Consider the following 138,780-nt stretch of genomic DNA (forward strand, 5'->3'; position numbering starts at 1 on the left):
GGTTTACAGGATGTTATTATAAATTAACTACATGAAACCAATACATGTTTCCCTGTTATCTGTAAGGGTCTTCCATAATGCTGGATGCGCCGCAAAGCCCATTCCGCTGACAGATATGCTTTACTGGGGAAAGGGACGAATGAGACGCCCACAGCATTTAATGGGCTTATTACATGAAAACGACTACAGGGGAGATATAAATTGTCTCTGGCTCCTCTCTTCTCCCCTGGCGTCCGATGGAGAGATATTTTGCCTCGACCACATTTGTTCATCCACTCACTGTCTCTGATATGGCCCACACATTACGGTGCTATCTGGTCCGGCATGGCAATGAAGTAATGTCATTTTCCGATCTCCTCTTCCTAACCTCAGAGTGCATTCAATTTCCTCCCTCTCTCCTCCCATCCTTTCGTACTTCACTGTGTCTTCATTGAAAGCGTGTTTTGGGTCGCGTTCCCGTTGGGACCCACTGTCTCATTCTCAAGAACCCCGGCCTTCGTCCTGAGACACAACCATAAACACACACACAGCCAGCTGCTGTCCTTGGCTCACACCGAAACTGCATGGAGATTGGAGACAAGTCATTGTGAGTGTGATTACACTTGCATTTTCACCCAGACGATGAGTTTTTTTCTATCCCATCCACCTTGAGACAGCTCCGCTCTGTCAGAACCCAGGATAGTAGCTGTCTACACTGATCCCTGGTCTCGGGCCCTAAAGAGCCTCAGCTGGGCTCAGGTAATGCATTCTAATGGGTTCGAGAAACAGCCACTCCAGGTAAGGAGCCAATGCAGCGATGCAGAAGAAATGTGATGCAGAACTGGGTAAAAGCAAATCATTCGGGTCCTTAAGGTAATAAAAAATAAATATAGATAAAAGATATCACCACATTGATGAGGGAAGGGGGATACCTAGTCAGTTGCACAACTGAATGCATTCAACTGAACTGTGGCTTCTGCATTTAACCCAACCCCTCTGAATCAGGGGAGTGGGGGGGCCTTAATCAACGTCATCGGCAGCCGGGGAGTACTTGTTGTTTGGGGGTTAACTGCCTTGCTCGGCACAGGGATTTGAACCAACGGCCTTTCGGTTACAGGCCCAACGCTCCTAACTACTAGGCTATCTGCCACCCCCTCTGAGAGGGAGAGATGGAGAAAGTGTTTTGTATTTCCTGAGGCGGTGGCTGTGAGCGGAGGAGCGCAAGACCCAGGATCAGAGGAGTGACCCCAAAGTGTTGCTTGCTGGCTGCCGCGGGGCTCTATCCATCTATTGATTGTAGCAGTCCTCCTGCTTCCATTTCTCCTCAAATAACTCAGACTGCCATAGATCAATGGGTCCAACACGCCCACTTCAAACACCCTGATACCTGCCCCCCTCCCCCATCACCGCAGGCCATGAGAGGACTGACCACACACTCTACTATGAGAGCTGTGTATACCCAATTACCCCAATCCTTAGCTCTGTGCCGGCTGGGCCTACACTGGCCCTCACAATGTAACCCTACATAGCCTCTCAGTGGGACACTAATAAAAACTTCACAGGCCTGGCTGGAGAGAATGTTACCTACTGGGAGGTCACTGACAGACAAGAGTGAACACTGGAGAGAGCGTGGTGAGGTAAAGACTGTATTGGTTAGGAACCTTTCTCTGTCTACAATTGAAGGCCTGAATGATTGCCATCCACAATAATCAGCTGTCGGATATAATTCCCAAAACACTGTCATTTATTTCCTGTTTAATTACAAACATATGATGATGCATGACATGGCAATGTGAGCAGAGACCTTAATGCCTGTAGCAATTTACCCTCCGGTGTAGTAACAGGCTACTGCAGGTGCCATGGTTTAGGTCCATTTCAACAAAAAAATGAAAGCAGTCAATTCAGGATTTAAACTGAAATTCCAATTCAATAATTGTAAAAAGGCAGTCTTATTTTCAATGACTTCTCAATCAACTTTTAAAAATGGAAAGCTATTGATGTTCATTCAATTCGAATAGACTCCAAACCTTGGTCTCTACCAGAGAGTTGGTCAGTTGATTAGGACTGTGTGTATAGTGGAACAGCGCTTTCTCTGTCCAATTCAGACCAGCCGAGCTGGACTTGTTCTGTAGCGAAACACTCCCAAGTTATTGCATCCCTAATGGTGCTTAAAGTAATCACACCACGTAATGTTCCTCCTTTCCCCCCTTCGCTGAGCCCCATCAGATCAGCCCAATCCAATGGGAACAATGGATGCATCCAAAATGGCATGCTATTCCCTACATAGTGCACTACGTTTGACCAGGCCCCATAAATTGAATAGGTGGCCATTTGAGACCATGAGGCCATTCCATTCCCCTCTAAATGATACTATTAACCATATTGCGTTTGATGACTCTCGGGCATCTGAAGTCAAATGAGGCTCGGGTTCACTGAGAATTTAATTGACTGGATACAAGGTTTATCTAAAATATTGCATGGTTGGATAGAAAACAACTACAGCATAAGTTGTTAGAAGGGATTTATGTTGTTAGGCAGTATTTCTAAGATCTGTTGTGCATTGTTATACATTCATCACCACAACCTCAAACTGACTGTCCTACTGATCCTTGTCATTTACAATATAGTCTCCAACCCTCTAATCAGCAAACTGGATGGAGTCTACCACAGTGCCATCTGTTTTGTCACCAAAGCCCCATATATTACCCACCACTGCGACCTGTACGCTCTCATTGGCTGGCCCTCACTACATATTCGTTGCCAAACCCACTGGCTCCAGGTAATCTATAAGTCTTTGCTAGGTAAAGCCACGCCTTAGCTCACTGGTCACCATAGCAACACCCTCCAGTAGCACGCGCTCCAGCGGGTATATTTCACTGGTCGTCCCCAAAGCCAACACCTCATTTGGCTGCCTTTCCTTCCAGTTCTCTGCTGCAAATGACTGGAATGATTTACAAAAATCACTGAAGCTGGAGTCTTAGCTCCCTCTCTAACTTTAAGCACCAGCTATCAGAGCAGCTTACCGATCACTGTAACTGTACATAGCCAATCTGTAAATAGCACACCCAACTACCTCATCCTCATCTTGTTATTTATATTTGCTTATTTGCACCCCAGTATCTACTTGCACATCATCATCTGCACATCTATCACCCAAGTGTTAATGCTAAATTGTAATTATTTTGCCATTATGGCCTATTTATTGCCTTACCTGCCTAATCTTACTACATTTGCACACACTGTATATAGATTTTTCTATTGTGCTATTGACTGTACGTTTGTTTATCCCACGTGTAACTCTGTGTTGTTTTTTTTGTTCTCAACTGGCCTACCTGGTTAAATAAAGGTGAAAGAAAATAAATAAATGAAAATACATTGCCGGAAATATAAACATGTTCTACTTCTTTGCAGTTGGATGAGATGGCTTCCTTCTATCAACTGAGGTGACCTGTGTCCCAAATGGCACCCTATTCCCTACATGGAGCACTGTGGGCCCTGGTTACCAGTATGGGCCCTGATCAAAAGTAGTGAACAAGGGATTAGGGTGCCATTTGGGATGCAATCCTGGTCTCATTAGTGTTTTGGCATTAGTGTTTTGGCATTGAGAAGAATGCATTGGCTGGCTGATTGACTGATCATCCTGTTGGTCTAGACTGCCAACATCACACCCGTTCTTCAGAATCAGGTCAAACACAAAGACACCGTAGGAAAAACAAACTCCCATCTACACTACATGACCAAAAGTATGTGTTGTCGAACATCTCATTGCAAAATTATTATTGGTCCCCTTTGCTGCTATAACAGCCTCCGCTCTTCTGGGAAGGTTTTCCGCTAGATGTTGGAACATTGCTGTGGCGACTTCCATTCATCTACAAGGGCATTAATGAGGTCGGCCACTGACGTTGGGTGATTAGGCCTGGGTCGCAGTCTCGTTTTAATTCATCCCAAAGGTGTCCGATGGGGTTGTAGTCAGGGCTCTGTGCAGGCCATTTAAGTTCTTGACAAACCATTTCTGTGTGGACCTCGCTTTGTGCATGGGGGCATTGCCATGCTGAAACAGGAAAGGGCCTTCCCCCAAACCGCTGCCACAAAGTTGGAACCACAGATTCATCTAGAATGTCATTGTATGCTGTAGCTTTAAAATTTCCCTTCACTGGAACTAAGGGGATTAGCCCGAACCATGAAAATCATCCCCAGACCATCCATTATTCCTCCTCCACCAAACTTTACAGTTGGCACTATGCATTGGGGCAGGTAGTGTTCTCCTGGCATATGCCAAACCCAGATTGGTCCATCGGATTGCCAGATGGTGAAGCGTGATTCATCACTCCAGAGAATGCGTTTCCACTGCTCCAGAGTCCAATGGCGGCGAGCTTTACACCACTCAAGCCGATGCATGGCATTGCTCATGGTGATCTTAGGCTTGTGTGCGGCTGCTCGGCCATGGAAAACCATTCTATGAAGCTCCCGACGAACATTTGTGCTGATGTTACTTCTAGATCTCTCCACTCTCTCTCATTATTTCCCCCTCCATCTATCCCTCTCTCTACATTATTTCCCCCTCCATCTATCCTCTCTCTACATTATTTCCCCCTCCATCTATCCCTCTCTCTACATTATTTCCCCCTCCATCTATCCCTCTCTCTACATTATTTCCCCCTCCATCTATCCCACTCTCTCTACATTATTTTACCTCCATCTATCCCTCTCTACATTATTTCCCCCTCCATCTATCCCTCTCTACACTATTTCCCCCTCCATCTATCCCTCTCTCCTCACAGGCAGTTTGGAACTCGGTACAGAGGACAGACGATGTTTATGTGCTGCGCGCTTCAACACCCGGCGGTCCCGTTCTGTGAGCTTGTGTGGCCTACCACTTTGCGGCTGAGCCGTTGTTGCTCCTAGACGTTTCTACTTCACAACAACAGCACTTCCATTTGACCTGGGCAGCTCTAGCGCGGCAAAATTGTTAAGAACTGACTTGTTGGAAAGGTGACATTGCTACGACGGTTCCACGTAAGTCATTAAGGTCTTCAGTAAGGCCATTCTACTGCCAATGTTTGTCTGTGGAGGTTGCATGGCTGTGTGCTCGACTGGATACCCCTGTCAACACCGGGTGTGGCTGAAATACCCGAATCCAGTCATTTGAAGGGGTATCCACATCTTTTTATATATATTATATATATATATATATATATATATATATATATAGTGTACGACTTCCGTTGCATCCATTTCTCTCTCTCCATTGGTCGCTTAGAGCTTGGGGATGTTTGGTTAGAAGTTTACAGTACATTAGTCTCCCCCCTCCTGTGTCATTTTATTTCACATGACTCTCTTCCTGTTTGTCATTGCTGGGGATCATGAGCCATTGCGTCAGTGGAAAGGACCCTGTATGGAGCACAGCATGACAATGACAAACAAATTTGGTCATTATCTGATGGGGTTAAACTGACGTTACCTCCAGGAGGGAGACATCTTATCCTTGTCGGGGAGGAGAACACACACACACACACACACAGACACACACATGGGTGCACACACTGTCTGTGGGAAGAGAAGAAGCCTTGCTGTGAGAGAACAGCCACATCCCATTCCTCTTTACTGCACAATAACCGTTCCAGCCTGGCTCTCCAGGAGATGGAGGGAGAGAGAATGAGAGAGAGAGAGGACATGTCTCTGAGTTTGCCGCCCACATTTGTTAAACTGTCTGTGCAGAGAAGAGGAGAGAGAAGTGACGGCCCTACAGTGCCCCCCTCTGGTTGTCCTGTCACTTTCTCTCTCTTTTCGCGCTTCTCTCACGCTTATCCCTTCTCTCTCTCTTCTCTCTACCCCTTCTATCTCTTCTCTCTCTCTACCCCCCTCTCTCTCTCTTCTCTCTCTCTACCCACCTCTCTCTATACCCCCTCTCTCTCTTCTCTCTCGCTACCCCCTCTCTCTACCCCTCCTCTCTCTCTCTACCCCCTCTCTCTCCTCTCTCTCGCTACCCCTCTTTGTCTCTACCCCCCTCCCTCTCTTCTCTCTCTTTACCCCTCTTTCTCTCTTCTCTCTCTTCCCCTTCTCTCTCTCTTCTCTCTCTCTACCCCCCCTCTCTCTCTTCTCTCTCGCTACCCCCTCTTTCTCTCTACCCCTCCTCTCTCTCTCTCTCGCTACCCCCTCTTTCTCTCTGCCCTCCTCTCTCTACTCTTTCCCCTCCATCCCCCTCTTTCTATCTACCCCTCCTTCTCTCTCTCTCTCGTCTTTCCCCCTCTTTCTATCTACCCCTCCTCTCTAGTCTTCTCCTACAGTCTATCCCCCTCTTTCTCTCTCCAGTCTTTCCCCTCTCTCTTCTCCCTCTCTCTCCTTTCCCCCTCCATCTCTCTCCCTCTCTCTACAGTCTTTCTCCTCCATCTCTCCCCCCCTCTTTCTCTTTCCCCCTCTCTCTCTTCTCTCTCAGTCTTTCCCCCTCCATCTCCCTCTTCTACTCTTTCCCCCTCCATCTCTCTCTCTCTCGTCTTTCCCCCTCTTTCTCTACCCTCTCTACAGTCTTTCTTCTCTCTCTCCCTCCTTCTACAGTCTTTTCCCCTCTCTCTTCTCTCTTGTCTACCCCTCCATCTTTCTCTCTACAGTCCCCCCTCCATCTCTCTCTCCCCTCTCTCTACAGTCTTTTTTCCCCCTCTTTCTCTCTATCCTACTCTCTCCATCTCTCTTCTCTCTCTACAGTCTTCCCCCTCCATCTCTCTCTCCCTCTCTCTCTCTCTTCTCTCCCTCCCCTCTCTCCCTCTCTCTACAGTCCTTCTCTCTCTTCTCTCTCTCTCTCTTCTCTCTTGTCCCTCCTCTCTCTTCTCTCTCGCTACCCCTCTTTCTCTCTCCATCCCTCACTCTCTCTTCAGTCTTTCCCCCTCCATCCCTCTTTCTCTCTATCCCTCTCTCTCTCTTCTCTTCCCCCTCCATCTCTCCCTCTTTCTCTCTTTCCCCCTCCTCTCTTCTCTCTCAGCTTCCCCCTCTACAGTCTCTTCCCCTCCTCTCTCTTCTCTCTCTACCCCCTCTTTCTCTCCATCCCTCACAGTCTTTCTCTTCCATCTCTCGCTCCCCTCTTTCTTTCTATCCCTCCATCTCTCTTCTCTCTCGTCTTTCCCCCTCTTTCTCTCTATCCCCCTCCATCTCTCTTCCCTCTCTCTACCCCCTCTTTCTCTCTCTATCCCTCACTCTCTCTTCTCTCTCAGTCTCTCCCCCTCCATCTCTCTCTCCCTCTCTACAGTCTTTCCCCCATCTCTCCCTCTCTCTCCCCTCTCTCTACAGTCTTTCCCCCTCCATCTCTCCTCTCTCTCTATCTTTCCCCCTCCATCTCAATCTCTCTACAGTCTTTCCCCCTCTCTCTATCTTTCCCCCTCCTCTCCTCTCTCTACAGTCCCTCTCTCTACAGTCTTTCCCCCTCCATCTCTCCCTCTCTCTACAGTCTTTCCCCCTCCATCTCTCCCTCTCTCTACAGTCTTTCCCCTCCATCTCTCCCTCTCTCTACAGTCTTTCCCCCTCCATCTCTCTCTCCCTCTCTACAGTCTTTCCCCCTCCATCTCTCCCTCTCTCTACAGTCTTTCCCCTCCATCTCTCTTTCTCTCCCTCTCTCTACAGTCTTTCCCCCTCCATCTCCCCCTCTCTCCCTCTACAGTCTTTCTTCTCCCCTCCAGTCTTTCCCCCTCCATCTCTACTCTTTCCCCCTCCATCTCCCTTTTCTACAGTCTTTCCCCCTCCATCTCTCCCTCCTCTACAGTCTTTCCCCTCCATCTCTCCCTCTCTCTACAGTCTTTCCCCCTCCATCTCCCTCTCTCTACAGTCTTTCCCCCTCCATCTATCTCCTCTCTCTACATTATTTCCCCCTCCATCTCTCCCTCTCTCTACAGTCTTTCCCCCTCCATCTCTCCCTCTCTCTACAGTCTTTCCCCCTCCATCCTCCCACTATCCCTCCATCTCCCCTTTTTCTACAGTCTTTCCCCCTCCATCTCTCTCTCCCTCTCTCTACAGTCTTTCCCCCTCCATCTCTCTCTCTCTACAGTCTCCATCAGTCTTTCCCCTCCATCTCTCTCTCTCTCTAGTCTTTCCCCCTCCATCTCTCTCTCCCTCTCTCTACAGTCTTTCCCCCTCCATCTCTCTCTCTCCCCCTCTCTCTACAGTCTTTCCCCCTCCATCTCTCTCTCCCTCTCTCTACAGTCTTTCCCCCTCCATCTCTCTCTCCCTCTCTCTACAGTCTTTCCCCCTCCATCGCTCCTCTCTCTCTACAGTCTTTCCCCCTCCATCGCTCTCTCTCTACAGTCTTTCCCCCTCCATCGCTCTCTCTCTACAGTCTTTCCCCCTCCATCTCTCTCTCTCTCTCTACAGTCTTTCCCCCTCCATCTCTCTCTCCCTCTCTCTACAGTCTTTCCCCTCCATCTCTCCCTCCTCTCTCTACAGTCTTTCCCCCTCCATCTCTCTCTCTCTCTCTACAGTCTTTCCCCCTCCATCTCTCTCTCTCCCTCTCTCTACAGTCTTTCCCCCTCCATCTCTCCCTCTCTACAGTCTTTCCCCCTCTCTCCCTCTCTCTACAGTCTTTCCCCCTCCATCTCTCTCTCCCTCTCTCTACAGTCTTTCCCCTCCATCTCTCTCTCCCTCTCTCTACAGTCTTTCCCCCTCCATCTCTCCATCTCCCTCTCTCTACAGTCTTTCCCCCTCCATCTCTCCCTCTCTCTACAGTCTTTCCCCCTCCATCTCTCTCTCCCTCTCTCTACAGTCTTTCCCCCTCCATCTCTCTCTCTCTCTCTCTAGTCTTTCCCCCTCCATCTCTCCTCTCCCTCTCTCTACAGTCTTTCCCCCTCCATCTCTCCCTCTCTCTACAGTCTTTCCCCCTCCATCTCTCCCTCTCTCTCTACAGTCTTTCCCCTCCATCTCTCCCTCTCTCTACAGTCTTTCCCCCTCCATCTCCCTTTTTCTACAGTCTTTCCCCCTCCATCTCTCTCTCCCCCTCTCTACAGTCTTTCCCCCTCCATCTCTCTCTCTCTCCCTCTCTCTTTCCCTCCATCTCTCCCTCTCTCCACAGTCTTTCCCCCTCTCTACAGTCTTTCCCCTCCATCTCTCTCTCTCTCCATCTCTCCTCTCCCTCTCTCTACAGTCTTTCCCCCTCCATCTCTCTCTCCCTCTCTCTACAGTCTTTCCCCCTCCATCTCTCTCTCCCTCTCTCTACAGTCTTTCCCCCTCCATCTCTCTCTCCCTCTCTCTACAGTCTTTCCCCCTCCATCTCTCTCTCCCTCTCTCTACAGTCTTTCCCCCTCCATCTCTCTCTCCCTCTCTCTACTGTCTTTCCCCCTCCATCTCTCTCTCCCTCTCTCTACAGTCTTTCCCCCTCCATCTCTCCCCTCTCTCTACAGTCTTTCCCCTCCATCTCTCTCTCTCCCTCTCTCTACAGTCTTTCCCCCTCCATCTCTCCTCTCTCTCTCTCTACAGTCTTTCCCCCTCCATCTCTCTCTCCCTCTCTCTCTACAGTCTTTCCCCCTCCATCTCTCTCTCCCTCTCTCTACAGTCTTTCCCCCTCCATCTCTCTCTCCCTCTCTCTACAGTCTTTCCCCCTCCATCTCTCTCTCCTCTCTCTCAGTCTTTCCCCCTCCATCTCTCCATCTCCCTCTCTCTACATTATTTCCCCCTCCATCTCTCCCTCTCTCTACAGTCTTTCCCCCTCCATCTCTCCCCCCTCTCTCTACAGTCTTTCCCCCTCCATCTCTCTCTCTCTCCCTCTCTACAGTCTTTCCCCCTCCATCTCTCCATCTCCCTCTCTCTACAGTCTTTCCCCCTCCATCTCCCCTCTCTCTACAGTCTTTCCCCCTCCATCTCTCCCTCTCTCTACAGTCTTTCCCCCTCCATCTCTCCCTCTCTCTACAGTCTTTCCCCCTCCATCTCCCTTTTTCTACAGTCTTTCCCCCTCCATCTCTCTCTCCCTCTCTCTACAGTCTTTCCCCCTCCATCTCTCTCTCCCTCTCTCTACAGTCTTTCCCCCTCCATCTCTCTCTCTCTCCCCTCTCTCTAGTCTTTCCCCCTCCATCTCTCCATCTCCCTCTCTCTACATTCTTTCCCCCTCCATCTCTCCCTCTCTCTACAGTCTTTCCCCCTCCATCTCTCCCTCTCTCTACAGTCTTTCCCCCTCCATCTCCCTTTTCTCTACAGTCTTTCCCCCTCCATCTCTCTCTCCCTCTCTCTACAGTCTTTCCCCCTCCATCTCTCTCTCCCTCTCTCTACAGTCTTTCCCCCTCCATCTCTCTCTCTCCCTCTCTCTACAGTCTTTCCCCCTCCATCTCTCTCTCCCTCTCTCTACAGTCTTTCCCCCTCCATCTCTCCTCCCTCTCTCTACAGTCTTTCCCCCTCCATCTCTCTCTCTCCCTCTCTCTACAGTCTTTCCCCCTCCATCTCCATCTCCCTCTCTCTACAGTCTTTCCCCCATCCATCTCCCCCTCCATCTCCCTCTCTCTACAGTCTTTCCCCCTCCATCTCTCTCTCCCTCTCCCCCTCTACTCCCTTTTCTACAGTCTTTCCCCCTCCATCTCTCTCTTTTCTACAGTCTCCTCCCTCTCTCTCCCTCTCTCTACAGTCTTTCCCCCTCCATCTCTCTCTCCTTCTCTCTACTGTCTTTCCCCCTCCATCTCTCCTTCTCTCTACTGTCTTTCCCCCTCCATCTCGCTCTCCCTCTCTCTACTGTCTTTCCCCCTCCATCTCTCCCTCTCTCTACAGTCTTTCCCCCTCCATCTCTCCTTCTCTCTACTGTCTTTCCCCCTCCATCTCTCCCTCCGTCTACAGTCTTTCCCCTCCATCTCTCCCTCTCTCTACAGTCTTTCCCCCTCCATCTATCCCTCTCTCTACATTATTTCCCCCTCCATCTATCCCTCTCTCTACATTATTTCCCCCTCCATCTATCCCTCTCTCTACATTATTTCCCCCTCCATCTATCCCTCTCTCTACATTCTTTCCCCCTCCATCTATCCCTCTCTCTACATTATTTCCCCCTCCATCTATCCCCCTCTCTCTACATTATTTCCCCCTCCATCTATCCCTCTCTCTACATTATTTCCCCCTCCATCTATCCCTCTCTCTACAGTCTTTCTCCATCCATCTCTCCATCTCCCTCTCTCTACATTATTTCCCCCTCCATCTATCCCTCTCTCTACTGTCTTTCCCCCTCCATCTCTCCCTATCTCTACAGTCTTTCCCCCTCCATCTCTCCCTATCTCTACAGTCTTTCCCCCTCCATCTCTCCCTCTCTCTACAGTCTTTCCCCCTCCATCTCCCTCTCTCTACAGCCTTTCCACCTACATCTCCCTCTTTCTACAGTCTTTTCCCCTCCATCTCTCCATCTCCCTCTCTCTACGGTCTTTCCCCCTCCATCTCGCTCACCCTCTCTCTACTGTCTTTCCCCCTCCATCTCTCCCTCTCTCTACTGTCTTTCCCCTCCATCTCTCCCTCCGTCTACAGTCTTTCCCCCTCCATCTCTCCATCTCCCTCTCTCTACAGTCTTTCCCCCTCCATCTCTCCCTCTCTCTACATTATTTCCCCCTCCATCTATCCCTCTCTCTACAGTCTTTCTCCCTCCATCTCCCTCTCTCTACAGCCTTTCTCCCTCCATCTCCCTCTCTCTATAGTCTTTCCCCCTCCATCTATCCCTCTCTCTACATTATTTCCCCCTCCATCTATCCCTCTCTCTACAGCCTTTCTCCCTCCATCTCCCTCTCTCTACAGCCTTTCCACCTCCATCTCTCCCTCTTTCTATAGTCTTTCCCCCTCCATCTCTCTCTCTCTCTACAGTCTTTTCCCCTCCATCTCTCCATCTCCCTCTCTCTATATTTCTCCCTCCATCTCCCTCTCTCTACAGCCTTTCTCCCTCCATCTCCCTCTCTCTACATTATTTCCCCCTCCATCTATCCCTCTCTCTACAGCCTTTCCACCTCCATCTCTCCCTCTTTCTACAGTCTTTCCCCCTCCCTCTCTCTCTCTCCCTCTCTCTACAGTCTTTCCCCCTCCATCTCTCTCTCCCTCTCTCTCCAGTCTTTCCCCCTCCATCTCTCTGGCTTTATCATACGCCTGGAGCCGTGCCTTTGAATCCATTAAAATGAGCACACACAACATCCAGATCTACAAAGACACTGCTGCTGTTGGAGTGTGAACACAGCACGGAATGATAACACTAGCTAGGTGTGTTGGAGTGTGAACACAGCATGGAATGATAACACTAGCTAGATGTCCATCCAATTGGTGACAGACTTTCATGCGAAAATTCTACAATCTGCAAATGTTCCTGCCAGTGTTGTGTTTTCACTAAACAGACTTGTTGTGGGTGAAAATCAGTGCATGATGATGATGTACACAAAATGTACTTTTTTTTTTTTGCTTAAGTTTTTATACACCGAATTAAACATCCGAAGTTCAATGTGTTTCCATCGCATTTTCAACTCGTTAAGTCACAGAAACTGTTGCGTTAAACACACACACAGGCACGGACGCACAGTGTTGGAATGATAAGACTTCTGTCGGTACACTGCATACCCTCTGGGACGGTGAACAGGTGGGTTTGTTGGAACAGCAAAGTCTTTCCTCAGCTGCTATGGTGCTAATATTTGACCTTACATCTGCATGCACGTCGACAGGGCCACAGCACAGAAATGTCCCAATCTGTGATTGTATGGAGAGACTGAAGGATTTTCTCTCTTTCTGACTAACACGCCACAGCACGGAGTCCCTTCTGCACTTATTATATCTGTTCTTGTTGGTATTTACAGCCCCTACAGTCCTTAGTATCTATCTTCCCATTGACATGCAGAGAGTCCAAGACGAAAGCCACCATCTCTCTCCCTGCTTGTTATTGTAGATGGTGTTCAGATGTCAACACCCTCTGCAGCCTGGTTAACAGAGGAGAGCTGGGTGGCATATACTATCATACACCAGCATACAGCACTGACCTAGTCCTTTCATAGACCATTGACCACACTCATGTATTCCCTGTGTGTGTGTGTGGAGGGGGGGGTAGGTGTACTGGTCCAAAGAGGCTGCTGACGACAGGTAATATTGTCATTGATCATCACAGCGGCCCCTGAAGGGTGGTCTGTCTGACTGTCGTCAATGCCCAGAAAGACAGAAGACTCACTCCATGTCGCCTTTGCAAGTCAAATATCCATCTCGGCTGTCACCCCTTGCCTTTCAACCAGTTGATCAATCAATCAATCAATCGATCAAATGTATTTATATCAGCAGATGTCACAAAGTTCTGTACAGAAACCCAGCCTGAAACCCCAAACAGCAAGCAATGCAGGTGTAGAAGGAAAACAAATAGCTCTGTGTGCCCCCCTCCCCTTCACTACAGATATCATTACACCTTGGGTGCATTGATGTGGTTGAAATGCTAAAGACCACTGCAGATAGAAATAGGTTGTGTAGAATAGACATCATTCTCTCATGTGGAACAGAGAGTCTCATCAGGTCTCTGCACTACATTTCTATCCTCCTTTCATTTGAACGTAACAGAATAATTTAAATAAACAAAGCAATCAACGTAGGTCCAGCCTTCAATTAAAGATCCTCTTAAATGTATGATTGAACAAAAACAGCAAAACACTTTGTTCCACAGAAGCAGAGCAATCCTTCACCTCACGTCTCCTACACGGCATGCTAAAGAAACATTTCCTTCCGGGGAGAGGAGAGTGTCGGCAGTGTGTGTGTGTGTGCATGGGTGCGTGTGTGTGTGTGCATGGGTGCGTGTGTGTTCAGGGCAGTGTCTGCGGGGAAGCCAGCAGGCCTGTGCTGATGATTTCCTGCCGCTGACAGTTGGATTCTCACATTCCCGGGCTGTGAAGTCAAACACGGCCCGCTGTGTCAGGATCCATCCTCTCAAAGGTTACGTTGTGTGTCAGGCAAACAGGAGGCTGCATGTGTGTCCCAAATGGCGTCCTATTCCCCATTTAGTGCACTACCTTTTGACCAGGGTATAACTACAGGAGAAACGGTGCCATTTGGGACGCGGGCTTCCTGTTACCGCCACTCCTCATGAGGCCTAGGCCGGGCCGCAAACCACCAGCCAATCTAGGCAGCACTGGTCCAGGAGACTCATGTCTATGTATGGTCACACACACACACACACAAACCCCAGCGGGCGTCCACAGCAGCATATGTTTGAGTAAGCACTGCTTTTGGGGGAGGACATAGTGTTCTATCAAACATAACCCTTATGCTCTTTTCATAGATTATTTTTGGACCTTTTTTTCTTATTTTGTTTGTGTAAGACGAAAACCAAACCATTCCACCTGGTGGCAGACAAACAACAAATTCATACAATAAAAGGAGGGGGGGGGGCTGAGTGAAACAGTTTGGGAAACCCTAGACTATAAATGTGATTTTCTGACAGCCACTCTGGTGGTCACCCAGGTAATGAGGTCAATTTGTCTAGGTCCAGTCAGAATGGAAGAGGAGAAGTGAGAGGGTTCACTCCCGTCAAACTCTGTCCGCGATAAGCAGACCGTCTCCTTTTCCACCTTCGGGACAACGAAAGGCAGTGATAAGAAAGTCAATGGGGAGAGTTAGGGGAGACGGGCACGTTGATTTGAACATGGGTAGATGTGTGTATCGAGGTTAGGGGAGACGGGAACGTTGATTTGAACATGAGTAGATGTTTGTATCGAGTTTAGGGAGACTGGAACGTTGATTTGAACATGAGTAGGTGTTTGTATCGAGGTTAGCGGAGACGGGAACGTTGATTTGAACATGAGTGGATGTAGATGTTTGTATCGAGGTTAGGGGAGACGGGAACGTTGATTTGAACATGAGTAGATGTTTGTATCGAGGTTAGGGGAGACGGGAACGTTGCTTTGAACATGAGTAGATGTTTGTATCGAGGTTAGGGAGACATGGGAACGATGTTTGATTTGAACATGAGTTTGAACATGAGTAGATGTTTGTATCGAGGTTAGGGAGACGGGAACGTTGATTTGAACATGAGTAGATGTAGATGTTTGTATCGAGGTTAGGGAGACGGAACGTTGATTTGAACATGAGTATGATGTTTGTATCGAGGTTATGGGAGACGGGAACGTTGATTTGAACATTTGAACATGAGTAGATGTTTGTATCGAGGTTAGGGAGACGGGAACGTTGATTTGAACATGAGTAGATGTAGATGTTTGTATCGAGGTTAGGGAGACGGGAACGTTGATTTGAACATGAGTAGATGTAGATGTTTGTATCGAGGTTAGGGGAGACGGGAACGTTGATTTGAACATGAGTAGATGTAGATGTTTGTATCGAGGTTAGGGAGACGGACGTTGGAACGTTGTAGATGTTTGTATCGAGGTTAGGGAGACTGGAACGTTTGATGTTTGTACAGGTTAGGGAGACTGGAACGTTGAGAACATGAGTAGATGTTTGTATCGGGAACGTTGATTTGAACATGAGGAGTTTGTACTTGATTTGGAGACGGTTAACGGAACGTTGATTTGAACATGAGTAGATGTAGATGTTTGTATCGAGGTTAGGGAGACGGGAACGTTGATTTGAACATGAGTAGATGTTTGTATCGAGGTGTTTGTTTGAACATCGAGGTTAGGGAGACTGGAACGTTGATTTGAACATGAGTAGATGTTTTTGTATCGAGGTTAGGGAGACTGGAACGTTGATTTGAACAGGAGTAGATGTTTGTATCGAGGTTAGGGGAGACGGGAACGTTGATTTGAACATGAGTAGATGTTTGTATCGAGGTTAGGGGAGACTGGAACGTTGCTTTGAACAGGAGTAGATGTTTGTATCGAGGTTAGGGGAGACGGGAACGTTGATTTGAACATGAGTAGATGTTTGTATCGAGGTTAGGGGAGACGGGAACGTTGATTTGAACAGGAGTAGATGTTTGTATCGAGGTTAGGGGAGACGGGAACGTTGATTTGAACATGAGTAGATGTTTGTATCGAGGTTAGGGGAGACAGGAACGTTGATTTGAACAGGAGTAGATGTTTGTATCGAGGTTCGGGGAGACGGGAACGTTGATTTGAACATGAGTAGATGTTTGTATCGAGGTTCGGGGAGACAGGAACGTTGATTTGAACATGAGTAGATGTTTGTATCGAGGTTCGGGGAGACAGGAACGTTGATTTGAACATGAGTAGATGTTTGTATCGAGGTTCGGGGAGACAGGAACGTTGATTTGAACATGAGTAGGTGTTTGTATCGAGGTTCGGGGAGACAGGAATGTTGATTTGATTTTTGAAAGTAATGTAAGGGCGCTATTCAATACGTACCGGGGAAGTTCAGCGTTACAGCGTGATTGAAATTTAAAAGCAATGTTCCTGCGTTAGGGAGACTGCATCTCACGGTAAACGCTGCCTATGTCGGCTCAATTGGAAATGACCTTCACATTTCGATCACGCAATCTGTAATGCTTCAGCGATTAAATAGAGCCCTTAGGCAACGTTTCATCCACACTGCTGTTCCGCTCTGAGAGGAATACCCAGGAAAAGGACACGATACCCTGTTACTAAAACGCAGAGGAACAAAACTGAATATCCCTTGTTCAAATATATTTAATTGAATTGAGGCAGTAAAATAAGTCAAAGAGAACTGGGGATAAAAATATAAGATCATTTAAAGCCACTCTGCTGTCGCTTTAGAGATTTGACATATTCTACAGCCTTACACAAACACGTTGAAAAGGTTGTGTGTGAAATCAGAATGTATCAAAACTGTCATGGCTATTCACACGGGATAATGTCCCCATCTTCCGTTGGAGTGCAGAGTAATGAACTGCCTCTTAGAGAGATTTGCACCTTTTTGATTTTTAATATGGAGTACTGCATAGGCAGACAAAAGACACTCCGTATCAGCACAGTGCAGTCCGTCTACTGGAGTCCCCTAACGGGCTCTGGACACATTGTGATGCACGCAGATACACACACACACACACACACGCACGCGCAAGCATTCACACGCGAACGCAGGCGCGCACACACAATCAAAACAATGTGGGAATGAATGTTGCCCACACAACGGCGTGGTAATGAGAGCAAGAATCTATTCAGACAAGGGCCGTCACTGGAGACCTGGTGTGTGTCTGTGTAAGTGCGTGCATGTACGCTTCCATGCAAGTTTGCGTGTGTGTGTGTTTGTGCACTCAGGGCTGTGCATGCGTGCGTTCCTGAATGTGTGCTTGCGTGCGTGCATGTGTGAGGCCCTCAGTAGGGACCTGACATGGTACAGGGGCCAGGACCAGTAAGATTAGACATAATGAATTGAGCTGGAGCCGAGACAGATGTTAATTACTGATGTGACCTTGCCAGGCATTCAGCTGTCCCCCGTTGCTGTGTGTGGGTGCGAGTTCGCACGTGCGTGTGTGTGCGGCGTATGCGTGAGTGTGTGCCTGTGTATATTTGTGTATGCCTATTTCTTTGTACTTGTATGTACGCTGCATCAGAAACCTTGAGCACTAGCTCAAGAGGCTCAGATGTACAATGCCCTGAAGTCACGTTTCCTTACACAGGTCTGCTATACCCAGACAGACATTTCCCTCTGTCTCCTCGGCTGTGATGAGAATATAGTGGAGTCTATTCAATAGACTGGGCATGGCTCTGAGAACAGAGAGGGGGTTCTGTACAGCACTCAGACAGCAAAACTTTGGGTTGTTAAGTTGTTAGCACCTCTATATCTACAATCAGTCTTTTTTTCCCATACATGTAATTGTTTGCATCATTTACAATTCTTCAGCCGTTCCAGAACTTGTGACCAAAAACAAGCTACATATGGACAGTACCAAAATAAATGACCTAATGATTCTGTCTCTTCGCAGCAAAATCTGCAGAGCTGGGATGGTTGTATCCCCTATATATATATAACATTCTATTGGTTGTATCATCATTTAAATTGCAAAACTTTAAGTTCATAAACCAAGTGCCATGGAATCGGTACATCAAAAATCTCTTCCCAACTATTTAGCCATCTATATGGCACAGCTGTCAAATTTGGGTCCTCAAATGAAACTGGTATCATCATTATTTATTACAGTTTTCTTTAACCAGTTTTGGTCTTTAATTCAGAGCCGACAGACAAGTTGCACTCTCCTCTTTCATTTTTGTGGTAATCAGTTGGTTGTCATTTTGAGTAGAGCAGTGACATACCTCCACCAGTGCGTGATGCGTGACATACCTCCACCAGTCTTAAGATTATACAGTTTTTAAATATATTTTCCAAAAATATAGTTATTTTTGATCAATTGCTATATTTGAGTTTAACCATAATATTCGTTGTAATATTTGTTGTATTTTCTGGTGGATTAAACTTTCTATGGCTTGTTTTAAAAATAGCGATATTTTGGAGAAGATTTCATTTTCAAGTTACCACAAAAGTGAGAAGTTGTAATCTGAATAAAGGAGAAAAGGCCATTCTTGAACATGGGTTGAGACGTCCTAAATCTGCTAGAGAACCAGTTTGGATTTAAGTATAACTTCTGTATGACTGAAGAGGTCTAATGAGAGGTCTAATGCTTTAATTATTAATCATTTCTGCCCTCCGAATTCATATTCATTATATACAGTGGGGCAAAAAAGTATTTAGTCAGCCACCAATTGTGCAAGTTCTCCCACTTAAAAAGATGAGAGAGGCCTGTAATTTTCATCATAGGTACACTTCAACTATGACAGACAAAATTAGAAAAGAAAATCCAGAAAATCACATTGTAGGATTTTTAATGAATTTATTTGCAAATTATGGTGGAAATAAGTATTTAATAATTAATAATGAAATCAGACCTTGTTGAGGATCTGATAATAAACCATTTTTATAGGAGTGGTTAAAACATGCTAATAACAGTCCTCTGAGTACATAAAACAAAATGTTAGGTCAAACCTAAACTGGTATGCCATCCAGCCCTGGAGTTTTCCTGCACTGCATCAAGAAGTTCCTCCTCTGTAATTTGGTCTTCACATCAGTCTTTCTGGACAGCTGTTCACTTGACATTATTAATAGAAAAAATAATCCTTCAAATTGACTTTGGTGAGTGGAGATGGAAGAGACTGACACTAAAACATGATCAAAGTACTTTGCTTCCTCTTTCATATAGTTTAGTGAACCATGGGTGACTCTTTCATATAGTTTAGTGAACCACGGGTGACTCTTTCATATAGTTTAGTGAACCATGGGTGACTCTTTCATATAGTTTAGTGAACCACGGGTGACTCTTTCATATAGTTTAGTGAACCACGGGTGACTCTTTCATATAGTTTAGTGAACCATGGGTGACTCTTTCATATAGTTTAGTGAACCATGGGTGACTCTTTCATATAGTTTAGTGAACCATGGGTGACTCTTTCATATAGTTTAGTGAACCATGGGTGACTCTTTCATATAGTTTAGTGAACCATGGGTGACTCTTTCATATAGTTTAGTGAACCATGGGTGACTCTTTCATATAGTTTAGTGAACCATCTTTCATATAGTTTAGTGAACCATGGGTGACTTTCATATAGTTTAGTGAACCATGGGTGACTCTCATATAGTTTAGTGAACCATGGGTGACTCTTTCATATAGTTTAGTGAACCATGTGTGACTCTTTCATATAGTTTAGTGAACCATGGGTGACTCCATTTCTAAAACAAAATTATTTTTGGTAGCATTTCTATTCTAAAGATAAAGTATTTGGTGCATTTGACCCCCTATTCCATCCAGTTTGCATTATTTTTTATAACATATTATATATCTTTCTTGAATAAGTTCCTCCATTTCTTTTTGTTTTTCCTTCCTAATTTATTCTCTGCCTCTATGGTACAGTTTGTATTGCTGTCTATCTGTACTGTTAGTCCCTCTATTTCCTTTGTTAATAATATGAATCATTTTGACCTAAATTGCTTTTGTTTTAAAGATAAGTATTGAATTGCAGGGCCTCTAAAAGGCACATTCAAAAGTGTCTCATACAATAAGGGGATCTGCTGTACCTATATTATGTCGGGAAACGTTCCAAATGATTCTGTCCTAGTTAAAAACAAGTCATTCTCCAATAAGCTTTGATAAAATGTCCAATATCCTTGCCCATGTGGAAGTTCTGTAAGAGTAAAGTATATGCCAATTATTTGATGTTCCGATGGTCTATCATCAGACATTGTCATCAGCCTCACCAACTCAAGCAACCGATGATACAGTGCATTCAACCACACACATCAAGGAACACACACACACACCATGACAATAATTTACATGCTCGGTGGTAAGTAAAATTCTGTATTTAATTTTACAGTACAATACTGTAACATGGCATGTATTACACTGTAAAAAGAAGTAAATGCTATCGTAATCAGAATGAATGAATGTATTAATACGGTGCTGTATTGGAATGTACTATGTACTATGTACTATTCCAGAGCACCATCATTTACAGTGCATTGCAGTATGTTTCTTAATGTTGCTAATACGCAAAATGACCAAATAAATGACTGTTTTCCGTTACAGTGTAGAGACAGACGTCAGAAGCAACATACACTACATGCTTTACGAAGTAGCTGTCTGTGTACATTCACAGCAAGTTTGATTTTAAACTTCCATTTCAACAATGATAGGCTCTCTTTAGGGACTGTATACATGCCTACACCTATATTTTGCATGGTCCTTTCTCTTGTGTTTCCAACTAGAGTCCACTAGGATTGGAAGGAGGTTCATACTGAAAACATGAGGGCTATTGATGGCAATATACATGTACAGTAGTGATGACTACAGATGTATTTCTGCTCGGCTGCAGGTGCCCAGGCCCATTAGGAGAACAGGTGAGTCAGCTAAAACCTTGACCTGGTAACGATGAGTGGAGGAGAGTATAGGAGGGGAGGATGAGTAAAAAAGGGAGGAGGGGAGGAGTAGTGGGGGAGAAGGGCAAGAGAGGATCTGTTTCTCCAATGTGGAGAACAGTTGGTGTGTAGTGAATATCGGTGGGGGACAAACACACTGGCTAATTCCCAAATGGCACCCTATTCCCTATGTAGTACACTACTTTTGACCAGAGCCCTGGGCCCATAGGGCTTTAGTCAAAAGTAGTGCACTATATAAGGAATAGGGTCCCACATATACCTTCACCCTCCACTATCACAGCCAGAAGGCCACCAGATGTTCTCTTTATACTCATGTGGTCGGTGTCACTAAAGTACTGGGGCAGACTGGAGCGAAAATAAATATGGAATGTAATATCTGGGAGCTGGGAGATTAATTTGCCGGGTACGTCTGAGTGAACGTGTGTGTGTGTGTGTGTGTGCGTACGTGCGTGCGTGCGTGCGTGCGTGGGGAAAGAGAGGGGTACTGTAGTTACTCAACAGTTTATTAAGTCCCCCAACATACTCCTAAAATGGAGTGGTACAACGCAGTGAAATGCAACTGCCATTTATAATCGTATTTTTTTTATTTCATTACATTTATTGAACGAAGATTACGCAATACAACAGCAGTAGTGTCGTACTTGTATACATGATTTTATGTACTACTATTATTTCTACTGAAATTAACTGTCATTATTCTCATTGCATTCTACTATATTTACTGAAATGCTGTACCACTACACTGCTTTGGCAATATCTACAAATTGCAATTCATGCCAATAAAGCAATGTGAATTTGAATTTGAGAGAGACAGAGCGACGGAGGTGGAGAGAGAGGGAGACTGAGTGAGGGTTTAATAGGTAAAACCACAGGAGGTTGGTGCACAATGCAGTACGCATACGGAGTCAGCTAACAACCCGTGACCACAGCGTAATTATAAACCATTTTGTAATTATGAATTGCTTTCGTAGCGGTGTTATGACCGCGACGCGCTAAGCTGCTCTTAGCTGCCTGTGGCGAAGATGACAAACAGCAACAGAGAGGAGAGGGATGAGAGGAAGAGAGAACTAGAGAAGAGAGAAGAGCAAGGGAGAGGGAGAGGGAGAGAGAACCAGAGAAGAGAGAAGAGCAAGGGAGAGGGAGAGGGAGAGAGAGAGAACCAGAGAAGAGAGAACAGCAAGGGAGAGGGAGAGGGAGAGAGAGAGAACCTTGTTGTTGAGCTTTACTATTTTACAAAGTGAATCCAACAGAGAAAGTCACTGTGATTCCCGTAGACAAAATCATTATGCTTTTACCCCCCAAATGCTTTCTCATTTGGGACCTCTGGGTGTAACAAACAATATCTAGTGTAAAGAAGAAATGGTGGAAGACTACTGAGTGTGTCCCAGTCGAAGTGCCTGAATCTGGGCTTAGAGCAGAGTGGTGGCTGCCTCTCCCTGGCTCTGGTGGAATGAGATGTGACTGGGGCTGGATGGTGATTAATGTGGCGCTGAGTTTTGGAGGTGCGGGGCGCATACCCACGTGTGTTCTAGACTAGCAGGAGAAGATGAATCCAGAGGCAGACTGCCGGAGACAATCTGATTACTGTTCCCCTCCCGCTTTTCATCTTCATTCTGCTCAGAGCTCACCATGGCAACCCGGGAGAAAGACCCAACTGCCGCCAATAGTTAGACAGTCACCTTATGGCCTCCTGTTCTTCCAAGGATCAAGAGGAGGGTTGACGACACAACCTTACAACCCACAGTACACCTGGCATCTAACTCTGCTCAACATTCTGTTCAACCTATTCGGATTTTGGCTCTACTTATACTATTGTGTGGTGATTACACGGGACAGAGGGGAGTCTAACAGCCAAAGACACAGACATTTAGACCAAAATGGCAATCCTGGTCTATGGCGATCTAGTTTACAGGCTTGCCCCGCAACACGTTCCTCAATAAACTAGATGTCATTTATCACACTGCTATCTGCTTTGTTACCAGTGTCCCCTGCCACATTCGTCACTGTGACCTTTAAACCCTGGTCAACTGGCCCTCGTTACGTACAAAACGTCCGACCCAGTGCTCCCAGTTGAAGTCCCTCATGGGCAAGTCATAACTTTATAGCAACCTGTGTTCACTCATTCCCAAGGCCTTCACTTCGTTCGGTCGTCATTTCTTCCAGCTTCCCGCCGCCAACGACTGGAACGAGCCGCGGAAGACCCTCAGACTTGATACGTTCGTCCCCACTGCGCTCTTTCAAAAAACATATTTCACGGAACTGCTATCTGAGGACCACTAAGTCTGCCGTGTTGCCTTGGACTTGTCTGCTCTGACCCTCTGTATATGTCTTATTGTTGTGTATTTGATGAATCTGTACTTTTCCTCTGTATATAGTGTGTATATAGTGTGTATATAGTGTGTATATAGTGTGTATATAGTGTGTTTCGTGTATTTTCCGTGGTCCTTGTTCACTGTTGCAATGTTATGTGAATGAGTATCGGTTCTCAATGGACTTGTCTGGGTAAATGAAAGGTTATAAATGCATAAGCATAGCAAGGTAGAGCCGTGTCTGCACACCAACCATACTCCACTCCTTCCTCGTTAGGAGAGTTGGAAAGCGTCGAGGGATGTAGGTGTGTGTGGGAGTTAGTGGACAGACCAGAGAGATGGAAGGAGAGTGGGACGAGTAGAATATCACCAGTCTATTTTAGTGAACTGTTACAGATGACAGGACTGAGATGTTAATCTTTTTGTTCTGCCTTTTAATAGCTTAGCCTTAACAAAGGGACCAGCTCTTATTTGAAGACAAGACCCTATGGTTCTTTGATACTTTAAACCACTTTCTAAGTGCTCGAAAGCTCCGATTGTAGACCTCCGAAGCTGATTAGCCTTTGTAGCATACTGTCAGGTTGGTAATAGCTTCTGAAATGAGAACTTGAAGCATTTTGTGAACTTGTCTTGAGGAGAGATTTGGTAAAGAGGTAACACACCTCCACACATAACTAATCCCTGTGTTTGCTCAGTGTGGGGGGCTGATGGAATATGTTTTGACTGGGCTATTTCTAAACCATTTAAAGAACCATGCCCAGAGAACATAGAAAAACCAAACCTTTCAGATGTGGAAACCACTACTGGTGAGCAGCAGGTACACACTTAGGTACATACTCACGCACTTACACGCTCAGGTACGCACAGCAGGTAGGCGTCCACTTATGGACCACACAAGGGCACTGAACAGAGCGGGGAGTCAACCACAGTAAACTAAATCACCAGTGTTGTTTTTCTCTCACTTGTAGAAGAAGAAAGCTATTGCTTGAGAGAGAGACCGAGAGAGAGAGACAGATAGAGACACAGAGAGAGAGAGAGACCGAGAGAGAGAGACCGAGAGAGAGAGAGACCGAGAGAGAGAGACCGAGAGAGAGACCAAGAGAGAGAGACCGAGAGAGACACCGAGAGAGAGACACCGAGACCCGAGAGAGAGAGACCGAGAGAGAGACCGAGTGCCATTAGACGGAAAGCGTTTTAGAAGGGTAACCTTGGTAACTGCTCTCAGGATAACAAGAACGTTTACAGTGTTACTGCTCCCATGAGCCTCAGTATGGGTTTGTGACCAGACATATAGGCGTCCATTGGTCGCCCTTATGCACACACACTCTTGTAGTGAGAGCGCTGCACTGACACGGGATGCTTTTTGCACTCTGTTACTATGTGGACAGCAGTCAAGGATCAGGGACCTTCCTGTTTTTATTGGTCTCAGTACAGTACTCACTACCGTGTTCAGGGACTGCCACCCAGTGGTCACCTGGGGTATTACAGATCGTACAGCACCCACAGAGTTCCAGCTAAACAGCGTGAAAAACTACAAGTAATCTAATAAAAACCTTTGAATTCACAAGAGTACAGCTAATTAAAAACATTGACAGGTCAGGGAATCAGCCTCAAAATCCTTTATCTGTGATTTAAAAACACCAATCGGGACAAGTTCTTCCAGTTTAAAAGTATTTTGTCAGGTGTTCCAAGACGATGGCGCAGAGGACATAAAAGCCCTTTTACCAAATTCAGTTGGGACATTTGGAACAGTTAGCAGGATAAAGTCCAGCGAACGAAGAGAGTACCCACCACATTTCTGAACAATAAGATTCTTCAACACCAGAAACAACAACTTTAACGTGTGATTTATACATTTCATTACTTGTGAATCGAGTATGTAGAAAAAATATAGTAAAATATGATTTAGTCTCTTTTTCAAGTGAACCCAAACACAGTTTGCCATTTTCAATAGTTTCTTCTAAATCAAAAGGAGATTATGGTAATTCCACAAGACGTCAGACTTATTGTCGTTATTATTACACATCAAATGTCTAGACTTTGTTTCCATCATCTTAGCTTCACAGCAAGCCCCATTCTGTCCAACTAAACAGACCACTTAAAGTGATGTTAGAGGCTTCAAAATAACTCTGAACCACCTTCTTCTTTCCATCCTAGCGTTCCCCCTGCTCCCGTAAGGATGTACAGTATTCTACATCCCAAATTCCACCCTATTTCCTTCAAAGTGTGCTACTTTTGACCAGGGCCTATAGCGTAGTGCACTATGTAGCCAGGGAATAGGGTGCTAATTGGGCCACTGCTTTAGCCTCAGCCCACTTTGGCTCTCTACAGCTCCAGTCAGCAGCTTAAGTAAAGTAAAGGGCCTGATCTTCCATCACCTGCTGTTGAGAACCTCTCCGTCTCCTCTATCTCCTCCTCCAGCAAAGGAATAAGCATTTTAAAGCCAATAAACAGAGTGGCCTTAACACAACTATTTTTGAAATGGCCATAAGCAAACACAGTGGTCCACAAATGGTGGGTCGAGAATCAACACAGGTTGGTTTTAAAGGAAAGGTCTTGGTGGGCCATGGCACAAAAAGGTTCGGTCACTATTGGAGGATAAGTAGAGAATATATGACATGGGGGAAGGGGGAAGAGTAGAGAAGGGAAGAGAGGCTTGAGGCAAGAGAGAGAACAGTAGCTCAGCCCCTCCGATTGTGGAAGACTTCATGTCTCTCCAGACTCGGAAGTGCCTTGGCTACAGCTCTCTACCACCTCCACACAGCACTAATACCCCTAATTAATACCCTTAATTACCATAACCTAACTGGGGAGCATGTCCATGTTTACAGCAATTACATTCCTTTAGTTTCTTACCTACCGTCTGAATCACCACGGTATGATTAGCCAGCGCTGGGTGTATCACAACGGCCGTGTGCCACAAAGGTAATTTAATCTGCCGGTGTAGTGTGGACACGGCGTACATCCCGAATGGCACACTAGTCACTACAAAGCAGTATACTATGTAGGGAATAGGGTGCCATTTGGGACGCTACCAGGATATCGACAGAAAGACACTTGGATGTGAAGGAAATGATAGTGATTGTAGGAAAGCCATGTCATCAGGCATTTTTTTTTTTACGATAAGAGAGGGGGATTAAAGGAGAGTTAGATTGGAATCTTCGTTCTCTCTCACCTGGAAGAAAAGAGACCTCTGTGTCTCTGGCTTTACCACACAGACATGGAGAGGTGGTTTGGTGAACCACGCTTACACGATAAGGAACCTTGCTCGAGACCTGCAGTCTGTGTTAAAGTCCTAGTGATTTATATAGGCCTGTGGTAAATCTGCTACTGTGTGTTCTGCATGTTTGCAGGCCATTTAGCAGCAGACCCATGTTGGGGGAATATGCACTGAAGTGCTTAATACCAACAGTTATTAATACCAACAACCATCATCAGTCAGTGTTACGCGGGGAGGGGAGGGGTGGGAAACTGGGAATCTCACATAGTCTAGCAACATGAACTAAACCCAGGCCAAGATTCAATTAGATCAAGCGTTAACGGGCAATAGCTGACACCAGCATAGCTGTTGTTTTGGTGGTGTTGGAGGAGTAACTGCATTGGCGCTGTCAAATCGGTGAGCAGCTGCTCTTGTGATCACTGTCAAGCCGCACCTGTCTGACACGAGTTCGAATTTCAGAACGAGAGAGCGTGGGCTCTATAGAAATAATGACGCTCAAATTGCAAATCATTTAGCTCAATAATGACCATTTCTATCAGTGTAATCGAGGTGTAGACAACATCTCACATTTCAGTGTTCCAAAATTGTAAATTCAAATCAAAATCCAATTCTATTGCGTCAGATGCTTCATCAACAACCGGTGTACCCAACAACGCAGAGAGAATAGAGAAATAATAGAAAAGGAATAATAAATACACAATGAATAATGATAAATTGGTTATATACACGGGGTACCAGTACGGAGTCGATGTGCAGAGGTAATTGAGGCAGATATGTACTGTACATATAACTAGAGTGACTAGGAAACAGGATAGATAATAAACAGTAGGAGCAGCATATGTTATGAGTCAACAAAGTTGTGCAAAAAGGCTCAGTCAATGCAGATAGTCCTGGTAGCTATTTTAACTATTTAATTTAGTATTTAGCTTGTGCTTAGGGTAGAAGCTGTTCAGGGTCCTGTTGGTTCCAGAATTGCTGTGCGAGTTCCGCATGCTGTGCGGTAGCAGAGAGAACAATCTATGACTTGCTCTCAATGGTGCACCTGTAGAACTTTTTGAGGATCTGAGGGTCCCGTGCCAAATATTTTCAGCCTCCTAGACGGGAGGAGGCTTTGTCGTGTCGTCTTCACAACTGTTCTGACTGTTCTGTTCTGGCAGACATATCAGTGTGGATGACGGATCACCACCTCAAGCTGAACCTCGGCAAGACGGAGCTGCTCTTCCTCCCGGGGAAGGACTGCCCGTTCCATGATCTCGCCATCACGGTTGACAACTCCATTGTGTCCTCCTCCCAGAGCGCTAAGAACCTTGGCGTGATCCTGGACAACACCCTGTCGTTCTCAACTAACATCAAGGCGGTGGCCCATTCCTGTAGGTTCATGCTCTACAACATCCGCAGAGTACGACCCTGCCTCACACAGGAAGCGGCGCAGGTCCTAATCCAGGCACTTGTCATCTCCCGTCTGGATTACTGCAACTCGCTGTTGGCTGGGCTCCCTGCCTGTGCCATTAAACCCCTACAACTCATCCAGAACGCCACAGCCCGTCTGGTGTTCAACCTTCCCAAGTTCTCTCACGTCACCCCGCTCCTCCGCTCTCTCCACTGGCTTCCAGTTGAAGCTCGCATCCGCTACAAGACCATGGTGCTTGCCTACGGAGCTGTGAGGGGAACGGCACCTCAGTACCTCCAGGCTCTGATCAGGCCCTACACCCAAACAAGGGCACTGCGTTCATCCACCTCTGGCCTGCTCGCCTCCCTACCACTGAGGAAGTACAGTTCCCGCTCAGCCCAGTCAAAACTGTTCGCTGCTCTGGCTCCCCAATGGTGGAACAAACTCCCTCACGACGCCAGGACAGCGGAGTCAATCACCACCTTCCGGAGACACCTGAAACCCCACCTCTTTAAGGAATACCTAGGATAGGATAAAGTAATCCTTCTCACCCCCCTTAAAAGATTTAGATGCACTATTGTAAAGTGGCTGTTCCACTGGATGCCATAAGGTGAATGTACCAATTTGTAAGTCGCTCTGGATAAGAGCGTCTGCTAAATGACTTAAATGTAAATGTAAATGTTCTGGTGTGTGTGGACCATGATAGATCCTTAGTGATGTGGTCACCGAGGAACTTGAAGCTCTCAACTAAGCACTCCACTTCAGCCCCGTTGATGTGAATGGGGGCGTTCTCTGCCCTCCGTTTCCAGTAGTCCACGATCAGCTCCTTTGTCTTGCTGACATTGATGGAAAGATTGTTATCCTGGCACCACACTGCCTGGTCTCTGACCTCCCTATAAACTGTCTCATCGGCAGGGTTGGGGATTAACAGATTACAATAAAACGGTAACTGTCATCAAAAATATTGTAATCAGATTGCAGATACTTTTGAAAAACTAGATGATTACTTCGAGGATTGCTTTTAAATTCAGAAGGGATTTTTGTGGGAAAAAAATATTTAACACTTCTCTGTTTTCTCAATGACATTCAAATCAGCATTGAAAAAAGTCGCAAGTTTTAGTTTGTTCCACCTGAGCGAGTCTGAACACAAGTTAGAGACCACTATGATGACACAGCACATGGGTTTGATGGATCGCGAGAAAAGAGCAGGAATAGGCTTTTGTATGCTACAGTCCAAGCTATTCCTTTCAATGGTGCAACTGCTGTCGGCATCCAAAGATTATCCAACTGGAATAAACGCTTGGAGGTAAGGATGACAGCAGTGGTGTAGTCTACGGCGATACGGATATCACTTATTATTGATATCTACATAGCGCATTGATGTGAATCACACTGCTGCTCTCTCATTTAGCCATTTGCGCCTTACGGATTGTGGTTGTTGTGGATGGCTGTTCACAAATCTAAATGCGTATTTGAACCCAATAATGGTTGAATTCAAGAAGTTTAAGGTGCCTATCAATCGTTGTTTTTGAAACCAGTGGTCAACCAGTGAAAAATGCGCTCTTGCAACAGCTGCACAGTGTGGATCCCAGCCTATGGAATAAAAGTGGGGCTTTTATTGCTCAATCTAATTCATACTGATAAAACATATTTTTCCATAGGCCTAATGGACATATGTTCAAACTGGCACACTTTTGGTAGACTTAAAGGGGCAATCTGTAGTTGCCACATCCGTTTGTGGACATAAAATGATATTTACAGTACCAGTCAAACGTTTGGACACACCTACTTATCAAGGGTTGTTCTTTATTTGTGGAGAATAATAGTGAAGACATAAACTATTAAATAGCACATATGGAATCATACAGTAACCAAAAAAGTGTTAAACAAATAAAAATATATTTTAGATTTTAGATTCTTCACAGTAGCCACCCTTTGTCTTGACAACTTTGCACGCTCTTGGCATTCTCTCAACCAGCTTCACCTGGAATGCTTTTCCAACAGTCTTGAAGGAGTTTGCACATATGCTGAGCACTTGTTGGCTGCTTTAACTTCGCTCACTGGTCCAACTCATCCCAAATCATCTCAATTGGGTTGAGGTGAGGTGATTGTTGAGGCCAGGTCATCTGATGCAGCACTCCATCACTCTCCTTCTTGGTCAAATTGACCTTACACAGCCTGGAGGTGTGTTGGGTCATTGTCTTGTTGAAAAACAAATGATAGTCCCACTGAGCACAAACCAAATGGGATGGCGTATCGCTGAAAAAATGCTGTGGTAGCCATGCTGGTTAAGTGTGCCTTGAACACTAAATAAATCACAGACAGTTTCACCAGCAAAGCACCCCCACACTATCACACCACCTCCTCCATGCTTCACGGTGGGAACCATACATGCGGAGATCATCCGTTCAGCTACTACGCGTCTCACAAAGACTGGAACCAAAAATGCCAAATTTGGACTCATCAGACCAAAGGACAGATTTCCATTGGTCGGTCTGTTGTCCATTGCTCATGTTTCTTGGCCCAAGCAAGAATCTTCTTCTGATTGGTGTCCTTTAGTAGTGGTTTCTTTGCAGCAATTCGACCATGAAGGCCTGATTCATGCAGTCTCCTCTGAACAGTTGATGTTGAGATGTGTCTATTACTTGAACTCTGTGAAGCATTTATTTGGGCTGCGATGTCTGAGGCTGGTAACTCTAATGAACTTCTCCTCTGCAGCAGAGGAAACTCTGGGTCTTCCTTCCCTGTGGTGGTCCTCATGAGAGCCAGTTCATCATAGTGGTTGATGGGTTTTGCAATTGGCTTGAATTAACTTTCAAAGTTAATGTTCCATATTGACTAACTTTCATGTTTTAAAGTAATAATGGACTGTTGATTCTCTTTGCTTCTCTGAGCTGTTCTTTACATAATATGGACTTGGTCTTTTATCAAATAGTGCTATCTTCTGTATACCAAACCTACCTTGTCACAACATAGCTCAAACGCATTAAGGAAAGAAATTCAACAAATTAACTTTCAACAAGTCACATCTGTTAATTGAAGTAAAATCCAAGACTACCCAGTGAAGCTGGTTGAGAGAATGCCGAGCGTGTGCAAAGCTGTCATCAAGGCAAAGGGTTTTCAGTTCTGCTCAGACATTTATAGGATTGAGGTCAGGGCTTTGTGATGGCCTGTCCAATACCTTGACTTTGTTGTCATTAAGCCATTTTGCCACAACTTTGGACGTATGCTTGGGGTCATTGTCCATTTGGAAGACCCATTTGCGACCAAGCTTTAACTTCCTGACTGATGTCTTTTAAGATCTTGCTTCAATATATCCACATTATTTTCCTTCCTTATGATGCTATCTATTTTGTGAAGTGCACCAGTCCCTCCTGCAGCAAAGCATCCCCACAACATGATGCTGCCACCAACGTGCTTCACGGTTGGGATGGTGTTCTTTGGCTTGCAAGCCTCCCCCTTTTTCCTCCAAACATAACAATGTTCATTATGGCCAAACAGTTCTATTTAAGTTTCATCAGACCAGAGGACATTTCTCCAAAAAGTACAATCTTTGTACTTTTTTGTAACCTACAATCTTTGCAGGTTATGTCAATAAGAGACTTGTTTTACTGTGGAAAACTATACTTTTGTACCTTTCCTCCAGCATCTTCACAAGGTCCTTTGCTGTTGTTCTGGGATTGATTTGCACTTTTCGCACCAAAGTACGTTCAGAATGCATCTCCTTCCTGAGCAGTATGACTGCTGCATGGTCCCATGGTGTTTATACTTGCGTACTATTGTTTGTACAGATGAACGTGGTACCTTCAGGCATTTGTAAATTGCTCCCAAGGATGAACCAGACTTGTGGAGTTCTACAATTTTTGGGGGGGTGTATGTAAATTTCCGACTTCAACTGTAAATAGCACCTTTCAGTAGTGCTCAATGCATGCCATTCCACGAACGCAGCATTTACTTTTCAACTCGAATCAATGAGCCCAATCAGTACTCTTTGACAACAAAATCATAAACAACAGACGTGCGTAATACAGTAAATCCTTAGTTTTGGGGTCACGCCCAGGTAAAACAATTTGGCTAATCTATCCTTCCAAGTCCTATTCTTGAAGATCAAGGAGTATAACATTTATTGGAATGACTGGAACTCTGATGGACTTTGGTTTTTAATGTAAAGATATAATTTAATCGTATTATTAGATGTAATAGAAAGAGATGGGTTAGGAGAAGCCTACATAACCAACCCATAACATAAAGTAAAATGTAACTTCCGTATATGGCCAGCTATCCTGCAATAAATGTTGTTAAATTGGTAACGTACATTTTTGTCTTCTTCTAATGCCACTTAAGGGGAAGGTAATCTCAAAGTAATGGAATGTAATCAGATTATGTTACTGAGTTTGGGTAATCTAAAAGTGACACTGTTTATTACAATTTTGGACAGGTAACTAGTAACTGTAGCGGATTACATTTAAAAAGTAACCTACCCAACCCTGGCGGTGATCAGGCCTACCACCGTCGTGTTGTCAGCAAACTTAATGATGGTGTTGGTGTCACGCGCGGCCACGCAGTCGTGGGGGAACAGGGAGTACAGGAGGGGACTAAGCATGCACCCATGAGGGCCCCCCATGTTAGGGTCATCATGGCAGATGTGTTGGTGCCTAGCTCACCACATGGGGGTGGCCCGCCAGGAAGTCCAGGATCCAGTTGCAGAGGGAGGTGTTCAGTCCCAGAGTTCTTAGCTTAGTGATGAGCTTTGAGAGTACTAGGGTGTTGAATGTTAAGCTGTAGTCAATAAACAGCATACTCACATAGGTGTTCCTCTTTGTCCAAGTTGGAGAGGGCAGTGTGGAGTGCAATAGAGATTGTGTGATCTGTTGGGGTGGTTTGAAAATAGGAGTGGATCCCGGGTGTCTGGGATGATGGTCTTGATGTGAGCCATTACCAGCCTTTCAAAGGACTTCATGGCTAAAGAAGACAAGTGTTATGGGATGATAGTAATTTAGACAGGTTACCTTGGTGTTCTTGAACACATGGACTATGGGGGTCCGCTTGAAACATGTAGTTATTACAGACTGGGTCAGGGAAAGGATGAAAATGTCAGTGAAGACACTTGCCAGCTGGTCAGCACTTGCTCTGAGTACACATCCTGGTCCTGCGGACCGTCTGCCCCTGCGGCATTGTGAACGTTAACCTGTTTATTAAAGGTCTTACTCGCATCAGCTACAGAGAGCGTGATCACAAAGTCATCCGGAACAGCTGGTGCTATCATGCATGGTTCAATGTTGCTTGCCTCAAAATGAGCATAAAAGGCATTTAGCTCATCTGGTAGCCTCACGTCAGTGGGCATTTAGTGTTTCCCTTTGTAATCTGTGATAGTTTGCAAGCCCTGCCACAAACAACGAATGTCAGAGCTGGTGTAGTAGGATTTGATCTTAGTCCTGTATTGAAGCTTTGCCTTTTTGATGGCTTGTTGGAGGTCATTGCAGGTAATTTTTGCCCTTATATTGGAAATGGGCATTTTCAACCGTTGAGATATTTTCTTATAGCCATTTCCTGATTTGTGCATCTCAACAACCTTTTGTCACACATCATTACTGTATTCTCGTGTCTTTCCCATAGTGATGGATGTGTGTCCTGTGTGTCAACTCATACTTATACCCAAGTGAAACAGGTCGTGGCTTACCACTTAAGTGTTACTAATCGCTCAGGTGAACTTAAAAATGTAAAATATGAATGGGAATATACCTCAGATTTACTCATAAGAATTTCTAGGGGTGCCAATCATTTTGGCACAAATGTTTCTGAGAAATATATGTATTTTACATGTATTTTAAATAATTTAACTTTAATTAAAGGTAGCATTTTTGTGAATATTTTGAACGAAAGACCAAAGAGGATAACAGCAAAGACATTTTTTATCATAGCCCGTTTTGCTCATATTCACCAAGGGTGCAAATATTGACGTTATCAATGCAGCCGGTGACTGATGAGGTAATCTCCTCATTGCCATTGGATGAGTACTGGAACATATTCCAGTCTGTGTTAGCAAAACAGTCCTGTAGCTTAGCATCCGGTTCATTGGTCCGCTTCCATATTGAGCACATCGCTGGTACTTCCTGTTTGAGTTTTTTTTTTGTAAGCAAGAATCAGGAGGATAAAGTTATGGTCAGGTTTGCCAAGTTGAGGGCGAGGGAGAGCTTTGTATGCATTTCTGTGTGTGGTAATGTAAAGGTAATCTAGAGTTTTTTGTCTCTGCTCGTTGCACAGGTGAGATACTGGTAGAAATGAGGTAAGGCAGATTTCAGTTTCCCTGCATTAAAATCACCGGCCACTAGGAGCGCCACATCTAGATGAACATCTGCTTGTTTGCTTATGGCCCTATACAGCTCGTTGAGTGTGACTTTAGTGCCAGCATCAGTTTCTGGTGGTAAATAGACAACTACGAAAAATGAGAAACTCTCTTGGTAAATAGTATTGTCTACTGCTTATCATGAGGTATTTTAACTCAGGCGAGCAGAACCTTGAGACTTCCTTAATATTAGAGATTGCGCTGCAGCTGTTGTTAACAAAGAGACACACACCTATCCCCTTCAGCTTACCTGATGCTGCCATTCGATCTTGCCGATGCATAGAAAAACCAGGTAGGTGTACACTAAGTATACCAAACATTAGGAATACCATTAGGAACACCTCCCACTGCCAGTGATGTTGCTAGTGCTGTCTCTGGCACAGTAGGTGCAGGTAATGCACCAATAACATTGCCAACCGTCAAAAAACCCCACCGGTTTTGATCGGACAGTGAATCTAAAATAGATTGTTAGCTAGCTGGTGAAGCTTTTATTTATTTTCCAATGAATTTAGTGATCAAGCTAAAGCTGATTGCTCGGCTCATGCAGGCGGTACGTGCTAGCTAAACAGAAGGCTTTGTAGAGCATCTGTGTGATGTCACACACTCAAGAAGGGTCAACCAATCACTCGCCGGGATTCATGAATATTCATGACAATGTCCCCAGTCTTCCTATGCCAGGAATTGTTGCGTCCAGTAGCGGAACAAGACTCACTGAAGAGGACGTAGGTCATAATAAATTTGTTACAATGTGAATGGGCATAACATAGTTCCACCTCTGACACTGCCAAAACAACCGCTATGTGGATGTCAGCTAGCATAGATCTGATAGAATGTAGCCCTAAACTTCCTAATACCTCATCATCAAAGCCTCCTTACCTCAATCTCCCGCTGTCCAAGTTATCTGACTTCTTATGAATATTTAATATTTGACTAGGAAGTTTCCTATCAGAGGATTTAGTGGTTCTCCCTCGCATAAAAACCCTTCATTAATTATGGATCTCCCTCCCTCCCCGAGAGGGAGCGTTTTGAACAGCAGGTGTTTAAGTTTAAGGGGGGACACATCACAGATGTTTGCTCAACATTGCACAGAGAAACACCGCTAATTCCCCCACACATATCTGAAAGGGTCTTGGCCTCTCAGATATATTCAACCGGAGTGATAAAATGACTTGGGTTGTTTTTGTTGTCTCTTCTCATCATCAGTAAAGTTTTCAAATAAAACACCCCCCTCTTGAACAACACTAAACAAAAACGTGCTCAATGGTTGCCAGATAAGTCTATCCATTATGTTACTGCAGACCTTGGGCTCTATTCAACCTGTATCAAGGAAGTTCAGCATTACAGCGTGATTGAAATTTAAAGTCAATGTTCCCGAGTTAGTGGAGACTGCATTCACGTATGTCGGCTCATTACCTTCCAATTGGAACGCTTCAGCAAAACAGATCGAAAAGAACCTCTTGTCTCAAATCACTCTAATGACATTGGATCAATAGCCCTGCCGTTCATAACAGTAAACAATTCATAACACTACCAGTAATTGCTTTCTCTGAGGCTCTGGGCAAATAATCTGTATTGTGGGGGAAAAAAATGGAAAACACTAGCCACCGAGTCTTGACAGTGGCTTGACCCCAGCTAGCCTCCCCTCATTCCGCGGAGTTTGGCAGCTGTGAGCGAATGGACAGGGGAGGATGGATAATAAAAAGTGACACTGTCACCACAACAACTAATTTAGTTGGACTAGGGAATGCTTCCACTTGTCATTGCCTTAATTTCTGCTTTCACCCAGTGAGAGAACATGTGTGTGTATATCTCTGTTGTACATATACTTTTTATATACAGTATTTAATGTGTATATATAATATATTACATGACCAAAAGTATGTGGACACCTGCTCGTCGAACATCTCATTCCAAAATGGTCCCCCCTTTGCTGCTATAACAGCCTCCATTCTTCTGGGAAGGCTTTCCGCTATATGTTGGACCATTCCTGCGAGGACTTGCTTCCATTAAGCCACAAGAGCATTAGTGAGGTTCGACACTGATGTTGGGCGATTTGGCCTGGCTTGCAGTCTGCGTTTCAATTCATCCCAAAGGTGTTCGATGGGATCGAGGTCAGGGATCTGTGCAGGCCAGTTAAGTTCTTCCACACTGGACAAACCAGTTCTGCATGGACCTCGCTTTGTGGACGAGGGCATTGTCATGCTGATATGAGGAAAGGGACTTCCCCAAATTGTTGCCACAAAATTGGAAGTACAGAATCATCTAGAATGTCATTGTATGCTGCAGTGTTAAAATGTCCCTTCACCGGAACATGGGGCCGAGCCTGAACCATGAACAGCCACAGACCATTATTCCTCCTCCACCAAACTTTACAGTTGTCACTATGCATTCGGGCAAGTAGCGTTCTCCTGGCATCTGCCAAACCCAAATTCTTTCGTCGAACTGCCAGATGGTGAAGAGTGATTCATTACTCCAGAGAATCTGTTTCCACTGCACCAGAGTCCAATGGTGGCGAGCTTTTCACCACTCCAGCCGACGCTTGGCATTGCGCATTGTGATCTTAGGCTTGTGCGTGACTGCCCAGCCATGGAAACCCATTTCATGAAGCTCCAGATGAACAGTTCTTGTGCTGACGTTGCTTCCAGAGGCAGTTTGGAACACGGTAGTGAGTGTTACAACCGAGGGCAGACGATTTTTTACGCACTACGCGCTTCAGTCTGTGGGCTTGTGCGGCCTACCACTTCACGGCTGGGCCGTTGTTGTTCATAGACATTTCAACTTCACAATAACAGCACTTACAGTTGACCGGGGCAGCTCTAGCAGGGCAGAAATTTGACGAACTGACTTGTTGGAAAGGTGGCATCCTATGATGGTGAAAGTCACTGAGCTCTTCAGTAAGGCCATTCTACTGCAAATGTTTGTCTATGGAGATTGCATACACCTCTAATTTTGAAAGGGTGTCCACGTAATTTTGTATTTATATATATATATATATATATATATATCAAGAAAAAGCCTTGAATGAGCAGGTTTTCTAAAACTTTGGATTGAACAAAAATATAAATGTAAAGTGTCCCCGGCCACTAGGAGTGCTGCCTCTGGATGAGCATTTTCTGGTTTGCTTATGACCTCATGAGCCACTGAGTGCGGCCTTAGTGTCAACATCGGGTTGTGGTGGTAAATACATTTACATTACATTTACATTTAAGTCATTTAGCAGACGCTCTTATCCAGAGCGACTTACAAATTGGTGCATTCACCTTATGACATCCAGTGGAACAGCCACTTTACAACAGTGCATCTAAATCTTTTAAGGGGGGTGAGAAGGATTACTTTATCCTATCCTAGGTATTCCTTAAAGAGGTGGGGTTTCAGGTGTCTCCGGAAGGTGGTGATTGACTCAGCTGTCCTGGCGTCATGAGGGAGTTTGTTCCACCATTGGGGGCCAGAGCAGCGAACAGTTTTGACTGGGCTGAGCGGGAACTGTACTTCCTCAGTGGTAGGGAGGCGAGCAGGCCAGAGGTGGATGAACGCAGTGCCCTTGTTTGGGTGTAGGGCCTGATCAGAGCCTGGAGGTACTGAGGTGCCGTTCCCCTCACAGCTCCGTAGGCAAGCACCATGGTCTTGTAGCGGATGCGAGCTTCAACTGGAAGCCAGTGGAGAGAGCGGAGGAGCGGGGTGACGTGAGAGAACTTGGGAACACCAGATGGGCTGCGGCGTTCTGGATGAGTTGTAGGGGTTTAATGGCACAGGCAGGGAGCCCAGCCAACAGCGAGTTGCAGTAATCCAGACGGGAGATGACAAGTGCCTGGATTAGGACCTGCGCCGCTTCCTGTGTGAGGCAGGGTCGTACTCTGCGGATGTTGTAGAGCATGAACCTACAGGAACGGGCCACCGCCTTGATGTTAGTTGAGAACGACAGGGTGTTCCAGGATCACGCCAAGGTTCTTAGCGCTCTGGGAGGAGGACACAATGGAGTTGTCAACCGTGATGGCGAGATCATGGAACGGGCAGTCCTTCCCCGGGAGGAAGAGCAGCTCCGTCTTGCCGAGGTTCAGCTTGAGGTGGTGATCCGTCATCCACACTGATATGTCTGCCAGACATGCAGAGATGCGATTCGCCACCTGGTCATCAGAAGGGGGAAAGGAGAAGATTAATTGTGTGTCGTCTGCATAGCAATGATAGGAGAGACCATGTGAGGTTATGACAGAGCCAAGTGACTTGGTGTATAGCGAGAATAGGAGAGGGCCTAGAACAGAGCCCTGGGGGACACCAGTGGTGAGAGCGCGTGGTGATGAGACAGATTCTCGCCACGCCACCTGGTAGGAGCGACCTGTCAGGTAGGACGCAATCCAAGCGTGGGCCGCGCCGGAGATGCCCAACTCGGAGAGGGTGGAGAGAAGGATCTGATGGTTCACAGTATCGAAGGCAGCCGATAGGTCTAGAAGGATGAGAGCAGAGGAGAGAGAGTTAGCTTTAGCAGTGCGGAGCGCCTCCGTGATACAGAGAAGAGCAGTCTCAGTTGAATGACTAGTCTTGAAACCTGACTGATTTGGATCAAGAAGGTCATTCTGAGAGAGATAGCGGGAGAGCTGGCCAAGGACGGCACGTTCAAGAGTTTTGGAGAGAAAAGAAAGAAGGGATACTGGTCTGTAGTTGTTGACATCGGAGGGATCGAGTGTAGGTTTTTTCAGAAGGGGTGCAACTCTCGCTCTCTTGAAGACGGAAGGGACGTAGCCAGCGGTCAGGGATGAGTTGATGAGCGAGGTGAGGTAAGGGAGGGAGAGAGGAGGGGATAGGGTCAAGCAGGCAGGTTGTTGGGCGGCCGGCCGTCACAAGACGCGAGATTTCATCTGGAGAGAGAGGGGAGAAAGAGGTCAGAGCACAGGGTAGGGCAGAGTGAGCAGAACCAGCGGTGTCGTTTGACTTAGCAAACGAGGATCGGATGTTGTCGACCTTCTTTTCAAAATGGTTGACGAAGTCATCTGCAGAGAGGGCGGAGTGGGGGGGGGAGGATTCAGGAGGGAGGAGAAGGTGGCAAAGAGCTTCCTAGGGTTAGAGGCAGATGCTTGGAATTTAGAGTGGTAGAAAGTGGCTTTAGCAGCAGAGACAGAGGAGGAAAATGTAGAGAGGAGGGAGTGAAAGGATGCCAGGTCCGCAGGGAGGCGAGTTTTCCTCCATTTCCGCTCGGCTGCCCGGAGCCCTGTTCTGTGAGCTCGCAATGAGTCGTCGAGCCACGGAGCGGGAGGGGAGGACCGAGCCGGCCTGGTGGATAGGGGACATAGAGAGTCAAAGGATGCAGAAAGGGAGGAGAGGAGGGTTGAGGAGGCAGAATCAGGAGATAGGTTGGAGAAGGTTTGAGCAGAGGGAAGAGATGATAGGATGGAAGAGGAGAGAGTAGCGGGGGAGAGAGAGCGAAGGTTGGGACGGCGCGATACCATCCGAGTAGGGGCAGTGTGGGAAGTGTTGGATGAGAGCGAGAGGGAAAAGGATACAAGGTAGTGGTCGGAGACTTGGAGGGGAGTTGCAATGAGGTTAGTGGAAGAACAGCATCTAGTAAAGATGAGGTTGAGCGTATTGCCTGCCTTGTGATTAGGGGGGGAAGGTGAGAGGGTGAGGTCAAAAGAGGAGAGGAGTGGAAAGGAGGCAGAGAGGAATGAGTCAAAGGTAGACGTGGGAAGGTTAAATAGACAGCTACGGAGAATACAGATGAACTCTCTTGGTAAATAGTGTGGTCTACAGCTTATCATGAAGTACTCTACCTCAGGCAAGCAACATCTTGAGTCTTCCTTAATATTAGAGATTGCGCACCAGCTGTTGTTGACAAAGAGACACACACCACCACCACCCCGATCTGGTCTTGCAGATGCCCGGAAAACCTGGGTAACTGTATATTATTCATGTCCTTATTCAGCCACGACTCAGTGAAAAATAGAATATTAGTTTTTAAATGTCCTGTTGATAATATAGTCTTGAACGGAGCTCATCCACTTTATTCTCCAGTAGAACGGAGGGCGGATGAAGCAGTCTTGCCGGGCATCCGGCTCTTCGACATCTGTAACAGTCTCTCCCCGTATCTGTAATCGGATTACAATTCATTACATGTAATCCGTTACCCACCAATCCTGATTCAACCCTCACTACCCATCTGGTTGCGAACAACATAGATCATAGACGCATGGGAAATCAGCAGTTCCCTCACAACTCCACAGGAATATTATATGGGAGAAGTAACAGGAACGTAAAATGGCGGCCCAAATAAAACCTCGGATTCTTAGTTGCTTTTATAACCGCATATACAGGAATATGGGTGAAGTAGGCGAACAGGACCAAAAGGACACGAGACAAACGCAGTACGCACTACATTAAGTTGGTCTTATACCAGGGTTGTTGTGCTGTGATTACCTTGGTAACATAGTTACATATTACAAAGTTATTGAGCGCTTGGTAGACTGGCACCGTAGACCAAACGTTGGGTAATCAGTATTCAGCCAAGCAGTGTTGACAGCCAGGCCGCACAATGAGAGGAATGGCTATGGTTGGTAATCCTTGTGGGGAGAACATCGTTTTAACATGTATACAGAATGCACCCCAAATGGCACCCTATTCCCTACATAGTGCACTACTTTTGACCAGGTCAAAAGTAGTGCATTATATGGGGAATAGGGTGTCATTTGGGACATGACCACAGTGAATAATGTCCACTTCACAAAGAGCCAAAATGTCCACCGTTCCACCTCCCATGGAGCTAGGGAGGTCACCTCAGCCCACTGGTGATGATGGGAGACATCACTCACCACAGTTGTGGTGTGTGTGTGTGTGTCAGACAGATTTGAGCCATTGGCGAGAGAGTGTCACTGTTTTGTCAAAGTGTACAAACTACCCTGTCAACTAGAGCAGGAGGGGGTATCTTGGCAATGTCGCTTTCAATCAGAAGGCCTAAAAATACACTGGCTCCATCAAACTGTCAGGCAACTCAGGGGTATCATTTGTTAAAGTTTCTCTGAACTAACTTCCCCATCCTGCCAAAGGCCTAAAGTAGAGAAAAGTGTGTGACGGATGCTGCGTCTCTTCAACTCTTCGTAGTGTAGCATGTACCCATCCACTATGTACCCATCCACTATGTACCCATCCACTCTGGGACGATGTCAGTGTTTCCAACAGGAAATAAAGTCACTGTGCTTTAATATATATATAAAAAAAAAATAAGTGTTCAGATGAGTAATTTGGGGCTCGGTGTCATTCTCTACAGTACCAATATAAGGATACTTTTACCAAATTGTTGATTTTGTGTCGGGGTAGAAGTTGTCAGTGAAAAGCTTTTGCAGTTATTAATAACTTGATTGTTTTTCACTGCGAAGAATAAGAATTCATTAGGAGCATCAAGTGAAAATGTATGCATCATTGCAATCATGAAATCGCAATAGTTTTTTTACCATTAATATAAAACAAGTGGAAAGACGAAACACCCCACTGTGTGAATGCAGTCATATATTCCCTTCCACCACATCATTACACAAAACAAAATGCAGAACAGGTCTTTACAATATACTTAGCTGGTGTTGAGAAACACTATCGTTAGTGTGACCTATACCTTGGGACTTTTTTTTTTTTACATGATTTCAGCCTTTGAAACACCTGCCCTCTAATTTCTGTAAGGGTCATTATCAGGTCTTCATCCATCTGTCCTGTAGTGACATCAAGTGGCCGAATGTGGGAATTGCAGTCTCCGGACCTCAATCAACAAGAACCTCCATGCTCATTTGGAATGACTAACATTACTCTTATAAGTATCGATAGGTGTAGTACAAAGGATTTACAAATACAGAGAATGGGAAATACTTAATTTTATTTAAATAAAAAAATGTACATCACATATTTTACAATAGACATTGTCTTCTTTAAAAACGCAAAGGATTACGTTATTGTATATAAATTCATCTTTCGTCATTTTAGTCCTCGGACACACAGATGACATAATTACCCACAACTGTCAGATGATTGCAGTATATTGAACTTCGCAGTGATATACTGTACGGGAATATCATGAAGTAATTGACTAACGTTTACATTTAGTTAGAACTAATACTTGGTGCACAGAAGGAGACCAATAGAAACCAGTGAACAACAGCTCTCCGTGTCACCATGATGACCTCTGCTGCCTGTAAGGAAGGCCTGTGAGTGATCCAAAAACAGCTAAAAGATGATCATGATTGTACCATGTGCCGCACAGCACTACCCTATGAACGATCACTGACATTTCTTTGTTTGCAGCGTGAATATAATCTGTCTAGAATGTTCTCGGCTGTCAACGTCTACCTACTGTTAGCCTGGTCCCAGGTCTGTCACTAGATTCATGGATCCAACTCCTTGGACTGTCATCACCATGCTACTCAGTACATGTACACAGTATATGCTAATGACACCAAACTCAACAGAACAGCTAAACTTTAGCTTTAGCGATTAAAGTATTATAAAACAGATCAGGGATCAGGGTTACGTTTGCCGTTGGGATGAAGCTGAGCAGCAGAGGTTGTCCTGAGACCAGTCTGAGCAGATCTTTTAAAAAGCTGACAGTTGATACACTAACTCAAAAACGCAAGAGGAAGATATCTGTCCAGTCTTCATGACTCCACCTGTGGCAAGGAGCTCAAACCGGCATACCAAACAGAAAATAAAAAAGAAATTAACTCTGTCTTTTAACCCAACCTTCAGTAAACATGTAGGTGTTGGCAGAACATGGCAGCAGTAAAAGCAGCAGTAAAAAGATGAAAAAAAAAAAACATTTTGGCAACAAAAAATAAACTAGGAGTTTACAGCAGTAACACAATACATTCTGTGTGCTTCTTTTAGGACAGACCCTGATTTCAAAGTTCGTGGTTACTACTAGACTAAGTTCCAGGTAAGCATGAAGACTACAGTAAACGCGAAGTCAGACAATCATTCAAATCAACCACACTGACAGCATGAGTTCCTTAGACAATAGACAACCTATAGAAATGACATTTCACACCCAGTCATAAGACAATAACTGACACAGTTCATACGGGCTTGTTAACAGTGTGGGAAGATGAATGCTTTTTAGGGGACTAGCTTGTTGTGCTGAGAGGCAAAAGAAAAAAGGATAGTATAATCTATTCTCTCATTTGAAGCAAACGATAGACCAGAAATATGCCCAGATGTCCACAATAACTCTTCCAGCCATTTTACAAAACACAGAAAGGTGTCCCACGTCCACTGGGTTTGGCATTCATGACAATTCTACATGTCAAACCTATCTGAGAAATAAAAGACCAGCTTCTAAACCCACACCGGTGACAATGATAAAGTGACATTGAAATATTCCGTTCAAACTACTTCTTCATCCTGCTGTGAATGAATACTACGGAACCGAGCCAGTTGACTGCCTCGACTTGCATTGAAATACTGACAAACTCCCGGACGAATTAACTAGTTACTAGTCAAGTTAACCAAGTTCAAATTTACTCCTGAACGGGACAGCACATTGTACACATCTGACCCCTCCAGTGTTAATACTACAGGTTGGTATTAGTGGTATTACCGTTAAAAACTACCATAGTATTACTATACCGTAACATGTCACTAAATACTGAAGTAACAGGTACTGGGCCTTGAGACACTGCGAAAATCATTAGTATGTTTATATGTGACCTACAGTACGCACCTTAAGGATGCGTTCGTCTACTAGGCTAAAGCCAAGGCATTAACTCATCTTTTAGGCCTCGGGGTTACTCAGCACACAAGTGTTGTTCACTGAACCAGCAATGTTACATTTAAACTACGTACCTTCAGTTTCGACACATTATTCAGGGTTTAGGTCTGCTATGACTCGAACAGGGCGTGTGCTTTAGTTTTATAACACAATCCACAGATCCAGGACCTGCCTTTAACTAAGTCCAGTTCCTCATCATTCCATTGGTTAATTAGAAAAATAAGCGGAATTCAAAAGAAAGGCATTTGAAAACGTTTCACAACGAACATCGTCGCCAAGGTCCCCACCGCTGTGCGTGACACACAGGACAGTTCAGTCGTGAGTGTTGAACGTACAACACACACACACACGTCATATGCAAACAGACATCTGAAAGCAGACGGTTTGTTGCTGAAATGTGCGCGAGCGTCTCCAAGGAAAATCTACAGCAACGATGTAAACGGACGGAAAAGGCTTCTTGTCGTGTTTGAACGTTGTTTCCGATGCTCGATGTTCACAGCTTTTTGTTTTCTACACAAACATCTAGCTACCGTACGGTTCCGTGCAAGACCGGCAGTAACAGTAACACTGACTCAAGACTTCACGAGATAGAGAGAAGACAGGTGAGCAGAGACGCACGATGTCTTGGCAGCTCACACACACACACATCTCTCTGAAGCAAATGAAAGCTGGCAGGCAGGCAGGCAGGAGAGCCAGCTCCTTCCCCTATGATGAGAAGTCTGTTAAAAATAATGACCCCCCCCCCCAATCCTTCTTCCTACAGTGTTGGAATGTGTTCACCATCCCTATTGGATTATAAGTCCCACCTTCACACACACCAGACAGAGGGGCGAGCGCACACACCCAGACAGAGGGGCAAGCGCACACACCAGACACCTCTCAGTCATAAAAGAAGATTGTCCAGTCACTGTAAATAAGAGAGTGAGGAGAAGAGGTGTGTCCCATCACTTCCCCAAATTGTCTTTTCTCCAGCCAGGGAGGGTTCAGGGGTAGGTGGCCCAGCCCTGACCCCAACCCAGGCCTATTTCCATGGGGATAGCAGGGCTACAGCTCAGGACTGCCCAAGGGTTGTCTGGAGGTGGTTGTGATTTTCATGTACTGGGTGAAGATCGCCTCGAAGGCCTCGTCTCGATGGATCATGGCACCAAACACCAGAGGCTGAGGAGACAGAAATCCACAAATCATATTTCATTTACTCAGAAATATGTGAAGGATAATAAAAAGGTCAAATGAGTCTTTATTTCCAAACCTTCTGTGTGGAGGGAGTGGCTATGGAGATTCCCATTCCTGACCCAGGTAAGACAGACAGCACTTTGTACTGCGAACAGAGACCAGAGAAGGTATCAGATAAATACAATTATGATCCATTCATTTCAAAAGGAATCCATCAGTTGCTGGAAGATGCACATCAGGATGTGACATCACAGAAAGGATATGACAAAAACATTGAATTAGTTGAGTGTGTAGATCGACACCTTCTGGATATCTGTGATGTCCGCCAGCTTAATGACCTTATTCTTCTTGGAGGAGGCCGATTTGGAACTGGAGCTCTCGAAGCACAGATAACTGAGACACAAAGAGACAGATGGCGAGAGAGGAGGAGGGGGAGAGTCAGCACAAAAATCACCCACTCTTGGATCTAGCGCCGAGAATCTGCAGCATAATGGCAACATTTCGTGGCATATTGTACACAGCCACATCAGAGAGAGTAAAGATGGCACACTTAAAAGGATGAGCAGACCACTAGAGGTGAAAAGCCACTGAGTTTAGTCTCAGAGAATCCGTACGTGATGAGGTAGGTCTACTTACTTCTCTGTAACGTAGAGCATGCCGTTTCGTATGTAGTCCGTTGGCATCTTACGGTCTCTGTTGATGAGGCAGCACCTCCACCCATTCTCACACACTGTAGACACACAAACAGAAAAACTGTTTATATTGATTTACTTCCACAAGCGGCTGGACAGCTCCCCAAATGTATTTTAACAACAAACAAAAAAGTTAAAAATGGAAGAAAAATCAAATAAAAACTCAATATTTTAGGTGCAGTAAGTCCTCTGACCTGGTAGAGGGCGCTCATTCTCTGAGACGTTGAAGATCTCATGAAAGGCTCCCTTCTTGGTGCTATGAATCCTGGCGCTGTCAGCATCCAGGTTTACACCGCACGGGACCGTTGCTAGGCTACCTCTAGCCACCACAGGCTGAATCTAGAGGGGAGGGGGTGTGGGAGGAGGGGGGAGGGGTGTGGGAGACACACGGAGAGGGAGGAAAATGAGGAGAAGGAGTTGGGGAGCGGGTGGGAAAGGAGGAGGAGGAAGAAGAGGAATATTTTTACTACAGAGCACTACTGTAGCCATCTTCCACTACGGATTCTCTCGGAGACTAAACTGGGAGACAGCCTCTCACAGAGAGAGAGGAAACATAAGATGGAGGCCATTCATCTGTACACAGTAGGAGTATGTGCTCCTCATAACATAGCCTTGCAAACAACTTGTGTCTTATTTAACATCAGCTTCAGGGTGAGGTTCTCGTGCAAAGCGCAGAGCAGCCCCCAGACACACTCATATCGACACAGTACATGTAGGTAAATCAGTCATCTTTGTTAGTTTCATTTCTAAGTGAGGACATTGCTATGTAAACTTAATTTATTGAATTGTCTATTCCATCCTCTACACTTCTGCCCTGAAGTGTGCACTGGTTCACTACCCCTCAATATATAGATTTATGGTGGAACATTGCCCACCTGTTTTTTGCCTATGCATACTTACACCCACCAATCCAATGCTTTTAGTGAAGGGTAAATCCCTGAAGGGGGGTGAGCGAGTGCACACGTCAGGCAGGGGGGGATCAGAAGTCAGTGTACAGTACAGACATTATGGTATAGTAGTGGATTAGTTAGTGTATGTAATGCTGGGAGTGAGAGTAGGGAGCTCTGTAGATAAATGGCCATGCCGTTTACAGCTACAGTACAATATACGCCCTCATGCTGCAGGCAGGCAGGCCGGCCCCTAACTATACAGTAGATAGATGGGATTATTTGTAACGTTACATAGAAGAATAAGTCTGAGCTACATAGTTGTGGAATTCAGACACACTAGTTAGCTCCGTTTTTCCAAGGGTTACCTGGCAAATGATTTTAAAATCGAGTGATTGTTCTACTAAATTGGAATCACTAGAAAGTTTTCCCTTACCTGGTTATCTTACCATCGATATGAGGGAATAACAATTGTGTGTTCTAGAGGTAAACTATGTGGGAAAAAAAGAGGTGCTACTGGAAACCGGACTACAGTGTATTACTACTCTAGTCACATTGAAGTTGCTTGTAACAGTGGTGCTTTGGGTTTGTGGCAGCACACTGAACAACCTGGTTACTACAGAGTATGTCTGGGAAAATGGATTAAAACAAATGTCACAAATCAATTCAGAATTGGTTCAAGTAAAGGGTTCATCATTATGCCATTATGGCCCACTAAAAGTGGATATTTACAATGACATTTTTGATCCATTTATTCAAACACTCAGTTAATGCTGGGAGGTTTTGTCGTGAACCACACGCGCGCACACACACACACACTTATACATGTTTTAGCTGGTGGCACACACAGGCACTATGTAACGTAAGGGGACAGAGGCACACCAGAGTCCCTACCTTCTCAGACCCAGACAGCTGAGAGAGAGAAACAAAACACAACGTATAGTTGACAGTCACTAAAGCAAAAGACCATCTAGCACCACTAACATTACTGCCAACTGGCTGAGGAAACAGACCAAGATAAGACATCGCAAACACTCAACACACGGTCACATACAGACACACACACACACACACACACACACACACATATGACAGAGCATGACATTCAGGTGGCAGTGTCGAGGTAAACTAGGTTTGTTTAAAGGGCTCCATTTTTTTTAAAAAGTGGTTAAGGCTCATCATGGTTATTTTTCTATCAAAAATCTATGCTTGAGTTGTAGTAGATACTTTTGTAATGTGGTTATGGTTTAGTTATTTAGCATTTGGATAAGGGATAGTGTTCGGGAAGTTTGGGTTGGATAAACAATTGGTTCCTTTCTCTATGGGGAGAGTTATTTGTGCGTGCCCAGAGTAAGTTATGTCAGATGACAGTGTGTGTGTGTGTGTGTGTGTGTATGTGTGTGTGTGTGTGTGTGTGTGTGTGTGTGTGTGTGTGTGTTATTGTATGCTGGATATGTTGTGTGCGTGTGTGGATATGTACATGTGCGTCTGTGTATGCACTCATAAGTGCGCGTCCTCACCCGTCGAGACATCGTAGCGTTGGTCCTCTCCTTCAACTGTGGATCAGTTGGTAGGTTGTTCCAGTCGATGTGAGGGGTGTCATATTTGTCCCTCAGCTTGGGACAGCTTTTAAACAAGAAGTCTATGATGAAGAACTTGATCCCTGCATACAGCCCTGAGAGAAAAAGAAGAGACTTTAAAAAGCCAATTCTCTTCAGATTAAAAAAAAATGAAAAAAGTTGAGACAGTAATGTTGCTAAGCACAATGGATTGCACAAAAAAAAAATTGTTGGTATACTTTATTGTTTACACTTTTTATGCATTTCATAAAACGTGTGTCTGCTGTAAACTAAACACGCACCAACAGGGAACACACAGGAGAAGACTAATTGCTTTAGAGAGGAACAAACAATGAATCTCAGTGTGCCAAGAGACACAATGCCCCTGAGCAGCAATGAAGAGAACAAAGGGGTGTTTTTATATTGAATATTACGTAACTATAGCATTTCACTCCGTGTGTGTGTGTGTGTGTGTGTGTGTGTGCAGCAGCGTGTGTGTATGTGTGTATATATATATGTTTATGTGTGCTTGTACTCACCAATCATGAAGCCCACGAGTTTATAGGGCAGTATGCAGGAGGAGAGAAAGGTAACCCACAGGCTGATGTAGAGCTTCTGAGTGATCTCAGGCTGCACCCACATGAATAGGCTGCACACACACACACACACACACACACACACACACACACACACACACACGACAGAGCGAGGGCGAGAGAGAAACCGTTTTGATTAACTATTCAGACCAACAGAGGGACAAGCATTGGATGGTAAAGACAGTGAAACAGCCATTTCTTACTTACTTTTTTATTTTCTCCAAAACATCCGCCATCTTACCAAAAAGGTTCTGTGAAAAAAGGCCCAGAAAAATGACTTTCCCAAAACACACAAAGTCTTAATGTGGTGTGTGTGTGTGTATTTGTGTGATGACGTGCGTATTTATGCGTGCTTGTGTGTCGTTGCTGGCTACTACTGTACCTGGGCTTTTTGTGCAACATCAAGCACTAACTGGAACTTTTCAGACACAGTCAAATCATCCTTTGACGGTTCCTACACGAAACAAACCCAAACAAAATCAGCTCATGCCATAGGCAGGAAATACGACAGGCCACTTCCTGTGGGATCAGGAAGCTAAGAGGAAGTCATGTGAAATGGGAGGCGTCTTACTATAGGATCCGTAATGTCCGGCACAATGCTCCACTGAATCCTCCAACCTCTGAAAAGGGAAAAAAGGGAAGATGTAAAAATGTCAACAACAACAACAACAACTCTAAAAGCAGGACGGGCAACTGGCAGCCCGCACCTGCAGATCAATTTCAAATGATCTTACTGTTGAGAGTTCAAATAAAAGAACACACACATTTTGGTTGTGCTTAAGCAGTTTCTCTTACGTCAGTCACTGACTGTCAGCTAATATTTTTTTAGATTGGTAAATTAGTCTAGCGGCCAGCTATCTACACCTTTTAGTAATCGCACCATTTGATTTTTAAAGTCATTCACTCAAAATTAAAATCGGCATTTTTTTTTTATCTGCAGACCTAGAGGGGGCCGTTAAAATGTTTTGTTTCGCAAAGTGGCAGGGAACAAAGTTTTGCTTAGGGTCTCTAAAAAGACGAGGGACGGTTCTGACTGCATGTGTGGGTCTGCACCCGCGAGCCTCTGTGGTCCCCCATGATGAGTTTAGATTTTTGGAAGCCCCCACCCCTATAAAAGTGGCCCATCCCTGCTCTAAATAGATTCTGAGAAAATGAGCTGCACCACATTATATAGGTAGGTACAGTGTAATTACATGTAAGAGAGTGGAGTATGAATTTATTTATCAGAACTTGGTAAATATGTACTCAACATGTAAAAGTATTGGTCTCTTGTTTCATGAGCTGAAATATAATGTGCACATACACACACTTACTTCTTTATGTCCCCGTTAGTGAACATTTCTCTTTTGCCAAGATAATCCATCTACACAACCTGTCAAAAGTTTTAGAACATCTACTCATTCAAGGGTTTCTCTTTATTTGTTTGTTTATTTGTTAATATTTTCTACATTGTAGAATAATAGTGAAGACATCAAAACTATGAATTAACACATATGGAATCATGTAGTAACCAAAAAGTGTTAAACAAAAATACATTTTATATTTGAGATTCTTCAAAGTAGCCACGCCTTGATGACGGCTTTGCACACTCTTGGCATTCTCTCAACCAGCTTCATGAAGTAGTCACCTGGAATGCATTTCAATTAACAGGTGTACCGTGTCCATTGTGGGGCGGCAGCGTAGCCTAGTGGTTAGAGCGTTGGACTAGTAACCGGAAGGTTGCGAGTTCAAACCCCCGAGCTGACAAGGTACAAATCTGTCGTTCTGCCCCTGAACAGGCAGTTAAAATTGAAAATCAGAATTCTTGAAAATTGAAAATAAGAATATGTTCTTAACTGACTTGCCTGGTTAAATAGAGGTAAAATTAAAAAAAAAAAAAAAAAATGGTGGAATTTCTTAATGCGTTTGAGTCAATCACACTTAACCAGCATGGCAAATACAGCATTCTGCAGTGATATGCCATCCCTTCTGGTTTGGGCTTTTTTATTTTCAACAGGACACCTCCAGGCTGTGGAAGGGCTATTTGACCAAGACGGAGAGTGATGGAGTGCTGCATCAGATGACCTGGCCTCCACAATCACCCAGCCTCAACCAAAATTAGATGGTTTGGGTTAGACTGCAGAGTGGAGGAAAAACAGCCAACAAGTGCTCAGCATATGTGGGAACTCCTTCAAGAAGGTTGGAAAAGCTGTCAAGGCAAGTGGCGGCTATTTGAAGAATCTCAAATATAAAACATATTTGGATTTGTTTAACACTTTTTGCGGTTACTACATGATCCCATATGGGTTATTTCATAGTTTTGATGTCCTCACTAAAAATAAAAGAAAAACCTTTGAATGAGTAGGTGTTCTAAAACTTTTGACCGATAGTGTACCTGACAGGTCGGCATATCAAGAAGCGGATTAATCATCATTACACAGGTGCAACTTGTGCTGGGGGCAATAAAAGGCCACTAAAAACGTGCAGTTTTGTCACACAACACAATGCCACAGATGTCTCAAGTTTAGAGCGAGTGTGCAATTGGCAAGCTGACTGCAGGAATGTCCAACCTGTTGCCAGATAAGATTAAATTAATTCCTCTACCATAAGCCGCCTCAAATGTTGTTTTGGAGAATTTGGTAGTACGTCTAACTGGCCTCACAACCGCAGACCACGTGTAACCACACCAGTCCAGGACCTCCACATCACCTGCGGAATCGTCTGAGACCAGCCAACCCGAACAGCTGATGAAACTGGGTTTGCACCTTAAACTTTCAGCACAAACTGTCAGAAACCTTCTCAGGGAAGCTCATCTGTAGGGGTTATGGTATAAGCTACGGACAACAAACACAATTGCATTTGACATATTACCCATTGAGCACGTCTGGGATGCTCTGGATCGAAGTATACGACAGCGTGTCTAAGTTCCCGACAAAATATCCAGCAACTTCGCACAGCCATTGAAGAGGAGTGGGACAACATTGCACAATCGTCAGTCTGATCAACTCTATGCGACAGAGCTGTGTCACCCACAATGAGGCAAATGGTGGTCACACCAGATACTGACTGGTTTTCTGATCCACGCCCCTACTTTTCTTTCTTAAAAAAAGGTCTCTCTGACCAACAGAGGCATATCTGCATTTCCAGTCATGTGAAATCCATAGATTAGGGCTTAATTGATTTAAATTGACTGATTTCCTGAGAAGAACTGTAACTCCGTAAAATCTTTGAAATTGTTGCATGTTTACATTCACACCGTTCCATGTCCTTTCCTACAGCTCAGCTAAAAACCACTCCAAATAAGCTCCATTCATTAAAATCACAATTTAACCAACACCCATCTATTGTTGTGACTACCTGGACCTACCAATTGGTATTTAAGAAACCAAACGGATTTGAATGAAAAGTATTTGTTTAAACATGAAGAGGTGAATGGAAGAAGCAAACCATTTCAAATGGGCTACATGTCACATTAAACAGTATATAAACACTCTAAATAGGCCAGGAGCCAGACAGGGAGCCAGAGGAAGGAAAAATAATTATTTAGAGCTGTATTATTTCAAGGCTATAACCTACAAAGAAATACATTGTGAAGCATTTGCGAGTGCTACACAATAGGCTGGTAGGGACATAAAGCACTCTGAATTCCGTTGCATTACATCATTACAGTCTATAAATTGTGATATACTAAGTATTAAATTCAATAAAAAAAAAATTTTTTAAAAGTGCCTTTTGAATTTGTTTTTATAATACATTTTTAGAAATCTGAGTTTGGCCAGTCTGGGGCTTCAGGCTTACGTGACGGTACATGGAGAGCCGGCCAGGAGCAGAGAATATCCCCTCACTTGCAGAGCAACTGGGGATGACAAACACCCTTTTGGCAAATCTTTTCAGGCTGTGCAGAGATGCAGAGTTGTTTTAAAAAAATAATAATTCTATATTTAGGTCTAAAAAAGGTTTTTAGGCTAAATAACCCAATCAAAACAGAAAGCTCCTTGAACTTGGGAATATGCCAGGCCTATTGGGACAAAATAATTTATGGCCCATTGTATAGATAATAGAACAAAAAAACATACGAAACGTTTAAGAGATTTAGATTTGTTATAAATACTTTGCTACAACGACACACTTCGTTATATATCCACCTTAGTTGTGAACACTACATGACTGCACTCCCTTCTCTTGGTCCTCATCTTTATAAAAGTCACCTCGATTTAGCACCTGTGTGTTTTATCAGTTAATGAAAAGTTTATGAGTAGACTACAGATGCATGCTGGGCCAGGCATGCTCCGAGCTCGCGAAGTAGAGTGCTACCTGAACAAAATTGGAGCGGATGAGGAGTCCGACGCTCCAGTCTTTGGGAATTTGGGCTCCGCTCGAGCTCCACTCACATACTCTGGTTCAGTGTAGTTGGATCACTCAGCGTCATCAATACATGACAATGTAATATCAATGTGTGTGTGTGTATGCATGTCTCACTTAGCAATGAGGTAATTCAAGGAGAGCCTCAGGATGGCCAAGAAGAGGAGCATGGGGATGGCCCAGCCATGCCACGCAGCATTCATGTAGATCTGAGACCGGAGGAAACACAAATGGCATTCGTCATTTCATCCAGCAACTTAGCCTGCATCCCATTTCTCGCAATCACTAGATGTAATATACCAGTCTTCCAAATGACAAGCACTACTGAATATAGTGGGAGATCTGGGACATCGAATGAGAGGAAGTTGAAGAGACAAACAGAAGAGGCATTTGGTCGATGTCCATCTCTGTGGAATAGCACGTGTCAAAGTCGAGAGAAGGGTTTCCAGTAGTCAAACTCCTACAGTTACATATTCGTTTCCTTACCCTGTAAGCAGTCTATGGACATGGTATGACAGCGATCCATGCTTTGGTTTTGTTCAACCGTCACCAAATGGCAACTTTTTATATTTGTGGCACAACTCCAATGCAAGTCAACGATACCAATATATTAGCATTTTCTGGGGGGCTTCATGTCCAAATCATCCTAAAAGTTACTCAAATGAATTGTTTTCGCACAATGAAGTTACTTCTAGATGATTTGGACATGACTCGCATCTCTCTTTTTTTTTTTTTAAGACCGATAGGAGCAGTTGTACTCACTATGAAGGAAATAGCTGAGGTGTACACGGAGTGCCAGTTGGATAAGGCTGAGAGGTTCCTCATGAAGTTAGTGACAGGTCTGGCTCCTCGCTCTGGGGAAAATACAAAATCAGTCATCCACTTGTCACATGACAATATCTGACAGCAGTAGCTCAACGGCAGAAGGTGTGACTGTTCTGAGTGGGAATTCATCTATAAATACTCACTGAGTCGCCTCATGTTTTCTGTTAGCCTGGAGAGAGGGACATACAACAGGAATTTTAGCATGCACTTTACACAGACACCACACAGTGGGGGAGCACAATCCTCAAACGTCTACTAAAAGAGCGAAATGTTCCTGCGGAGGTAGCGACACCTCAACCCACTGATCATTCTGTTTATGAGTCACACAGAGGCAAGGAGAGGAAAGACTGAAGAGCTCAATCTATTTCTCTAGGCTCTCTCCACAAAGGTCTGCTACAATACATTCTACATTCTTTATTTCTAGAGCTTTCTACCTGTGCTGCCAACTTTTATCCAATCCGTGTGCACTTCAAACTGTGTACGTATGTGTGTGTTTACAGTACTCGCCTGCCTACGGTCACAGCAGCCAATGACCTGAAGGATGAGTAAACCCTGTACAATCTGATCTGTGCTGAGCAGCAAAATGAGCCAAGTCCTAGACTGAACCCAGCTAACTTAAAGTGGAGAGTAATGTATGAGTTTCATCTAGACACTGATCTAGGATCAGTGAGGAATTGACCCCCTAATGGTTAAGGTTAGAATTGGGGGATAGTGAAGCTGATCCTAAATCAGTGCCCGAGGGCAATGTCTATAGCCTCAGTCATTGGCTGCAGGGAGTGTGGTAGTGTGGTTGAGCCACCACCAGAGGGCACAGACACTGTATTCAGTGATGTGCAACATATAGAGAAGGTCCAGAGTTCTAGTGTCTGTATAGGATTCACATCACTACTGTTAAGGTTGGGGTGAAAGACGACTGTTTCTGTGAGTACTGGCCATGTGGGGTGCAACAAATTCACCATTTTCCGATACGGACAACTACAACGCAGCCTCTCAATGTGACTGGTGTTTTCACCACCTCACTCAGTACTCACCTTTTAGAACATAGAAATACATTTACAAGAACAGACATTCCAATTTAAACCAATAATCCATTATGGGGTGGACCCATTCATTCTATTGTATTTCTAGGATTTTGACACGCCATCGTATGAGCACAACGACGCACCTTTTAGCGCTTAGCGGTTCCTCAGCCTCCACAGTGTTCTCCTCCGGGACGAAGCGGAAGTCTTCGATGTAGACCCCCAACCTGTCATAGAGCCACCTCCACGCCCGCAAGTACAGGGTCTCCCCCTGCGGCGGCTTCTCTTTGTCTGGAGGGGGCAGAGTTGAAGGTCACGGTCTCAATAGGGTTCTTTATTTGTTAGTGGGCGCTTCACGTTACTGCACACGAAGAGGACTCATGTCTGTTCTTTTTGTCTTTCATCTTGTCACTGAACATTAATGAAATGCACATTCGAAAGACAGGGAACGAGGGAGAGCGAGGACAAGACAGACACAGGAAAAGAGGTTTACAGGCAGTGCAGGTTTATAATAAGTACAATGAAGTTGCCTCACTGTCGGTTTGGAGTTTCTATGACCAAGGGCAACTAACTACCTGAAGCCGTTTATTAAATGAAGACGGGTAGAGAAGGAGATACAGGTCTGTAGATCGCCCTGTTAAGACATTGGTTTAATTTAGAGTTAATACCAAAGACCCATTAACCTAAATTACACACTGAGCTCCTTGTGTGTCTAGTACAGAAACACAAATTCATGTACGCACATTCTACAGTTGGCGTGGCTGCTCTAACTAACACCACGGGCCTGTTTGGCATAGATTAAACCTTGCCCATTTCCTACAATAAAACCCTCGCCAGTGTCACCAGCGCCTGAAGCTACTTGACAAACTGGTTCTGGAACCCTAAAACAGTGATCAGGAACCCTAAAATAAAAACCTCGCCAGTGTCACCAGCACCTGAAGCTACTAGACAAACTGGTTCTGGAAACCTAAAAGAATCAAGATTTTTGCTTTTACAAAAGATACTTCTACAGTTCAAACTGTTCCGTCCCATGTACACAAACAGTGTCTTTCTTCCAGCGTGCTGGCAGATAGGCTGCCTGCCAGTAATCTGTGCTCCACACACACACTAAAATATATCTGGTAGAGAGGATGTTCAGAGCCCAGAATGTGTTCTGCACTAAACACTGCTATTAAAGCTGCTCGTCCTTACGGTCGGGTTAGAGTTTTAAAATGAATGGGGAAACGGATCCTTTTTGAACAAATTGTTTTGATACGAGAACACACACACACACACACACACACACACACACACACACACACACACACACACACCTAACTTTGATGAAAAACAGGTATTCTGCATTGTCTCAAGTGATTTAAGATGCTTTGTGAGTGTTTGTCAATATGCGAAATCCCCCATGGAGAAAACACATCATCCTGAATCCCCCCCACACACAGGGTTATTACAGTCTTCCCACAGTCCCTATAGAGTCACAGGAAACGTTGGTCCCCTGTTCTTGTCCCGTCAGGTCTACAGCCCCACCGGGCTATCACTGGCTTCAACCAGACTCTTGAATGCCTCCCCACAGTCCCTGGCTGCCCTGTAGTCCTACAAACCCTTTTATTTCACTGATGGTAGTTACTGCAGTTTCTGACAAAGGTTTCTTCTGACCCAAGGCTCGTTAAATACTGAAACTAGGCATCTTATTTAAAATCTTTACAGATCTGGGATCAGTGTGAGCAGTATCAATCTGGGCTCTTTAATCCATAAACCGTACAGATAGGGGGCGCTTTTTGGGGTTTACTATCAGCGGTCATAGGCGTTACACCGTAGGCCACTTTCTGCCTTGCTTACCTGCGTCTTTGCCATTGGCAGCAGGCGTTGGAGACGGGGGTTTACGGGCAGGCTGTGGCGGCGAGTCTTCCAACCTGATAGAAGATAGAAGTATAGAATAAAAAGGAGAAAAAAAGAGAAAAAGATTGTTTGTTTACATAGTGTTGCAAAGACTCATTCAAGTACACCCTTCATGGGATTTATGCCGCGTCTAAATTTTGGTTATTTGATGTATAGTGTATCTTCATGCCCCTCTATGCCCTTGTAGACCTTACTGTAAGGACAAGGAGACATTCCACATGGTGGAATTAATTAATACCGGCTGGAGCGCAGGGTGATCCACCCCAATGAAGGACAACTCACTGGGGTAGGCAGGGTTGCAGCACTGAAGGACAACTCACTGGGGTAGGCAGGGTTGCAGCACTGAAGGACAACTCACTGGGGTAGGCAGGGTTGCAGCACTGAAGGACAACTCACTGGGGTAGGCAGGGTTGCAGCACTGAAGGACAACTCACTGGGGTAGGCAGGGTTGCAGCACTGAAGGACAACTCACTGGGGTAGGCAGGGTTGCAGCACTGAAGGACAACTCACTGGGGTAGGCAGGGTTGCAGCACTGAAGGACAACTCACTGGGGTAGGCAGGGTTGCAGCACTGAAGGACAACTCACTGGGGTAGGCAGGGTTGCAGCACTGAAGGACAACTCACTGGGGTAGGCAGGGTTGCAGCACTGAAGGACAACTCACTGGGGTAGGCAGGGTTGCAGCACTGAAGGACAACTCACTGGGGTAGGCAGGGTTGCAGCACTGAAGGACAACTCACTGGGGTAGGCAGGGTTGCAGCACTGAAGGACAACTCACTGGGGTAGGCAGGGTTGCAGCACTGAAGGACAACTCACTGGGGTAGGCAGAGTTGCAGCACTGAAGGACAACTCACTGGGGTAGGCAGGGTTGCAGCACTGAAGGACAACTCACTGGGGTAGGCAGGGTTGCAGCACTGAAGGACAACTCACTGGGGTAGGCAGGGTTGCAGCACTGAAGGACAACTCACTGGGGTAGGCAGGGTTGCAGCACTGAAGGACAACTCACTGGGGTAGGCAGGGTTGCAGCACTGAAGGACAACTCACTGGGTTAGGCAGGGTTGCAGCACTGAAGGACAACTCACTGGGGTAGGCAGGGTTGCAGCACTGAAGGACAACTCAACGGGGTAGGCAGGGTTGCAGCACTGAAGGACAACTCACTGGGGTAGGCAGGGTTGCAGCACTGAAGGACAACTCACTGGGGTAGGCAGGGTTGCAGCACTGAAGGACAACTCACTGGGGTAGGCAGGGTTGCAGCACTGAAGGACAACTCACTGGGGTAGGCAGGGTTGCAGCACTGAAGGACAACTCACTGGGGTAGGCAGGGTTGCAGCACTGAAGGACAACTCACTGGGGTAGGCAGGGTTGCAGCACTGAAGGACAACTCACTGGGGTAGGCAGGGTTGCAGCACTGAAGGACAACTCACGGGGGTAGGCAGGGTTGCAGCACTGAAGGACAACTCACTGGGGTAGGCAGGGTTGCAGCACTGAAGGACAACTCACTGGGGTAGGCAGGGTTGCAGCACTGAAGGACAACTCACTGGGGTAGGCAGGGTTGCAGCACTGAAGGACAACTCACGGGGGTAGGCAGGGTTGCAGCACTGAAGGACAACTCACGGGGGTAGGCAGGGTTGCAGCACTGAAGGACAACTCACGGGGGTAGGCAGGGTTGCAGCACTGAAGGACAACTCACTGGGGTAGGCAGGGTTGCAGCACTGAAGGACAACTCACTGGGGTAGGCAGGGTTGCAGCACTGAAGGCAGCGCACACACCTTGAGTTGTTTTATTTAACCAAGTAGGCCAGTAGAGAACAAGTTCTCATTTACAACTGCGACCTTGCCAAGATAAAGCAAAGCAGTCCGACAAAAACAACACACAGAAGACAGACAGACCGAGAGACACACCGAGAGACATACACACAGACCGAGAGGGATGTGACCATCTAAGTGAGCAACACTTAGAGAATGAGATGACACACATTGTTCCCCTCGCTCTCTCCATCACCGACCTGGATTTTAGCACCTCGTTCATTCTCAGTTCGAGGTCGAGCCTCTTCCCTCTCTCCCTCTCCAGCTCTTCCTTTATCTTCTCCACATTTGTTTCCTCTCGTAGCTTCCTCAACTCCTCTTCTGAAAAACAACACATTAATGACGGGTATCATGATGACAATGATGATTATCACCACATTTGTTTACCCCCGTTGTTAATCCACAGACAGACAAATAGATTCCAGAATACAATTTCCACTTGTTCAAAATCTGGTTTTGCAAAACCTTTGAGATGATCTGGATCATATTGTCACATCTTTACAAGGGGCCGTTTCAAAACAACAACAGTGTTATTCTGGTAGCTTCTGAGCTGTGATTACATTTCAACCTCTGCAGACGGCAGTACAGAATGATAATCATGGGATGAGATTGTGATCCTCTTACATTGTCCCACTTGGCTCCTTTCACTGCTATGCTATGTATCCTGAGCCGAGACACTGCGATGCTAAGAGGCTGGTCACTAGTCACAATACACAGCCGACAGAACACGCCGGTAATTGTTTCACTAACGTTGTTTCACTAACGTCCCGTTTCTTTCTTGTTTCCTCTTTCCCTCGCTTCGATCCTCTTCTTTCTTACTGACCTCTTTCCCTCCCTCCCTCCCTCCCTCCCTCCCCTCCCCTCGCTGACTCACTCCAGTAGTGTCAGGTGTCATCAGGTGACCGAGCAGACCATGACTCCTCTCAGCCCCATGCCGGAGCTCAGCCCTGTGTTCATGCTCACACAACCAGAGTCTCATGAATACTGGAAGAGAGAGGGCAGCTCCTCTCACAAAGACTGGAGGCACATGGTTGATGAACATGGCACATTAACAGATACCAAAAGTGACGCAAAAGATTCAAATCTTTGCAACGTGACCGCAACACACACACAGCAAAAAAAGAAACGTACTCTCACTGTCAACTGCGTTTATTTTCAGCAAACTTAACATGTGTAAACATTTGAATGAACATAAGATTCAACAACGGAGACAAACTGAACAAGTTCCACAGACACGTGACTAACAGAAATTGAATAATGTGTCCCTGAACAAAAAGGGGGGGGTCAAAAGTAACCGTCAGTATCTGGTGTGGCCACCAGCTGCATTAAGTACTGCAGTGCATCTTCTCAGGGTCTGCACCAGATTTGGCAGTTCTTGCTGTGAGATGTTAACACCCTCTTCCACCAAGGCACCTGCAAGTTCCCTGACATTTCTGGGGGGGGGGACGACCCTAGCCCTCACCCTCCGATCCAACAGGTCCCAGACGTGCTCAATGGGATTGAGATCCGGGCTCTTTGCCGGCCATGGCAGAACACTGACATGCCTGTCATGAAGGAAATCACGCCCAGAACGAGCAGTATGGCTTGTGACATTGTCATGCTGGAGGGTCATGTCAGGATGAGCCTGCAGGAAGGGTACCACAAGGGAGGAGGAGGTCTTCCCTGTAACACACAGCGTTGAGATTGCCTGCAATGACAAGCTCAGTCCGATGATGCTGTGACACACCACCCCAGACCACGACGGACCCCCCCACCGCCAAAGTACAGGCCTCGGTGTAACGCTCATTCTTTCGACAATAAACACACAACGTGGTCTGCAAATGTGAGGACGATCAGCTGTCCATCCTGTCTCCCTGAAGCGCTGTCTTAGGCGTCACATAATACGGACATTGCAATGTCTTGCCCTGGCCACATCTGCAGATCTCATGCTTCCTTGCAGCATGCCTAAAGCATGTTTACACAGATGAGCAGGTACCCTGGGCATATTTCTTTTGGTGTTTTTCAGAGTCAATAGAAAGGCCTCTTTAGTGTCCTAAGTTTTCATAACTGTGATCTTAATTGCCTACCGTCTGTAAGCTGTTAGTGCCTTAACAACCGTTCCGCAGATGCATGTTCATTCATTGTTTATGGTTCATTGAACAAGCATGGGAAACAGTATTTAAACCCTTTACAATGAAGATCTGTGAAGTTATTTGGATTTTTATGAATTAAGACAGGGTCCTGAAAAAAGGGACGTTTCTTTTTTTGCTGAGTTTACACACACGCAAAAGTATTCATTCCCCGTGGCGATTTTTCCTATGTTGTTGCATAAGAACCCGTCATTTAAATGGATTTTTATTTGGAATTCATGTATTGAACATACATCTAACCAATTTGGACAATTTCGTGTAATGATTTGTTTTTAACCCCCCCCCCCCTTTATAAAAAAATGGAAAAGTGGTGGGTGCATATGTATTCGCCCACTTTGCTATGACTCCCCTAAATAAGATCTGGTGCAGCCAATTACCTTCAGAAGTTAGATAATTATTTAAATAAAGTCCACCTGTACACAATCTCATATATATATATATTCTGAAAGGCCCCAGAGTCTACAATACCACTAAGCAAGGGGCACCAACAATCAAGCGGCACCATGAAGACCAAGGAGTGGCAGGCAGCCTAGTGGTTAGAGCGTTGGACAAGTAACCAAAAGTTTGCAAGATAGAATCCTCGAGCTGACAAGTTAAAAAAAAATATATATTAAACAATCTATCGTTCTGCCCCTGAACAAGACAGTTAACCCACTGTTCTTAGGCTGTCATTGAACATAAGAATTCTTGCCTAATTAAAAGGTAAAATAATAATATATTTTTTTAAAGGAGCAGGTCAGGGACAAAGTTAAGGATAAGTACAGATCAGGGTTGGGTTATAAAAAATAAAATCGGAACTTTGAACATCCCATTAAAGCACCATTAAATCCATTATAAAAAATGGAAAGAATATGGCACCACAACAAACCTGCCAAGTGATGCTGTGGGGATGTTTTTCATCGGCAGGGTCTGGGAAACTGGTCAGAATTGACAGAATGATGGATGGCGCTAAATACAGGGAATTTCTTGAGGGAAACCTGTTTCAGTCTTCCAGAGATTTGAGACTGGGATGGAGGTTTATCTTCCAGCAGGACAATGACCCGAAGCATACTGCTAAAGCAACACGAGTGGTTTAAGGGGAAACATTTAAATGTCTTGGAATGGCCTTGTCAAAGCCCAGACCTCAATCCAATTGAGAATCAATGGTACGACTTAGATTACTGTACACCAACGGAACCCCATCCAACTTGAAGGAGCTGGAGCAGTTTTGCCTTGTAGAATGGGCAAAAATCCCAGTGGCTAGATGTGCCAAGCTTATAGAGACGTACCCCAAGAGACTTGCATCTGTAATTGCTGCAAAAAGTGGCTCTACAAACTATTGACTTGAATAGTTACGACCTCTCAAGTTCTGTTTTTTTGTCTCATTTCTAGTTTGTTTCACAATAAAAATATTCTGCATCTTCAAAGCGGTAGGCATGTTGTTTAAATCAAATGATACAACCTGTAATTAAAATATATTTTTGTAAGGCAACTTGTTGGCAGCTTTGAATTCACTCTGCAGTCCAACTCATCCCAAACCACCTCAATTGGGTTGAGGTCAGGTGATTGTGGAGGCCGGGTCACTCTTCCTCTTTGTCAAATAGCCGTTACCCAGCCTTGGAGGTGTGTTTTGGGTCATTGTCCTGTTGAAAAACAAAATGATAGTGGGACTAAGCGCAAACCAGATGGGATGGTGTAGTACTGCAGAATGCTGGTTAAGTGTGCCTTGAATTCTAAATAAAATCATAGCAAAACACCACCACACCTCCTCCACCATGCTTCTTGGCAGCAATTCCACCATCAAGCCCTGATTCACAAACTCACAGTTGATGTTGAGATCTGTCTGGTACTTGAACTCTGAAGCATTTATTTGGGCTACAATTTCCTAAGCTGGTAACTTATCTGCAGCAATAGTAACTCTGGGTATTCCTTTCCTTAGGCGGTCCTCATGAGAGCCAGTATCATCACAGCGCCTGGTTTTTGCGACTGCACTTGAAGAATTTATGAAAGTTCTTGAAATGTTGACCTTGTTGAAATGTTGACCTTGTTGAAATGTTGAACTTCATGTCTTAAAGTCACAACGGACTGTCATTTCTTTTTGGTTATTTGAGCTGTTCTTGCCATAATATGGGCTTGGTCTTTTACCAAATAAGGCCATCTTCTGTATAGTCCCCCCACCCCACACCCACCTACCTACCATGTCACAACTGATTATCTCAAACGCATTAAGGAAAGAAATCCCACAAATGAAGGCGCAAGGCACAACTGTTAATTGAAATGCATTCCAGGCGACTACCTCATGAAGCTGGTTGAGAGAATGCCAAGTATGCAAAGCTGTCAAGGCAAAGGGTGGCTACTTTGATGAATCTCAAATATAAAATATTTAGACAATATTTTTGTTTTTACACTTTGTGGTTACTACATGATTCCATATGTGTTATTTCATAGTTTTGATGTCTTCACTATTAATTCTACAACGTAGAAGCCACAATCAATTTGAAATATTAAAGCCGATCCACCCCACCCAACAAAACAAAAACGAAACACAAAAAAAAGACTGGAGCAGAGGATGAGATGAGTCGAATCCTACAACTGAGTTGTCAGTTGGAAAACAATAGAAGCCAAGCTCTGGTAAGGAGCAACAAAGCAAAGTGAGGAGATCCACCGCCCTTATACAAATGGTGAGGAAGGGTAGGGTAAACACTGCCATACTGTAGATCAGTGCTGAGGTGAGAGGTCGTCAAATGTACTATCAGTGATAAAAATAGACCGCCGTTCACAGTGAGTGAAGTAGAGCTCCTATATTGTCAATGCATTTTTTTTTCCCCTTCGGCAAAAGGTGGGTAAAAAGCTTAAGCAAAAAAAACAAACAAAAAAGGTAAACAGCGTTTACCCTTCACTACACCACTGTGTTGTTGTACTTAGGTTCACCGCTCAGGGTACTTCTTTTCTATGGGAATGTCAATTACAGTAAATTAACACAGCTCAACAGCCAGTGGAAAGAACATCCATTATAAATGACTACCCACACCACATCACAACACTCGTCTCCATACAACTACAAGGGTATAATGTCCTGTCACACACACCAGTCATAACTCAGAGGCTGACCTAATGCTATAAGCTACATACAAATTACTGCACCCACATGACATGCGTCCATATAGATATTGGTGTTACTTTACCCCACAGCCTCCGATCAGTCTTTCTCCTAAACATTAATAGTGTTGTTCCAGAAGAACACGTGCTGCTACTAACGTCCCATCTTATTCCGAGTCGCCTATGTACTGAAGTAACCTTACACAGCAACCCCGCTAGCCTGTACAGTGTGATTAGACAGACCAGTCACCAGGATCACTCTGACTCCAAAGCAGCACAGACACTAGGGGTCAAAATCAAAACAGAGAAGGACAAAAGAGAGGGTGAGAGAGGGAAAAAAAGAAAGAACAGATCAATAGATTTCTGTCCACCCGGTGAGTGCATGTTGAGAGAAGAGAAAGAGGGGGGGTTGACAAAAAGAGGTTGAGAGGGCGAAAGAGACGCTACTCCCCCCTGTAGGGCTACATGTATAATTCACAGACGGTTTCCTCTACCACCATCTCCCTAATTATCTAACATAGAAGATTTATACTACAGCAGTGTCACACTTCTCTCTCTCTCCATCGCTCTCATTTCTACCTGTTAACCCTTATCAAATATGTATCAGTCCCCCACGCTACCCCCTACCTGCTAGCACAGCCACAAGCAGAGTATCAAAGTTCTCTCTCTGAGCTGGAGGATACAGAACATAGTATAGAATTCATTCCATTTCTAGGATATAGAACCCAGACAACAGATGAGCTATGTCTCTTTCTCCCATCCCCATACATTCCCCGCCCTCCCTTCACCTCTCTTCCTCCCTCCTTGTACATCTCTTCCTCCCTTTCTCTGTCCCTCAATCCAGTTAATAATGGCCCCCAGACAGGTAGAATGGAATATCTCATTGTGTTCTGTCAGTGTATGACTAAAAGTACCCGTCTGGGTGGAAAGCCCATATGTCTTGCAGAAAAAAAATGGCAAGCCTCGTCCTCCTACAGATACCATCTGGTATGAATGAACACGGCAGAGTTGGCTGAAGCACTGGCAGAATGGCCCACCTGACTATAGCTCTACTGTATACTCCCATGTAGTACCTGAATGTATCTAAAACAAGCCCACTTACTTAGTAGCTAGTACAACTCCGCTTCAATTCGGCTTATCATACATGTTACTATAGTACTTTAACAATGGAAGTTTGCTTTATTTGACCTCTACCCCACTTTGTATGTGTATTCATGATCGTAAATGTGTATTTATGTAAACGTCTGTGTGTGTCCTATAGGGTAAAGATTGTGTCAGCCCTGCTAGTTTAGCGTGGCACAAGGGTGCCACTGAAAAAAAACATGTAGCAAGTTGTTGGTTCACAATTCGCTTTGTTTTTAAAATTGTCAAGATTTATGCAGAACAGCAATGGGTATTGCATATCATGTATGCAAATAGTCCCAACGTTTTGGTTGAATCTTCGCCAATGCGCAATTCGGTCATTATGATCTGTTTGAATGAACATTTGTAAAGGCTTTCCTAAAAACCCTTCCTAATTAAAATGTTGACTGCAAAGTAGGCCTACCTGGCTGAATGATGTGATGATTTGTATCAGTCGCGGGGCATTCGTTTAGCAAACTCTGCCTTCACATATGGCCTACACTGTACAGGACATAAACAGCTAGCCAAACACAACGACGCGCAATTGAATTAAAAAGGACAACCATATTAGTGGGAACTGGGACAAGCTGTTGTACATGTCGATCCAGAGCATCCCAAACATGCTCAATGGGTGACATGTCTGGTGGGTATGCAGGCCGTGGAAGAACTGGGAAATGTTGAGCTTCAGGAATTGTGTACACAGATCCTTGCGACATGGGGACGTGCATTACCATGCTGAAATATGAGGCGATGGCGGCGGATGAATGGCACAATGGGCCTCAGGATCTCGTCACAGTCTCTCTGTGCATTCAGATTTCCACCGACAAAATGCAATTGTGTTCATTGTCCATAGCTTATGCCTGCACATACCACAACCCCACCATGGGACACTGCTCACATTAGCAAATCACTCGCCCAAACAAAGCCATACACGCCGACTGCCATCTGCCCGGCACATTTGAAACGGGGATTTATCTGTGAAGAGCACACATCTCTAGCATGCCAGTGGCCATTGAAGGTGAACATTTGCCCACTGCAGTCAGGTCAAGACCCTGGTTAGGACGACGAGCATGCAGATGAGCTTCCCTGGAGACAATTGACAGTTTGTGCAGAAATTCCCACAGTTCCATCAGCTGTCTGGGTGGTTGAACTCAGACGACCCCGCAGGTCCTGGGCTGGCGGTTGAGGTTTGCGGTTGTGAGGCAGGTTGGATGTATTCTTTAAAACAGCAGCTTACGGTAGAGAAATGAACATAACATTCTCTCTGACAACCGCTCTGGTGGACAGTCCTGCAGTTAGCATGCCAATTGTACACTCCCTTAACTCTGTGGCATTGTGATGTGTGACAAAACTGCACATTTTAGAGTGGCCTTTTATTGTGTGCGACCAAATCAAGTGCTGGGGCCCATCAACTGAAAAAGTTTGTAGCACAAGCGCCACCGGTGGAAAAAGTTAGTCTCAACTTGAGCACTGCGTGGTATAAGTAGCTTAGTTGTGACCTCGTGCTAAGTGGCAGAAAAGGCCTGTAACCCTATTAGACAACAGCTGACAGGACAGAGAGGCAGCCTAGGTAATAAGAGTGAAGCATTCTGGGTAATGTAACACACAGGCCTCTCCCCATGCTTGTGTAATGGGTATTGAATGTACTGGAGTAATCAGGCAGAGCCAGTCACACTCTGTCACTCTTCATCCCGTCAGCAGGTCATCGAGATGGACCCAACACTGGGCCTGCCTGCCCTAAGTCCGGACTCCCTCTACCCCACCGAAAAACATCTAAGGTTGCTCATCAACAGAGGATGCATTTACCTCCACCCTCCCCGTTCCACCCCTTCCCTGTGGGTCTGAAAGTAAAGAAAGTTAAAAAAAAATAAGATTTTGTAAAAATGTTGGTTTTATCGTTTGTTTATTTGTATGGGTATAATTTTCCAGGCCTTAATTGTTATTCGACTAGCACCATTCGCTCTGCTCTCACTGTCAATAATTCTAATGTTGTAACTTCTAACAGTGACGGGGGGGGGGGGGGGTGATTCTAAGTGCCAACATCTCTTTTGATGTGCTGCTTGACAGTAGTAATGGTCTCTGATGGTTTGAGAGATTCAAGAAGCTACTGAAGTTTAGTAACATAGTAGATGCAACTCATTGGATATTTACATTCATGCACTTTGAAATGTAACTGTAGGGCACTCCCACACCATATGAAGGAATGTGCCTACCTGATTTAGGGGGAACCGTAAACACATTTAAATTGTAAAAAACTTTTCCTTGAATTTAAACACCAGTCTGAACAAACTTAAAATGTTTAAATAGATGGTTCGGATTACGGGATGTCAAGGTAATATTGTTTCCCATTCTGTTCCAGTTAAAGGGTTATTCACATTCATTAACAGCTCAGAATGAGCTTTCTAAAAGTTGTTTATATGGAGATCAATCCTTTCGGGAGCACAAATCATTTATTTATAAATCCCATCATTGGATGGTTCGCTAGTTTCTATAGGCCAGAATAGCTGACCTAAGTTGTAAAAATAGGAGTTGTCTGTTAAAATACACTGAGTATACAAAACATTAAGAACACGGACCTGAAGAACTGTAACACCCTGTTTCTCTGAGTTTTGGCTGAACATGGACACAGATAATATACACTGGGTGTACAAACTGCAGGCCACACTACTTGCCTACAGAGTTCTCAGCTATACTTTTCGTGGCTGTTTATTTACCACCACAGACAGATGCTGGCACCAAGACCGCACTCAGTCAGTTGTATAAGGAAATAAGCAAACAGGAAACCACTCACCCAGAGGCAGCGCTCCTAGTGGCCGGAGACATTAATGCAGGGAAACTTAAATCAGTTTTACCAAATCTCTTATCAAAATGTTAAATGTGCAACCAGAGGAACAAAAATCCTAGCTCACCTGTACTCCACACACAGAATCGCATACAAAGCTCTCCCTCGCCCTCCATTTGGTAAATCCGACCACAAATCTATCCTCCGGATTCCTGCTTACAAGCAAAAATTAAAGCAGGAAGCACCGATGACACTGAGGAAGACACCACATCAGTCACTGGCTTTATCAATAAGTGCATTGAGGAGGTCGTCCCCACAGTGACTGTACGTACATATCCCAACCAGAAGCCATTCTCACTGAGCTAAAGGGTAGAGCTGCCGCTTTCAAGGTGCGGGACTCTAACCCAGAAGCTGACAAAAAAAAAATCCCGCTATGCCCTGCGACGAACCATCAAACAGGCAAAGCGTCAACACAGGACTAAGATTGAATCGTACTACACCGGCTCCGACACTCGTCGGATGTGGCAGGGCTTGCAAACTATTACAGATTACAAAGGGAAGCACAGCCACGAGCTGCCCAGTGACACGAGCCTACCAGACGAGCTAAATCACTTCTATGCTTGCTTCGAGGCAAGCAACACTGAGGCATGCATGAGAGCATCAGCTGTTCCGGGCGACTGTGATCACGCTCTCCGTCGCCGATGTGAGTAAGACCTGTGAGTAAGACAGGTCAACATACACAAGGCTGTGGGGCCAGATGGATTACCAGGACGTGTGCTCCGGGTATGTGCTGACCAACTGGCAGGTGTTTTCACTGACATTTTCAACATGTCCCCGATTAAGTCTAATACCAACATGCTTCAAGCAGACCACCATAGTCCCTGTGCCCAAGAACACAAAGGCAAACTTCCTTAATGACTACAGACCCGTAGCACCCACGTCCGTAGCCATGAAGTGCTTTGAAATGCTGGTAATGGCTCACATCAACACCATTATCCCAGAAATCCTAGACCCACTCCAATTTGCATACCACCCAAACGATGCAATCTCTATTGCACTCCACACTGCCCTTTCCCACCTGGACAAAAGGAAAACCTATGTGAGAATGCTGTTCATTGACTAGAGCTCAGCATTCAACACCATAGTACCCTCAAAGCACACAACCAAGCTAAGGACGCTGGGACTAAATACCTCCCTCTGCAACTGGATCCTGGACTTCCTGAAAGGCCACCCCCTGGTAGTGAGGATAGGTAGCAACACATCTACCACGCTGATCCTCAACACTGGAGCTCCCCAGGGGTGTGTGCTTAGTCCCCTCCTGTACTCCCTGTTCACCCACAACTGCATGGCCAGGCACTACTTCAACACCATCATTAAGTTTACTGACAACACAACAGTGGAAGGCCTGATCACCGACAACGACGAGACAGCCTGTAGGGAGGTCAGAGACCTGGTCGGGTGGTGCCAGAATAACAACCTCTCTCTCAACGTAACCAAGACTAAGGTGATGATTGTGGACTACAGGAAAAGGAGCACCAAGCACGTCCCCATTCTCATCGACAGGGCTGTAGTGGAGCAGGTTGAGAGCTTCAAAATCCTTGGTGTCCACATCAACAACAAACTATCAAGGTCCAAACACACAAAGACAGTCGTGAAGAGGGCATGACAAAGACTATTCTCCCTCAGGAAACAAAAACTATTTGGTATGGGTCCTAAGATCCTCAAAAGGTTCTACAGCTGCAACATCGAGAGCATCCTGACCAGTTGCATCACTGCCTGGTACGGCAATTGCTCAGCCTCCGACCGCAAGGCACTTCAGAGGATAGTGCGTACGGCTCAGTACATCACTGGGGCAAAGCTGCCTGCCATCCAGGACCTCTACACCAGGCGGTGTCAGAGGAAGGCCCTGAAAATTGTCAAAGACCCCAGCCACCCCAGTCATAGACTGTTCTCTCTACTACCGCATGGCAAGCGGTACCGGAGTGCCAAGTCTAGAACAAAAAGGCTTTGACAGTTTTTACCCCCAAGCCATAAGACTCCTGAACAGGTAACCAAGTGGCTACCCAGACTATTTGCATTGTGTGCCCCCACAACCCCTCTTTTACACTGCTGCTACTCTCTGTTTATCTGATATGCATAGTCATTTTAACTATACATTCATGTACATACTACCTAAATTGGCCCCACCAACCAGTGCTTGTGTCCCACCAACCCCTCTTTTTACACTTCTGCTACTCTCTGTTCATCATATATGCGTAGTCACTTTAACAATACCAACATGTACATACTACCTCAATAAGCCTGACTACCAGGTGTCTGCATATAGCATTGCTACTCTTTTTTTCAAATGTCTTTTTACTGTTGCTTTATTTCTTTACTTACCTACACACACTTTTTTCTCCGCACCATGGGTTAGAGCCTGTAAGTAAGCAATTCCCTGTAAGGTCTACACCTGTTGTATTCGGCGCACGTGACAAATACACTTTGATTTGACATTAAGAACACCTGCTCTTTCCATGACAGACTGACCAGGTGAAAGCTATGATCCCTTATTGATGACACTTAAACTCTGTGTAGATATAGGGGAGGAGACCGATTAAAGACAATCGAGACATGGACTGTGCGTGTGTCATTCAGAAAGGGAATAGGCAAGACAAAAGATTGAAGTGCCTTTGAATGGAGTACGGTAGGTGCCAGGAATTGCAACACTGCTGTGGTTTTTCACGCTCAACAGTTTCCCCAGTGTTTATCAAGAATGGCCCATCACCCAGAGGACATCCAGCCAACTTGACAACTGTGGCAAGCATTGGGCCAGCATCCCTGTGGAATGCACCGACGAGTGGAGGCTGTTGTGAGGGCAAAAGGGGAGGGGGGTGCAACTCAATGCTAGAAAGGTGTTCCTAATGTCTGGTATACTCAGTGTACATGAGTCTTTAAAATCATGGAATGTTCTAAAATCCACTGTCCATGATTCCGGCAATGGTGCAGATTCCACATTAGAACCACGGGGGTGAGGGTAGAAAAAAGGCCACCCTCCAGATCGCAACGCATTTTGACTCACAGTTGCTTTTCAATTTTGCGGCAAACAGAAAATGTGTGAGCGATAATAAGACCAAGGCACAGTTCACATTGATTAAGGGATATATCAGTGAAGACAACCTCTTCCAGGGCAATAGGAGACACCATATTTCTCTCTGTACTCAGCCAGGGGGCGGAAGAATCATGTCTAAACCAACTTAGGACGGGACAAAACGCTAGTGCCTGGAAATACATTTAATTATCACGTCTGTATAAATTGTAACTGTGAATACAATGGAAAGCACACCTGTGCTCCAAGCAGAGATAGAGGTGCTAGTGTACTTTAACACTTAAGCGTCAGAATCAGGAGTGCAGTTTACCCTGGGTCACAGTGGCACAGTAACAGAGCGTGCCTGTTTCTCTTCCTTCTCTGGCCACAATGAACCCCAGTAACATACAACATCCTACAACCCAGGGTCAGAGTCATGCACAAACATCATGTGTGTGGTTCAACTGTCCTTAAATAGCTAAGACTCATGCCTGAGTGTCGCTCTCCCGTTCTCTCCACTGACCAGCTGAGAAGAAACAGATTTTTTTCGGTTTGAGTGCCATCTCCTCATAATCCATATCCCACTCATCCACACACAGTGGGGAGACAGAGCCCTTCACAGTTAGAGTGATGTGTCACACCCTAGAGCTGCTGGTCTAACCAATGAAACTTTAAAATCTACAGGAGGTACACAGACAGGTCAGAGAGTTAGGAGATAGTTACCCAGAAAAGGCAGGTGAAATATTCTGGGGCTATCGAGACAGACAGCCAAACGGATCATATGAACCTACTGAGGTTGTGGGAGACCGAGGTCTTAAACTCAAATGGGTCATGTTAACTTACTGAGGTTGAGGTTGCTCTTGTGAGATTTAATCTTGTCGGTCCAACCTCCGTCGACAAGCCCGTCAAAGTCTGGGCCTGGGCCGCTGCAATCCTCCATCTCCTCTGATACACAGCCAGCACACCCTGCTGAGCTAGGGTATTGACCGACACCACAGGATCCCACACTCCAACTGGGCTATGGTATCGACCAAATCCAGAAGCGACCCAACTCTCTACACCTCAGAAAAGCGACCCGCCAGCACTGATACAGGCCCAAACAACCTCGTCCCACTACGCTGAAGTTGGGATTCAGTGGAAGGTTACTGCCTAACGGACCTGACCCAAATAGACTCAGAATCTCCCTGCACTCAAATACAGCTCCCAGTCAGCCGGTCTAGGTGTCAAGTTTATAGCCTTGCGTCACACTGCGACATCTGTACCAAACAAACAACCTCATAGCTGATCAAAACTCCAGAGGAGAGAATCAGGGTATGTGGGTCAAGTCTGCTTATAGCGAGTCACAGCTGGATCCTATAGCATAAATACAAGAGAGGCCTTCCAGTCTGCAGAGTTAGAGATGGAGCCTAGAGTCCTTAAAACGTTCTGGAATCTATCAACCAAGTACGTTGGACTACTCCCCTCCCATGCAGTCTGTCCCGACAGAACCTCAGGACCCCTATACTAGTCAAAGGCAGCGTCCAGTGTGAATGCCATGTGTGTATGCAAGCAGACCAAAAAAAAAAAAACTCTCATCTAGGCTAAGAGAAGGAAAAGTACTGCATGAGATTACACCAGCAGAACAATGGGTCCATTCACACACACACACCGACCTGCTGTGTTCACTGTTCACATTCTGTACAGTACTTAACACACCAACAACGAGGGTAAGTAGTTAAGTGTAAGACAGCGCTATGCATGCATGTACACGTCAATATTTTTTTTTTTAAAACATGGCCGTGTTATGTACCGTAAACGTAGACTTCATTTTAACACGCACGATGTGGATTGGTCAAATCGATAGGTGGGGACAGTCAGAGACTGATTGGCTGATCTATTAACCCCGGCACACATGCAAAGCCCATGCACACAGGGTCGATCTATTAAACAACACAGAACCTACAAGTCACAGAGACACTATACTATTGACACAAAATCCACCCTACTGTGACCCCGATGTCACCATACCTCATGCTATTGTTGATGTCACTGCTGTCCTGACACAATCCAACTGCATTCCATACAGGACAGTTAGTTCTGTCCTGTTCTGTTGGTGACTGGCTGGCTGACTGATCAATATTCTCCTATTGCTGCCCTGCCCTACATCCCACTGGGTTAGAGAGACACACACACAGAACCCTGTGTCAAATCAGAGGGCCTGTTGTCCGGACTTCTGGAAGTCTCTATAGGGGTGCCACAGGGTTCAATTCTCAAGCTGACTCTTCTCTGTATATATGACGTCGCTCTTGCGGCTGGTGATTCTCTGATCCACCTCTACGCAGACGACACATTCTGTATTCATCTGACCCTTCTTTGGACACTTAAACCTCCAAACGAGCTTCAATGCCATACAACACTCCTTCCGTGGCCTCCAACTGCTTTTAAGTGCTAGTAAAACAAAATGCATGCTCTTTAACTGATTGATGCCCACACCCGACTAGAATCACTACTCTGGAATGTTCAGACTTAGAATGTGCACAACTACAAATACCTAGGTGTCTGGTTAGACTGTAAACTCTCCTTCCAGACTCAAATTAAGCACCTCCAACCCAAAATTAAATCTGGAATTGGATTCCTATTTCACAACAAAGGCTCCACTCCTGCTGCCAAACATACCCTCGTAAAACTGACTATCCTACCGACCCTTGATTTTGGTGATGTCATTTACAAAATAGCCTCCAACACTCTACTCAGCAAATTGGATGCAGTGCCATTCATTTTGTCACCAAAGCCCCATATACTACCCACCACTGCGACCTGTATGCTCTCGTTGGATGGCCCTCGTTTCATATTCGGCACCAAACCCACTGGCTCCAGGTCATCTATAAGTCTTTGCTAGGTAAAGCCCTGCCTTATCTCAGCTCACCATAGCAACACCCACCTGTAGAATGTGCTCCAGCAAGTATATTTCACTTGTCATCCCCAAAGCAAACACTTCCTTTGGCCACCTTTCCTTACAGTTCTCTGATGCCAATGACTGGAACGAATTGCAATTAAAAATAAAATAAAAACCACTGAAGCTGGAGTCTTAGCTCCCTCACCAACTTTAAGCACCAGCTGTCAGAGCAGAGCAGCTTACCGATCACGGCACACAGCCAATCTGTAAATAGCACACCCATCTACCTCATCCCCATATTTATCCTCTTGCTCTTTTGCACCCCAGTATCTCTACTTGCACATCATCATCATCATCCATCACTCCAGTGTTAATGCTAGATTGTAATTATTTCACCTCTATGGCCTCCCTACTCTTCTACATTAGCACACACTATACATTTTTCTATTGTGTTATTGACTGTACATGTGTTTGTGTAACTCGTTTTTGTTGCACTGCTTCACTTCATCTTGGCCAGGTCGCAGTTGTAAATGAGAAGGTCAGAGAGAAAAAAAAAGATGAGTTTAGAGCTCAACAAAGGTTATGACAGGAACATTATGGCAGGAAGTGGTGAAAATAAAGGAAACATTGTTCAGAAGTAAACATTCTCCAAACGTTGTGGACTAATGGATGTGTGCATGTGCTGTACTCTACATTTAAAATGACACCAGGGCCCAGCTTAGCGCATTGCACAGAGCTAGCAGAGTTGTAAGTCGCTCTGGATAAGAGCGTCTGCTAAATGACTTAAATGTAAATGTAAATGTTAACGAGAGCCGCGAAAACGCGGTCTACGCGGAGGAAAGTAGCACAGATCCGATGGTAATCTTACCCACAATTGAAAGGCAAGCTTTGCTAGACTTGGGTGCTTTTTTCTCCCTCTTCCCTGACAAATTGACTGTAAGCCTGTCAACATCTCGTTTCGACCGGACGGACGAAAGCAAATGGAATTACCGTGGGGATAGATAGCTAGCTACTCACACTGCTACTACAACGTGAAGTTGAGAGACACTGGGTAACGTGAGCTTGAGTCAGGTAAGCAGGATGACAGCTTTATTTACCAGGGTGGTGGGGAATAAATGCAGTCTTCATACTTTTGGTGTAGTGAAAGTAGAGCTAACAGGGAAGCTAGCTAATTAGCTGATTATCTTCACCTGAGTGATGATAGCTAGCTAGCCGTCGTGTGAAAAACAGAATAGTGACCCGGTTTGTAAACCAAGTAACACGAGGTAGAAACACACAGCTAGGTCATCTTCTACAGGGGGATTTAAAAAGGGATGGTGCTTCAATGGTGGCGTAACACACTAAGAAGAAACAGCGCCGCTCATGTTAGCCAAACAAACTGAATGGGGGTTTAGCGCAGAAGTTGACAGCTAAAGCCCCCGTGTTGCCGTTAGCCCACTAGCTAGCGAAGACACTGGAATGTTCAGCTAACTCTGAATGGTGGGAACCGATGGTGAGCTAGAGACCACAGGTAACATTTGCTAAAACTAGTGGAAACCCATAGGCGGGATGCTAAAGCAGTGGAGCTAGCGAGCTATCAATGCTAATTGCATGCATGCCAGGCAACAGGTGTACCGTAGCTAGCAGTCTACAAAAAGCGCTCCTAACAAGCTAACTTGAAATCAGTCAAATTAAACTGAAGTTCCACAACGCTCTGTGGTGGGTGGCATCCCCCAGGAAGAGTAGCTGGTGCTTTCACAACAGCTAAATGGTGATCCTAATAAAATACCAAATCCACACCAAAAGGAACCGTTAAGAGAGCTAGTATTCTGAAGAAAGCTGCTTAACAAGCTAGTAACCAAATAGAGTTGTGAAGTGGTGAAGAAACCATAGCATTGCGAGGTGTTATATAGATTGGCCTGTTCGACGTGCTTGAACAAGGCTTAACCAATGATCCATAGTGAGATCTGAGTCGACTCAAAGAACTACAATTATTTTCTATATAAACGAATATGACTTTATTGCTGACGGCATATGCCCATGTTACATCATCCATATAACGTATTGAATATAGTGTAACTGCTGTGTCCTAAACAGCATAATTACAGTATTAGCCTGCTGACAACCAGGGAGACGCATGCCACTGTAAATAGCTGGAGAGAAGACATAGGGGATGGAGGAGGATGCTGTTTGTTTGCGGCCTGCTTGTTGCTGCCTAATGTTTCATGGATCGAGTTAAACTCCTTATATAAAATGTAAACATCCACTGTGCAATGTCTCGTTACCTGCAGTACTTTATGCTTAAAGGAGGCATCTGCCTGCAGAATGCATGCTTCAGAATCATGAAGTACAGACACACCCCCGGACAACCACGCAACAGGCTGCAAGCAGTGGAAACCAAACCAGAGACAGTACTGAGATTCCTCTCCTGCACAACGAGTGGCACGTAAAACACAGATCGAGCTAGGAAGTCGTGAGTAGCTCAGTCAGTAACCAGTCATAATAGAGCCAAACAAGCACCTGTGTCGATAGTGCTTTGTCGTTCTAGGAGACATTGTCGGATTTTTCACAGGGTACATGAAGTGAGAGGGTTGTAAGGGAAGAGAGGTTGACTCAGCCATGACAGAGAGAGCGAGATCTAAATTGTACTAATCTGTTCTGAGAGCCAGGAGCTACCGTAGGGCAACAGTGACACAGCAACAATGTAACACACACACACACACACACACACACACACGTGAGAGAGAGGGACCAGCTGTTCTTTCTGTCTATCAAGCATCGCAACACACCCACTGACCCAACATGAGGAGGAAGAGGATGTTACGACAAGCTTCACTCAGTTGATCTGTGTGTGTGTGTGTGGAGTGGGATTTTTTTGAGCAGCAGACACCTTTTGGTAACGTGATATGCACACCGGACACACTCCCATTCACAAGGGGGCGATAGAAACTTGTCAGCTCAGTTTGTGAATGCAAGGAAGAGTTGCCTTCCCTTGCTAGCAGTAACTAGCTGGCAGCCTGGCTAAAAAAAAATTGCAAGTTAGCTAGCATTTTTAGCTTCCCACATCTACATGTGAAATAATCTTCTTTTTTAAAAAATATATATGCCCTGCCCTCCTGAGGGGCGCAGCATTCTAAGACACTGCATCGCAGTGTTGCGGCGTCACTACAGCCTGTGTCATTACCGTGTCATTACCGGCCGTGACCGGAACTCCCATAGGGCGGGGCACTCTACAAACCTACATTGTGTCAACGACTCTGGTTAGTGCTACAAAAGCACTGGGAAACGGTCCCTGTAGAACTGAAATGGAAGGAGTGATTAGTTGACAATATCAATAATCAATGTGATAAAAATGATCAGGCAACAAGAACAAACAAGATCACAACAACAGACAAGCCTGCTGTTTCCTCACCGACTTTCCATCTCATATAGTGAGGGGTGTTGCATCCCAAATGGCACCCTACATAGTACACCATTTTTGGGCCCTGTTGTACCAGTCAAACATTGGACACACGTACTCATTCAAAGGGTTCTTTACTTTTACAATTTTCTACATTGTAGAATAAGAGGACATCAAAACTATGAAATCATGTAGTAACCAAAAAGGTGTTGAATCAAAATATGTTTTATATTCTTCAAAGTAGCCACTGTTTGCCTTGATGACAGCTTTGCACACTCTTGGCTTTCTCTCAATTGATCAGAAATACAGTGTATACATTGTTAATGTTGTAAATGACTACCTTAACCAAATAGATTTAAACTCAGTTTCACAATTCCTGACATTTTATTCCAAGTAAATATTCCCCATTTTAGGTCAGTTAGGATCACTACTTTAATTTTAATAATGTGACATGTCAAAATAACAGTAGAGAGAATGATTTATTTCAGCTTTTATTTCTTTCGTCACATTCACAGTGGGTCAGAAGTTTACATACAATCAATTAGCATAGAGTTTGGCAGCATTGCCTTTAAATTATTTAGCTTGGGTCAAACGTTTTGGGTAGCCTTCCACAATAAGTTGGGTGAATTTTGGCCCATTCCTCCAGAGTCAGGTTTGTAGGCCTCCTAGCTCACACACACTTTTTCAGTTCTGCCTACAAATTTTATATAGGACTGATGTCAGGGCTTTGTGATGACCACTCCAATACCTTGACTGTTGTCCTTAAGCCATTTTGCCACAACTTCGTTAGTATGCTTGGGGTCATTGTCCATTTGGAAGACCCATTTGTGACCAAGCTTTAACTTCGTAACTGATGTCTTGAGAGGTTGCTTCAATATATCCACAATTTTCCAGCCTCATGATGCCATCTATTTTGTGAAGTGCATCAGTCCTTCCTGCTCAAAGCTCCCCCACAACATGATGCTGCCACCCCCGTACTTCATGGTTGAGATGGTGCGTTTCAGCTTGCAAGCCTCCCCCTTTTTCCTCAAAACATAACGATGGTCATTATGGCCGAACAGTTCCATCAGCCCAGAGGACTTTTCCCCAGAAGTATAATCTTTGTCCCCATGTGCAGTGGCAAACCGTAGTCTGGCTTTTTATGGTGGTTTTGGAGCAGTGACTTCTTCCTTGTTGAGCGGCCTTTCAGGTTATGTCGATATAGGACTCATTTTACTGTGGATATAGACACTTTTGTACCCGTTTCCTCAAGCATCTTCACAAGGTCCTTCGCTGTTGTTCTGGAATTGATTTGCTCTTTTCGCACCAAAGTACATTCATCTCTAGGAGACAAAACACGTCTCCTTCCTGAGCGGTATGGCGGCAGCGTGGTCCCATGGTGTTTATACTTGCGTACTATTGTTTGTACAGATGAATTCGATACCTTCAGGCATTTGGAAATTGCTCCCAATGATGAACCAGACTTGTGGTGGTCTACAATTATTTTTGAGCTCTTGGCTTATTTCTTTTGATTTTCCCATGATGTCAAGCAAAGAGGCACAGCAATTGACTCAAATGATGTCAATTACCCTATCAGAAGCTTCTAAAGCCATGACATAATTTTCTGGAATTTTCCAAGCTGTTTAAAAAGGCCCCATCAACTTAGTGTATGAAAACTTCTGACCCACTGGAATTGTGATACAGTGAATTATAAGTGAAATAATCTGTCTAAACAGTTGTTGGAAAATATACTTGCGTCATGCACAAAGCGGATGTCCTAACCGACTTTCCAAAACCAGTTTGTTAACATGAAATTTGTGGAGTGGTTGAAAAATTACTCCAACCTAAGTGTATGTAAACTTCCGACTTCAACTGTACATAGGTGTACAGAGGCCAATTATCAGCAAACATCACTCCTGTGTTCCAATCGCACGTTGTTAGCTAATCCAAGATCATTTAAAAAAGGCTAATTGAGCATTAGAAAACTTTTGCAATTATGTTAGCACAGCTGAAAACTGTTAAAGCAATTAAAGAAGCAATAAAAAAAAATTAAAAACTGTACTACCTCCTTCACAGAACAGCACAAACTGTCTCTAGCCAGTATAAAAAGAGTGGGATGCCCCAGTGCACAACTGAGCAAGAGGACAAGTACATTAGTGTCTAGTTTGTGAAACAGATCCCTCACAAGTCCTCAACTGGCAGCTTTATTAAATAGTACCCGCAAAACACCAGTCTCAGAGTTCCTCTGTCAAGTGTCTGTTCTTTTGCCCATCTTAATCTTTTCTTTTTATTGGCCAGTCTGAGATGTGTTTTTTTCTTTGCAACTCTGCCCAAAAGGCCAGCATCATGGAGTCACCTCTTCACTGTTGACATTGAGACGGGTGTTTTGCGGGTAGTATTTAATGAAGCTGTCAGTTGAACTTGAGACGTTCGTTTCTCAAACTAGACACGAATGTTGGTACACAATGCAAATAGTCTGGGTAGCCATTTGATTACCTGTTCAGGAGTCTTATGCATTGGGGGTAAAAGCTGTTGAGAAGCCTTTTGGACCTAGACTTGGTGCTCCAGTAGCGGCAGCTTAGCTCCAGTGATGTACTGGGCCATACGGACTACCCTGTCCGTATGCTCGGAGGCCGAGCAGTTGCCGTAACAGGCAGTGACGCAACCAGTGCCCTCTATGGCGCACCTGTAGAACTTTGAGGATCTGAGGACCCATGCAAAATATTTTCTCCTGGAGGGGGAAATAGGCTTTGTCGTGCCCTCTTCACATCTGTCTTGGTATGCTTGGAGCATAATAGTTTGTTGGTGATGTGGACACCAAGGAACTTGAAGCTCTCAACCTGTTCCACTTCAAGGAGAATGGGGACGTGCGCGGTCCTCCTTTTCCTGTGGTCCACAATTTCGTTTGATTTGATAGGATGCCAGATTGGCTCACACTCAACAAATCTATGCATTGTAACAGGCCCACAATGTGGTTACTACAGTCTGAGAAATAGATCTATAGCCGTTTTCACAGCACAACATTTAAAAAAAGGGTCTCTTTTCAGGTTTAGAAGAAATTACTCCTAAGTGCTAACTCCTGTCCATATAAGCTTGTAGCAGAGCTAGCATACAGAAATCAGTGGTGGTAGTCAGTCCAAGTGTAACAATAGTCTAAAATATAGGCCAATTTTGCTGGGGGGGGCAACCTTTCCCGCTCGCATTTTCAATGGCATGTGTACAGATTGCCTGAGAGTTCTAGTAGCATATTAGCCTGTCTAGTAGCTTGAGTTTTTTTCAGCTGTTCAGACTGGGGCCTCAGAACAACTATAGGCAATGCTATAGTCTAACCACGAGCAAGTTTAATCTCATCCACTCAGACCCCATATGCTTGTCTCTCTCTCTCTCTCTTCACCCTGCTCCACTACCTCCCCACACTGAACAAACTGTGCAGAGATGAACAGAAATGAACAGAACAGAAAGCAGAGATGAACAGAAAGCAAGAATGAACAGAGCAAAGTCCATTTAGCTGCTAATGGATTCTCACGCTTCACCGCTCCTACTGGTCCAATTACACTGGGAGGAAAAGAGGGATAGAGGACGGGAGAAAGAGAGCAGAGGGGGGGGCCTGGTCAGGACCTGTATAACCCAGAAACAGATTCACTCCAGTTCACGAACACAACAGTCCCATACTGCCATTGAGTATGAAGTGTGTAGCGAGGCCAGGGACTAAACACAAAAGTCCCCTACTGCCATTGAGTATGAAGTGTGTAGCGAGGCCAGGGACTAAACACAACAGTCCCCTACTGCCATTGAGTATGAAGTGTGTAGAGAGGCCAGGGACTAAACACAACAGTCCTCTACTGCCATTGAGTATGAAGTGTGTAGAGAGGCCAGGGACTAAACACAACAGTCCCCTACTGCCATTGAGTATGAAGTGGGTAGAGGCCAGGGACTAAACACAACATCTCGATTCGGACCTTCAGCAAGGCTGCCATGTCTTCTATAACATGCTAAACACTAACTCAAACATCAGCTATGGAAGACTGTCATTGGTAACAAAGCAGAGGTGAATAATGCATGAGTATGTCAAGTATATATGCAGATTATCTTTTTAGATAAACCTCCCCTATACCTACCTCCCCTCTTTTGCTCCTTTGCACCCCATTATTTTTATTTCTACTTTGCACATTCTTCCATTGCAAAACTACCATTCCAGTGTTTTACTTGCTATATTGTATTTACTTTGCCACCATGGCCTTTTTGCCTTTACCTCCCTTCTCACCTAATTTGCTCACATTGTATATAGACTTGTTTATACTGTATTATAGACTGTATGTTTGTTTTACTCCATGTGTAACTCTGTCGTTGTATCTGTCGAACTGCTTTGCTTTATCTTGGCCAGGTCGCAATTGTAAATGAGAACTTGTTCTCAACTTGCCTACCTGGTTAAATAAAGGTGAAATAAATAAATAAATAAAATACAGATCCCACACAAACAGGAGAGTGAACTTGAAAGAGCAAATTGCCCTGACCAAAAAACAAAAAAAGTGGGCTAAGTACCAACGACACAAATGGCACTCAACTCTGTAGACAGCATTCATTAGGACATTATTGGTCTGTCTAAATGAGTACTGGTGATGAGACCGTGCTGTTATTAGATGCCGAGTCTCTCATCCATCTGTGCGTGTGTAACAGGGTCTTCATAAGGACACTCTACAGGGCTGAGAGGGACTACGGCTAAATAATTAAACTGCTAAAACAATATACCTAAATAAGAAAGACTTAACAGAATACACCTGGCAGCCATACCAGCTTTAGCTAAAAACATTTCATTTGGATTTGACATCAAATTACATATTTATAATACCAGTCAAAAGTTCACTCAATCCAGGGTTTCTTTCTTTTTACTATTTTCTACATAGAATAATCGTGAAGACATCAACAACTATGAAATAACACATATGGAATCATGTAGTAACCAAAGAAAAAAAAAGTGTTAAACAAATATATTTTGAGATTAGCCACCCTTTTCCTTCACGACAGCTTTGCATTCTCTCAACCAGCTTCACGAGGTAGTCACCTGGAATACATTTCAATTAACAGGTGTGCCTTGTTAAAAGTTAATTTGTGGAATTTATTTTCTTCAAGTGCAGTCGCAAAAACCATTAAAAGCTAAGATGAAACTGGCTCTCATGAGGACTGCCACAGGAAAGGAAGACCCAGAGTTACCACAGCTGCAGAGGACAAGTTCATTGGAGTTACCAGCCTCAGATTGCAGCCCAAATAAATGCTTCAGAGTTCAAGTAACAGACACATCAACTGTTCAGATGAGACTGAAAAATCAGGCCTTCATGGTCAAATTGTTGTGAAGAAACCACTACTAAGAACACCAATAAGAAGAGACTTGCTTGGCAGAAGAAACATGAGCAATGGACATTCGACTGATAGAAATCTGTACTTTGATCTGATGAGTCCAAATTTGAGATTTTTGGTTGCAACCGCCATGCCTCTGAGACGCAGAGTAGGTGAACGGATCTATGCATGTGTGGTTCGAACTGTGAAGCATGGAGATGGTGCGATGCTGGTGACACTCAGTGATTTATTTTGAATTCAAGGCACACTTAAACAGCATGGCTATCACAGCATTCTGCAGCGATACGCCATCCCATCTGGTTTGCACTTAATGGGACCATCATTTGTTTTTCAACAGGACAATGACCCAACACACCTCCAGGCCGTGTAAGGGCTATTTGATAAGGAGAGTGATGGAGTGCTGCATCAGATGACCTGGCCTCCACAATTACCTCACCTCAACAAAATAGAGATGGTTTGGGCTGAGTTGGACTGCAGATTGAAGAAAAAGTAGCCAACAAGTGCTCAGCATGTGGAAACTTCAAGACTGTTTGAAAAGCATTCCAGGTGAAGCTGGTTGAGAAAATGCCAAGAGTGTGCAAAGCTGTCAAGGCTAAGGGTGGCTACTTTGAAGAATCTCAAATATATTTAGATTTGTTTAACGACTCCATGTGTGTTATATTTCATAGTTTTGATGTCTTCACTATTATTCTACAATGTAGAAAATAGGAAAAAAATATATAGAACACCTTGAATGAGTAGGTGTATGGTACTGTATGAGGCAAAAGGTACAGAATGGCAATAAATATATATATATTTATTTTATGGTTGATGCATGCCAACAAAGCCACTACACAACACTAAACAATACATAAATTGCACTATAATGCACTATAATGGTGACAAACACCCCATATATATATATATCTATATATAAAAATGGGGTGTTTGCCCCATCAAGATTTACATGCCAAAATCACCACTGGTAAGAGGCACATCAGCAACAGAACAAACTATAATCAAGTAAAAACATTTTGGGGGGGACAGAATAGCTACCTAACTAGTATATTTACATAATCAACAACATGAATGATCAGCTGATAGCCCATCCTCTTTAACCAATGTGAATCTTTATGAGGCATTGCAATTAGCTTGCTTTTAATTAGCTTACATTCTCACTACAGAGTCAGTTGGTAATTTATGAATTATGGAAGTCTTTCGGTGTGCTGTTTTATTTAACAGGACTTAGAGTCAGTGCTTTCATTTCTAAAAATATATATTTTTAAAATCGGTATGTATGAAGAAAAAAACAAACAAATAAAAATAAATATTCTGTACTGTCGCCACATAAAACATTTGATATCAAATCCAAAATTCTGGAGTATGGAGCTAAATTTAACATTTTAGCTTCACTATCCAAATAATTACTATGAGAGTGTATATTTAGCACTGTACATGTAGCCATATAGCTTTACTATAGCTTTGGACATATAGCTTTAGCACTGGCAATTAGCAATAGTTTCAAGCCTATAGCTTCAGCCATATACAGTGGGGCTGTACTAAAAGTCAGCTACCAATTGTGCAAGTTCTCCCACTCAAAAACATGAGGCCTGTAATTTTCATCATAGGTACACTTCAACTATGACAGACAAAATTAGGGAAAAAATCCAGAAAATCACATTGTACGATTTTTTATGAATTTATTTGCAAATTATGGTGGAAAATAAGTATTTGGTCAATAACAGAAACGTTTCTCAATACTTTCTTATATACCCTTTGTTGACAATGACAGAGGTCAAATGTTTTCTGTAAGTCTTCACAAGGTTTTCACACACTGTTGCTGGAATTTTGGCCCAGTCCTCCATGCAGATCTCCTCTTGAGCAGTGAAGTTTTGGGGCTGTTGCTGGGCAACACGGACTTTAAACTCCCTCAAAAGATTCTCTACGGGGTTGAGATCTGGAGACTGGCTAGGCCACTCAAGGACCTTGAAATGCTTCTTACGAAGCCTCTCCTTCGTTGCCCGGGTAGTGTGTTTGGGATCATTGTCATGCTGAAAGACCCAGCCACGTTTCATATTCAATGCCCTTGCTGATGGTAGGCTTTGTTACTTTGGTCCCAGCTCTCTGCAGGTCATTCACTAGGTCCCCCCGTGTAGTTCTGGGATTTTTGCTCACCGTTCTTGTAATCATTTTGACCCCACGGGGTGAGATCTTTCGTGGAGCCCCAGATCGAGGGAGATTATCAGTAGTCTTGTATGTCTTCCATTTCCTAATAATTGCTCCCACAGTTGATTTCTTCAAACCAAGCTGCTTACCTATTGCAGATTCAGTCTTCCCAGCCTGGTGCAGGTCTACAATTTTGTTTCTGGTGTCCTTTGACAGCTCTTTGGTCTTGGCCATAGTGGAGCTTGGAGTGTGACTGTTTGAGGTTGTGGACAGGTGTCTTTTATACTGATAACAAGTTCAAACAGGTGCAATTAATACAGGTAACAAGTGGGGGACAGAGGAGCCTCTGAAAGAAGAAGTTACAGGTCTGTGAGAGCCAGAAATCTTGCTTGTTTGTAGGTGACCAAATACTTATTTTCCACCACAATTTGCAAATAAATTCATAAAAAAATCCTACAATGTGATTTTCTGGATTTTTTTCCCTCATTTTGTCTGTCATAATTGAAGTGTACCTATGATGAAAATTACAGGACTCATCTTTTTAAGTGGGAGAACCTGCACAATTGGCAGCTGACTAAATACTTTTTTGCCCCACTGTAGCCTTAGCAAAAGGCTTTGGCCATACAGTTTTAGCCCGCATGTTAGATTCAGCAATGCATACTCACACTCTCAGGGATGCAGAGGCACACTAGCAGACCTGTGGATGGAAAAACTGCACACACACACACAAACAGCACAGGCCACTACACGTGCTACACTACAGTAGCATAGGCTTGGTACAGTATGTACCCATCCCTGAGTTGGGTTAATGGGGCAGGGCAGCCACATTGGCCAGAGGCATTACGAGTGTGGCTGACCCAGCACAGAAGTGTGTGTGTTAGAGTATGAACATGAGTCGGCACAATTGAATTTGCAACTCCCTCGTACATCCCTCCACCACAACACCCATTCCTCCAGCCTCTCCCATTCTCACACAGACTCCCCAATTCATGTCCACAAGCAGATTGCAACGGAGGACAAATAAAAAAAGCTACAGTAGCTAAAACGTGTGTTAGGGTTGTTAAGGTTACTTACGTAGGAAGTGTTTCTCCAGTAAGGCAATCTCTAGATGACCCTTCACCTCGTTTAGCCGGTCCGACTCGCTCCTCTGGAAGTCTTGAAAGGCTGCAGCCATGTTGAGAGCCCCCGAACCCGCCTGCACACAGAGAAGAAGCGCACGTTTATACAAGCGTAATATCAACGCACACGCCCACACACTGGAAGTCCTGAAGGCGGGCTCCATGGTGAGAGCCCCAGAACTCATCTGCACGCACGAACACACACCAAGAGGCTAAATTAACATTAATACAGGCATGACATCACACACAGAAGAAACGCATTTTAAAAAAAACACAAAAAAACACACATGAGATCGACTTAACACACATTAAAACAAGCATGAATAAAACCGACACACACACACACACACACACACGGCGGAGTAGCTATATCTCCAGTATGATGACTCACACAGCCAGTGCGTTTCCCTCCCGTTTTGAAAAGCGTTGCAGTGGAGATCCCTACCGACTGACTGTCCTCTAGTTTAAACGCAACACTGATGACTCAACCACTCTCTACCCCCAACTGACTCATGGCTGTAGTCCACGACACCGCATTACTCCATAGATTACCAGACCAATACCAGGTGAGAGAGAGATGGTGAAAGAGGGGGAAGAGTGGAGGGGGGAGGGGGGGGGAAGAGAGGATCAGTAGATGAAAAAGATGTCAAGAGAAAGCGACAGAAATAGGATTGTGTTAAAGAAAGCAACAGAGGATGAAAGGAGGGAGGAGAGAAGGAAAGCGTGGAAGCTGCAGTTATTCTGAGCCACTGCAGGTTTACCAGCCTTCCAACGGACCAACGCAGGCAGGGTGTCCCTTTAAGAGGCTCCTGCCACAGACAAAGACAGTCACGGCCAACACACACATAAAGCCGAACACACACTGCAGCAGCTTCTTCTTCTTCTTCTTCTTCTCCCTGCAGCATTCCTGACTGCAGCGTGTATTAATCTGTTATGATGCCTGTCAAGTGCATGAGAGACAAACACCGCATGAGAGCGAGAACAAGGGATGAGAAGAGAGAAAGGAGTTTAGTTAAAGATGCCCTACTTGCGATGCAGCCAGTGATTAACAAGGGATGAAGAGAAAAGACGGTGAGATGAATGAAAAACTAAAACGGAGAGCCTTCACTCTGTAGCCCAAATGTCAGAGAGAGTTGATTTGAGGAGGAGGATAGAGAGAAACAAGAGGGGAGGGGCTAGACTGGGTGCGTCTGGAACAGGAAGTAAACACCCAGGTCATGTGATCTGGTCCTGAGGAGTAAAGAAGCAGCAGTGCAGAACTAGCATGGAGTATCTGCAGCATTGAGGAACGAGCAGTAGTGTGTGTGTGTGTGTGTTTGATGATTTTATTCGTTCAACTTTTATTCTTATTTACAATTGACGGCCTACCAAAAGGCCCCCTGCGGGGACGGGTGCTGGGATTAAAAATAAAAGTGTAGGACAAAAAAACATGACAAGAGAGACGCCACATAAAGAGAGACCTAAGAAGACAACACAGCATGTGTGTTGGGGGGGGGTCTATGTTGCAGAGCCCAGAAATTTAAAGAACTAGGACGCTGCGTCGCCCAACAAAAGGTTATTTCTCAAACTCTGGATGAATGGGGGAAGCATATTACGGGCATCTTCATTTACAAAACCACTGTTCAGGGCTACTCCCCCTCAGTTCTATGCTTCTATTTCTATGATTGTGAAAGTTGTTTTTCAGAAAATTACTAGAAAGTCAGCAGCTGGCATTGAGCTGGTCTCATGTTTGATCCTGGGCAGAAAACATATAGAATTATTAGGCTTACACCATATAACGGACTATTTTGAAATAATCGACAGTAAGATTTACAATACCGCTCAAGGGTACCCATAAAAGACACCCCCACCCATGAAATCTAAGATGTGTCAACTAATGTATCTACTTCAGTGCTCCAGCTATACATTTGCTAACTAAGATGGCTAGATGTCAAGATCAAGCTTCTTCGTTACACCAGACATTCAACCCCCTCCTGGATCAAGATCCCTGTTGCCTAAATTGTTGTGTATAATTTTTTAAATTATAAATATTTAAATATTTTTTTGTACACTCAGTGAGTGTGTAAAAAAAAAAAAAAAAAAGAACACTGTCCTAATATCAAGTTGCCCCCCCCCCCCTTTGCCAACAGAACAGTCTAAATTGATTGGGGCATGGACTCTACAACAAGTTGAAAGTGTTACTCAAGGATGCTGGCCCATGTTTACAATACTTCCCACAGAATTTGGCTGGTTGTTTGGGTGGTGGACCATTCTTGATACACATTGGAAACTCTGTAGCTCTGCAGTTCTTGACCCAAACCGATGTGCCTTGCACCTACTACCATAGCCCATTCAAAAAGGAACTTAAATATTTGGTCTTGCTCATTCACCCGCTGAATGGCACAAACACAATCCATGTCTCAAGGCTTAAAAATGCATCTTTAACCGATCTTAACAAGTGACATCAATAAGGGATCACAGCTTTGAACTTGATTCACCTGGTCAGACTCATGTAAAAAGGCAGGTGTTCTTAATGTTTTGTGCACACACAGAAAGTATTCAGACCCCTTGACTTTTTCCACATTGTTACATTATTAAAGCCTTATTCTAAAATTGATTAAACGTTTCTCAATCTACACACAATACCCCATAATAACAAAGTGAAAACAGAAGGCATTTTTGCAAATTAATGAATAAAAAACTAAATCCTTTACATTAGTATTCAGACCCTTTACTATGAGACTTGAAATTGAGCTTCCATTGAACATCCTTGAGAGGTTTCTCCAACTTGGAGTCCACCTGTGATAAATTCAATTGATTGGAGATGATTTGGAAAGGCACACACCTGTCTACATAAGGTCCCACAGTTGACAGTGCATGTCAGAGAGAAAAAAACAAGCCATGGGGTCGAAGGAATTGTCCACAGAGCTCCGGGACAGGATTGTGTCGAGGCACAGATCTGGGGAAGGGTACCAAAAAAATATCTGCAGCATTGAATGTCCAAGAACACAGTGGCCTCCATTATTCTTAAATGGAAGAAGTTTGGAACCACCAAGGCTCTTCCAGAATTCTCTGGTCTGATGAAACCAAGTTGAAATCTTTGACCTGAATGCCAAGCATCACTTCTGGAGGAAACCTGGGACCATCCTAACGGTGAAGCATGGTGGTGGCAGCGTCATGCTGTGGGGATTTTTTTCAGCGGCCGGGATAGGATACTAGTCAGGATTGAGGCAAAGATGAATGGAGCAAAGTACAGAGAGATCCTTGATTAAAACCTGCTTCAGAGCACTCAGGACCTCAGACTGAGGATGAAGGTTTACCTTACAAGACAATGACCCTAAACAAACAGCCAAGTCAATGCAGAAGTGCCTTCGGGACAAGTCTGTGAATGTCCTTGAGTGGCCAAGCCAGAGCCTGGACTTGAACCTGATCTAACATCTCCGGAGAAATCTGAAAATTGCTGTGCAGCGATGCTCCCCATCGAACCTGACAGAGTTTGAGAGGATCTGCAGAGAATAAATGGGAGAAGCTCCCCAAATACAGGTATGCCAAGCTTGTAGCGTCATACCCAAGAAGACTCGATGCTGTAGTCGCTACCAAAAAGGTGCTTGTGTGTAGATTGATGAGGGAAAAACAACTTAATCCATTTCAGAATAAGGCTGTAAACCTAACAAAATGTGGAAAAAGTCAAGGGGTCTGACTACTTTCCGAATGCACTGTGTGTGTGTACCATTTTTGTTGTGTAATAGCGCCCCTTGTGGAAACCTCCGGTAATACAGTATACGCCAATATGGTACAGAAACGGTATGACAAAACTGGATACCTTCCAACCCTAATAATTATATCTGTGGCAGGCAAACCGTCAAACTACAAGCTACATAATGGTATATTTGACGTGTGATTATAGGGGAAACAATTTTGTCCAATCGAAGACAGACCAATAACAGATCCCCAACATCAGAGACAGACCACTCACAATCAAACATCAGAGAGCACGCCTAACAACAGAAAGACCTCAACATCACTATCAGAGCATTCTAGCAAAGATCAATGACACATCCACCCACCTGGTCTGCTGTGATAGGAGGGAGTGTTTGGGAGGGAAAGGATGGATGTTTTATAGCAGAAAACAGTGAGGACATTACCCTTTCTTTCTATAGTTTTGTCCAGCTCCAGTGCCAAGTTGGATGTGTGCAAAACAGTCTCCGTTCATATAGGGAGCAATAAGGGCCCCATGAGACAGCTGTAGGCTGTAGCCCTCAGGCTTGGCCTGGTGTTGTAGAGAGGGCCTGGACTGCTATACAGTCTGTCAGACAGACTACTAAAGTAGATGCCTGTTCACGTTGATAGAACTCCTTCCACATTAGGTCAAGCAAACACCTTAGCGAAGGTCGGGAGTTAAAAAGCAAGTCTCACCTCTAGAAGCTGTAGAAACACTGATTGTTTGGTATTCCTCTGGGTTCAGTCACAGGCCATGACTTGCAAAAAACTCCTAGTGAGATTTGCTCTACTTAGATGGGGATAAAAAAAAATTAAAAAATGTTAAATGGGCTGAACCATAACATTACAGAAGCATGGAATAGATTCATGATTGCTCCGAGATACAGTCAACAGTACTCCTGCTCAATATAACCAATCCGAAAGTTCCATAGTTTAGCTAAATATTGATTAGAATGCATCGGAGCCTTGTACCTTTGCAGAAAGCCTTAAAATCAGGAATGGGGACAGTGCATTGACATGTGGATGGATCACTTGCACCTACAATCTCAGTGTTGTATGAGATATTGAATGAAAAGCTACAGGAGATAGCTCATACTAGAACGGCCAGGATATCGCCGCTGAGGAATTGCCTCCTGTCCTGCTATTTGTTTTATCTTATTCACAGACAGACCGGCCGAGACATCTTATTGAGCTGAAAAATAAACATTTACTCCACTTCTCATCCATCAATAGCCTTCTCCTGTCATCATCTAACCCACAGAAACAAGACAGAGACAATAGAACGAGAGAGAGGTACATACAACACAAAGAGACGAGATTTAGAGACCGTGAGACGAGAAGTGGAGGAAAACTACTTTCGTATCATCTGATGCCAAGAAGCCACAAGGTGATGTAACTCTAACCGTTAATACAGAGTAACCTGAAGCAGCAGCAGTACTCTAGGCTACTGGGAAGAAGGCGTGGCAACGGTTGGTGACCCAGTATCTCTGGCACTGTTCCCAGTGCAGGCTTAAATCAGAGGGAGAACATTTTGGGTGTGCTGTGGCCAGGGGATTAATACTCGTGACCAGTGACTGTGTGCCAGTTCATTAGAAGTGCGAGTTAACCAGTGAGATTAGGGGGTGTCAAACTCCTTTTCCCAGGGCCCGCATTCAGTCTTTACCAAGGTCTGGAGGGCCGCACTTAAATTTACTAGATTTCCTCACCGTAAAAAAAATAGTCCTCTTTCCATCACTATTGGAACTTTCGATGCTCCTGGACTGTCTAACTTTAGTTGACTGTTAGCAAGCTGGACAAAGGAAACTGAACACAAATGTAGGTCCATTATGTCTGACTACACAGTTATCAGATAACTGTAGTCTGTTACAGTTATCTGGCCACCTGTGAATGGGCTAGAGGGCCAGCCCTGGAGTTTGACACGTGAGTTCAGAGGTTAAACACAGGGGAATGGGAGACAATTTCAATAGTCTAAAGAATCCTACTCCCCTTTTTTTTACCTTCCTAGTCTGTATATGGCCTCCCGAGTGGAGGGCATCTCAGTGCTAGAGGCGTCACTACAGAACCTGGTTCGATTCCAGCCTGGATCACAACCGGACGTGATTGGGAGTCCCATAGGGCGGCGCACAATTGGACAAGTGTCGTCCGGGTTAGGGTTTGGCCGTCATTGTAAATAATCATTTTTTTTTAAATGTATTAAATTGTCCCCCCCTCAATCTACACACACACAGCAAAAACTGTTCAGAAATGTTTGCTAATTTATAAGAAACTGAAAAATTACATTTATTCAGTACTTTGTTGGGGCACCTTTGGCAGCGATTACAGCCTCTGTCTTCTTGGGTATGACGCTACAACCTTGGCACATCTGTATTTGGGGAGTTTCTCCCAATCTTCTCTACAGATCGTCTGAAGCTCTGTCAAGTTGGATGGGGAGCGTGTTGCTGCACAGCTATTTTCAGGTCTCTCCAGAGATGTTAGATTGGGTTCAAGTCCAGACTCTCGCTGTGCCACTCAAGACAATTGAGACTTGTCCCGAAGCCACTCCTCAAATCAAATGTAATTACTTATAAGCCCTTAACCAACAATACTTTAAGTTAAGAAATGTAAGTAAAAAATGTAAAAGTAACAAATTATTAAAACTGCAGCAATAAAATAACAAGCGAGGCTATGTACAGGGGGTACTGGTGCAATGAGTCAATGTGCGGGGGCACCGGTTAGTTGATTTAAAGTGACTATGTACAGATTATAAAACAGAAGCAGCAGCATCATTTATTTTATTCATTTTTTTATAAGGGCCTGGGTAGCCATTTGATTCGCTGTTCAGGAGTCTTATCGCTTGGGGGGGTAGAAGCTGTTAAGAAGCCTTTTGGACCTAGACTTGGCGCTCCGGTACAGCTTGCCATGTGGTAGTAGGGAGAACAGTCTATGACTGGGGTGGGTGGGGTCTGACCATTTTTAGGGCCTTCCTCTGACACCACCTGGTATAGGGGGCCTGGATGGCAAGAAGCTTTGCCCCAGTGATTTAGTGGGCCGTATGCACTACCCTCTGTAGTAAATTGCGGTCGAAGGCAGAGCAGTTGCCATACTAAGCAGTGATGCAACCAGCTCTCAATGGTGCAGCTGTAGAACTGTGAGGATGAGGACCCATGCCAAATATTTTCTGCTGAGGGGCAAATAGGCTTTGTTGTGTCCTCTTCACAACTGTCTTGGTGTGTTTGGACCATGAGTTTGTTGGTGAAGTGGACACCAAGGAACTTGAAGCTGTTCCACTACAGCCCCATCGATAAGAAAATGGGGGTGTGCTCGGTCCTCCTTTTCCTGTAGTCCACAATCATCTCCTTTTGTCTTGATCACATTGAGGGAGAGGTTGTCCTGACAACACAACCAGGTCTTCTAGAGCAACCACACAACCACCACCTCCTCCCTATAGGCTGTCTCATCGTTGTCGGTGATCAGCCCTACCACTGTTGTATCATCGGCAAACTTGGTGTTGGAGTCGTGCCTGGCCATGCAGTCATGAGTGAACAGGGAGTACAGGATGGGGCTGAGAACGCAACCCCAGTGTTGTCTTGACTGTGTGCTTAGGGTCATTGTCCTGTTGGAAGGTGAATCTTCGCCCCAGTCTGAGATCCTGAGCCAAATTTCTGTACTTTGCTCCGTTCAGCTTTGCCTCGATCATGACTAGTATCCCAGTCCCTGGCTCTGAAAAACATCCCCGCAGCATGTTGCCACCAACATGCTTCACCGTAGGGATGGTGCCAGGTTTCCTCAATAATATAATAATAATAATATAATAATATTATAATAATGGTTTCCTCCAGATGTGCCGCTTGGCATTCAGGCCAAAAAGAGTTCAAACCTGGTTTCATCAGAACAGAGATACTTGTTGGCAAACTCCAAGCAGGCCGTCATGCTCCTGAGGAGTGGCATCCATTTGGCCCCTTTACCATTAAAATACATGATTGGTGGAGTGCTACAGAAATGGGAAAACCTTCTAGAAGAACAATCATCTCCAAGAGGAACTCTGGAGCTCTGTCAGAGTGACCATCGGGTTCTTGGTCACCTCCCTGACCAAGGCCCTTCTCCCCCGATTGCTCAGTTTGGACTAGAGGTCGACCGATTATGATTTTTCAACACCGATACAGATTGGAGGACAAAAAAAAGCCGGTAACGATTTAAAATCGGCCGATTTTTTAAAATTTGATTTGTAATAATGACAATTACAACAATGCTGAATGGAAACTTAATTTAACTTAATATATATCAATAAAATCACTTTAGCCTCAAATAAATAATGAAACGTGTTCAATTTGGTTTAAATAATGCAAAAACAAAGTGTTGGAGAAGAAAGTAAAAGTGCAATATGTGCCATGTAAGAAAGCTAACGTTTAAGTTCCTTGCTCAGAACATATGAAAGCTGGTGGTTCCTTTTAACAGGAGTCTTCAATATTCCCAGGTAAGAAGTTTTAGGTTGTAGTTATTATAGGACTATTTCTCTCTATACCATTTGTATTTCATTAACACTTTAGTATTGCCAGTGTAACAGTATAGCTTCCGCATCTCTCCTCGCTCCTCCCTGGGCTCGAACCAGGAACACGACAACAGCCACCCTCGAAGCAGCATTACCCATGCAGAGCAAGGGGAATAATTACTCCAAGAGCGAGTGACGATTGAAACGCTATTAGCGCGAACCCCGCTAACTAGCTAGCCATTTCACATCGGTTACACCAGCCTAATCTCGGGAGTTGATTGGCTTGAAGTCCAAAACAGCGCTGTGCTTGCGAAGAGCTCCTGGCAAAACGCACAAAAGTGCTGTTTGAATGAATGCTTACGACGAGCCTGCTGCTGCCTACCACCGCTCAGTCAGACTACTCTATCAAATCAGACAAAATTATAACATAATAACACACAGAAATACGAGCCGTAGGTCATTAATATGGTCGAATGCGGAAACTATCATCTCGAAAACAAGATGTTTATTCTTGCAGTGAAATACGGAACCGTTCCGTATTTCGTCTAATGGGTGGCATCCATGTCTAAATATTCCTGTTACATTGCACAACCATCAATGTTATGTTATTATTATGTCAAATTAGACGGCCCAAACTGTTGCAAATACAACGACTGCGTGCAATGAACGCAAGAGAAGTGACACAATTTTACCTGATTAATATTGCCTGCTAACCTGGATTTATTTTAGCTAAATATGCAGGTTTAAAAATATATACTTCTGTGTATTGATTTTAAGAAAGGCATTGATGTTTATGGTTAGGTACACATTGGAGCAACGATACGCACCGCAACGATTATATGCAACGCAGGACACGCTAGATAAACTAGTAATATCATCAACCATGTGTAGTTAACATGATTGATTGTTTTTTATAAAGATACGTTTAATGCTAGCTAGCAACTTACCTTGGCTTCTACTGCATTTGCGCAACAGGCAGTCTCCTCGTGGAGTGCAATGTAATCAGGTGGTTAGAGCTTTGGACTGGTTAATTGTAAGGCTGCAAGATTGAATCCCCCGAGCTGACAAGGTGAAAAATCTGTCGTTCTGCCCCTGAACGAGGCAGTTAACCCACCGTTCCTAGGCTGTCATTGAAAATAAGAATGTGTTCTTAACTGACTTACCTAGTTAAATATTTTTTTTAAATAAATAAAAATCGACCAAATCGGTGTCCAAAAATACAGATTTCAGATTGTTGTGAAAACTTGAAATCGACCCAAATTAAATGGCCATTCCGATTAATCGGTCGACCTCTAGTTTGGACGGGTGGCCAGCTCTAGGAAGAGTCTTGGGGGATCCAAACTTCTTCCATTTAACAATGCTCTAGAAATGTTTTGGTACCCTTCCCAGATCTGTGCCGACACAATCCGGTCTCCGAGTTCTCCAGACAATTCCGTCGACCTCACGGGTTGGTTTTTGCTCTGACATGCACTGTCGACTGTGGAACCTTATCTAGACAGGTGCTGTAATATAACAAAATGTGGAAAAAGTCAAGGGGTCTGAATACTTTCCGAAGGCACCGTATATGAAGAGCGTACGCAATGTTTGTGTGTTTTCCTGAGGCCTCCTGCGGTCAGTGACCTTGCACACCCACTCAGTGAGCAGCTGCCCACATGCCTGGCATAGAACCACACGGTGGGCAGCCTGCGACCTCCACAAATACTGGGACACACTGGAAGACGTACACACATGTGCGCACAAAATGTGTGCACTCAGCCGCGAGTCCTAACCCTGCAAAGGACTCAATTTGTATTAGAAACCAGCAGATGAGCACAAGAAACTGGCCTCCTTTGAGGAAATTATACAATCAAGTGACTAATCTTCTGTTTTAATTTGAGGGGGGAAAAACACTGGCTGGCTGATGTTGATGAAGCATGAAAAAGTCAAGATGACCGGCGCAGTTTAAAATATCCCCTTAAGACAAGAGAAGTCCAAACACTTGAGATCATCGGCAGTAACGATATATTCATTGGCAAGCAGGGGAGGATAAATTCACGGAGTAACCATAGTGGATGAAAGTCTATAGAAATACTGTGTTTACTCTGTGTCCCTCCCTCCCTCCATCCAGCCAACCCTCCCTCTGAAGAATGAGCAGAGTAAACAAGAACAAAGCATATCAAACCGCCCTGTGTTTCCTTCACTCTCATTCCCTTCCTCCCTGAAGTAGGTTTGTCTATTATGTCTCCCTGAGGGACATGTAATCAACTCCATTGGAAGCTACCACACACACACACGTCTGTAGTAACATTACAACAGGAGATATTAAAGACTGGTCATAGACATACAGTGCATTTCAAAAGTATTCAGACCACTTGACTTTTTCCACATTTTGTTTCGTTACAGCCCCATTCTAAAATGGACTATATAAAATCCTCATCTCCACACACACATAATAACAAAGCAAAAACAGGTTGACATTTTGGCAAATATATAAACAAATACCTTAATTACACAAGTATTCAGGCCCTTTGCTATGAGACTCAAAGTTGAGCTCAGGGTGCCTCCTTTTTCCATTGATCATCCTTGAGATGTTTCAACAACTTGATTGGAGTCCACCTGCGGTAAATTCAATTGATTGGACATGATTTGGAAAGGCATGCACCTGTCTATATAAGGTCGAAGGTGCATGTCAGTGCATGTCAGAGCATAAAGCCATGAGGTCGAATTGTCCGTAAAGCTCGGAGACAGGATTGAGTCGATGCACAGACCTGGGGAAGGGTACTAAAACATTTCTGCAACATTGAAGGTCCCCAAGAGCACAGTGGCCCCCATCATTCTTAAATGGAAGAAGTTTGGAACCCCCAAGACTCTTCCTAGAGCTGGCCGCCCAGCCAAACTGGTTCAACAGGACAACGACCCTAAGCACACAGCCAAGACAACACAGGAGTGGCTTCGGGACAAGTCTCTAAATGTCCGAGTGGCCCAGCCAGAGCCCGGACTTGAACCTGATCAAACATCTCAGGAGACCTGAAAATAGCTGGGCAGCTCCCCAGCCAACCTGAGAGAGAGAGAGAGAGAATAATGGGGGAATAATGGGGGAAACTCCAAATACAGGTGTGCCAAACTTGTAGCGTCATACCCAAAAAGACGAGGCTAAAGTCACTGCCAAAGGTACTTCAACAAAGTACTGAGTAAAGGGTTTGAATACTTACGTAAATGTAATATTTCAGTAGTTAAAAATTAAAAATTAAATTGGCAAACATTTCTAGAAACCTGTTTTTGATTTGTCATGGGGAATTGTGTGTAGATGTCAGGGAAATAACTATTTAATACATTTTCAAATAAGGCTGTAAAGTAACAAAATGTGGAAAAATGCAAGGGGGTCTGAATACTTTCCAAATGCACTGTATAGTCAGTGTCCAGATTTCAGTTTACATTTAATCCTTCTGAACAGTAGGCAACAGTTCCCTTAACATGCCATAGGCCTATTTGAAGTCCTGGTCTTGTGACTGGCGAATTTGCATAGCTCCTTAAACAACATAGGCACTGATCATTCTCTATTACAATCATCAAATCTTCACCAAACATCACTTTTCTGGCCCTCCCTTCTCTTTTATTTTCAACTCTCCATTTTGTAGCTTCTCTCTTATTGAATTAAACACGCAGACATTGTCCTTTTAACCTCAGTGGATCCAAGTTAACTTTTTCTGCCCATTTCGAAATTGGTGTGAAGGCTATTTGTCACGCGTCAAGTCAGGCATACACACTAATTACAATTTTTTTTACTATGAAAGAAAAATCTAATGTCACCTATAGATATAAATGGCATAAGAATGATACATTTGTATTTTTTTATGTATTCAGTTTATGCCCTTCATCCACACAACATTTCATGACCCTAAACCCATCTCTGCCTTGTGGATATAACCGTGGGGACTGCAGGTTGAGTCAGCTTGCACATCACTAACTGACACACACAATATTTCATGACCCTAAACTAGAGGTCGACCGGTTATGATTTTTCAACGGCGACACAGATTGGAGGACAAAAAAAAGCCGATACCGATTAATTGGCCGCCACCCTCGAAGCAGCGTTACCCATGCAGAGCAAGGGGAATAATTACTCCAAGTCTCAGAGCGAGTGACGTTTGAAACTCTATCAGCGCGCACACCGCTAACTAGCTAGCCATTTCACATCACATCTTTACACCAGCCTAATCTCGGGAGTTGATAGGTTTGAAGTCCTAAACAGCAGAGCTGCTGGCAAAACGCACAAAAGCGCTGTTTGAATGAATGCTTATGAACCTGCTGCTGCCTACCATCGCTCAGTCAGACTGCTCTATCAAATCATACTTAATTATAACATAATAACACACAAATACGAGCCGTAGGTTACTAATATGGTCAAATCCGGAAACTATCATCTGGAAAACAAGACGTTTATTCTTTCAGTGAAATACGTAACCGTTCCGTATTTTATCTAATGGGTGGCATCCATCAGTCTAAATATTCCTGTTACATTGCACAACCTTCAATGTTATGTCATTATTACGTAAAATTCTGGCAAATTAGTTCGCAATGAGCCAGGCGGCCCAAACTGTTGCATATACCCTGACTCTGCATGCAATGAACGCAAGAGAAGTGACCAATTTCACCTGGTTAATATTGCCTGCTAACCTGGATTTCTTTTAGCTAAATATGCAGGTTTAAACATATATACTTCTGTGTATTGATTTTAAGAAAGGCATTGGTGTTTATGGTTAGGTACACGTTGGAGCAACGACAGTCCTTTTTCACGAATGCGCACTGCATCGATTATATGCAACGCAGGACACGCTAGATAAACTAGTAATATCATCAACCATGTGTAGTTATAACTAGTGATTATGATTGATTAGTGTTTAATGCTAGCTAGCAACTTACCTTGCCTTCTTACTGCATTCGCGTAACAGGTGGGCTCCTCGTGAGGCAGGTGTTTAGAGCGTTGGACTAGTTAGCCGTAAGGTTGCAAGATTGAGTCCCCGAGCTGACAAGGTAAAAATCTGTTGTTCTGCCCCTCACCGTTCCTAGGCCGTCATTGAAAATAAGAATGTGTTCTGAACTGACTTGAATGGTTAAATAAAAAGGTGTAAAAAAACTTATTTTTTTCCCTTTTTTTAAAATCGGCAAAATCAGAGTTTACATTTACCGATTTCCGATTGTTATGAAACCTTGAAATCGGCCTCAATTAAATTGACCCAATTAAAAATCGACCAATCCGATTAATCGGTCGACTTCCACCCCCTAAACCCATCTGCCTTGTTCCCATCTAACCGTGGGAACTGCAGGTTGAGTCAGCCTGCACATCACTAACTGACACAATATAAAGGAAACGCCAACATAAAGTGTCTTAATAGGGCGTTGGGGCACCACGAGCCACCAGAACGGCTTCAATCCACCTTGGCATAGATTCTACAAGAGTCTGGAACTCTTGGAGGGATGCGACAACACTCTTGCACAAGAAATTCCATAGCTTTGTGTTTTGTTGATGCCGTGTGTTTTGTCAAGCAACATTCCAAGAATCTGGTGACTGACACACACCCCCTATGCTCCTTTGAGGCCTCTCAAAGTCAGAGCACTTATTCTAGCCATGCCAGACAAAATAATAGGCAATTTGTATACAGAACCCTAAGCTTGCGCACGCACAGGTAAAAACATGGCCGCTAGGAGACACTGACGTAGAGTTTTTCCAGACCAACTATGGCCCAGAGTTTTTCCTGGTCGGGTAACATCGCAAGGAAAAACTTGTGGCCCTACTCACGGTCTCTCATTTGAGTCAAAGAACACAGCAAAGTGGAATGCATTCTTACAGGGTCTCCTAGTTCTTCCGTGTCTTGTGACTTGAGTGAAGGCCTCGTCCTCAGCAGGATGTCATCGCCACATTCGTTGTCGGATCCGTTGGGGGACTCTGCTAGATCCAGGAAGTCGTCTCGCTTCTGACCTCTGAACCTGATTTTGTCCAGCCGCTTTAGCATGTTCAACACCCCTCTCTTCAGCGGCTTTACCTTAGCATAGTGTACAGCAATCCTGAAAAGACAAACAGACAAGGGTCAGAGGTTACCCTTTGAAAAGCACTGAAAATGAAAGGGTGGGGTCGATAGCAAGACATTTCTTTGCACAGATGTAGTTTCTTGTAAATAAGTACCTAAACACTACGGAACACAGATGCACAAGTTAAGACAATCGTTGAGTGTTGCCGATACAAGCGTTAAAAAAATACCCTATTCCCTTTACAGTGCCCTGCTCAAAAGTAGTGAGCTAGAAAAGGGAATTGAGTGCCATTTGGAACACAGTCATATAGGTCTAGCGGTAGATCCATCAAAGGCCCATCAGTGGTTGAGTCGTCAGCCATCATCCAGGGCCACAACCCTTCCTGCTTAGGAAATGATCACAATCCCAGAACGAGGCGTGGAGCGAGATGGAGACTAGATGCGATCATCCTCTCACTTCAAACACTCCAAAAATATGACTTAACGACTTGATTCATGCGAATCCTTTTGACCTAGATCTACCCCCTGAGTATATATTTGGGCAGTGAAGCTAAAAATAAAAAAAACGTTTAATTTGGTTTTATAGCCTATTCCAGTATTTTAGATTTGAGATCAAATGTTCTGTATGAGGCAACAGTGCAGAATGTCACCTTTAACTTGAGGGATTTTCATACATATCCGTTCTACCATTTACAAATAAAAGCACTTTATGCATCTAGCCCCCCTCCCATTCAAAAGGTATCATAATAGCATACCCCTAAAACATGTTAATCTCTCACCATTACCAATAACAGGGGAGGTTAGCATTTAGGTCTAACTTTCTCACTCTGTATCTAGTCCCCCCTCTCATTTGAAGGTACAAGTATTTGGACAAATTCACTAATAGTGTATTGACAGCATTTTGACCCATATTCCTAGCACGCAATGATTACATCAAGAGTGACTCTACAAACTTTTTGGATGCATTTTCAGTTTGTTATGGTTGGGAATTGTCACTTTCAAGTCACTTTCATTGTAAACAAGAATAGAAGAAAACAAATTGGTAGGGGACCTAAGCGACCGCTTATGTCTGGAGCCGGCCCTGGAAAGGGGGTGGAAAGGGGCTAGCTGAAACTTTGTGGGTGACACAATAGCTCTCACACACACACACACCCCTCCCCTTAGAAACAGATCTGGCATGATAACACCATGCAGCTCTCAAGGTTCTAGCTGTGTTGTTATAGGCCTACTGCATCTTTCTATCTACAGCCTTCACATTTGTATTCGTTTGGAGCAGAAGCAGCACGTCTCAGAGTAACAGTGAGATAGAGGAGCTGGAAAGCCTGGCGCCCATTAGATGAGAGAAAGAGAGGAGAGGAATTATACTCAAGGTTTCTCTGACCACAACACTGACTCCGGTCTCTGTGTGGGCAGAGAAACCATCAGGACCGTCATACCTCTATCCCTTTCCTTCAGCTGAAAAACAAACAAAAAACCTTTCCACCCACGTGAACAGAGAAAGAACACGACACACACACACACACCTACCTGAAAGGCCTTGGCTCATTCACACTTCATTAAAATCCCACACAAACAAAGCTAAATGTTGACAGAGCATCGAATGATGTGAATGGCACCAATGACACATCTACACAGCCAAGGGATCCTTCACTCTAATGTAAAATGGTGAGCATCAGAGCTCTGTGTCCAAGTGATGACACCATTAGAGCAGACCAAAAAGGATGACACACATGGAGGCACAGGACTTCCTATAGGATAGTTCAGGCCAGGGGAATCTGATCTGGCTCTCAAGGTGGATGTCATCTAAGCTTGTTGTGTCCTCATGCGCATCTCTAGGAAGTCCTCTGCTCACCTCATTATACACGTCTATGGTCAGTGTGTCACTAAGCCCCTGCCAATGATGATCAAGGTAGAAGTTACCCCTAACCATAGATCTTCTAGAATCAGATGACCATTGCCCTAATCCTAACCATGACCATTTAAGGAGTTGATGAACCTCTGACCTTAGATCAGATATTGACCACAGAACTCAACACCATCAGCTTAGTGAAGCATTTGGACAGTTGCGGGAGCAAGGCGAGGTGCTACTATAGGGTAAAGCTGTCATGTTGTTCAGAGAAGAGTGAGTTCTTCAATGGGATATTCCCAGAGAGGTCTGAAGTACTGCTTAATCATACAATCAGTCAAACATATACACAGTTAGACGACACAGACTCAAGACACACACACACACACCTCATAAATATTCAGGCACATTGACACACAGTACTTATGACTGCACATCAGTCTATATACTCCTATGAGAGCCATTGCTAGTGTATGCCAGCCATGAGTGCTGTCATGTCTCACGTCAATGAGCGTTCCCACCTCTGATGTGGGTCTGCTGGAAAAGAGAAGGGGCCACAGAGAGACTTGGCTCTGCTCTCCTCAATGCCTAGTGTGTGTGTTTGATTGAGCACTTTCTGAGAAGAGAACAGCATTCTAGGAACTGGATAGTCACTGGCATTGTTAGCAGTGATGGAAGACCCCGCACTTGCATGGAAAATAGGACATTGTTGAATTCAACAGAAACATAAAATCAAACATGGTTAGGTTTAGGGTGAGAGATAGTAAAACAAATTGACAGATTTCTGAGAATAATACCAACTAGAAACGCCCACCCGGAAACCCCCATTGGCAAGTGCTTTACACATCTCATACCCACCTGTAGGTGTTACATTTACTAGGCACAGTCACCTTATATAGGTTTAGTTTCACATTAAATACACTCAACCATCCAACCCCCTGTTTATGTCATTCCTGGTTGCAGACCCACTGAACCTGTAGTCTACATGTGATTGTTCATTCAGAGAGTGATTTCTGAATTAATGTCAAAGTTAGGCTATATGTTGAAACGTTTTAGTGAAGGAGTTGAGTGTTCGGTCATTTTTATTACACATTTTGTGGAATAGGGACAAAAAAAAAAACTAATTTCAACAATTAGAATTTATAAAATGACATTGGTATAGTTCTCTGAGGACACCAGAAAGCTAGTCATGCTTATTTCTCTCTCATCCAAGTTGCTGAGATTCTACATGGTCTAGGAGTCTCACTACACTTGGTCCAAGCTCACATATTTTACAAATGGAAGCTAGGCTAAATCAGGATGACAACACACTATAGGCCTAAACTACGAGACGAATAAGGAATTCACTTGATTAGTCGGAATCAAGGCGGATGGCCATATTGCCTAGGTAGGCACACTGTAAATCGTTAGGTTGAAAGGAAGACTCATCATCACAATACAATGTTTGATAATGTGCTGTGATTGAGGCTATGATGGGTGATCGAATTATGACCCAAATATAAATTACAGTAGGCTACCGAGTCTAACTAACCACAGCTGACCCCATTATTCCAATCGCCATGTCAACTTTGCTAATAACTCTATTCAATGAAATCATAATCGGTGAGGGACAGGCACTGCTAGGCCAAGATGTACTCTTAAGGAGCCATTACTCCTTAAAAGAGTCAAAGTAGAATAGAATAGAATAGAATATGTTATGTTCAAAGGTAGACCAGACTCTGGCAGCCAAAAACTAAGCATGAATCGGTTCTCAATTGAGATATGGTTCTAGAAACCTAAATCCGTTTACTTTCATGTCACATTAAAATCCGTTCACAGATGCAAAATACACACTCAAGCATTGGCAGTTTGAAGCGACTCAAATCCTGTTTCTTAGCATATCCCATAAGAATCGGTTATTTTTCCCTGCAATCTAAACAGCCAAAAAGCACATGGTGGTAGATATTTCAAGCCACATTTCAAAGAAACTTCGTAGGTGGTTTGAAGTCAAATACAAATCTGATTCCTGGACATGGGACTTTTGTTTGAACGGTCAAATCGGATTAATTTACCCGTCTGGTTCTTAGACTGTTATTTGGCATTTCTTATTGGTTTCCAAACAAGCGAGTGAATGTGCTAGAAGGCTAAAACAGCTAGCTAGGTTGGTAACTAAGTTGCCCATCCAAAAAGGACTTCGTTTTGAAAGTTGGATCATCTCGTCCTTTGAGGCTTTTTTTTAAGTATTCTTACTGGGAAACATCCATGGCAGGAGGCATTGTTTGTCACCATAGCTTACTACATCACTTCTGAAGGAAGGCTGAGCACACACTTATTATGACAACTAGCGTAGTTATTGTCAGCGGTCTGAACACACAAATCCAAATTAGGTCACTTGTCTCTTGCTGTTTGGATAGTCAGTATTCCAAAACGTATAGTGGAATTAAGGCCTTCCCTGTGAACAAGGCTGTGTTGTGTACCGTTTTAACAACTTTTTCCACAGTTGCAGCCAACCGTATTTTTTTCAGTGACAACATGTTTCTTAGAGGCCTTCTGTTACATACAGGTGTTTGGGAGCATGCCAGATAGCAAATTAAAACATGCGTCTTCTATAAACACACACAAACATGGATATGTGTCCATGTGGGGACACTGACCCCCCTCCCCTCCCAACACTATAAAAAAAGTGTAAATTTAACATTGTTCACAAATGATTTATTTCTGATATGAAAGATTCGTATGCTTCCAAAACCGTACGGCAAGCGATGCATGTAATGTTCATGCCGAGCGTCTGGGGGTTTCTTAACAAACCTTCCCCGTACAGATGACGCCTTGTTGGATGACTTGTGGAATGGAACTAATGGAACTGAGACTTCTGCTCAAAAGGCTAAAAGGTACTGACTGGTAAGATATGAGCCTAAAAACACCGTGATCGACGGAGTATGAAGGACCAGTGTTGTGTTGCTTCGCGACTGTAACAAAGCGCGTAAGCAACAGTAAGTAGGTGTTGGCCCGCTGTGACATAATGTAACAAGTCCGTTAGGTTAGTCTCAGCTTCCCACCAGTCATTTTTTTTGACGCTATGGCGATGCAACGCTCGTTTATTTGTACTGGCCAATTCCTATTTCCCAATTAAATTGTAATCTTCGTAACTGAGACTCCGCACAGTAGACCTTGCGCTCCATTAAATAATAATGAATTACCCAACTAAAAGCCAACATACACACCACACGTAAATACTTGAGCTAGGCTACTTTGCATGGACATTATTTATATTTAAAAATATCAAGTTCTTACCCAGCCCGTAAATCGTAGCAAAGTTTCATTAACACTGAGAATTGCCTTTGAATGTATCCAGTAGCGTACACCTGCTCACAACCGCCAAGACACAAGCTGCTTATTGAGCCTCAGCCCCGCCATCACAATCCGCTCTTTTGTAAACCAGAGCAACGATTTATACATCCCGCTGCAGCCTTGATTAGTTTTGTAGAAATGCCAACTCCCCCCCCTAAGAGAGAATAGCATAGACTATCTCATTCAGTACCGTTTGAAACCAGTCTCTCTCGCTTGTTGATTTCATAGCTCTCACACACAAGACCAGGACATTTCGTCACGTCAGCAGACGTCCTTTCTTAAAGGGGCCGCTTATGGAGTTTCAAAGTTATCAACAAGCCTGCCCTTGCTGTTGTTGTACTTCTCACTATGTGTTCGTCTGCTTTCATAATGCCCATCAGCATCCTCTGTTGGCTGACAGTATTTTAACGATGTAGGCCGACCAACAGTATTGCATGTGCACAGTTGATGTCATATATTATTGGGACAGTTCTCTCATGTAATACAGGTGATAATTAAATATTGCATACATACATACATTTAATTAATTTACATTTGCACATATACAAACATTATTTATATATAAACTGCAACAAAACCATTTGTTTATGAAATAACCCAACAGTTGGCAAGTGTTTTTGGAATACAAACCTTTGCATGTGTCCACTCAGATGAGCAAGGCAGAAATCTAAACATCCATCATCTACAGAAATGAGCTCCAAAACAATGTATAAGCCGTTTGCCCTGTATTGCAGTTGTCGCAAAAACTAATGTAAACAAGTCAACATGCAATTGTCACCATACAATGAATGGTCTTCTCTATACTCTCCAGCAGCTGAAAGTCATTTGTTCTATTGTACAGGCTGACACTTAGAACCCTGTGTCTGTCTGTCGTCAGTCTGTTGTGAGACAAGGTCTGTGACTCAGTGATGAGACTGTTGATACACTTCATGGCCAAAAGTACACAACATGACCGAAAGTATGTGGACACCTGCTCGTCAAACATCTCATTCCAAAATCATGAGCATTAATATGGAGTTGATCCCCCTTTGCTGCTATAACAGCCTCCACTCTTTTGGGAAGGTTTTCCACTAGATGTTGAAATATTACTGCGTGGGCTTGCTTCCATTCAGACACAAGAGCATTAAGTGAGGTCTGGGATGTCTGGGTTGCCCCCCCCCCTTGGGTTGTACCGTGTCAGAGATCTTTGTGGGCTATACTCGGCCTTGTCTCAGGATGGTAAGTTGGTGGTTGAAGATATCCCTCTAGTGGTGTGGGGGCTGTGCTTTGGCAAAGTGGGTGGGGTTATATCCTTCCTGTTTGGCCCTGTCCGGGGGTGTCCTCGGATGGGGCCACAGTGTCTCCTGACCCCTCCTGTCTCAGCCTCCAGTATTTATGCTGCAGTAGTTTATGTGTCGGGGGGCTAGGGTCAGTTTGTTATATCTGGAGTACTTCTCCTGTCCTATTCGGTGTCCTGTGTGAATCTAAGTGTGCGTTCTCTAATTCTCTCCTTCTCTCTTTCTTTCTCTCTCTCGGAGGACCTGAGCCCTAGGACCATGCCCCAGGACTACCTGACATGATGACTCCTTGCTGTCCCCAGTCCACCTGGCCATGCTGCTGCTCCAGTTTCAACTGGCCTGGGCCCTAGGACCATGTCCCAGGACTACCTGACATGAGGACTCCTTGCTGTCCCCAGTCCACCTGGCCATGCTCCTGCTCCAGTTTCAACTGTTCTGCCTTACTATTATTCAACCATGCTGGGTCATTTATGAACATTTGAACATCTTGGCCACGTTCTGTTATAATCTCCACCCGGCACAGCCAAAAGAGGACTGGCCACCCCACATATGCTCTCTCTAATTCTCTCTTTCTTTCTCTCTCTCTCGGAGGACCTGAGCCCTAGGACAGTGCCCCAGGACTACCTGACATGATGGCTCCTTGCTGTCCCCATTCCACCTGACTGCTGCTGCTCCAGTTTCAACTGTTCTGCCTTATTATTATTCGACCATGCTGGTCATTTATGAACATTTGAACATCTTGGTCATGTTCTGTTATAATCTCTACCCGGCACAGCCAGAAGAGGACTGGCCACCCCACATAGCCCGGTTCCTCTCTAGGTTTCTTCCTAGGTTTTGGCCTTTCTAGGGAGTTTTTCCTAGCCACCGTGCTTTTACACCTGCATTGTTTGCTGTTTGGGGTTTTAGGCTGGGTTTCTGTACAGCACTTTGAGATATCAGCTGATGTACGAAGGGCTATATAAATAAATTTGATTTGATTTGATTTGATTTGATTTGAGGTCGGGCACTGATGTTGGGTGATTAGGCCTGGGTCGCAGTCTCGTTTCAATTCACCTCAAAGGTGTCCGATGGGTTTAAGTCTGAAACAGGAAAGGGCCTTCTCCAAACTGTTGCCACAAAGTTGGAAGCACAGAATGGTCTAGAATGTCATTGTATGCTTTAGCGTTAAGATTTCCCTTCACTGGAACTAAGGGGCCAAGCCCGAACCATGAAAAAGAGCCCCAGACCATTATTCCTCCTCATAACACTAAAGTGGGCACTATGCATTGGGGTAGGTAGCGTTCTCCTGGCATCCGCCAAACCCAGATTTGTCCAGACGGTGAAGTATAATTCATCACTTCAAAGATCACGTTTCCACTGCTCCAGAGTCCGATGGTGGTCAGCTTTACCCCACTCCAGCCGACGCTTGGCATTGCGCATGGTGATCTTAGGCTTGTGTGCAGCTGCTCGGCCATGAACAGCATTTCATGAAGCTCCCGACTAACAGTTCTTGTGCTGACTCGGCAGTCCAGTTCGGTGAGCTTGTGTGGCCTACCACTTCGCGGCTGAGCCGCTGTTGCTCCTAGACGTTTCCACTTCACAGTAACATCACTTACATTACATTACATTTAAGTCATTTAGCAGACGCTCTTATCCAGAGCGACTTACAAATTGGTGCATTCACCTTATGACATCCAGTGGAACAGCCACTTTACAATAGTGCATCTAAATCTTTTAAGGGGGGTGAGAAGGATTACTTTATCCTATCCTAGGTATTCCTTAAAGAGGTGGGGTTTCAGGTGTCTCCGGAAGGTGGTGATTGACTCCGCTGTCCTGGCGTCGTGAGGGAGTTTGTTCCACCATTGGGGGCCAGAGCAGCGAACAGTTTTGACTGGGCTGAGCGGGAACTGTACTTCCTCAGTGGTAGGGAGGCGAGCAGGCCAGAGGTGGATGAACGCAGTGCCCTTGTTTGGGTGTAGGGCCTGATCAGAGCCTGGAGGTACTGAGGTGCCGTTCCCCTCACAGCTCCGTAGGCAAGCACCATGGTCTTGTAGCGGATGCGAGCTTCAACTGGAAGCCAGTGGAGAGAGCGGAGGAGCGGGGTGACGTGAGAGAACTTGGGAAGGTTGAACACCAGACGGGCTGCGGCGTTCTGGATGAGTTGTAGGGGTTTAATGGCACAGGCAGGGAGCCCAGCCAACAACGAGTTGCAGTAATCCAGACGGGAGATGACAAGTGCCTGGATTAGGACCTGTGCCGCTTCCTGTGTGAGGCAGGGTCGTACTCTGTGGATGTTGTAGAGCATGAACCTACAGGAACGGGCCACCGCCTTGATGTTAGTTGAGAACCAGGGTGTTGTCCAGGATCACGCCAAGGTTCTTAGCGCTCTGGGAGGAGGACACAATGGAGTTGTCAACCGTGATGGCGAGATAATATAATAATATATAATATATAATAATAATAATATATGCCATTTAGCAGACGCTTTTATCCAAAGCGACTTACAGTCATGTGTGCATACATTCTACGTATGGGTGGTCCCGGGGATCGAACCCACTACCCTGGCGTTACAAGCGCCATGCTCTACCAACTGAGCTACAGAAGGACCAGATCATGGAACGGGCAGTCCTTCCCCGGGAGGAAGAGCAGCTCCGTCTTGCCGAGGTTCAGCTTGAGGTGGTGATCCGTCATCCATACTGATATGTCTGCCAGACATGCAGAGATGCGATTCGCCACCTGGTCATCAGAAGGGGGAAAGGAGAAGATTAATTGTGTGTCGTCTGCATAGCAATGATAGGAGAGACCATGTGAGGTTATGACAGAGCCAAGTGACTTGGTGTATAGCGAGAATAGGAGAGGGCCTAGAACAGAGCCCTGGGGGACACCAGTGGTGAGAGCGCGTGGTAAGGAGACAGATTCTCGCCACGCCACCTGGTAGGAGCGACCTGTCAGGTAGGACGCAATCAAGCGTGGGCCGCGCCGGAGATGCCCAACTCGGAGAGGGTGGAGAGGAGGATCTGATGGTTCACAGTATCGAAGGCAGCCGATAGGTCTAGAAGGATGAGAGCAGAGGAGAGAGAGTTAGCTTTAGCAGTGCGGAGCGCCTCCGTGATACAGAGAAGAGCAGTCTCAGTTGAATGACTAGTCTTGAAACCTGACTGATTTGGATCAAGAAGGTCATTCTGAGAGAGATAGCGGGAGAGCTGGCCAAGGACGGCACGTTCAAGAGTTTTGGAGAGAAAAGAAAGAAGGGATACTGGTCTGTAGTTGTTGACATCGGAGGGATCGAGTGTAGTTTTTTTCAGAAGGGGTGCAACTCTCGCTCTCTTGAAGACGGAAGGGACGTAGCCAGCGGTCAGGGATGAGTTGATGAGCGAGGTGAGGTAAGGGAGAAGGTCTCTGGAAATGGTCTGGAGAAGAGAGGAGGGGATAGGGTCAAGCGGGCAGGTTGTTGGGCGGCCGGCCGTCACAAGACGCGAGATTTCATCTAGAGAGAGAGGGGAGAAAGAGGTCAGAGCACAGGGTAGGGCAGTGTGAGCAGAACCAGCGGTGTCGTTTGACTTAGCAAACGAGGATTGGACTTACAGTTGACCGGGGCAGCTCTAGCAGGACAGAAACTGACATCCTATGACGGTGCCACGTTGAAAGTCACTGAGCTCTTCAGTAAGGCCATTCTACTGCCAATGTTTGTCTATGGCGATTGCATGGCTGTGTGCTTGATTTTATACACCTGTCAGCAACGGTGAGGCTGAAATAGCCAAATTCACTAATTTGAAGGGTTGTCCACATACACTATATATACAAAAGTATGTAGACACCCCTTCAGTAGGCATATAGACTTACACTGGGGCATGTTCAGCAGGATGCAATGTTTAGGAATGTTCAGATAGTAATATGCTATGTAGAACAAACATGCCTCTCTGACATGTATACTGAACAATAATATGAACTCAACATGCAAGAATTTCAATGATTTTTTTTTCAATGAGTTACAGTTCATATAAGGAAATCAGTCAATGGAAATAAAAAAATGAGGCCCTAATCTATGGATTTCACATGACTGGGCACCCACTCACCCACTGGGGAGCCATACCCAGCCAATCAGAATTAGTTTTTCCCTACTAATGGGCTTTATTACAGAAATAAATACTCCTCAGTATTTCTTTCCTCAGCTGTCAGGGTGGCTGGTCTCAGACGATCCCGCAGGTGAAGAATCCAGATGTGGAGGTCCTGTGTTGGCATGGGTACACGTGGTCTGCGGTTGTGGGGCCGGTTGGACGTACTGCCAAATTCTCTAACCTCTTTTGGAGGTGGCTTATGCTAGAGAAATGAACATTCAATTCTCTGGCAACAGTTTTGGTGGACATTCTTGCAGTCAGCATGCCAATTGCACGCTCCCTTAAAACTTGAATCATCTGTAACATTGTGTTGTGTGACAAAACTGTACATTTTAGAGTGGCCTTTACAAGGTGCACCTGTGTAATGATCATGCTGTTTAATACGTTTCTTGATATGCCACACCTGTCAGGTGGATGGATTATCTTGGCAAATGATAAATACTCAGTGACAGGGATGTACAGATTTGAGATAAATAAACTGTTTTGCGTATGGAACATTTCTGGGATCTTTTATTTCACCAGATGTAACATGGGACTTTTGTTCAGTGTTTTGGCCCAGTCCAAAACCAGCCTCCTTCTGTCGCTTGTCTGTCCTGTAAACCTAGATCTGAGAATGGAGGGCTAGGTGGAGCTGCTGTAATATTCATGCTTTCACGATATGGCTTGCATCCATCTGATCCATTCAGACCAACAAAGTGGTCTAGGAGAAGAGGGTTTGATTTTGGACTAGGCAGAAGTCTGGTCTCCCTCTCTCTCTTCCTACCCAATCTCTATCTCTCCACTCTCTCTCTTTACTCTCTCTCCCTCTCTTTTAATGTCCTCCACGAGGTGATGCTCACTTAACAAAGATGAAACAGATGGACCCCACTAAAATGTCACTGAGCTGTTCGTCATTGCACTGGATGAGCAAAGCAAGCACTGTTTTGCAATTCAAGCATCTTACAGTAAAACCAATCAGATAAAATGCCAGGTCATCCTCTCACAACACTATCGTACATTGTTAAGTAATACAGCAGCATGCAAGATTAAGAGGAAAATTCAAATCAAGACTTAAAAACTTCATTCACCACTGTGCATATGCGTTGTGTTACGTAAGTCCACTGAGACCATATTTGAGGTAATTCAATGACCGTCTTACAATATTGTAACACATTTTATTTGACACAATATCACAGTGCTAAGACATAAAATCCTGATCCCAAATTTCTCATTGGACATGTTACAGTAGCAGGAGGTATGTTTTGTGCAAACTCAATTATTTTATACCATGGTTTTACAGTACGTAATCCTTACTCTATTTCTGGCCTAAACACAACTCTCTCTCATTTATTTATTTATATATATACTGTATATTATATATATATATATATATATATATATATATATATATATATATATATATATATATATATATATATATATCAGAGCTGTGGGGCTGAGGCGCCCAAATCCTCCCTCCATGTTATTAAGAAAAGTCCTAATCCCAATTGAACGTTTTCTAGAGCATTCATTGCACATGTTGTCTTCTTACGCAATCACGACTAACACACTTTGAGTCAATTATAGAACAGCTTGGAGGGGTTGGTGCTGCTTTAATGATGTAAACACACAATTGTATGAGGGGAAATGAGATTAGACATTTTGTAAGAGATAGAAAGGAGATCAGATATGAATTGATATGCATGTCAATTGTAAAAATAAAAATAAAGTTTATTTATTGAATTTTAATTCAATTTCTGAAGTTATGGACCTGGACGTAAAGTGACCCCAGCCGTTGATAATGATATTTGATATATCGATATCCTATTTCTATATCTGATAGTTGACATTCATTTCACTTAACACATTGTGAATTTTACAACAATTCGAATGAGTTGTGTGTTTCTTTTAGGCTTATCTTGGGCTGACATTTTTGATAGACATGTAATTCTCTCTCAGACAAGGTGAGAATTCCCTGTCAAGAAGAGAACTTACACGAGCTACTGGGGAATCCACGCCCGCCTACTTTTTCTTTCTCTTCTACCCCAGTAGCTGGATGCCGCTCTGGTTTGGTGGAAGTGTCGCCGCCACGATGGGTCTCTTCGCAACCGACTGGCCGGTACTTTGCAGGGATCCCTACCCAAAAGGGTCTCCAAGATGGCGTGGCAGTTCAGACGTCTTTGTCTTTGTCTTGTCCTGTCCCGTGTGTATATATTTTTTCCTTTCGTATATATTTTTAATATTTTTAACCTCAGTTTCAACATACTCTCCTGCAACCCGCCTCACCCAATGTGGTATGGATCTGCTATTTTCTATATTTTAGAACCGGAACACCAAACAGAAGCTAGCCAGCTAACTAGCTAGTAGTCAGTTAGCCACTGCTATCGGTCATCAGCTAACCTTAGCCCGGTCAAGTCCTGCCAGTCTGAACAGCGCGATTCAACCCAGAGCATATCGGATCGCTTTTTCTCCACATCTCCGGATACCTACCGCAAGCTCTAAACCTTTTCACCTGGATCATCACAGCTAGCTAGCTGCTATCCGAGTAGCTACCCCCTGGCTAACGTCTCTGTCCAGAAGCAAGCACCAGTGAGCCTGGAACTAGCCTCGTGCTAGGCCCATCACCCGGCTTGCTGAAGAGGTCCATCAGCCACTCCTTGGGCTACAATACATTTATATTTTGCCAATTGGCCTGGATCCCTTTTACTGCCGACACGGAGCCCCGCCGATCCATCACAACTGGTCTACCGACATAAACCGCCCGAGGGGTATCAACAGGCTCCTCCGTCGCGACGTCCCCTGAAGGCCCATACGCTAGCCTGCTAGCAGCAGCACGCTAGCTGTCTAGAGCATATCGGACTGTTAGCTGAAGAGGGCCATCAGCCAATTTCTTGGGCTACAATACCTATTTTGCCAATTGGACTGGACCCTTTTACTGCCTACACGGAGCCCTGCCGATCCAACACGACTGGTCTGCTGACGTAACCATTCGAGGGGGCTACATCAGACACAAATTCCCAAAATATCTGGGACACTGTAAAGTCCATGTAGAATAAGAGCACTTCCTCCCAGCTGCCCACTGCACTGAGGCTAGGAAACACTGTCCCCACCGATAAATCCACAATAATTTAGAATTTCAATAAGCATTTTTCTATGGCTGGCCATGCTTTCCACCTGGCTACCCCAACCCCGATCAACAGCCCTGCAACCCCCCCACAGCAACTTGCCCAAGCCTCCCCATTTCTCCATCACCCAAATCCAGATAGTTGATGTTCTGAAAGCGTTGCAAAATCTGGACCCCTACAAATCAGCTGGGCTAGACAATATGGACCCTCTCTTTCTAAAATTATCCGCCGAAATTGTTGCAACCCCTATTACTAGCCTATTCAACTCCCTTTCGTATCGTTTGAGATCCCCAAAGATTGGAAAACTGCCGTGGTCTTCCCCCTCTTCAAAGGGGGAGACACTCCAGACCCAAACTGTTACAGATCTATATCTATCCTACCCTGCCTTTCTAAGGTCTTCGAAAACCAAGTTAACAAACAGATCACCGACCATTTCGAATCCCATCGTACCTTTTCCGCTATGGAATCTGGGTCCTGAGCTGGTCATGGGTGCACCTCAGCCACGCTCAAGGTCCTAAACCATATCATAACCGCCATCGATAAAAGACAATACTGTGCAGCCGTATTCATAGACCTGGCCAAGGCTTTCGACTCTGTCAATCACCACATTCTTATCGACAGACTCAACAGCCTTGGTTTCTCAAATGACTGCCTTGCCTGGTTCACCAACTACTTCTCAAACAGAGTTCCGTTTGTCAAATCGGAGGGCCTGTTGTCTGGACCTCTGGCAGTCTCTATGGGGGTATCACAGGGTTCAATTCTCGGGCCAACTCTTTTCTCTGTATACATCAATGATGTTGCTCTTGCTGCTGGTGATTCTCTGATCCACCTCTATGCAGATGACACCATTCTGTATACTTCTGGCCCTTCTTTGGACACTGTGTTAACTAACCTCCAGACGAGATTCAATGCCATACAACTCTCCTTCCATGGCCTACAACTACTCATAAATGCAAGTAAAACTAAATTCATGCTCTTCCACCGATCGCTGCCCGAACCTGCCCTCCCGTCCAGCATCACTACTCTGGACGGTTCAGACTTAGAACATGTGGACAGTTACAAATACCTGTGTCTTGTTAGACTGTAAACTCTCCGAGCCACTATTTCGCAAAAAATAATCCTTCACTCATGCTGCCAAACATAGCCTCGTAAAACTGACTATCTTACCGATCCTTGATTTTGGCGACGTCATTTACAAAATAGCCTCCAAAACTCTACTCAGCAAATTGGATGCAGTCTATCACAATGCCATCCATTTTGTCACCCAAAGCCCCATATACTACCCACCACTGTGGCCTGTATGCTCTCGTTGGCTGACCCTCTCTTTATGTTTGTCACCAAACCCACTGGCTCCAGGTCATCTATAAGTCTTTGCTTGGTAAAGCCCCGCCTTATCTCAGCTCACTGGTCACCATAGCAGCACCCACCCGTAGCACGCGCTCCAGCAGGTATATTTCACTGGTCACCCCCAAAGCCAATTCCTCCTTCGGCTGCCTTTCCTTCCAGTTCTCTGCTGCCAATGACTGGAACGAATTGCAAAAATCAGCTGTCAGAGCAGCTCACATATCACTGCACCTGTATATAGCCCATCTGTAAATAGCCCATCCAACTACCTCATCCCCATATTGTTATTTATTTTTTGCTCCTTTTGCACCCCAGTATCTCTACCAGTATCTCTACTACATTCATCTTCTGCACATCTATCACTCCAGTGTTTAATTGCTAAATTATAATTTCTTGCCACTACGGTCTATTTATTGCCTTACCTCCCTAATCTTACCTTATTTGCACACACTGTATATAGATTTTATATTGTGTTATTGACTATACGTTTGTTTAAAAGTGAAATAAAAAATATCAAAAATAAATAATGGAGTTAGTAGGATACTACTGGATGACTTGGTGGATGTTCGTGTTCTCGTCCTACCAACCATCCATGAAGATATGTCACTCACCGTGGAAGTCATAAACATCAAACTCTGGCAACGGGGGCCTCCTGGCGGAGGTAAGCCTGGACCAGACACAGACTAGAAACAGCTTCTCCGCCCTAGATCCAGAGGTTCCGGTGCCTTGTTCCCTGGGGGCTTCTGATGCTAGGTTGGATCCTGAGGTACCTGTGCCTTCGTCCTCTGTTCCGTTTCCCTCTCAGATCTCTCGGATCCTCAGAGCTCCCCACTTCATCAGACCGCGAGGCCAAGACTACAGCTGGCTTGGGTCCATCGGGCCCCACCACTCTTCAGTCCTCGAGGAGTTTCCGAAACCACTCGAGGCAAAAGAACGGACGGACCTCCTCAGCCATTGCACCAGCTGTCATCATCGGCAGCTCTATGGTAAGAAACATCTTGGTTCCCGTGGTAAAAACCCTGTGCTATCCTGGAGAATGAGTACAGGACATTACAAGGCTGCTTCTGACCGTTCTACGACAGCTGCTGGGAGCTGACACTGTCGACTGTCGATAGTCCATGTGGGGTCAAACGACATTAGGAGGGCCAACTCGGAACTGCTGAAAATTGATTTCAAAGAAATGATTATAGCTCTGAAAGATTCCAGAAAGTTGGCCAATTATTTGTCACATGCCCCGAATACAACAGGTGTAGGTAGACCTTACAGTGAAAGGCTTAGTTACAAGCCCTTAACCAACAATGCAGTTTTAAGAAAAATGTGTAAAGTAAAAAATACATAAGTAAAAAATAAGAAGTAAAAGTAACAAATAATTAAAGGGCAGCAGAGAAATAACATATAGCGAGGCTATATACAGGGGGTACTGGTACAGAGTCAATGTGGAGGCTATACACAGGGCGTACTGGTACAGAGTCAATGTGGAGGCTATATACAGGGGGTACAGGTACAGAGTCAATGTAGAGGCTATATACAGGGGGTACTGGTACAGAGTCAATTTGGAGGCTATATACAGGGGGTACTGGTACAGAGTCAATGTGGAGGCTATATACAGGGGGTACTGGTACAGAGTCAATGTGGAGGCTATATACAGGGGGTACTGGTACAGAGTCAATGTGGAGGCTATATACAGGGGGTACTGGTACAGAGTCAATGTGGAGGCTATATACAGGGGGTACAGGTACAGAGTCAATGTGGAGGCTATATACAGGGGGTACTGGTACAGAGTCAATGTGGAGGCTATATACAGGGGGTACTGGTACAGAGTCAATGTGGAGGCTATATACAGGGGGTACCGATGCAGTGTCAATGTGGAGGCTATATACAGGGGGTACAGGTACAGAGTCAATGTAGAGGCTATATACAGGGGGTACTGGTACAGAGTCAATGTGGAGGTTATATACAGGGGGTACTGGTACAGAGTCAATGTGGAGGCTATATACAGGGGGTACTGGTACAGAGTCAATGTGGAGGCTATATACAGGGGGTACTGGTACAGAGTCAATGTGGAGGTTATATACAGGGGGTACTGGTACAGAGTCAATGTCACAGGTTAGTTGAGGTACTTGAGGTAATATGTACATGTAGGTAGTGACTATGTAGGTAGTGACTATGCATAGATATTAAACAGAGAATAGCAGCAGCGTAAAAGGGTGGTGGGGGGCAATGCAAATTGTCTGGGTAGCCATTTGATTAGCTGTATGGCTTGGAGGTAGAAGCTGTTGAGAGCCTTTTGGACCTAGACTTGGTGCTCCGGTTCCACTTGCCATGCGGTAGCAGAGAGAACAGTCTATGATTAGAATGGCTGGAGTTTTTGAAAATTTTTAGGGCCTTCGTCTGACACCACCTGGTGTAGAGGCCCTTGATGGCAGGAAGCTTGGCCCCTGTGATAAATCATCTTGGCTCCTGGACTCACTTTTCAAGGCTACATTGAGACAATGACTTATCAATGACCCAAGCCCAGATCAGATAATCCCTACCATTGTATCGCTGAGTTGTCGTAATGCTGCAGGAAATGTACATTATCCCAGTGGGGTTGGCAGTCACAATGTAAGTAGCCTAATTCATGTCCCTCTAACTCCCCTGAATGCCTCTGTCGATCCTACAGATATCGTATACAATAATCATGTGCCTATGAACCAGAATTATACTATTAGCACTGAGGCGGTTTGTCCTAGTAGGAAGTCCACTGTGTGAAGCTCACCCTGCACTATCAGCTCAAACATAAATAACATTGTCATGTCTACTTCTGATAAGCTTCCAAGTAAAGCAATAAAAACAACCAAGCATCCCAGAGAAGTGCTAGAAATAGCCCACATTAACATTGGAAACCCCTTCTTACTCAAGACTTTTTCTTTGTTTTTACTATGTTCTACATTGTAGAATAATAGTGAAGACATCAAAACTATGAAATAACACATATGGAATCATGTAGTAACCCCCCAAAAAAGATATGAAAAATATATGTTATATTTGAGATTATATGTTATATTTGAGATTCTTCAAATAGACACCCTTTGCTTTGATGACAGCTTTGCATACCCTTAGAATTCTCTCAACCAGCTTCTCCTGGAATGCATTTCCAACCGTCTTGGAGGGGTTCCCACATATGCTGAGCACTTGTTGGCTGCTTTTCCTTCACTCTGAGGTCCAACTCCTCCCAAACCATCTCAATTGGGTTGAGGTCAGGTGATTATGGAGGCCAGGTCATCTGACGCAGCACTCCATCACTCTCCTTCTTGGTCAACTAGCCCTTATTCAGCCTAGAGGTGTGTTGGGTCATTGTCCTGTTGAAAAACAAATGATAGTCCCACTAAGCGCAAACCAGATGGGATGGCGTATTGCTGCAGAATGCTGTGGTAGCCATGATGGTTATGTGTGTCTTGAATTTTTTTTTTTAAACAACGAGTGTCATCAGCAAAGCACCCCCACACCATCACACCTCCTCCACGCTTCACGGTGGGAAACACACATGTGGAGATCCTCCGTTCACCTACTCTTCGTCTCACAAAGACAAGGCGGTTAGAACAAACAATTTGGACTCATCAGACCAAAGAACAGATTTCCACCGGTATACTGTCCATTGCTGATGTTCCTTGGCCCAAGCAAGACTCTTCTTCTTATTGGTGTCCTTTAGTAGTGGTTTCTTTGCAGCAATCTGACCATTAAGGCCTGATTCACACAGTCTCCAATGGACAGTTGATGTTGAGATGTGTCTGTTACTTGAACTCCTTGAAGCATTTATTTGGGCTGCAATTTCTGAGGCTGGTAACTCTAATGAACTTAACTCTGGTTCTTCCTTTCCTGTGGCGATCTTCATGAGAGCCAGTTTCATCATAGCACATTATGTTTTTTGCGACTGCATTTGAAGAAACGTTCAAAGTTGAGTGCTGAAGCGCGTATTGCTTAAAAATTGTCTGTCTGTTACAGCACTCACTACGAAGTTCCAAACTGCCACTGGAAGCAACATCAGCACAATAACTATTCGTTGGGAGCTTCATGAAATGGGTTTCCATGGCCGAGCACCCACACACGGCTGGGAGGGGGTGTAAAGCTCACCACCGTTGGATCACACTTCACCATCTGGTAATCCTATGGACGAATCTGGGTTTGGTGGATGCCAGGAGAATGCTACCTTCCCAAATGCATAGTGCCAACTGTAAAGTTTGGTGGAGGAGGAATAATGTCCTGGGGCTGTTTTTCATATGGTTCGGGCTATGCACCCTCGTTCCAGTGAAGGGAAATAATACTGCTCCAGCATACAATGATATTCTAGACCACATATGTCAGAGTCAAGGCTTTTTACGGCCCCTGGGATGATCTTGATTTATTATTAGAACCGGCCCGCAGACCGCAGCAAGCCGGCAGCCCGCAGATCTTTTACACGCACCAATACTACATTTCCCACAATGCAACGGTGACGCACCGAGCAGTAGGCTGCTTCATTTCAATATTTATTGGCACAGCAGTTGTCAGCATCACAGTAAAATTAACTTTCAGATACCCATCAAAAATGGCAAAACGGAAGGTGGACACTGAGAACCGGGGTTTCAAACAAGGTGGGAGTCGGAGTATTTGTTCACGGAGGTAGCTGGAAAACCTGTGTGTCTTCTGTGTGGAGAAAGTGTGGCGGTACTGAAAGAGTATAATCTGAGACGACATTATGAAACGAAACACGCGGACAAAAACAAGAATATGGACATGGAACAAAGGCTACAAAAGGCAGAGGAATTAAAACGAGGCCTCAAATCTCGACAGGCTCTGTTCAAAAAAGCCAAATCACAAGGCCAGGCTGCTGTCAAGGCCAGTTTTATTTTGGCAGAAGAGATCGCTAAATCAGCCCGGCCATTTACGGAGGGGGATTTCATCAAAAACTGCATGATTAAAGTTTGTGACGAAGTTTGCCCAGAAAAAAGGCAACTCTTTTTAAATGTGAGTCTGAGCAGAAACACCATTGCCGAGAGAGTAGACCAGTTGTCCATCAATCTAAAAGAGCAGCTTGTGAAAAAGGGAAAAGATTTCATTGCATATTCCTTGGCTGTGGATGAGAGCACCGACATTTCTGACATTGCCCAGTTGTCAATTTTCATCCGCGGAGTGGACTCCAGCCTAAGCGTGACAGAGGAGTTTTTGGCTTTACGTCCTATGCATGGCACAACTACGGGGCATGATTTGTATGAAGAGGTGTCAAGATGTGTAAATGAGATGGAGCTGCCTTGGGAAAAACTTGTGGGTTTGACAACCGACGGAGCACCTGCGATGTGTGGACACAGGAGCGGACTGGTGGCGAAGATACGGGAAAAGATGCAAGAGGAAAACGCGACAGGTGAGCTGACAGCTTATCATTGTATCATACACCAGGAAGCGTTGTGCGGTAAAGCCTTGAAAATGGAGCATGTAATGAGCATCATCACGCGCACAGTTAACTTTATCAGAGCCAAAGGTTTGAATCACCGCCAGTTCAAGGCATTTCTGACGGAGTTAGAAACGGAGCATGGTGATTTGCCTTATCACACAGAGGTGCGATGGCTAAGCCAGGGAAAGGTGCTTCAAAGATGTTTCGAGCTTCGTGAGGAGATTTGTCTGTTCTTGGACAGCAAAGGGAAAGACACAACACAACTCCGAGACGAAATGTTTCTGTGTGAAATGGCTTTTCTGTGTGACATTACGAGTCATCTGAATGCAATGAACTTGCAGCTGCAGGGTCGGGATCGTGTCATCTCTGATATGTACAGTACAGTGAAGGCATTTAAAACCAAACTGACTCTGTGGGAGACGCAGATGCGGAAAGAAAATTTGAGCCACTTTCCCAGCTGCCAGACCATGAAAGAGAAGCTCTCTACCAGTGCGTTCCCGAGCGCACAGTTGGCTGATAAAATAGGTATGCTTGCCGCTGACTTTCGACGCCGATTTGCTGACTTTGAAGCACAAAAAGCAGGTTGGAACTGCTCGGTAACCCATTTGCTGTTGACGTGGAAAGCTCACCACCAAACCTCCAAATGGAGTTGATTGACCTCCAATGCAATGATGCACTGAGGGCAAAATATGCGGCAGTGGGTGCTGCGGAGTTCGCCCGTTTCCTCCCCGACACAATGCCCCAGCTGCGCATCCAGGCTGCTCAAACGTTGTCTATGTTTGGCAGCACATACCTGTGTGAACAACTGTTTTCTTTGATGAACTTGAACAAAACATCACACAGAAGTCGACTTACTGCTGAACACCTCCACTCAATTCTGAGGATTTCCTCAGCTCAGAGCCTTACCCCGAACATTGATGAACTTGTGGAAAAGATGGGACACCACCAAGTATCACCCTCAACCTCAAACAAGTGAACATTACTGTGCAATCACATATTTAGAGTTTTTACTCAGTTCAAGTTTAAAAGTTAAAGTTTAATATTTGTTTTCACTGCATGTTACTTCTCCTTAAACAAAGTGTTGTTTTTGATTAATAGATTTTTGCACTTTATTTTATTGTATTTCAATCCAATTATATTTTAAAAATATTTCAGTTGAGTGGATGATAGAAAATTGCTATTATTGTTTTTTTCTTTGAAGTAAATTTAGCCCACTTTTGCTAAAATAGAAAATATAGGCTACTGATGGTGCCTTGAATACCGGTTTCTTTCATTTAATGTTCATGTTATGGGGATTTTTATATAAAGGAAATTTGTCTTTTGTGTCTGTTGAAAATTAAAGATTACTGACAGAGCCATAAGAAAATATTGCTTTATTTATCTGATCATATTGGAATATATTTGTTAGGTTTTCAGTAGGTTCAATTAGGTTCACTAGACTATATGCGTCATTTAAAATTTTTTCAATGAACATTCGAACAGTCCGGCCCTCGGCTTGTAGCTAAATTTTTTATTTGGCCCTCCGTCCATTTGACTTTGACACCCCTGTTCTAGACGATTCTGTGCTTCCAACTTTGTGGCAACAGTTTGGAGGAAGTCCTTCTCTGTTTCAGCATGACAATGCCCTCGTCCACAAACCGAGGTCCATACTTAGATGGTTTGTTGAAATCAGTGTGGAAGAACTTGACTGATCTGCACAAAGATTTTGGAATGAGATATTCGACGAGCTTGTGTCCACATATTTTTGGTCATGTAATGTAACTGCCTTAATGTTGCTGTACCCCAGGAAGAGTAGCTGCTGCCTTGGCAACCTTAATGCATGTAAATACATTGTAAGAGGCTGGTGTGCAGAGATGGTTGAGTTTAGATCAGGGGTGTCCAACTCCGCATTCGGGCTTCAACGAGGTCGAGTCCCTGCCTATCTTCTGAAAACACCTGAAACAGTACCTCTTCAAAGAGCATCTTAAATGATACCCCACCCCCCACCCTCCAAAAAACATATAATTCTGAACCAACACAATGTCACTGACTGTTTAGCTTTAATTTCTGTGATTTAGAGAGATGGATACAGTCAGAAATGGTATAAATGTATCTCCAGTCTAGACACTTTCCATTTGGTCTTTTTTAATATCTTGTTTTAGCTCAAACCACCTGTGGGCCAGATTGATCCCCCTCGCGTATGTCTGACACGCCTCGCTGAGAGGCGGCAGGGGTGACACCCCTCGAAAGAGGTGGCAGGGGTGACTTTTTAAATTTCAGTGACACTAACTGTGCGTGTGTTTGCGTGTGTGTAGTCTAGACTTCACACACACCAGAGAAAATCCTAAATGGGAGCCCTTAGTCCAGATTTAAGACAAGTAGAGCATACCAAGAGGTATTCAATCAGGGCCCTTACCCCTACCCATCAGCCCTGGTATCTATTGTTGCAGGGCAGGTGAGATGAATGTATCTGCAATAGAATGTACTTGTCGTGATACTATTTCACAACCAATAGATGGCGGTGTAGGATCATTGTCATGGGCTTTTTTGAGCCGACAAGGAGGACAGTTTGCTGAAGTCTGTGTATCTGCTGTATGGCACTGTCTTCCAGTGGTGCCTCCATGGGCCCGTCTACAGGAAGATGAATTACTAAAATGATAACAGTGCCTGAGAGATACTCAGGTGGGGCAGAGATCATTTAGAGAGGAAAGGTCAGTGCCAGTCTTCTGAGGAGGCTAAAGTGTCTCCTATTTAACCCCCAACGATACACACGGAGTGTGATTATACAGTGAACATATGATTCTGAAGAGTATGAAATAAAAGGAGTATTGGCTGATTGTTCATCTCAGACCGAAAAACACTCTGACATTTTGTGCATTTTTTTTAAATCACAACTTCGAGAGCACAACATCTTGAGATTTTTAAAGCTCTTGGTCTCAGGTGCCCCCAAGACTACCTCTATCCTTAACACCCCCCATTACTACCTACACGCATCCTCAACTGTCTTTGTCCCACACCAGCTCTGTCACCTGAGGTAGAGCCTGTTGTCTCTGGGCTGACTGACGTTCCCTCACTTTCCCTCACACAACGTACTGTACTTATTAGTGTGCCTTGCTTCAGCAAGACCATTCTAGCATTTCCACTTACTTCGTACTAATTGTGCCTTGCTAAGTGTGGTCCAGGTAAGTGTGGCCTTGCTATATATCTTGTTGGAATGACTTAGTATCTCATTTTGATTATTTTTTTTTTTACTAAGTCGTTCCAACGAGATCGTAAGTCGTTCAGACGAGATAATTCCAAGAGTTCAATTCTTTTTTTGGGGGTGGGGTGGATTTCAGGGCTTCTGTAGTAGACACAAATCTGCAGAGGAAGAGGATGGAGTGTGTCTTGTGTCTGGTGAAAAAGAGTAAGGGATGGTCTGCATTGAAGTAGTACCTCTTTTTAGGATAACGTGATCTGCCTCGCATTAACCCCACTACATGCGTCAGCTTTTGTTCGGTTCATCCCAGACAGGTTTGCCTTGTCATTGTCAAACATGTTAGTCACGTCAAGTTGAGACAGATGGTCTTGGTTGTCCTCAACTTTAAAGACATCCTCCAGTGACGTTTAAAAAAAAACTTTTACTGTTGAAAAGCGATATCCCAAATATAAATACAGTAAAGTACACACACTAAAGGGTACAAAAAATACATTTTATACCAAAATATATGTATTTTTTGGCAAACTTCAAGAAGTAGAGCATTGAAGGAGTTGGTCTGATGGGAATAATTCCTGTCATTGGCCTCCCCCTTGAGGAACAATAGACAAGCAATATAGAAGAAAAGAGGAAAGCCCTGGACCTATTGAGATGTCTTTAAAAAAAAAAGTAAATCAGGTGTTAAAATAGGTGAAAGAGGGAATTTCGGAAGGTTGACGGTGACCTTAGTGTCGGCATCCATGTTTCTCCTGTGCGTCCACTAGTTAATTTTCTCTGGTGTCAGCTCTTTTTCCAGCTTTGACATAAGGATGGAAGAGACCACTTATAATAGAACAGGTTACCTTCAGAAAGTATTCACACCCATTCACTTTTACCACATTTTGTTGTGTTACAAAGTGGGAATAAAATGGATTTAATTGTCATTGTCTGCTAAATGACTTAAATGTAAATGTAATGTCATTCATTTTTGTCAACGATCGATACAAAATACATGTTTTTGTTGTTGTTGTTATTAATTTAAAATAAAACACTAATACTATATATTAGCTATAATTTATTCAACCCCCTGAATCAATTTGTGTTAGAAACACCTTTGGCAGCGACCACAATTGTGAGTTTTTCTGGGTAAGTCTTTAACAGCTTTGCACACATTATTCTTTTACAAATTCTTTAAACTCTGTCAAGTTGGATGTTGGTCATCGCTAGCCAGCCATTTTCAAGTCTTGCCATTGATTTTCAAAACTGTAACTAAGCCACTCAGGAACATTCAATGTCATCTTGGTAAGCTCATGTTGAAATGTTGAATTTGTCTCCCAGCGTCTGTTGGAAATCAAATCACATACACATGGTTAGCAGATGTTCATGCGAGTGTAGCCAAATGCTTGTGCTTCTAGTTCCGAAAATGCAGTAATAACCAACGAGTAATCTAACTAACAATTTCACAACAACTACCATATACACACAAGTGTAAAGGGATGAAGAATATGTACATAAAGATATATGAATGACTGATGGTACAGAACGACATAGGCAAGATGCAGTAGATGGTATCGAGTACAGTATATACATATGAGATGAGTAATGTAGGGTATGTAAACCTTATATTAAGTGGCATTGTTTAAAGTGGCTATTGATACATTTTATTCATACATTTTTCCATTATTAAAGTGGCTGGAGTTGAGTCAGTGTGTTGGCAGCAGCCACTCAAGGTTAGTGATGGCTGTTTAACAGTCTGATGGCCTTGAGATAGAAGCTGTCTCTCGGTCCCAGCTTTGATGCACCTGTACTGACCTCGCCTTCTGGATGATAGCGGGGTGAACAGGCAGTGTCTCGGGTGATTGTTGTCCTTGATAATCTTTATGGCCTTCCCGTGACATCGGGTGGTGTAGGTGTCCTGGAGGGCAGGTAGTTTGCCCCTGGTGATGCATTGTGCAGACCTCACTACCTTCTGGAGAGCCTTACGGTTGTGGGCGGAGCAGTTGCCATACCAGGCGAAGATACAGCCCGACAGGCTCTCGATTGTGCATCTGTAAAAGTTCGTGAGTGCTTTTGGTGACAAGCCAAATTTCTTCAGCCTCCTGAGGTTGGCGCTGCTGCATCTTCTTCACGACGCTGTCTGTGTGGGTGGACCAATTCACTTTGTCCGTGATGTGTACGCAGAGGACCTTAAAACTTACTACCTTCTCCACTACTGTCCCGTCGATGTGGATAGGGGGGTACCCATAACATGGCCCTTGAATGTTTTGGTACACCTACTGGATAGCTCTTCTTTGTCTACACCCATTCAGCATCATTCACCTTCTTAAGCCTTAGCTCAACCCATCTCTTTAAGTATTCACGTAAGGCCAGGTGTTAAACAGAGTAAGGGCGTGTAGTCAACAACCAAAGTGTAAAAGTGATGTAGTAGCAAAAATCCACTTTATCTAGTCCAATAAATGACCCGTAATCACCCCAACTAGATTCAATGTTATCTATCTTTTTTAACATTAGGCTATAACTAGAAATGCAAATGGTTTCTACACAGATCCTATACGTAATGTTAGCTAGCGAGCCAGCTAACGTTAGCTAGCCAGCTAACAGTATGCTTTAAACTTGCAATGAAAACAACTTTACAAGCATACCCATAACATGATGTGGTCACCACCATGCTTGAAATATGAAGTGGTAGGTACTCAGTGATGTGTTGTGTTGGATTTGCTCTAAACATAATGCTTTTGTATTCAGGACAAAAAGTTACATTGTTTTTAAGTATTTGAAACAGTATGCATGTTTTAGAGTATTTTTTATCCTGTACAAGCTTCATTCTTCTCACTCTGTCAGGTGCCTTCGTAAATATTCCTCCGGTGTGTTAGAGTGCGCTCTGGGTAATTTGTGAATTCAGAGCGTTGTCTGTTTGCTAATCCAGAACACATACTGGACGCGCTGGCTGAAGAGAACGGTTGATCTTCTGATCTTACAACGGCAGTCAAGCACCCAAGCTAGCTGGCTAATTGACACATTTAACTAGTTCAACTCTATAGATGTTGTAAGGCTCTATACTTTCAGTTGTACTTGGAGGTTATCAATCTTCAGTAGTGGTTTTTATTAATGTTCTGTCTTCTATGTCAGTATAGGCTAACTGGAAGGTTCTGTACCTTTAGTAGTGGGGTCATTTGAAATGTCAATATACAGGGTTTCAGATGTTTATTCTCTATTCCAGTGCTGCTTAAAGGGATAACACTCACCTGGTTGATTTTAAATGGATGGTCAGAGGTACGAGCACTGGAGAATGTACGTGACTAAGTTGCTTTAAAGTACAGAGCATTCACAAGAACCAGTCTGGTCATTTCGTTGACATTTCCTGGTTGAACAATCTTTCATTTTTATCTGTGGACAAACAATTCAAACGTAGAACCACTCCACAGCGGGACAATTAACTCCAGCGAAAGAGGTGAAGACTACTTGATGTGTGCTTTTTACAGGCCCGTTTCACCGTTGAATGTTGATGACAAAGTATTTCCAAAATATTCCTTTGTGACTGTGCACCGGTTTCATCAGAGCAGAAGTGTCTCGTTTGGCCCCCAGGTGGACCATGGGAGAGAGGCAGATGTTATTACTGGAGTTGGATTAGCCAAGTGTGTGAAGAAAGTCCAAGGTAAACTCCGTGTTTGAGCTACTGACAGTGGTCATGGCTGACTGGTGTTCCTACAAAGAATGAGTGTACGAAATGAGAAGCATAATGGTAAAGCAAAGCCCCCCCCCCCAAAAAAAAAACTAATTTTTGAGCGGGGAGACAGCTAACTTCCTGCATTTCAAAACATTTTGTCATTAGGCTAAAAGAATGTTGTCGTTTTAAAGCTAATTTCCTGCAATTGTACATATTTTGCCATGAGCAGAGAGAAAAATGTACTTTTTATAGCTCATCTCATGCCATTCCTCACAATATGCCATGAGGATGAAAGCACATTTTGCAGTTCATGTTGTCCTTATGACATGTTCATATGCTATTTGGGGGGGGCTAACGAACATTGATTTTAAATAAATTATTGTAGGGGGCGAATTGACCTGTTCTGAATATTGGGGGGGCACATCCCACCGTGGCTATTTTTCCTATGAAATTAGGAAATACTTTATTTCAGTTGTACGGAATAATTGTCTCATAGATAAATCGCTCCGAGACTGCTCAAAAAGTAGTACAAAGTTGTCCTGATGATAATACCCACCAGAGGGCAAAACATATGAGACAAACCCTTTTTTGTATGGAGGTCTATGAGAGCGTGTCAAATTAGGGGAGGCGTATTTGATTGAATAGAAGTTTGATAATGTTTAGGCTGTTACAAATGTACTGATATAAGTGGATGCATGTGGCATTTGAGAAAAAGGACTAAAGCTGTGCCTGTTGTTCCACACGAGTATCTGCTCTCTCATTGGCTAGAATGGCCCCACCTGATCTCGCCTGCTTTCAATCAATTGAGGACGTATATTTCCATTGTCAGAGAAGTCACTTGGCTATTTTTCAGAGGTGGGACCAAGTCATTGTTTTACAAGTCACAAGTAAGTCTCAAGTCTTAGCACTCAAGTGCCAAGACAGGCAAGTCCGAGTCAAGTCTCAAGTCAAGACTGACAAGTCAAGTCTCAAGTCCTAAACTGACTTTCGAGTCCTAGACAAGTCATAATGTGCTCTTCACCAAATTTAATACCATTTCATATTTTTAATTTTAACAAGAATAATAGTTAGTATATTAAATTTACACAAATCATGAATGCTTTTAAAAATATCTACAGTATATTTATTTTCCAAATAAACTTTATCTCCATGGAAATACATGGGTAGCCATGAGAAAGACATCAATATGACAAAAACTAAATATTGTAGTGCTCTCTCTCTCTCCAGATATACTCTAGACACCTAAAATAATCCTGCCATAAAGTTACAACCATTTGCTAAAAGGTACATCAAAATAACTGCTACTGAACTTCAAGTCGGCCTACAATTTGAACACTTTCCTGAAAGTCTGTGAAAAAAATACAGATCCCAAAGATGGGAGATAAAACCTGCACTGCACCACCCCCCTCGACTATCGAGGATCGATATGGGGCGGAATCGGGCGATGTAGGCATGTACACAATCACCCAATCTTAACACACCCCTGTGTGGGGTTACAGTAGGCTAACGTATGTCAATGGTTTTAGGAACAGCAGCTACCAGTTGTAGCTCAATTTTAGGTGCCAAGATTAGGTGCATCTTTCCAAGGGCTCCGTCTGAATTCACCCGCCGACGTTCCTCTGCAGTGTTGCCAACTCCTCAGTAAGGAAAGTAGCTATTGGCTGTCCAAAAAGTCGCTAGAAGTCGCTAAATGATGCCATCGCCTAATTTGCATAATTGGCCATGTGCATGTAATTGTGATGGATGCTGTAGGAGAGAGGAGTAAAGTCATGGGAGAGACAAAAAGTGAGTAAAAAAACACCCTAAATATGTTTAGAACAACAAATGAACTTTCTTATGTCAATTATTGTTTTTTTAATTGTCACAATTCCAGCCCTCCTTGATTGGGGGCTTGAGACCAGCAAAAGTGACCCAAAACAGAGTTTTTGGCAGTTACTTATTTTTTTATTATTTGTATTAAAACATTTTTAGTTTAGTTTTCTTAATTTGGTTTTGGTTTTTACCCTTATGGTCCACTTAGGAGCCTACCACATGTCACAGTAAAACATGAACATTTTTAACCATAACATTTTTTTGTATACAATCTAAATGGACCAAAAAGAGACAATAGAAAAACTGTCAGTGGCAATGTGAGAAAATGATGATAACCTAGTCTGGCCCTGATTCAGGTTAATTGTTTTTTTTAATGTAAACCAGGGCGGGATCTGCCAGCGGCGGCTTCCCACATGCACGATTAATTTGCAGTCTGAACGAGGAGGGGTGAACATCTCCTGGCTCTGACTGCAGCTGGGAGGGACTGCTGCTCGAGGACTGGGCTGCCTGTGAGTGCTTTGGGACACGGGTGGGGCCCACGGCAGCACCCGCTTCTCGTTGAGAAGAGTAAGAACGATACGTGCTTTCGCGTCAGTCTCCAATAACACCAGAAAAAGTCGCTAGATTTGTCGCTAGTCTCTTTTTTAAAAATGTGTCGCTAGAGGGGTCTGAATACTCGCTAAATATAGCGACTGTAGTCCTCTGCACTGCCATGCACATGGTTTTCTCTGCTGGCACAATTTGATTGGCTGCTGTCCGATTCAAACTGTAATCTGTTAAATGAAGAGTTTTTTAAATAGCATTATTTTTCATATTTGGGCTTGGGGAGGGTATCAAGTCCGTTCAAGTCAAAAGGCCCAAATCCAAGTTAAGTCACGAGTCATTGGTGTTAAAGTCAAAGTTGAGTTGCAAGTCTTTTTGATTTTGTCAACTCGAGTCCAAGGCATGCGACTCCAGTCCACACATCTGTTATTTTGTCAATATTACAGATCTTTGACGTCGTTTTTTCATCTAGTAGAATTCACCACACACACGAGTGAGGAAGAAAATAGTTTTTCACACCCATATGTGTGTGTTCGACAACAGCTGATAATCCGAATAATGTACGAATAACGGGGAACAAGCGAGATTTGGGCATTCGATGGGCCCGTTCTTCTGCCCTAGCGTTGAAGACGCAAACCAAGTATTACTACGCCTGGATAAGTATTTGTTTCAGTTTACCACATATGTTGTAGCAATCTGTCAATCGATGATATATTGCGCATTCAATTGGCACGTTCCTCTGCCCAGGCGTTGGTGACTCACGCCAGATCTCGCATCGCCTGAATATGTATTTTACGTATCCGTTTATCACATATTTTATAGCAATCTTGTCAGTCGATGATGTGGCATGCAACCATTGGTTTATGCACGCAATGTCTGAGCAGAGGAAAGTGACTAATTACGCCTTCTCAAAAGGATGAGTAGTATGTTGATATTAGTTGCTTACTGTATAATTTTTTGCTCAATAGTACCCTCCATGTGCACAAAAAGTGTATTTCTCTCAAATTTTGAGCACAAATTTGTTTACATCCCTGTTAGTGAGCATTTTCTCCTTTGCCAAGATAATTCATCCACCTGACAGGTGTGGCATATCAAGAAGCTGATTAAACAGCATGATCATTACACACAGGTGCACCTTGTGCTTGGAACAATAAGGTCACTCTAAAATGTCAATGTTGTGAACAGTGTCCCATGATGGATGTTGGGTTATGGTATGGGCAGGCATAAGCTATGGACAAGGAACACAATTGCATTTTATAGATGTCAATTGAATGCACAGAGATACATTGCCGAGATCCTGAGGCCCATTGTTGTGCCATTCATCCACCGCCATCAACTCAGGTCCCATCTGTACACAATTCCTGGAAGCTCATCTGTACACAATTCCTGGAAGCTGAACATGTCCCAGTTCTTCCATGGCCTGCATGCTCACCAACCAGTGAGCATGTTTGGGATGCTCTGGATTGACATGTACGACAGCGTGTTCCAGTTCTTGCCAGTATCCAGCAACTTTGCAAACAGCCATTGAAGAGTGGGACAACATTCCACAGACCAGAATCAACTGCCTGATCAACTCCATGCGAAGGCGATGTCGCGCTGGAGCTGAAATACCCAAAGCTGAAAAGGGCGAGGCGCTTGCCTTGGAATTCAGGTCTGAAATGTGGATAATTCTGCCTGCTTTTTAGGTGGGCTATAAAGTACAAGAGCAGAGTGTGTGATGTCAAATGTTTAATAAAACACATGGCTTTACTTTAAAGTGGCAATCAGCAATTGAAACCAACAACACATGGTTTCCCAGCCTGTTTCGGTAAAAATGTAACCACTCAAAATCATATACAGGAGCTACGTATGCAAAGACTGACCATCTATGGTATCGAAATTATAGTTTTAACCATGGCATGAGGCTATACAGTCAGTGTTTGTTTAAATTTACAATGTTTATAAACATTGGAGAAAAACAAGCTTATATTTTGGGTTCTCATGGAGTGTGACAGTTGAACTAAGCTCATGAGGCATTTATAAGTTATATTCTTCAAGAATCAATGCGTACATATCATTAACTCACAGGTGTATTTGTCAACTGTAAATGCCCCTTTAAAGGGTGCTGTGAGTGTCACCATTTAGGTCAGGGCCAGGGGTTTTCCCTGACATCCTCACCTGGTAAGGAACAACTCTGGGTCATAGTTAAAAGTCTATTATAACTAGGAACCCGTTTTTTTCTTTCTGGGTCAGGGCCCGTTTTCACAAGGTGTCTCAGAGTAGGAGTGCGGATCTAGGCTCAGGTTCTCCCGGTCCTCTGAAGCTAAGCAGGGTTGGTCCTGGTCGGTCCCTGGATGGGAGACCAGATGCTGCTGGAAGGGGTGTTGGAGGGCCAGTAGGAGGCACTCTTTCCTCTGGTAATATTTTTTATAATGCCCCAGTTCAGTGATTGGGAACATTTCCATGTGTGGGGTGCCACCTTTCGGATGAGACGTTAAACAGGTGTCCTGTCTCTCTCTGTGGTCACTAAAAATAAAGATCCCATGGCATTTGTCGTAAGAGTAAGGGTGTTAACCCCGGTGTCCTGGCTAAATTCCCAATCTGGCCCTCATACCATCATGGCCACATAATCATCCCCAGCTTCTCCTAATTAATCTCCACTCCCCTGTAACTATTCCCCAGGTCATTGGTAAATGAGAAAGTGTTCTCAGTTAACTTACCTGGTCAAATAAAACCCATATAACCCATTAATGATATAAAATACAAAACTGTTCCAAGATCAGCTATCCTAAGACGCTTTGTGAATACAGGGTCTGGTCTCAATCAGGACACATTCCTGCTCCTCCTCCTTGTCATCATCAATACTCATTGCTTAAACCTCAGGTCACCTACTCCATAAACTTTGAGCCATTTGTCAGAGAACGACTAAGAAAGTGTGATAAAATACCTAAACCCTTTATCAGGGTGTCAGGAAAAACTCAACGCACTTCAGAAATGTCTCTTCTATTACACACCGACTTTGCCCCTGTCAAGTGGATAACACAGTGTGTGTGTGTGTGTGTGTGTGTGTGTGAGTGAGAGAAAGTACGGTACCCCGGAAGGGTCACACACAGCAGGACCGGTATGCACCATTGTTTCATAAAGGATTAGCCCTGGACCTCAGTCACTGTCTGGACTTTGGACCCCACAGCAGACAGTCCATCAGCCAGCCAGACATACACTCCCAGTTGTGCCTGGCACAGGACAGGACAGTATCAAGGAGTGTAAAGAGACAATACATTCCTTGGACAGTGTGATGATATACAGGGAGTCATTGAAGACATAGCTACACTAGCTTTTTAAGGAACAAAAATTCCATTCAAAGTACATCTCTTTTCTTTCCTCCGTTACCTCGTTCACAGTTATCCTCATTTCACCCTTTTATCTCCCTCAAGGGTATTTCTTTTCTTTTTTTTGTAATGTGTCTGAGGTCGGAATTCAGACTGCTTAAAAAGAAATCAACATGTCCTCTTTAATTTTACAGTTACAATCATCATTTTTTCCCCCAGTGTCTTGAAACCATAAAAATAAATATACATATGTTACAAAACAACTCCAGTGTCTTTGATCATACAAAAAAAAAGACATTTTGTACAGTGCCGATCACATGATAGGAAGTGCTGTAAAGGTATTACTTACTTATGTAGTGGTTAGCTTGACATTAGAGACTCCATACCATATATGTACTGCAGTGGTTCTTTACCTACTTTGGTAAGCAGAATAATGGGTGTGTGCAGCTGACCTGTGTTCAAATGTTTTCTTTAAATACTAAAAAACATTTTTTTTGGGGGGGAGGGGCATTGGGATGGGTATGGTTTGCACAGTGATAAGGCACAGGTTTGCTAGTCTGAGCCACAGAAGAACATGTCCTATAACAGAGTGTGATTTCTCCACAATCAGGAAGGGATTCTAGAATTGTTGTTTTTACAAAAGCATTTTCTTTTCAATTTACAAACATGTATTTTTGTCTCTCATCCATGATGACACAGTTCAAATACAAAATATAGATTTTTTGTTGTTGAAATATCTACATATTAATTACACTCTAAACACACTGGGTGAAAGGCTATATTCCTCTTTCCATGAGTAGCTTGGAGGAACAGGGCACATGGTACGTCTCTGAGTTTCTCCTGAACTTCCTGTAGGCCTCTATGGGACTTGTAGTCTTAGAAGTCTTTCTCTGGACTACAACTGACTGTACCAGCACACAGTGGTCATATATCCATATCTGTATCAGCCCTGAGGCTCTCGAGTCTCTGTCCAACCAATGCGAGCCACTCATTCTGGGGGATGGACTCTTTCTTCACCTCCTCTTTAGTGGTTTGGCACAGGAGGTTCCATTAGTCCTGTAGGTAGGACCTCCTCCTTTACTTGGTTTAGTCTGACACATACATTCCCTTGTCTTTAGTTCAGTTCGGCAGGTGTGGCTCTGAAGGAATACTGCTCTCCTTAGGAGATGAAGGTGAGAGGTCAAGGGTGAGAGGTCACTTCTCCATTGCACATAGGCATGAAGCCTTCTCTCTTTTTCTTTATGCCTATCCTTTTCCCACCTCTCTTTTCTCCTCTTTTCCTTTTCATTGTCCTTTCTTGTCTTCTTCCTTTACTCTCCTCTACTCCAGAGAGAGGTCATCTTTTCTCCTCTCATAAGGGCAGAGAGACTCTGTTTTCCTGCTGGGTCAGATTGAAGTTTCATTACTGCCGCTGTTCCGGGGAGAGAGAGAAAGGGATGGAGGGAAGGATAGAGGGAGGGGAGGGAGGGAAGGATAGAGGGAGGGGAGGGAGGGAAGGATAGAGGGAGGGGGAGGGAGGGAAGGATAGAGGGAGGGGAGGGAGGGAAGGATAGAGGGAGGGGAGGGAGGGAAGGATAGAGGGAGGGGAGGGAGGGAAGGATAGAGGGAGGGGAGGGAGGGAAGGATAGAGGGAGGGGAGGGAGGGAAGGATAGAGGGAGGGGAGGGAGGGAAGGATAGAGGGAGGGGAGGGAAGGATAGAGGGAGGGGAGGGAGGGAGGGAAGGATAGAGGGAGGGGAGGGAGGGAGGGAAGGATAGAGGGAGGGGAGGGAGGGAGGGAAGGATAGAGGGAGGGGAGGGAGGGAAGGATAGAGGGAGGGGAGGGAGGGAAGGATAGAGGGAGGGGAGGGAGGGAGGGAAGGATAGAGGGAGGAGAGGGAGGGAAGGATAGAGGGAGGGGAGGGAGGGAAGGATAGAGGGAGGGGGGAAGGATAGAGGGAGGGGGAAGGATAGAGGGAGGGGAGGGAGGGAAGGATAGAGGGAGGGGAGGGAGGGAAGGATAGAGGGAGGGGAGGGAGGGAAGGATAGAGGGAGGGGAGGGAGGGAAGGATAGAGGGAGGGGAGGATAGAGGGAGGAGAGGGAGGGGAGGATAGAGGGAGGGGAGGATAGAGGGAGGGGAGGGAGGGAAGGATAGATCGAGGGAGGGAAGGATAGAGGGAGGGGAGGGAGGGAAGGATAGAGGGAGGGGAGGGAGGGAAGGATAGAGGGAGGGGAGGGGAGGGGAGGGGAGGGGAGGGAGGGAGGGAGGGAAGGATAGAGGGAGGAGAGGGAGGGAAGGATAGAGGGAGGGGAGGATAGAGGGAGGGGAGGGAGGGAAGGATAGAGGGATGAGAGGGAGGGGAGGATAGAGGGAGGAGAGGGAGGGGAGGATAGAGGGAGGAGAGGGAGGGGAGGATAGAGGGAGGAGAGGGAGGGGAGGATAGAGGGAGGAGAGGGAGGGGAGGATAGAGGGAGGGAGGGGAGGGAAGGATAGAGGGAGGGGAGGGAGGGAAGGATAGAGGGAGGGGAGGGAGGGAAGGATAGAGGGAGGGGAGGGGAGGGAAGGATAGAGGGAGGGGAGGGGAGGGGAGGATAGAGGGAGGGGAGGGAGGGAAGGATAGAGGGAGGAGAGGGAGGGAAGGGTAGAGGGAGGGGAGGATAGAGGGAGGGGAGGGAGGGGAGGATAGAGGGGAGGGGAGGGAGGGAAGGATAGAGGGAGGGGAGGGAGGGGAGGGGAGGGAGGGAAGGATAGAGGGAGGGAAGGATAGAGGGAGGGGAGGGAGGGAAGGATAGAGGGAGGGGAGGGAGGGATAGAGGGAGGGGAGGGAGGGAAGGATAGAGGGAGGGGAGGGAGGGAAGGATAGAGGGAGGGAGGGAAGGATAGAGGGAGGGGAGGATAGAGGGGGGGGAGGATAGAGGGAGGGGAGGATAGAGGGAGGGGAGGATAGAGGGAGTGGAGGGAGGGAGGGAAGGATAGAGGGAGGGAAGGATAGAGGGAGGGAAGGATAGAGGGGGGGAAGGATAGAGGGAGGGAAGGATAGAGGGAGGGAAGGATAGAGGGAGGGGAGGGAGGGAGGGGAGGGAGGGAAGGATAGAGGGAGGGAAGGATAGAGGGAGGGAAGGAGAGAGGGAGGGAAGGATAGAGGGAGGGAAGGATAGAGGGAGGGGAGGGAGGGGAGGATAGAGGGAGGGGAGGGAGGGGAGGATAGAGGGAGGGGAGGGAGGGAAGGATAGAGGAGGGGAGGGAGGGGAGGGGAGGGAGGGAAGGATAGAGGGAGGGAAGGATAGAGGGAGGGGAGGGAGGGAGGGAAGGATAGAGGGAGGGAAGGATAGAGGGAGGAGGGAGGGAAGGATAGAGGGAGGGGAGGGAGGGAAGGATAGAGGGAGGGGAGGGAGGGAAGGATAGAGGGAGGGGAGGGAGGGAAGGATAGAGGGAGGGGAGGGAGGGAAGGATAGAGGGAGGGAGGGGGAGGGAGGGAGGGAAGGATAGAGGGAGGGAGGGATAGAGGGAGGGGAGGATAGAGGGAGGGGAGGATAGAGGGAGGGGAGGATAGAGGGAGGGGAGGATAGAGGGAGTGGAGGGAGGGAGGGAAGGATAGAGGGAGGGAAGGATAGAGGGAGGGGAGGGAGGGAGGGAAGGATAGAGGGAGGGAAGGATAGAGGGAGGGGAGGGAGGGGAGGATAGAGGGAGGGAAGGATAGAGGGAGGGGAGGGAGGGAAGGATAGAGGGAGGGGAGGGAGGGAAGGATAGAGGGAGGGGAGGATAGAGGGAAGGATAGAGGGAGGGGAGGATAGAGGGAGGGAAGGATAGAGGGAGGGGAGGGAGGGAAGGATAGAGGGAGGGAGGGAGGGAAGGATAGAGGGAGGGAGGATAGAGGGAGGGGAGGGAGGGAGGATAGAGGGAGGAGGGAGGGGAGGATAGAGGGAGGGGAGGGAGGGAGGATAGAGGAAGGGGAGGGAGGGAGGATAGAGGGAGGGGATGGAGGGAGGATAGAGGGAGGGGAGGATAGAGGGAGGGGAGGGAGGGAAGGATAGAGGGAGGGAAGGATAGAGGGAGGGGAGGGAAGGATAGAGGGAGGGGAGGGAGGGAAGGATAGAGGGAGGGGAGGGAAGGATAGAGGGAGGGAATGATAGAGGGAGGGGAGGGAGGGAAGGATAGAGGGGGGAGGGAGGGAAGGATAGAGGGAGGGGAGGGAGGGAAGGATAGAGGGAGGAGAGGGAGGGAAGGATAGAGGGAGGAGAGGGAAGGATAGAGGGAGGGGAGGGAAGGATAGAGGGAGTGGAGGGAAGGATAGAGGGAGGGGAGGGAAGGATAGAGGAGGGAAGGATGGAGGGCGGGGAGGGAAGGATGGAGGGCGGGGAGGGAAGGATGGAGGGCGGGGAGAGAAGGATAGAGGGAGGGGAGGGAGGGAAGGATAGAGGGAGGGAGGGAAGGATAGAGGGAGGGAATGATAGAGGGAGGGGAGGGAGGGAAGGATAGAGGGAGGGGAGGGAGGGAAGGATAGAGGGAGGGGGAGGGAGGGAAGGATAGAGGGAGGAGAGGGAGGGAAGGATAGAGGGAGGAGAGGGAAGGATAGAGGGAGGGGAGGGAAGGATAGAGGGAGTGGAGGGAAGGATAGAGGGAGGGGAGGGAAGGATAGAGGGAGGGAAGGATGGAGGGCGGGGAGGGAAGGATGGAGGGCGGGGAGGGAAGGATGGAGGGCGGGGAGAGAAGGATAGAGGGAGGGATAGAGGGAGGGGAGGGAAGGATAGAGGGAGGGGAGGGAAGGATAGAGGGAGGGGAGGGAAGGATAGAGGGAGGGGAGGGAAGGATGGAGGGAGGGGAGGGAAGGATAGAGGGAGGGATAGAGGGAGGGGAGGGAAGGATAGAGGGAGGGGAGGGAAGGATAGAGGGAGGGATAGAGGGAGGGGAGGGAAGGATAGAGGGCGGGGAGAGAAGGATAGAGGGAGGGATAGAGGGAGGGGAGGGAAGGATAGAGGGAGGGGAGGGAAGGATAGAGGGAGGGGAGGGAAGGATAGAGGGAGGGGGGGAAGGATAGAGGGAGGGGAGGGAAGGATGGAGGGAGGGGAGGGAAGGATAGAGGGAGGGGAGGGAAGGATGGAGGGAGGGGAGGGAAGGATAGAGGGAGGGGAGGGAAGGATGGAGGGAGGGGAGGGAAGGATAGAGGGAGGGAAGGATGGAGGGCGGGGAGGGAAGGATGGAGGGAGGGGAGGGAAGGATGGAGGGAGGGGAGGGAAGGATGGAGGGAGGGGAGGGAAGGATAGAGGGAGGGAGGGAAAGATAGAGGGAGGGAAGGAAGGGGAGACATGCTGGGTTAGATGTGTGCAGGTAGGGATGCAGACTAACACCACTAGACAGTGTACAACCACGTGCAGCATTCATATGTGGGATGGGAACTTTCATTCATACGGTACATATAGACAACAGCGAAATATGTCCTCATGTAAAAACTTCTCCTAATACATGCAGGTCAGCAGATACATGTCATTAAAGTGTCGATAATGAAATACCATTCAGAAGCAGTCTGACATAAAAAACTAATCTTCATCCTTCACTATTTAGGCAAAAAGGAATCATTCATCACTTTACGCTGAGTGACACTACATTGTCTGTTCCATTGAAAAACACCACACACAAGAATTACACTATGGCATCATCATCACGCGACTACCCACTCACTCCGAGTCTGATTCGTGGCCTCCGTTGGTCGTCATCGCCTTCATGCTCATAGCCACGCCCCCATTCTGTGGTAATTGTGGCCGTGGGGCAAGCGGCGGCTTGATGATTGCGCTGTTGCCCACAGATACAGGGTGCACCCCGTCGTTGGAGGCCACGGAGGGGGTCTTGGATGGAGGGTTGTAGTCACTCAGCTTCTCTCGCAGTCGGTTCTTCATGTTCTTGTCGGTCAAGGGAGGAGGGTACGTGATCTTGTTCTTCAGGATGCCTGAGATGGGAAAAACACAGAACCGTTTGACATTTGTTTTAGGTGTAATAACAAAGCTTTCACAAATCCATAAAGACTCAGTTACAGGGCCAATGTAGTGTATGCTTGGATGAATGAGTGAATGAACAAACAAACGAGTGAGTGAATGAACAAACACACAAACCAACCCACCAACAAAAAAATA

The 138,780-nt window shown here is 44.9% G+C and overlaps 2 protein-coding genes across 9 annotated transcripts in view; both read right to left on the reverse strand.

The window, feature by feature from the left end:
- Nucleotides 1–41,884: 41,884 nt before the first annotated feature.
- On the reverse strand, nt 41,885–105,311 carry gramd4a (GRAM domain containing 4a). Of its 5 annotated transcripts, none has more exons than XM_035748564.2 (20): nt 105,147–105,311; nt 99,601–99,817; nt 85,562–85,682; nt 58,777–58,897; nt 56,714–56,787; nt 55,024–55,168; nt 54,002–54,027; nt 53,796–53,887; nt 53,151–53,242; nt 49,264–49,312; nt 49,075–49,146; nt 48,900–48,943; nt 48,636–48,745; nt 48,058–48,212; nt 47,432–47,449; nt 45,845–45,989; nt 45,595–45,688; nt 45,261–45,351; nt 45,035–45,103; nt 41,885–44,943 (listed from the first exon to the last, which is right to left on the reverse strand). In XM_035748564.2, the coding sequence occupies exons 2-20, from the start codon at nt 99,763–99,765 to the stop codon at nt 44,830–44,832; spliced, it is 1,797 nt and encodes a 598-aa protein (XP_035604457.1). In that variant the 5' UTR covers nt 99,766–99,817; nt 105,147–105,311; the 3' UTR covers nt 41,885–44,829. The 5 variants fall into 5 exon arrangements, with proteins under 5 accessions (XP_035604457.1, XP_052347702.1, XP_035604458.2 ...); XM_052491742.1 differs by lacking the exon at nt 105,147–105,311 and adding an exon at nt 104,900–105,135; XM_035748565.2 differs by lacking the exons at nt 47,432–47,449; nt 105,147–105,311 and adding an exon at nt 104,900–105,135.
- Nucleotides 105,312–132,834: 27,523 nt separating this feature from the next.
- The window catches only part of celsr1a (cadherin EGF LAG seven-pass G-type receptor 1a), a 127,743-nt gene continuing 121,797 nt past the window's right edge, over nt 132,835–138,780 (reverse strand). For 3 of the 4 annotated variants that reach the window (XM_052491747.1, XM_052491745.1, XM_052491744.1), the window contains 2 exons: nt 138,332–138,596; nt 132,835–134,050 (listed from right to left, as the gene is read on the reverse strand). In XM_052491747.1, the coding sequence (XP_052347707.1) occupies nt 133,993–134,050; nt 138,332–138,596 (323 nt within the window). In that variant the 3' untranslated portion in view covers nt 132,835–133,992. Of the gene's footprint in view, nt 134,084–138,331; nt 138,597–138,780 lie in introns of all 4 variants that reach the window. The other variant, XM_052491746.1, reaches the window with a different exon arrangement.

Source organism: Oncorhynchus keta, chromosome 33 (assembly GCF_023373465.1).
Source record: "Oncorhynchus keta strain PuntledgeMale-10-30-2019 chromosome 33, Oket_V2, whole genome shotgun sequence".
Classification (NCBI taxonomy): domain Eukaryota; kingdom Metazoa; phylum Chordata; class Actinopteri; order Salmoniformes; family Salmonidae; genus Oncorhynchus; species Oncorhynchus keta.

Bases quoted from the DNA above. Each gene is read 5' to 3' on its own strand.
- gramd4a (XM_052491742.1), bottom strand. From the start codon at position 104,928: ATGAAACTTTGCTACGATTTACGGGCTGG. The intron at 49,147-49,263 runs GTAAGACGCCTC...TGTTTCGTGTAG, and splicing joins CGGACATTACGGATCCTATA to GAACCGTCAAAGGATGATTT. The intron at 45,104-45,260 runs GTGTCGATCTAC...CTCTGTTCGCAG, and splicing joins ACATCACAGATATCCAGAAG to TACAAAGTGCTGTCTGTCTT.